Source organism: Anarhichas minor, unplaced genomic scaffold (assembly GCF_050575085.1).
Source record: "Anarhichas minor isolate MPS153535 unplaced genomic scaffold, ASM5057508v1 ptg000028l, whole genome shotgun sequence".
In the NCBI taxonomy this organism is placed as follows: domain Eukaryota; kingdom Metazoa; phylum Chordata; class Actinopteri; order Perciformes; family Anarhichadidae; genus Anarhichas; species Anarhichas minor.
This window is the reverse complement of record NW_027466474.1, coordinates 8,105,896-8,247,915: the sequence shown is the minus strand read 5'-3', so window position 1 is coordinate 8,247,915 and position 142,020 is coordinate 8,105,896. Positions and strand designations below refer to the sequence as shown.

At 41.9% G+C, this 142,020-nt stretch overlaps 3 protein-coding genes across 3 annotated transcripts; 2 read left to right on the top strand and 1 right to left on the bottom strand.

The window, feature by feature from the left end:
* Positions 1-33,543: 33,543 nt before the first annotated feature.
* Positions 33,544-121,190, bottom strand: dock2 (dedicator of cytokinesis 2). Its single transcript, XM_076103076.1, has 51 exons — positions 120,944-121,190; positions 118,890-118,973; positions 118,280-118,320; positions 118,042-118,097; positions 117,864-117,960; positions 117,625-117,773; positions 117,370-117,505; positions 116,510-116,667; positions 115,017-115,098; positions 114,622-114,757; positions 113,950-114,025; positions 113,718-113,794; positions 111,170-111,420; positions 110,768-110,866; positions 110,475-110,547; positions 110,101-110,204; positions 108,333-108,531; positions 106,777-106,874; positions 106,588-106,677; positions 106,234-106,334; positions 103,963-104,097; positions 99,532-99,640; positions 99,094-99,164; positions 96,540-96,646; positions 81,826-81,968; positions 76,618-76,713; positions 50,428-50,526; positions 50,213-50,307; positions 48,839-48,917; positions 48,601-48,701; positions 48,235-48,293; positions 47,729-47,877; positions 47,364-47,449; positions 47,096-47,252; positions 45,056-45,096; positions 42,870-42,960; positions 41,892-42,002; positions 41,237-41,326; positions 40,238-40,342; positions 39,538-39,679; positions 39,148-39,229; positions 38,888-38,972; positions 37,944-38,030; positions 37,634-37,810; positions 37,076-37,159; positions 36,834-36,971; positions 36,150-36,277; positions 35,356-35,560; positions 35,119-35,224; positions 34,355-34,503; positions 33,544-33,826 (listed from the first exon to the last, which is right to left on the bottom strand). Exons 1-51 carry the CDS (start codon positions 120,984-120,986, stop codon positions 33,764-33,766), a joined length of 5,520 nt encoding a protein of 1,839 aa, XP_075959191.1. The 5' UTR covers positions 120,987-121,190; the 3' UTR covers positions 33,544-33,763.
* Positions 66,038-74,451, top strand: insyn2b (inhibitory synaptic factor family member 2B). Its single transcript, XM_076103078.1, has 3 exons — positions 66,038-67,605; positions 70,101-70,175; positions 74,268-74,451. The coding sequence occupies exons 1-3, from the start codon at positions 66,038-66,040 to the stop codon at positions 74,449-74,451; spliced, it is 1,827 nt and encodes a 608-aa protein (XP_075959193.1).
* Positions 121,191-129,966: 8,776 nt separating the features above from the next.
* On the top strand, positions 129,967-131,371 carry hrh2a (histamine receptor H2a). The gene is made up of 2 exons (XM_076103813.1): positions 129,967-130,972; positions 131,163-131,371. Exons 1-2 carry the CDS (start codon positions 129,967-129,969, stop codon positions 131,336-131,338), a joined length of 1,182 nt encoding a protein of 393 aa, XP_075959928.1. The 3' UTR covers positions 131,339-131,371.
* Positions 131,372-142,020: the final 10,649 nt, after the last annotated feature.

The window sequence follows — 142,020 nt, the reverse complement described above, 5'->3', positions numbered from 1 at the left end:
TCCATCACTAGAGGGGACTCGGTGTCCTCCCCCATCTGTGGCATCACCAGTTAGCTGCTTGTAGCATCTGGTAGAAACCTTAGCACCTCTCTGATAAATCCCTCCGGCAGCTAAGTCAATCTTGTCTGTTGGACAAGCTATTGGAAGATTTCCATCCTCTTGTGACAGCAGATGTGCCAGTGTGGTGATGCCAGCTATCACTTACAGTGGAGGAAACCATGAGTTATAGAACAGAGGTTTAAAGTCCTGTCTTCACATTTCACAGGTGTTTGCCTCAGCAACCCTATATGGCATCCGGAATGCAAGACCATCCGAGAGAGCTGAAAGTCCACCTAAGACAGGGATGTCCAAAGTCCGGCCCGCGGGCCAATCACGGCCCGAGGTCAGATTTTATACGGCCCGCACCTTCAGTCTTAAAATGCATTATTAATGGCCCGCCAGCACAGTCAAAACGGAATGGATAAATCATACAAATTCAACATGCAATTCCTCTTTTTACCTCATGGTGGCAGCACCACTCTGTAACTGTCTGGCTGTTTGAAATTGGCTCTGACCCTTGAACTGTCATGGCTACGTCAAGTAAAAAAAGCAAAGTCGATAACGAGGGCCGCTGCTTCCAGGAGAGGTGGAGATCGCAATATTTTTTCACCGAAAACTGAAACAACTGTGTCTGCCTAATTAGTCATGAGACTATTTCCTTGTTTAAGGAATATAATGTAAAGAGACAGTACGAGACCAAACATGCTAATGCTACAACAAGCTATCAGAGAGCGACCGTGCTAGAAAAGTGAAGCAACACCAAGAACTTGACCACACAGCAGCGATCTTTTTCGCCCATGAGTCAAATGAAAACATCACCAAAGCCAGCTACGAAGTGGCCATGTTAATTGCTAAACATGACAAACCTTTTAGTTTATCAAAGCCTGTGTTATGAAAATAGCAGAAAACATTTGCCCCGAGAAGAAGACAGTTTGCTAATGTTTGCCTGGCTCGTAACACTGAAGAGTTAAGCGACAACTGGGAGACAACTTGATTTTTTTTTTGTTAGCCTGTTTCATGTGGGTTGAACTTCAATGTTAAACAACTTTTCATTACCCTCACTAAGTCATATTTAAGATTGTCTAGAGGTGAAAACATTGATCAGTTTCTAGGTAGTTACCTTTTAGATGGCTTGTTCTTTATGTTATCTAACTTTCAAGATGTGAAAGAAACAATAGTTCTTGAGATTTATTCACACCTGAATGGTCACATTTGGTTACATTGCTATTTGCTGTCATCGAAAATACAATTATTAAATAATAGTGTATGTATAGGCTACTTGTATTGTTTAAAATAATGTCAGCAGGGACTGTTGGCCCTTTGGCATTTTCACATTATCAAATGTGGCCCTCTTTGAAAAAAGTTTGAACACCCCTGACCTAAGATGATGTTAAAATATTGAACGGCTCCGTCACGGGGTGTGGTGGAGGACTCAAAAGCAGACATGACCAGAAGCAGAGTGGAACGGGTTTTAATGAACCAAGAACACAACAGGAAACTTACAGGCACACAGCAGGGAATCCGAGGACAGGACGAGAGGGGAAATCGGGCAGGACGAGGCAGGGCAGGCAGCGGACGAGCCAAACGGGCGGGTTGACATGACAATGATCTGGCACCGGAACAGGGTAAGCAGGGGAGTATATATAGCGGCTTGAACAGGTGAGGGGAGTTGCGCTGATGAGGAGGGAGTGCTTGATTAGTGATCAGAGGCAGTTGAAGGGAGTTAGGCTGGTGATGAGGGAGTGGAGCTACACACAGACACAAAGACACACACAGACACAGAACACAGAAGGCAAAGCCTAATCGTGACAGGCTCAAGGCAACCCGTCTTGTTTTTTGGGTCAGAACCAACTTCCTCAATATAAAATAAAGACCCACTCTCTCCCTGAATCCAGGTGGCTTTATATTTCCTGCTTAACATATTTTCTTATGCAAATGTATGTGAACATCATTTTTAGAAGACAGGGTTCAAACACAGAGTTCAAATGACAGATGGTAGAAATATGGTGACAAAAATCAATCATTCGATGGGCCACAGTCCCTTTTATAATTTCTTTCATTGCTGCATCTGTCCCCCTCTTTTTTACAACCCGTCCTTTTAATTTCTTTGCTGTCAAACGTGCCACTCTCAGCTCATTTTGTCTAGTCCCAGCTCCTATCTCTATTCCATAAGGTCTGGAGACAAGTCTTCTGGGAGTTGGTCACAACCTGCACAAAACATGAAATCCTTCAGATCATAGAGGGTTTAATTTCAGATTTACATTGACTGTTTTCATAATCTGTATGGATTAGAAAAACAGTATATTTAGCTGAAACTGGTTATATTGTTGTTGAGGAGCTTTTAGACTTTCTAAAGCCAGAAAACGCCAATCCAGTAGTTTCGACATCACTTATTCTGGATTAAAGTTATACAAAACGTTTTCAAATCCTGTAACAGACACAAGACACATAGCATTCAGTCAGCGGGTCCATCATTGTTGGCTTTAACCCTTAATCCAAATATCAGGGAGTTAGACAAATATTTAGCAGTAAGATGGCTTCTTGAGGAGAAAAAATGTTGGGAAAAAACGGGATTTGTGGACTCTTATCAGACCTTAGTGTGGTGTTTGAGTGACTGAATGTGCCAAAGAAGTGGTACAGTGGTCCCATCTGTCACGGGTAAACGTGGTCAGAGAGCAACCTGGCTTCCTGTCCTATTGGCTTGGACAGTGGTAATGTGTGTACGAGGAGGAAGGGCACGAAACCCAATCCCTCAATCCTTCCATCGACCTCGTGATAATTTTATTGGTAACTTGATCATCAACGGGGGCAGCTATCCCCTGAGGACAGCAGATGACCGGCATGTTTCCCTACAGATTTGGTCTTTAGTTTACTCTGTATATGTTTACCTCATTCTCTCCCTCTCTCCTACTCCAACCTATGAGATCCCTAACAGCTCAGACTGAAATAGCGGGCAGATATTGGAGGCGATACATACTCTATGCATATTTTATTGGTACTGAGCGACAGGAGAGTCACTGAAGTGTTTAAAACTTTCATTATGTCTCCTGCCAGGGTTTGATGAATGACTTGTGACAGAGCATTTAATGAGGTATTCTGCCAACTAGCCTTTATTAAAGATATCAGACACTTTGTCTGTGTGTATTGTATGTGTGTGTTGTGTGCAGGCTTCTGAACCACAGACCCACACCAACGCTATTATGTACAGTACACACACACAAAACCATGCAGATTCATGCAAATAAATGCTTTGAGAAAAATTCTCTTTTCGTAATATATTCACTTCTAATCCAGCGAATTGTGAATGGCACAACTTGTTCAAATCCCCTATACAGTCCTCGCCATTTATTATTTACATATAAACACACACTCAGATTCCCGGGTGCCCGAGAGAGTATGCAGCATACACACACTGAATCCCAAATGCGTCTAGCTGACATATACATTTATTTACAACCTAATGAGCATTACTAATATTATACTAAGCCATACTTCTCTCTCCTTGCTCCGGTGCATTCAATACATTCCCACCTTGACATGTGACTCCAAGTCATGATCAAAAGTGATGGCAAGTGTTTCTGGTTCAGCTGAAATGAGCATTACATTGCATGTGTGTGTGTGTGTGTGTGTGTGTGTGTGTGTGTGCGTGTGTGTGTTATTGTACTAGGCCTTGGTAGAGGCAAATTCAGCAGATGGAAGAACACAAGGGGAAAAATAATAAATTTAATTTACAAGTTTAATAAGGACAAAAGGAAACTAAGCTTTCTCATTCTCAAAGTGACTGTTGTTGTAAATTTAAATTTCCCCGTGAATACCACCAGAGGGTCAAAAGAATAATTTCCCTGATTAAACTAAATAAATCAAAATGTGCTCCGACATGCTCCGTAAGACGTTCACTGTGTTGACTTTCAGTTGAGAAATAAGTCTAAAACAATCAGTTCTTCCTAAGTAAATGCACATTGGTGTATCGCTTGCTGACAATTAGACAGTGCGGCTGACTTTTGTGCTCTGGGGTGAGAGTAGTCGCCCGTGTGAAGGACGAAATGCGGTTTCACTCCTCCATGCAGAGCAGATCATTGGAGTAAAACCCATCAATTATCCTCACCAGTGGCTTATGCTGAGTGGATCAGCATGGGCACTGAGGCTGCAGCTCCCACAGCAAAAACAGCTGGAGCTCTGGATATATGTGGCCAAAAAACACATTCAAGTCACAGAGGCCCCCTTCTAAGGAAACAAAATGCCATGGGTTGAAGTTAAATGAATGGGTACTACTTGAATGAAAATCTAATTTACAAACTATTAATGATTGCACAGACTAAAAGTCTGTGTGCAACACTTGAATAGAAGACATAAAAAGTCAAAATCATCATTTTGAGAAAATAAATATCCATCAAGTATTAGCTCAAATTCAAATAGGGAAAATCATTTAAGGACTTTCATTGGTTTATTTGTTAAAGAAATCCTCTGTCAACAACACAAGCTCCTTCTTTCCACACAGTGATGGCATGGTATATTAATAATATGTGTATAGCAACCCTTTCTCCGAATTATTATCATTCATTTGCAGCTGTTCTGTACATTCAGTGGCAAGATTTAATTCCAATAGTGCAGCGTTACCATCTCATAATGCAGATAAATGTAAGGGAGCGTAGGGTAGAGGAGATAGATGGGAGTACAAAGCATTCAACTTTGACACAGAAACGCAGTTTATATTCTATTGTCAGCACAGCCTTTCTCAATATTTAACAAAAACTGTGATATTTCTCTACTTTAACATGGGATTTTATTGTCCACACTGTTCCATCTTTTACAGTGCTGTACTCGTAAAAATTGTTGATGAATGCATAAATTCCCCAAATCATGCTTTAGATGCCGAAAATGACTACTTAAAATAAATGGAAAGAATTGACAGGGAACATTTGCGGATGTTCGTAACAGCTCCACCTTCAACGGTTGCTGTTCGTAGTAACACAATAAAAAAAAAATCTACTTTTCTAAGCCAACTTCCAAGCACAGTAGTAACAGAAGTAGTTGATCCTAACTGGATATATTTGAGGTGATCTTTAACAGACCACACTAAGGTTCTGGGTCTCCCCACAATATGAAATGACTCCAAGATACATCCGCCTCTTGTCGTGAAGACACACAAGCCGTACAACTGTCTTGTTACACTTCTAGTTCCTTTGCCAAAACCCTTCATCAAAGTCTCACCCAACCTTGACAGGCATGGGAAATCCATGCTGTAAATTGAAAACGTTCCTGAGAGAATGAAGTGGCTGACATGGATTTCCCTTTTCACACTGAAGACAAAAGTGAAAGTGACAGAAGGCTGGTGTTAGGAGTGAGTGCTTTTCCCTGACAGATAATGGTGTTGCCAAAGAAAAAATGTTAGTTTATAGATAATGAAACAATAAAATTATGCCAGCATTATCTTTTTAATGGAGACTTATTGATTCTACACATGACAACCAGTTTACTAATCATGGATAGTACCACTCAGCCTGTGAAAACAGGTGTGTATGTAATGCTTTCTGTGGTTTCTTGTCAGGTCTGAGAAAATTACTCAAGTGACAACACTTGATTCATTAAGACAATTGCTGGATTTCCCATTTAAGTGCTACCATTGGCAAGGAGTACCGCTCAAAATAGCCGGGGAAAGCTGCGCTCAAAATTCAAATTATTTCCACGTTTTGATGACTTGTACGTGTCAGTCACTTTGCCTTTGCAAGTGTCTGCACTATGCTCTGCCTCCTGCCTCTCAATGAGCAGAGAGGTTAAGCTTAGTAAGTGTGGTGATCTGTGGGTATCTATTCAAAATGGGCTTTAAAATCTTTTTGTCATTTTATATAGTGTTAAAGAAGTGGAGACACAGGGAGGAGTGACGACGTTTGACAAACGTTCAGTTTCAACACAACCACCAAGACGCCCCACATTGGACTAAATTCAGCTGAAACATGAAAGCTCATACTTAACTTGCCCTGAAGAAAAAATAAATAAAAAAACTGGTTGCTGGTACATGAAACCAAGAGGAAAAAATGTCCTCTGCTCGCTGATATTTAATTACTTATTCTGGTCACAGACTGCACATACTTTCAGGAAACTGCACCGAGCATCACTTATAATATAATTTCTAGCTCGCTCGCTAGTTGAGTGGAATAATATCTTCAGCAAAATTGGATCTTAAAAGCTATCTGTCAACAGAATTGGATCAGTTCCTTTTAAAATGAAAAAGTTCGATCTCATAACCGTCTCTTGATTTCATCAGTAGAAATATTTCTATTAACTAAAAGCTTCTTTTACCATCCACAACTCTCATGCTGTATGGTTCACTATATGTTGTATGTGAAAGTGGAATAAGCATGTATCTTAGCATGCTTCATCTGTGCTGACTTGGAATCCTAATTTGTTCAAACAAATAAAGCAGATCCATTTCATCGCCATAATTCTCAGTCGCTCAAGGCATCCACTGAAAAGTCATCCACGGAAACACAATCAAATCAACCTAAATCTTTTCGTTCTTATAAGAGGCTTAAATCTTAAATGCGTATAGGTGCAAATTCAACCAGATTACACATTTGATGCATTACTGCATACAGCCAAGACAAGACTGTGACAAGAGTCGAGTGATCGGCCAATATTCCCAGGAGAAGACCCCGTTAGTAATGGCAAGCTTCAATAGCGGTTTCACACTATCTAGAGGCTGCATCAGCCGACGCTCCACTGGCTACCTGGCAGAGTGAGAAACTAACTGTCTGTGACTGCTGACATTCAAATGAGTTGTCTAGTTTTTCCCAGGAGGTGAAATAATGTCTGTCAGTGTCCGCTAATGCTCATGCCGTGTAACCTGAGGCATTTAAAGGAAAGAGAGTGAAGAGCTATACTTGATAATGAAATGGAACATGCAATCACTGAGACCGAGGAGATCATATTACAAACACGTTTCTGTGTGCTACAGGTTTAGCTTTAACTCTCCATGCCCTGCTAACATGATTGAGAATAAACAAGACATCCCATGGACAACAGGGAGCCATTTTGAATCCCCGCACCACCACGGGCATCTGGGGAGAAGAAGGGAGCCACAAACCCTCCATTTCCATCACGACTGCCACTTGAGCACTTATCACCCCTAACACCTCTTACAACATAACCAACACAACTCTGACGTTCTGCACGCATCAGCTCATCGGCTGGTAGTTCTTCAGCTTACCGTTATCACTGGATAATGTGCCACATCAGCATCTGCCATTAGCTGACCATGAAAATCCAAAGGCTTTGAAATCGACAGTATGTACAGAAGCTGGTCTTAAAGGTTCACTTTAGCTATTCTGGTGTGGCTGTCGCCGAAATCCTCTAATCTTTCTGCAAACAGCTGTGCGATAGCTGCAGCTCTCTCCATCACCCAACTCTTCTCCTGGTATTTTGTTCAAACACTTCTGCACTTGTCTGGCTTATGCTATGATGTCATGAAGCTATAGTATATTGTAGCTCAGTCACAGACATTCATGATTTTAGAAGCAGCTATTTGTAGAATGGATGGATACATTATTTATATCTGGGGGAAATTCTGATGTCACAGCAGCAGCACACAAACAAAACCAAACGGAACAGTGCAAAGACACAAGTTCAATATTTTTTACGAGGTTAGATCTGGCAGAAAAGGCTGCTGCTCTTTGATTTTGCTCTCAAACAAATCTGATGAATAAATACTGATGTATGCAAGAGTCACTGATGGCGAAGCATGAATGAGGCAGCTGATGAAAATCAGCTGATGCAAGCAGGACTTCATTGCTCCGCCTCAACGCAATGCTCCATACAGGACAGTACAGTGCTGCAACTCCAGTGTTGTTGTTATTATATGTTCTAAACCTATATTAAAGAACTACATGCTCCTTTAATTAACTTTATAAACCCTTTACATTTCTGTAGGCCAAATGTATTTCTTACAGTCACATGTCACAAGTGGTGACATGATGGAGATACAAGATTATCCTGAGGGATAATTTGAACAACTTTGAGTAGTTTTAGTATTCTCATCATGCATACCAAGTAATGTGAAAATATAGATACTGTGCACAGTTAGAGAGTTAGATGTATGATACAGAGCCTGCTGTTGAAACATATCTGGATAGAAGGATTAAGGAAGAATGTATGGCAGCCAGATGATAAAAGGGAGTATGCCGGGTTCATGAAGTCTTAAGAAACAGCTGTATTCCTCTGACCGTATATTCAGTTTAGTTTGTAGGGCTAAAAAGGTGGCTGGGATGTACTACTGCAATTTATTTGAAAGGCATCTACGATGTGAGTGACAGAAGACGAGGAGAGACAGGGGCATTTCAGTCTCTATACCTGAAGAAGTGAATGCCAGCTTGTTCTGTGCGCACTTGTCTTATTTCATGAAACAGCGCGTCTCACAGCAAGCATCGTTTATCCTGCCAACTTTCTGCTCGGTCGAGGTTCTTGCTCGTTAAACAAGACGGAGTGAGTGTGTGTGTGTGTGTGTTTCTGCACTGTAGGTGCACCACTAAAGCAAAAGATAGGCGCTGATGTCAACTAACAAATTGTAGCAGTCAGATGAAAACCCTGGAACTTAAAAAAAAAAAAAAAGAAGCCTTGCAGCATGAATGTTTTGAGAATACAAGCGTTTACCATTAAAGGAGCGTGTAACTTACAGATACAGACCTTATCGAGCTCATCAGGTATTGACTGATCCGCATTAAGTAAAGTTTCTTTCATTCAGTCACAGGGCCGTCTTAGTTTTTAGTGCCACAGCATTTCCTAGCCTCAAGGTATCGGACACAAAATATATTCTAGTGATTTTCTATTCATTGTATTCAACACTTGAGGTATTATGAGAGAAAATGTTTGGCTCAGTTCAGAACATTTTTTAACCGTGAGAAAATACTGAATAAAATAAAATAAACAGGGTTTATTTTTTATGGTTATTTTTTCTTAGAAAGAAAGAGAGGTGTGTGTGTGTGTTTCCCCTCAGAGGCAAACAGGAAATGGCGGCGTGTGCACATAATTGGGCTCAGGTGTTCATCCATAGCATGGGGCAGGGCTTTTCGTTCTGCTGACATGTACACACAAAGTGAAGACAAATGCACACAGGCTTTGCATTTTGTTTCCATGCCTTTCAACTCTCTTGGCTCTGCCCCTTTTCTCAAACATGTTCCCTTTTTCTCCAGCTTCCATTGTGCTTCCCCTTAAGCCTTCTCTGTCCATCACATTCACAAGGCTGTCCTCGCTCCACGCCTTTCTCAATGTGCCCCCAGACAGAAAGGAGAGAGTTTGGAGAGTGAAAAAGACAGCGGTGGACAAAGGCAGGGTGTTGTGTAAAATATGGATGAGATGTGAAGGTTTAGATGTGCTCTGACACAAGAGAGGGGGCAGGCTGGGAGGGAGAAGGGAGAAAATAACAACCTTAAAATGTGACTATGTGTTACTTGGAGCAGACAACACATACTGTGATCTACAGGAGTCCCGGCTGAGTCAGAGTCGGCCGGTGAAAGCAGTAGTACGGAGAGAAACGGAGGATAGGAAAAAACTAGAATCATCACCTCGCGGTTGTATGCCTCCACCAGCCAGTCGCAGTTGCAAGTGGCAGTTTATATCTACGTCTGTCCAAAGTGTAATCACATCATCATTTTGTCCTTTTTGACATTTGTGTTAACATGTTTTGTGAGGTCACAGTGACCTTTGACCACCAAAATCTTATCAGTACAGTCTTGAGTCCAAGTGGACATTTGTGCCGAATTTGTAGGACTTGCCTCAAAGCGTTCCTGAGATATTGCATTCAAGAGAAACGTACGCGTTTCTTGTGAATGTATGGAAGGACAAGCCAAAAACATAAAGCCTACGGCCACAGCTCGCCGCCGGCACAGAGGCATACAAAACAGAGAAATTAGAGAAATGGGGTAAAGGTGAACAACCAAAAGCACAACTCACCTGTTGTAGAGAAATATAAGAGAAGGAAAACATTATTGATCTCATTGATAACCATTAATCTTCTGAAACATGGCAACTCAACATTTTATTCAAAGGTAATGGAAGCAGGGAGGTGTTTTCCCAAACGAAATCACATCCAATTCACTTCTCTCAGTCTATCTGCCTCCACTCAATCTTATTTTCCTCTGAGGCAACAACAGGGGAGGAGCAAACTGCACAAACTTACTCATGGAAGAAAAGCTATGTGTCACAAAAACTCATCTTCTCATTTCGGTTGTCTCTCTCTCTGTTACCCTTGCCACCACCTCCACCCCCTCGCTCCCACAATCACATCTCCCCAAAGATCCCGACAGTGAGATCACCTCACACGGTGTTAGCTATTTGGTTTAAGACATGTGTAGTGAATCCAACACAAGAAGAAAGGCTGATTTGGAATTGCATTGAAGAGCAGGATCAAGGTCTAAGATTAACATCCAGACTCCGCTGGAGTGTATTTAAAGATGGAAGTTTAAATTGGAGGCTGAAAATAAAAATTGAGAAGGCAAGTGGACAGGAGGGGTGTTCCCGAAAGGTTATTATGTCCCCACAATCAAGCATCAGTCGGGCTCATTAACAGAGCCCGGGACCCCCACTGACTCTGTCATCCCCAGGACAAATCCTACCGGTCACTCCCCTGCACATCCCTTCTATTACACTCGACACTTTTACACTACACGTACATCTCACTTGTTTATAGTCCTGTTATCTGTTCGTTTGTGCACTTTATTTTATATTTTACTTTATTTTATATTTTTCTGTAAATTTTAATATGTTTCTACTTTGCACTGTTGATTGTTGTTAAATGTTATGCGCCTCCCGTCATGTCAAATTCCTTGTATGTTCAACATACCATGGCAATAAAGGGTTCTGATTCTGATTCATAAGAGGAGATATGAGGAGCTGCTAGAGAATTACCTGGCTTATCCATCATGGTGCGGCGCAGTCACTTGTGTGTCTCAGTGTCTTCTACTTTATGCATCATACTGTCTCTCTCTTACCTTTCATTGACACTTCACCTCATTTGCAAATTGAACTGAGGAAGGAAGAAAGGCGGCTGTAGACTATTTGTTGTGTGTAGCTGAATATTTGTCTGTGACGTTGCATTGCTTTAAACAGTTATTAGTTAAACTAAGTATTGTCACAGTGTTACACATCACCAGGGAGTCAACGCATTTTCAGGAGATAAGGCTGCTATTCAACCTGGAGTTATCACGCACAGTGAACCACACAGCATCTGAAATATTATCAACACCACTAAATTGCTTACATCAATATAAAGCTTGCAATTATTTTAAACCAGGCAAATTAATTGCACCAAAACAAATCCCCATTCTCTAAACTGACATGAATAGATTACATAATTACGCTTGAGATGTGACAAATCACACATTTGGACATTCAAATTACATTGTTGACCTCTCATTAGGCAGTCGGCACAAGCAACACCCTGTCAGAGGGAGACAAGAGGTGAGAGGACTCAAGAAGGAGAGCGACATGAATGCGGCTTCTAAAATATACATCAATTTAAACCACACACACACACACACACACACACTAACACAAAATGTGATATTTTCAAAGGTTGTATTGATTGACAGAGAAGACATCGCCAAGTAACAATGACTCGAGGTTGGAGCTGTAGGGCGTCAAACTTCTGACATTTTAGGAGAGAAAAGCGTAGTTATCAGATGAACAGTGTGAAGTGTGAGTGTGAACAAAAACATGTAGGCATGCAGGCTGTCTTCACTCTGAGAGATCATTTAATACTCTGAACTACACCATTTAGCAGGAACACATTGTTCCTGCATCCATAAACAAATCAAACATTACATACAAAAGCAAGCATTCATAGTTTGTCAAAGAAGTTGTTCTTTGTAAAAGATCCACCCAGGTTAATAAAAGCACATCTCGAAAAACAGCAACAGCTCATTTTGTGCCAGTCAAAGGTATGTTTGCATATCAAATACTGTACAAAGCCTCAAGCTATACGAGTAGGTTCCCGAATATCTGTTAACCTCCAAAGAGCCAGAAAAGTTGATCGTACACCACCCTAAAGCAAGATACTGAATTGGTTGTGACTCATTTGTTCCTTGTTACATTGCAGGCTTTGCTCTTGATTGTAGGCATATAAAATAAAACGAATGACTCCCAGGGCGATTAAATGACAGGAGGTTTTATTTCTGCCGCCCCTCCTCCTCCTCTTTCACTAATAGGCTTAATAAGTTATTTAAACTGTGTTAAACAAGACGCAAAGTTTAATTAACTTGGGCTCCTCCTGCCGAGCTGGAAATTAAACTCTTTTACCGCTTCCTCCTTTATCTTCTTAGTCAAGTTCACACATTATATTGCTCAGTGTTTCAGCCTTGCCCAACAAAGGGACAAGACAAAGAGTGAATACAATAGGTAATCCTCTGCATATTTTATCTTACTCTGCAAGACACAAAAATGTATCGACTGTATTTTAACGTTAAATATAAAGCCTAGGGACATATAAAAAGCATTGAGTCTGGCAGAAGGACCAACAGATGTCCATTATCTTTATTTAACCCAGGGTTAGAAGGAAGCGTGTGTGAAAAGTACACTTCATTTATTGGATCTGTCCCCAATCTGATCGAGGACGTAAATGAGTGCACCGAGGGAACCAGAATCACAGTGTACATAAAGAATAATGAATTGTCTCTTCTGTCTATTTACTTGAACACTTGGAACTACCCGACCTGACCTCTACTGCTATATGGCAGGACAGCGACATGCGTCATCTTGTGTAATTTTGTGCAGGGATTGTATGTTTTAAAAGTGTTTGCTCAGTAGCTGATTTACTTCACTAATATTGGTAAACGTATTGTGTGTTACTGGATTACAATTCAGAAGTCAGCATAATGTTTTCTTGTGATTTGTATTATCGTAAAAAAGGCAAACAAGCTCCCTTTGCAAAAATACAGCTTATTGTAATGCATCCTTGTGGATATTTCTTCTCTTCCTCTGCTCTTTTCAAGAAGATCCAGTCTGTTGAGACATAGAGTATCATGAAACGTTCTAACATCCAATAGAAGCATGAAGCAAAGCACATGTACACCAATTGCGATATTAAGCTAATTTGCCCATTTTCTGACCACACAAAAATCTGCAAAATAAAAAAGTAAATTTCTTAAGAGACCTGGAAGATTACAGACCACACACACACACACACACACACACACACACATGTGCGATAATAATAGTTTGCGTTTAAACCCTAGGGGAGGAATATAACAGGTGATTAAACAGTTATCGCATCCTATCAAGTAAAAATGATGACAGCCATTATCACCGTCAACAAACACTGACACACCTTCTCTCTCACTTGCTCATGCCAATATGAGTTTAGTAAAGCAAACACAAACATGAAAAGGTACAGCAGTATATTCGTGTCAGATTGTTATTAAATAGGAAGTACAGTCTACAAATACACTTTTAAAGATTTCTGAGGCAAATCTTATGTAAGACTGCTTCAGGAATCATACCCAAAAACATACAAGTGTCTGCTTAATATGTATATTAATGAATCATTTTAATGTTAATATGTAGAGATAACAAAGTCACTTACCACTACTCACCACCCCACCCCTCCATTCTTGCACTAGAGTCAATAGCGTACAGTACTTTCTCTTTCTGCATTAATACTTATTCCCTTATGCAACAATGTGGATATTCCACTGAGAGGCACAGAGACGATTTTAAACTACTTCAAAGGAGAATGTGGAGTGCTGCTCCTCTTTGCAAACCGAGAAAAAAATGTTTAAGGTAGTTATACTGAGTAATGAAAAGGGTCTTTCCTCACAGTTAATTAAATTCGTCAAACTTGGTCTCCAGGCCTAATAAATATAATAGCACATTCAGGGGTATTAGGAAACCCTCATTTCTTGCCTGTCGCTACTTTTCCCATTATCTGGTTCTGGCCTTCAAAGATAAAGAGAGAGAGAGAGAGAGAGAGAGACACATGGAGGGACTTCATAATATTGGGAGGAAGTGATACAAGAGGAGAGGAGAACGAGGGAGGAATGACAAAAGAGGCAGAGGATAAGCCGGGCGCTTGCAGTGTCTGGTCTGGAATTATTTCGTATAAGCACTCATCAGAGACTTGTGATTCACAGCAGCTCACACAGTGTCCTTTTCTCTTTCAACTCAAATTCACTCCTCTGTCTCATCATCACCAATCACACACAGATGGCACTTTTCTTCCAGCTCTCCTCTTACAAACTGTCAGCTGAATTTAATTAACAAGTAAAAAAAGTGCAACGCTCCCGTTGGAAAGTAAACACAAATAGCCCCTTGAGAAAGCGACGTGTCAGTTTATAGTTTGTGTTCAGATTGAAGAACATGAAAGATGAGAATGGACAAGAGACAAGTGCATACTGTATAGCATCATCGCTGTAAGCGGTTATAGTTGGGAAACCATTTAAAGAAGTGAGACAGGGAACCGATAAGAATCAAAGAACCCAATCACAGCCTTCCACCAAGATGAATGGAAACTCTATACCAGTCCAATAATAGAGTTATACAGCCCTTGCAGCTTGTCATTGAAAACACTCGTGTAGATATAAAGGGCAATGATTCTTTTTGGGGTGATTAAACACTAGACATAAACATACTTAGGAATATGTATTCCATGCTAGATCCCTGTAATGCTACATACTGGCCCTTTAAATCTATGATCTAAATTCAGGGAAGAGGTTCGGAAGGAAAAAGCAACAACAAATCATCTCACTGTTACAGGACAAGCACGGAGTAAAGCATCTATCAGACAGTAATTGATCGAAACTACAGAGTTCCAGGAAATATTGATTTTAAAAAGCACTGAGGCTCAGAGTAAGATTTGAAACATAGATACGTATATTTGCAGTATTGACAGATTATTTGCTTGAGTTTCCTAAAGATATAGTTTATAAGCTTGTGATGACAAAATCAAAATGTATGGGGATTACGCTCGATATCTCCAACATTTATTTTTTTCAATAAGGATTTCAGGAAAGCATGAATCATTATTTGAACATATATAAGAACCTCTTTCCTAAACTGACTGAGCTTAACCATACTTGCAACTGCTTGACATTGTATAAAGTCTTTGAGTAAATTCAATTAATTCTATTCAATTAGCTTTATTTCATTAAAAAAAGATTACATTTTCAAAACAAACATAAAGTTCATCAATCATACTATACATACATAGAGATACAATATACCATTAAAGAAAATGCATTAATAGACTAATGTCTAATGTTGTGGTACAGTAGGATGTATCAGTGCATCAATTAATGCTGTGCTCTCTGTCCGACCACATACACATTTAGCATATGGGTAATGGATGCTGATAAATATAGGGCTATGGAAACATCCTCATGGCATGCTGCTCTTTAAAAAAACAGTGAGCATCATACAGGGACATACAGCACAGCTGACCCTGCACTAGACCCTCAGAGGTCAACATCAGTTGAACTTGTATGAAAAGCATGTTCAAGCATTTTACCCTCAACATTTAAGTTTCAATAACGATAATATGATTGAGCAAACCCCAAAAGCAATCAGAGCAAAGCTGCTACAGCATCAACATTTCTGATTGGTAGAGAAGTGTTTACTCTAGGCAGCTCCAGTTGTGCTGCTGAGCCAGAGCCAAAGATAGCTGGCAGCCCCAATTACCTTTTACCACGTAAGCATGAAGAGTGATCAAATATAAATGGGAAATTGGGAAGGGTTGTACAAACAAAGTACCAGTTTGCTTATATTGAAACCATGTTTATAGATGGCAAAGCAGCCTGAGAGAAAGAGAGAGAATAATTAGGGGAGAAATCACCATGTGCAATAAAACTGGTGGCCATAGTTACTTTGTGTTTCTGTGTGTTTATGCATGCATATGTTTCTATGTGTGTGTGTGTGGGGGGGGGGGGTCTCCTTGATTTCATAACAGATAAACATGCTTGCCAGACCATTAAAACACATGTCTGCATCAAATTAAATCTGCTGCCTAAATCTCAATGGGTACCCTGTGAGCCAAACACACATTTCCTCTGAGACACCCTGCTTTCATTGGGAGAGACGAGAAAAACCGGACCATGGTTAAAACTACACTCTCGTAAAATTTTTATTCTGTGCTCTGTCAGCTCAGGCTGCTTATGTTAGTAAGGCCATCAGGCCAAAATGGTACAGATGCATTATAGACTTCTCATAATCCACCTCATTACCATCCCGCCAGTAACATCCACCTTAGGGATCACAACGTAACATACAGACTTCAGCGCCAACTGTCTGCAATACATCATAACCAGCATAATACACAATGCAAAGATACATAAGAAATCTCACAGTGAAGCTGTCTGGTCTAAGAGCAGCTGGATTTAATGGGATATAACTATTACTTAGATATGAGACACAAGTAACGGATATAGTTTAGCAGAAAATGAAAGGGATATATCTCTCGATTTGAAAGAGGCAGAGTGAAATACATCAGAGAGAAGGATTACTAATAACACCCCCAGGTCTCTTTTCCCAGTCACAGCTCTAATGAAGAAGAATGTGTAGCCTGTGTGTACAGGCAAACATAAAGTTTAATGACTGGGTATTTGCAAGTGCTCACTCATATACGTGACAAAGTATTGGTAAGCTATCCACTGATTAGACAACACGAACAACAAAATGCCAGCTCAGCTCTGTAGTTAGGGTGCCATTGCTGCAAGGTTGACTGCTCATTAGTTTACTGTCCACACATTAGGCCTGTCTCGACATTATGACTCATTGTATTTGTGAATTCCATATTTACACTGTCACTTTCCTTCTTCCCCCTCTTTCTTTGTTTAGCTTTTGTCCTCAAAAGTGCAAGAACGGCAAGGCATTCATACAGACAAATTTGGTGACCACTTTGTGTGTTCCGTTATTTAGCTGCGCTGCCGTCACTGCGGTGGCAAGTCGCAGTGACTCAGTGTCTGCTAATTGTGTTGACTGGAAAATGCGTCCCTGGTTGCTTTTAGTTACTTATGTAAATGGTTGTAAGTATATATTCAAAATTGATGAAAGTAAAATCGGAGGCTTTTACGAGCAGACCTCCACGTTTGGGTTGATTACCTCGTCATTCACTTGCAGGAAAATGGAGGGAAAGCAGCCAAATGTAAGGAAATATAACCAGGAACTAACACAGGGCACTAAACAATTGAGACATTGGACAATCCACAGTATGCAGGATATAAAAGGTTAACAGGTTGTGTTTACTTCCTTTAGAAATGTATTACAGTCATTTCCATGGATTATTGAAACACAATATGTGCGTATACACACATAGGCAAACACACAGTAATAATAATTTGCAAGTGCTCATAAACCCCTCTTGGGATGCAAATAACAGCTGATTAAACAGCTATCAGATGAAGACCTCATGGTAAATTACAACAACCATTATCCCCGTCAGGTAGCAATATAAAGTATATACACACACACACAAACCTTCTCTCTCACCTTCTCTCACCACTATCAGTTTAATAAAGCAACTGAAACCCGAGTTTGAGTACAGAGACCAAAATTACACTCTCTCTATAACTTGCTTTGAGATGTTTTTCGACAAAAACTATTTAACAAAAGAATTCAAACTATAGACAAGTTAAAGAAATTGTTTTATTTTTAGGCACAAGTTAGATGAGAGGACTGATATCAGTCTCACACCTGCGTGCTAAGTATGTCGGAGGAGCGGGGCCGTCAATTAGCAACATAACATTTCTTAAAAATTGGCAAAAAAGTGATTGAAATCCGGCGTTACCTGATCAAAACTAAGTAGACAAAACTGTAATCTGACCGGACCTTCAATTGAAACTTTCAGTAGTTGAGATATTTTGTGCTACTGAAACATTTCAGGTGATGACAAAAAAGTCTTGAGATTCCATTCAGCCCCAATGAATGCATCAGTTAGAAACAGCTCCTATCAGTGATTCACAACAACATCAATGACTTAACAGAGGAGAAATGTGTGTAGGTGTTCATATCTGAATGTTCTTGTGCTGTGGTCCTACAACTCATTCTAGTCTGAAGCTCAAAGGAACTCCACAAAAGCAATTGAGTGTCATGTGAACACCAGCGAAATGTCCTCACTTCTCTCTGAGTTTATGATCTTCCTGACCTTCTCAGGGATAGAAAAACAAACAACCCCCTCAGGACACTGAATGGTGACCTTTACGTGGCCGTGTTGTGTGTGCATAAATGAGATATTGTAAAGGGGGTGTTGTTTTCGTTGGATTGATGAGACCTCCATTGTCACAACCCTCCCATTCTGTAAACAGCCTGTCAGCGAGAAACATGATTGTAATTCTCCATTCTCCATTCCTTCACTTCGGAGGATTTATTTGATTTGCATGAACAGCAGAGATGTTGTGTCCCTCTCTCTCACACAAACATACACACACTTGCACAAACTTAGCTTAACTTATTTTTAATTTTGGTCAGTACCAGAGGAAAATAATTAAAAATACAGAAGTCACTTGTGCATTCCTGCTGCGGATACATTTTAAATATGGAAATCACAAAATGTTCGTTATTTGTCAGACGACAAACAGCACCAACAGTCAGCTGCATAACCATATAGTGCTGCAACATTTACCCCAGGCTTCAAACCCATTCAAAGTAATAGTTTTCTATTTGTTTAAATGAAATTCTCGTAGAACTCTCCCTCCGGCATATTTAAATAATGCAGCAGAGGAGTGAGGGAGAAACAATTCTAGGATCGACCTTGGAGTCTTGCCTATACGTCACTGTCACAAGGAGGGCCAAGAGAATTTGTCTGAACTAAACTTTCAAATCCAAGAGGAAACATGTAAGCTATTTTTGAGCAGAAAAAGCAATCTTTACTCACAATGCTTTATTAGAAAAAACATCTGTTTGTGATGTGTACAAATATTTACAGTGGCGTTCCTCTTTAAAAAAAATCAGATGATAAAAACACAACTGGAGTTTTAAGAATGTCCGTTTGCTGCCAGGACAAACGAGCATGGAGTGTGAAAGATCCAAACATTTCCACGTCAGCTCATGTCTGGTACTTTTGGCATTGATGCAAGAGACGTTCTCAAAGCTTCTCAAAATGTCTCCATTTTCTGCCCATCCCCATCTGGGCAAATGGTTGATTGGGCTCCCACTCTACCAGGCGAGCTATCAAACATTTACCATTGCACCAAGGGTGATTCCTTACCACAGCGAACGGGGTTCGAGTCCGACCAATAGCCCTTTGCTGCATGTCGACTCCTCTTTCTCCCCCTTTCCTCACATCTCTAAGGTATGAAAAAACCTAAATTGACCCTTTGCTAAATCCCGCCCCTCAAATGCAGACTGGCCAACCTTAGCGTGGCATTGGCCGACAGCTATACAGCTCTGCTCCATAGACTAAAGCAGACGTTTCAGATTCTCTTCATCTTCAAACTGATTTTGTGGATTTGGATCTACTCATGACGTTGTGTAATAGTGATACTCGTTACTGTGAGAGGTTAGGAGTAGATAAACATTTCTATAACGTTATGTTTCTACGTAAAAAACTCTGGAGTTAATATTAGCAGAGGACGTTAGCACATCATTAACTAACGTTAGCTCTTCTAGGCTACGCTAGCTACTGAATGCGTTTTTTGCTTTTTAATGATTTTTAATGAACAGTTAATAAATACCTATCGAGCTTTACAGGAACAGTGTTGTTACTTAATTTCATTGTCTTCTGTCTCGATCTCCAGGTGATGTGGTGGTTCACTTAAAAACTGTGATCTGTAGGCTTTAGCTTCTTCTTAATCTTTTGAACCTGTTCTCAGTGATTAATCATTTTTACATCCAGGATATATCCGAAATCCCTTTTTTTTGTTTTATATGTATTCATATATAGTCAGGGAGTGCAGGTAGTGACAGTGTGGGCTCCATTGTAGCTCTGACAGCTTGACGGAGGAGAAAATAGGGGGCGGAGCTTAGCAAAGGGTCATTTACTATGACAGTATACTGCTGATGGGATCTCACTTTTGTGTCCATGGTTGACTTATTTGACAATCAATACACAGAATAATACCGAGCACCTGCTTCATTTATAGTAACACTGGTTTACTGTATAATCTCCCACTATCAGACTTAATCCCTGATTCATGACTTTGGTTTTAAACTTTTATCCAGCTCTCATAGTTTTCCTGCTCTGCATTTTTCAGTCATTTGTCTCTCTTCCTGCCACTCACTCTGTCTTCTAATAACATCATTCTACTGGGAGTAGATAAGTGTGGCTGTTGTGATAAGGAGCTGGGAGAGGGAAAGATGCAATCTGTCTCCATCTCCTCCCACTGTCGCAGCAGTTCTGATCTACTAGTGGATATGCACGTCAGCTCCACTGATGTGCGTTACAGCATGGCTGGTATCTGTGATCTACAGAGGACGCAGCGTCTCATCCACAGATGGCGATAATTTTCCTTCACTTATCCTGAGTATTTCTAATAATGAAAGATGAAAGCTTTTGTGAGGATGTAACGGTCGTCAATTAATCTCTTTCAAGAGTTTAACAGGTTAAATGTTTCAGGTTTTAAGCAATCTTTGATTTTAATTAAAAGGTATAAATGTATTAATTGTAGTTCATTTTGGATCCATGGAATGCGAGAAACCTAATCAAAATACGTTTAATGGTTTTCCCTTTACTTATTATTCCTATATGAGAGTTAAAGACACAGTTTGCATACAAAGACAGGGATGTGCTGTTCAAGACTTAATTAGTTATTGATCTAATTATGATGATATTCAGCCACTTTTCAACTATTGATCCAGTCCATCTAAAAGGAGCACATTGTTTTGCGTAAAGCAGCTCACATTCGCATGACAAACACAACAATGCTAATTAATTAATAATTTAAAAAGCATTCATTAATATTATTATAATTACTTGAGCTTACACAACTAACCCTTATGGTTGACCTGAATTGGCTTCATTCTTTCATCCCAATACCTGAACTGAATAAAAAAAGAACAAAGATTCAAACACTCATAACATGTGTCACAAGGACAGATGTCTTAAATGTTATATAACTGAAATCCAGTTATCAAATGCAGACACATTACAGCCACTAGCATGGTACATGCTTGCATTTGTTGCAAAAATAAATAAAACAAATCACAAACTGAAAAAATAACTTTACTCTAGATATTTAAGTTTCCCTCATCATCCCCACTAAAATTGTCCAGCTAAGAGCCTAACATTACTCTACATCCCTGTGGTTAGCAAGACTATGTTTTTGGACTTACCATCATCATAGGAGTCTGTGTTTCTTGGCTTGAAGATTGTATCACGTCCATTTCACACCTTTCACTCCTCGCCAATTTATCTTCACTCTGCCAGCAAAACAAGTCACATGAACCATGTTGGTTGAACTGGGCTGGCTAAACACTTTTGGCCCTGATAGCTCTAGACACACTGTAGAGGGACAGCAGGAAACTTGCTAGGCTAAATGAATATTAGCAAGGCTTAAAAAAAACAAAGATACTAACAATCTCTGAAAGCATCAGTCTTTATTAAAAAGTCCCTGCACACTAAAGTAAATCCTGCACAGGTGATTTCTATTATTTTAGCTGATTACACCTCTTCTCAGGACTGTGCAGGTGTGTGAAGATTGACTGAATTGACAGCTCACTCACTCGCCTATATATATTTGTGCTATCGCCAGACTTTCCTTTAACTACTCTAGAAATGTATTCTCTGTCGGTTCTGTCACTATGTCTTACTGTAACTGCTGGCTAAAAATAGCTTTCTTTTCATATGACCACAGGGCCCTCCACCACCTGCTCTCATTGCTCCTGATCCTAGCCTTAATTAAACCTATTCACACTTTGTGGTAGCCTAGTGGTATTATTAGATTTATTGGGGCCTGAAATTGAAGTGCATTGCCAGCAGAGATTTGATCTTCTGCTCCTGAGATGTGCTGGCAAGTGCTCGCAAATCTTGTCACCAATCTGACGACAACCGTCTGCTCCAAGGAAAATTGCTTATCCCACACATCACACACGCGTTCGTTCACCAACACACACACAAACACACATTATCTCTCTCCCTCTACCTGTTTGAACTTGACTCAACCACTTCAGCCAGGACACACACACATTTTCTCTGAAACAACATCTGTATTTTGTTCACAGTTTCTCTCCGTCACACTCTGTCACCTGCCTTAGCAAACATGTCTTGGTTCACCTCCATGCCATTGTTTGATCCCTCTCTACCCACTGCCTCGCTCTCAGGCACTCAGACACACATTTGTCTCTCCCTCACCTTTCACTTTCTGGTGACTTACTTTGACACATGCTCTACACTTTTCTTTATCCCTGCATGTCTAGTGGCACGCACCTTTTTCACAGCAGGTATGTTGGTAGAGAGCAACTCTTTTCCCTGTTTTAGTTGTCATATTACACAAAACAAAATAATTACTGCCATGCTAAAGTGGCAGTGTGATTGTTTTTTATCACTGAAAAAGTGTGGGAGGAGGATTCAAATATAACTCCTAGTGGTTAAGTCGTTGTATCATCCGATTTCTCTCCCTTGCATTAGTGTGAAAACAACCCTCTGCTCAGATATTACCACCTCCGTTCAGCAGGAGTTTGCAGATAACTTCACCTCTGGCAAGAGACTTGAAGAAAACAGACCTCTCCGGGGAAGTCCCCCGCTGAATCCCAACATTTAAACTCCCCACGGCTCTTCCTTTTATTCCTCTTTACGCATAACCAGCCATCTGCTTTGCTTTTGAAGCATTAATATCAATTTCTGTTTCCCTTCAGCGATGCATTTGTCTCAGTGGGAGATTTGTTCAAAGATTGTATTATTTTTAGGCAGATAAGGGAGTTGGCATTATATCTTTCATATAAGTTCTCGCACCCAATACTGTATGATTATAACCAAAGTGTATGAACCCAAGCCCGAAAATAACTATGAAAAATACAGTATGTTCATTCAAGCAAATTCTATTTGCTTTGTACCACCCTTCAAAGCGCCTTGGTATTGGTTGCATATATTGACTGTGAAACAACTTGCAGAATTTGTCTGATGCAGCCATTGAATCAATCTAAAGACTGACAGACTCATATTTACATCCACATCCTCTTGCACTACAGGAAATAACTGTTTCACCTTCCATGGGGGAGAACATTTCTGTATTGTCAACTCCCCTTTTAACTAGTTAAAAGGTCAGGGTTCAAATTACAACAACTGAAATTATGATTCAGCCTTAAGTGTTTTCTAGTCACGCTAGAGTTTGAATCTCTTTATTAGCGTCTTTTTTTCTCCTTTTTTTTGTTCTGCATCTTCCTTCTTTTTTGCTTTCTGGTTGTTGAAAAAACCTAGTCCCTAAACTCAAACTCTAGTCTCTAGTCAAAATAATCAGCGCATGGAAAAGGAGGTCTTGGCCCGGATATCCGTCGGCTACACCGGAACCCCAGAAGTATAGCCCCTTGCCCCCAGAGGCTTATCCGTCATCTGACCGATAGCCGATGGGTTCTGAGTTTGGGGAGATGAGAAATGGCTGTGGACTTGTTTCTCGATTTAAGAGAACAGGCAATTGTGACTGTGTGTTTTGGAGGCGATTGAGAGCACATGGCTGCAAGGGGGGGGGCGATTTCTCCCTGTGTCCAAAAGTTACGGCCCTAACAATACACACTTTCACATCGAAGCACACACTCATGCTCACTTGTGAAAAAATGCAAAAAGAGAACCACCTGGATAGATTACAACAAACAAAACACGTGCAACAGCTCAGTCAGCAGCCTTTCATTACTAATAATGCAAACAAAGCGTCAGTGCTGTACAGTTCCACGAGTGCTTGTTCTCACACTGGGTGACATTGAGACGGAGCACGCTGATCTGGAAACTCCAGAGTAATTAATAAGCCCACTGTGCATCACAGGGACGTGAGAGGGAGGAGAAGAAGAACGAGGGATGAGTAGAAGGAGGGGCGCCAATGAGAAGGCTGTGTTTAATTAGACTCATACAGAGGACTGTTCGTCCTGCGGGACCTGCCTGTCCTTCATAAACTCTTACACCAATTACCATTCTGCTGAGACAAGAGCCAGCAAATGGATGGTAAAAGGCAAAGACATTGGCAGGCATTAGGTTGTTCCAGTGTACTGTAGGTAGGGCAGATACTGTACTTTGCATTCACAACTCAAATTGAAATCTACTTTTCCTATATTTTCGGTTCTAATCACATTTGCAAATTTATATTGCAAGCATTGCAAATAATTGTTAATAATAAGGTCTGTATTGCTCTGATTCGGGCCGGGCAAAGCTCAGCATCCATCTGGCAGCCAGGCACACACAGATGGAGGGGGTTGACTCCGAAGCTCAGGGACAGTCACTCCCAGATCTTAATGTCCTGGAGCTTTGAAAAAAATGTGTGATTCTGACCTGAAGCCATGACTCTTTCTCTATTCTCCATCTCTGGCGAGGTAGACATTAACCTCAGCAGTGCGTCCCACTCTCCCAAAGGCAATCTCATTCTCATCTGAAGATATACAGGTCAGATATCTGTCTAGGAAGTGGACATGGACAAGGACAGGGAGATGGAAGGGAAATGATAGATTCAGGACATGAAGCCAAGTTGGACTCATTGAAGCAAGGAAGGAAAGACATAACGCAGGAAGCCAAGGGTGATGAAAGCATGAAAAAATGTAGGGACAAAAACATGGAGGGATGACAATTAATGGAGAGAAGAGAGCATCAGACAAGCAAAGGAGGGAAGGCACTGGAGAGGTACGGACAGTAGTGTGGAATTGGGAAATTAGGTAAAAGGGAGATGGATGAAAAATTAGGGGGATAGAGGAGAGAGAAAACAAAGATTGGAAGAAGGAAAAAAGGTAGGAACGACTGCAAGGGTGAGGAAGGTGGAGAAAGGGAACGGTGAATTATGAACAACTCTTTCTCTCCGTCTGTCTTTCCAGCTCTGCACTGACAAACTTGTAGTGAGCTGCTGCAACAGATTGGCATCACAGTCCATCACCAGGGGAGACAGTGGCCACTCTGCGTGACTGATAACACAAACATGCTGTTGCTAACAAACACACACACACACACACACACACACACACACACACACACACACACACACACACGCACACACACATACACTCCCACAAACTTACACATACACATGGAGATGCACGCATGCGCTAGAAGTTTGCGAGCACTTGCCCTTTGAAAAAGAAAAAGACAAGGAGCATGTAAGAGAGTGAGAGCGCAGCAGAGAGTGGAGAGCGGCAGGAAGCGAATGAGAACAGGAGGTGACAGAGGGCTGTTACCTTGGCAACCAGGCCTCTGGTGACAACTGCCTAATCAGTGGGAGGACAGTCAGATACCCAGAGTGATTCCCCACAGACGTATGATCATTCCCCCCGTGGATCACTGCAACTGTTTTACATTAATGACCAAGATGCAACTTTTCACACAATCCCTTTAAGTCCTGACAAAGCCTGCTTCTGTTCCGTATGCACACTATGGTTGTTTAACAGAAGCTTCCGTCCAACACGATGCTAGCTGCTGATTTACATAATTGCTGGTCTTTGTTTTTGTTGGGCAATAGTATGTTGGAAAGACTAAATTTGTTGTTTTTTTCATGTGAAAATGTATAATATACAAAAAAACAAAACAAAGAATTGTATAAAGATGACCCCGGATAGGTTTCCTTTGAAAATTGCTAAAAAAAAAAACAGCTAATAAGTTGCTGAGAAAATCTTTTTGAGATAAATAAAAAAAACAGAATTAAACTATCTTTTTGTGCATGTTTATTGTTAAGAATGTATCTATTTTTGTTTGCTTTTTAAACCTCATGGAACTTTAACTGATAGAAATATGAGGAGTTTGGGTTTTTTTCATATATGGGAGCTACAATTTGGCTGCAGACGTGGATTTGCATCCTCGTCCACTATCCCACAATCTCTCAAAAGCACGAGTCAAAGAGAAGCCTCTGATTAGTGCAAGTCTGCTCTGGGAAGTAAAACACAAACAGATTCTAATCAGCTGACAGTGTTGACAATTTAGACAAGCGTCAATTTTATATGTGAGTGTTCAAGTGTGTACTCATAAGGCCTTTGACTACATCACCATATTCAATGTGTTGATCCAAGAAGCTTTTTTGTTTATGCACACAACAGCTAAGCATGCTGACTAAAGTATAAATTGCCATTTATTTTTCTTTGCATTGTTATTATCAGAACGTAATCTCAGTTCATAATTCTCTACACAAAGCACCTCACTGGCTATTTCTTTCTTCCACCAACAAATAATATCCTCTCCTTTCAGTCTCCCTCCATCTTCCCGTTTCTCCATTTCCTCTGTTGCCATTGTGTCTCTGGCCTGCACAGACTGTCATTAGGCCGAGGGAATATCTGTTAGCAAAAATAGTGCCACAGAGCACACGCAGACACAATACTCAAACAACTCATGTGGCACCGCACATTGCCTACACTGAGCTTGGATACAGTTTGGCCATCACCAATTAGGTTGGCGATTTAAGATGTCAAACTCCCTCATCATCCTCTGCTGCTGCCTGCCCTGCTGCTACCGATGAATGCCAGGCTTGTTAGTCACACTTCTATAGAGCGTGTGGCAGGATGACATGTATCCCGCTTACCAAACTTTAATTCCAGCCACCGAAGATCATTCCGATCAAACTGAGGAAGAGCTGCTGCCCTCATTGCTCCTGTCTGGTAGAAATCAAATGTTTCCCTGCAGTGTTACATCCCTGGCAGGTTGAGCCATGAGATATGTTCCAATGGTCTTAGTCATGGATATAAACCTTAATATGACTCTTTCAGCCATACATTTTGTCAATTATTATTCACATTATTACTGTATTTTTGAGCAAAATGGAAAATTAATTCTCTCATCATGTCTCTCAAAAGTATTTCACATGAGTTTACTATTGATGTTTTATGCAATCACTCTAGCTATTGCAATCTGTGCAGCTACAGCTAAACTGTATTTGTTATCTCTGCCAGAGCGCTTGGTTGTGTGTGTGCGTGTGTGTGTGTGTGTGTCCGCGTCCATGAGTAAGTGTGCACCTCTGTGTCTTTCCACGGTGCTCAAGAACCTCTCGTGGTTGCAGTGACTCACACTTTCTCAAAACACCTTTTACAGCCTGCTTTTTTACTGGCATCGACTGCCTGCGGACTCCTTACTCACACTCTTCCCCAGCTCTCTTTTCCAGGGCGTGAAATACCAACGCTTTTGTAACCCCCTCCGCGTCCAATGCTGATACACAAGGCACTTTTCAGCATCTGTAGAGACGCACTGGGGTTTTAAGTAATTACAATGTTAACCCATCCGTGTCATGTTTAGACGATCAGAGAAACTGCTCTTGGAGTGATGACGTAGTACAATCACTGAAAAAACAACACCTTGTGGGTGGGAGGGGAGGTGGATGGGTCAAGAATACACAGGACTTTCAATAAGCTGAGACCAGTGTTGAGTTATTTAGAGTTACGTAGTTCTTTTAAGCCCAACTATATTTTCCCTAAACCTAACTAGTTTGTTTTGTTGCTTGATCCAAGCAAGTCTTTACGTTATAAATCACAGCGTTAACTGTGTGTTTACTGCGACCGGCTAGCCAGTGCGTTAGAAGGTGAGGGGTCTGACAGAGCCTCAGTATGTGAAGAGTTGGGATGAGAACGTGTTGCCATTACACAGCATGTCATTTGTTACAAATCCTGATTATGCTTCATTCACATGGAATCAGGCAGATGAGACGGCAAACTGGATATCTCACAAATGAATGGGCTGTCGTGCTGTTACGCCTGATTAAAGGTGCTGAATCATGCTGATTACAATTTGCTGCTCACTTCTGCATACCAGGTGGAATAAATGGTTGGATACACACAAGAATAAAAGTGCACAGAATAGCTCTTATCCTGAATGTCAAATGTCAAATATCCTGCTCTTGCATCAGGTTGTAGTGGGTTCCCCCTCTACACACAGCTTACTATTTTCTGCTTAAGTAGAGCAGCTGGTGCCGGCCGAACATAAGCGCCCTATACAAATGTTCCTATATGGTGAGTGAGGTGAGAGACTGAATTATATTAACCTGACACAGTAACAAAAGTCTATCTGTACCCCTACGAGAAGGAAAGCAAAATATATAATTGAGTTATCGGTAAGAAAGCAGATGTGCACGGTATTGTCATTACATTACGGTAGTTCTGAGATTAAACTGTGCATTAAAATATGTCAGTAGTCCTGCAAATACTGTAATTCCTCTCATCGCTGCCCTGTCCATCCAATGACAGACTCCAGCACCCTGTCATTTGCAATTTTAGGCTGAACGACATGCTGCAGTGTATAAACAGTATGTGCTGCAGTATGTTATACATAATCCATATACTCACAGGCCTGCAGGCATAGATTATATGTGATTCCAGAAAGAGGGAGCGTGAGCAGCACAGCCTGCGTAGATGAGCTGTCACATTAAGGATTACCCCCATCAGCCCCATTAAAACTCACAGCACTACTGTTCCACTCTCTGCTCCCACATCAGCTGTTGCGAAACCTGTCAGAGAGAGTTCCAATGGTCAGAGATTGAAAGCAAAATGGACTGGTAAGAGTAAGTGCTGGCAGTAACAAGAACAATACAATTAAAAAGAGGCAGGGAGAGGAACATTAACTGACAGTAGAAAAGTAGAGGATGCTGAGGAGACGGATGGCTGATAACGACCATGTTGTGTTTGCTATTCAACGGCCTTCATTCCTAACACGTCAGCTTCCTCAATCCAACCAAGGAGGCAAACAAAAGGGGAAGTCACATCATGCAGAACAACACAAGCGCAATACAATCTAGTCTGCACTCGCCAAAAGGCTCAACAGCTTGTGCACGATCACAGAACATGGGGATGATTGATTCACTTCGCTGAGGTGTCCGCAGTCGGCCTTGGGTCGGAGAGAGGAGACGTTGGGACTTGGGTTCAATAAACTGGCTCAAATCAAATGTTAATACGCAACAAAACTGTAGACTATCTTTTGTCCCAAAACGTTCCGTCAGGCTCGTTGCGTCGTCTGTTGCAACTCTCCAACGTAACAGCTCCAGTTACACTGCGCATGTGTCATACCCTATAGGTCCCATCAGGTCAGAGCCAGAGACATGCCTCAGCCTTCATTTAACAGCCTTGGGCTCACTGCTGGCTCATTCAACACTGCACTCTGCAGACTGGAGACGGAATTTCAAAGGAAAAAGGTGACTTGGAATGGATATTATAACTCTTTTTTTTTTTTATCTTAAGAGACCAAATAAAGTATCTGATACAATTGCTTTGACCTGAAATTAAAAATAATCATAAAGCCTCGGTGTGTTTGTTTACCAGTTTCTACTCATTAACACATTAATTGACAATGGCAGCTGTTGTGTTATGTTGCCGTTTAGACACTGAACTGTGTGAAACTCGGTGTGGAAATGAAACTGAGTGCATATTACAACACAATCAAAGCAACAACTCAGTCAGCAATTAACAAAGCCACATAAGAAAAACCACGTGAGTGCTCATAACCACAAAGAGAGCTAGACTCTATGAGGAGACACAACAAGGCTTCAACCCGGCATACCACTGTAATATTTTCTAATACAATTGCTTTCTTGTGCTCTTTTCCCACTCTTTGGTATTAATACCAGACATCAAGGACACACTGTGATGTGACAATATTCATAGTCTTCCATAACCCCTACCGTTTATTTACACAAACACATACCAAAGACTACTGGATTCGATTTTTAGACCTTGGCTGGAAAAAGGGGAGCATAGATCAAAACATTGCTGACCAAAGGCAAACTGAGAGCTGAGGAAATGAGAAAACGACCTCGTGCATAAGTTTAACTCTGGAGGGAGAAAAGCCAATATCTTGGAGCCAATTTGAACCATTACATTAATTAAAGATGTATTACCAAAGAGAGCCCATAACACTTTGTTCTTTCCTGAACTTCAAGATCAATTCAGGTGTTAACATAAGCAGCCATCTTGGTGAGGTGGATGCTTGCTATAGGAGAGGGGATGAGCAGAAAGTCCCTGCAGCTGTGTGTAGCTGACACTTCCTGGAGGCTACAAACACCAGCAGGTGTGAGGAGCAGAGATTCATTGAAGCCTTTATTCTCACAGCGGTGGTCCGCCTCTCTAATGAGAGAAAACACTCAAACTGTACAGAAAAGTAAAACTACTTCACCTCCCCTGCTCTTACAAAAGCAGAACATATTTCACTCAGTCACCAGGACAGTTTATCACATGATTTCTTTGTTCCTCTGAGGATTCACAACACGCATGCTGGGGGTCCGTGTAGTCATTGTTCTCGGTTCTAGCCTTACAGCCTACTGCCACCTAGTGGACACATATCACAACTACAGCTCCCGTCATCGTGCTCAGGGACATGAGCCTGCCATCCTCAGGTCTGCAGGCCCAGTTTTTGTGACACGACACAATGTTTTCACCGCCACAGTCGTTACAATAATCATAAAACTTATGAGGAATATGCGATGCTGATCTATAATTTGCTTGAAATTAGCTGTAAATGAGCTTGCTTCCACTGCGCTATACCTACACATTAGTATCACTGTTTTCAAATTACCACCTTTATTACTTTCCCAATTAATTTCTATAAACTGATACCTGCACATGAATGCTAAATCGTCGTCAGACCGTTTGCCGATGGAACCGCTCACTATGAAATTCATTATGATTCCTGACAGAGCGGAGCTGCTCAGTCGTGTCTGTCATCCTCCAGAGCTGCAACAGCACTGAGCAGCCTGCAGATCTCAGGCTCAGCAGAGCTCTGTGCAGCTGTGCACAGTTTAGATAGAAAACTACACAGTGAGCTCAATCTATAATTGACTGACCACTTTACTCCATCCTAAATAAATTAAGACCTCTTCATGTTCAATGGTGGTTAAATCAAATCCCCCGACAGTAACATTTCAAACAGCGTTAAACAAACGCATCCAATCTTTAGAGTCTTTGATGATTTAAACTTTCTGGGGGAAGCGCGAACAAGATACAGCTTTGTTTATATATTGATATACGTTTTAAATATACATCCAGGCCTTCTGTCTGCCCTGAACCTCCAGCATTGTATGCATTAAAGCACGTGTCTGTCAGTTTCTTTACTCGTTATACATTTGACATTAACAGATATTTGAATAAAGCATTCATTGTGGGGAAAATATATAGTGATTAATAGATATACATTAGCCAGGAAAACACACAAGCTGTCTTTTTCTGTTAACTTAGAAATCAAAGAAGTGCCTTAAACTTTCTGTTTGACAAATTCAACATCTCTATATAACTGGTTTATGTACTGGTACTTTGTAGAAGAACGATTGTTTTATATGTGTAAAATATACTGCAGACGTGACAACTCATGTCCTCTCTTAATATAGAAAACATCCTGTGATGGTTTCAATGAGATATATTTTCTTAATTGGAGTGCATTTCATTCTTTTTAACATTTTCCAAATTCTATCACACTGAAACAAAATGTGCTTATTAAGTATAACTCGTGTACTTTTGACAGACACAACACTGTCTGTTGCACATGCAAGCCTCCAAATGTAAGTGCTTATCTGATCACTTGACCCGCAGATCTGAGCTTTACGTATGAAGTTGGCTTGGATGCCATAACAAGTCTTCAAAATGTAGCACATAAGTTATACCAATTAATATGACATGTAAGTAATAACCCCAAACAAACAGGCAGCTCCAATATAAGCTTCAAACTACATCACAAGAATCTAACATGCCTTCAGAGGCTCAAAGCAACACTTAATAATAATCTCAGGAGATGTGTGTTGAGTTTTTGATGTGTTTTCCGCCTGGAAACCAAAGAAGCCACAGAGCTGGATCATTAATAACTTTGATATGAAAATGATGAATATAGCCACGGGCCATTAATGAGTCATAGTTTTCAAATAAATCTCTGATAGCTTTGTGAGCATGACTCTTGTACTTTTAAAATGCAATGTTTTACACATTTCTCCCTTTGCACACCAGAGATTTTAACGATCAGTATTTTGGTAACTTTCCAAGACAGTCTTGGTGTTTTAGATGGGAATGAATCGGTTGGTCAGTGATCCGATGCAGCCCTTTCATCCCTTGTGAACACACACACACACACACACACACAGCATTTAATTTGACTGAGCCACCCACCCTTCCTTTTCTTGCAGAAGTGAGATGGATGACTCTGGACTAATATCACTCTGTGGTCATGGAGCAATGGTTTAATCAGAAGATCCACACCCCAGACTGAAGTATTGCAGTACAAGACTTTGGATGAATTACACAAGGCTATTCTGCGACTTTAAATTGGCTGAGGAGAAACCTTGTGGTCAGTGTGGCACCAGATAATGGCAGTATTAATAAGAGAAAGGAAAATGTCTCCATTGTTCTTAAGCACCCTCTGAATGTCTGCACTCCTACAGGACGGAGCACAGAGAGGCCGTGAGGAAATAAAACCACCATCAGGGGCAAATGGGAGATATTCATCCACATCTATGAATCATTAAAACAGCCTCATTTTAAAATATATTTTCTAACATAATTACCTTTTTACAATGTAGGTGATATGTTATCTCCCTCATTGACTGCACTGGCCACTAATTCCTATTCATCAAATGCAACAGCCTGTCTGCTCTTTCAACAATTGATCTGAATGTTTATTAAAATGTCACTAAAGTCAATGAAGAAAGTAAGACTTAAGCTAATATCCTGTCACACCTCACTTACTCACCATCTGTCAGGACTTTGAAGTGTTTTGTTGCATGGATTCAGGACCTGAAGGGTTGAGTGTACCCGTGCGTATTACCAACAAACTGAGTGAGGGTGGGATAGCACAAGCTGTACAATAAAGTTCCACATTGGCCTTAAGGCTGTAATGTTTCTCCTACTCATATTACGTTTACTGCACCATACCTTTTACTCTTACTCAAGTACATTTTTGGAGAAAAGGGCAATCATTTTGTGAAGACTACGACATACTTGATTAAACTAGATCCAGGAGGCAATTAGCAAAACAAACTATTCCTTTAAGCTTGATGCTTTTAGATTTTAAATAAAAGTAAATGGCTGTTCCAACTCATGCACAATATACAACATGATTTATGTTGGGGAAGAAATACTAAACAGTTTTGTCTCATCTCTGTGAGCACACAAGAAATCCTGTAGCATTTGTACAGTAGGCTCCACAGTTTGTTGCTCCAGTTTGTATTATTTTTTAATTTATTAGACTTTGTTTGTTGTATCAGCTCCAAAGCTTTTTGGCAGCGTGTTTAAAGTCCTTTGGGAGGACACGGTAAACCTTTGTGCTTAATCAAGTGATTATTTTCCCATTAACTTCAGTCAGTCACAACAATGCTGAAAACCGTATAATAAGAAGCTCTTTAATCAAGCACGGTGGCAGGATGGTTTGTGTTTGCTCGTTCTTGTAGAAGCACAATTGATTGAAAAGCTGTAAGATGGCATTTAGCTTCACTGGGAATCAGTTGAATTACCAGGAAAAGGTCACGCCACAAAAATAGTCTTTATTGACAGACAGGTAAAATCAATTATATTAAGGCAACAGCAATACTGAGACTGACAGGCAGACTGAGTGAGTGGGTGTGTGTGTGTGTGTGTGTGTGTGTGCATAATTTGGTTTTGCTTGCAGGTTTATGTGAACTTCTTTGCAAAACAAACGCATAAAGATAAGTAAAGGAAACAAGAGAAATTAAAATAAAGGATTTCAGAAATGATTGGCGCTGCCTTTGGCTGAATCACTGGACTTCACATCCTCTGATTTGGAGCTCTGTTGAAACAAACAACATGTAAACACAAGGTTTAGCTCCAAATATGTCTCTGGGAACGTTTGTGTTGATGTAAAAAATATTCAAATAACACAAATCTTTTACATTTTAACGTTGTTTGTAATAATCTAGATAAGACTGATGTTGGGATGATGGGAAATATTCTTATTCACTTTCTTGCCAAGAGTTAGATGAAAGGATCGATAACACTCTCATGTCTGTAGGATAAATATGAAGCCAGCCAGCAGCTGGTTTCCTTAGCGTAGATGACCATAGCAGAGTATTTTTACTATTGAACAGAGCTAGGCTAACTGTTTCCGTCTGTTTCTAGCTTTTGTGCTAAGCTAACCATCCCCTGGCTATAGCTTCATATTTGACATCCATCGTTTTATCAATATTCTCTTTTCAGCTTCGGCAAGAAAGCGCAAAAGCATGTTTCCCAAAATATTATCAATCTATACCCAAACTGCAGTCCTTGAACGTCAACCGGATGTTTCTATAGGGGACCGCATGAAACCTGTTGGTCTCACCTTGGACTTGAAGAGGAGGTTGATGACGCCCTTTGAGCGTCTGTCCGCTGTTCGGTCAGAGTTCACACAGACAGACATGCTCTTGCTGTCCCTCCTGGCTCTGACAGAGTCCACCTCCTCTGCGCCCCCGATCACCGCCAAGGACAGACCTCCACACAGAAAAAATGAGGATTTAGTGTTCGTCTCATTCATAACCAACTTAGAATGAACCCTCCTCCTGCAGCCAGACCATTTAATGTGACTAATTGTGCTCCTGCAGCTGTTCTGCTGATGAACTGCGTGCTCCGGCGTCACCGCTAGAACTGTGTTTATGTTCAGTGAGGCTGTACAGCTTGTAGTCGGCGATGCACAATAGACATGTAGTCACCACACCACAGTCGATGCTGGCTCAGCTGGCCTGGACCAACATGGCAAGATGCCGGAGACACTGATACACTATTTGGCAACTGAAGCAATGATATATAAACTGAATGAGGTTGGTGCCCATTTCTGAAACGATTACAAGCAACAAGACTGATTCACTAATTTGCCACCTTGCATCAGAGCTTCTGTTAGGTCAGGCTATGACTGCAACAGCTTGCCAGTTTTTATTTTAAAAACAGGCATATTCCCACCATGAACCCATGTGTGTTTTTCCTTATAGTCAGGAAAAAACAAAGGCCTTACAGGTCTTTCTGTTTTGACTCTGTGGGCCCTTGGTTTACAGGTGAAACTCACTTACAGTGCACTAGACAGCACCATGTGAATCTGTGTACGTTAGTCACCTGTGATGGCAGGCAGGGATCTGGAGTTGGCATTGGTCAGCAGCACAGTTCCTGTATTCGGCTCAGACAAGTTGGTGTCACTGCGGAACTCCTGTTTCTTGGACAGCTAGAGGGAGACAGAGATCACACAAAATTCAGCAACAACACTTCCACTCAGCTCTACTACTCCATCACGTCTTTCTCTTTACCTTTCATCTCTCATCCCATGATCTACCTCCCACTAAAGCTCAGTCTCACCCGTTTGCAGTCCAGTGTATTCATCTTTTCTCTTTCCTCTGTGATGAAGATCATGCTGCTCCTCTTCTTCTTCTTTTTACTCTTCCTCAGCTTTACCTCCGCATCGCCCACCGTCACCACCATCTCCACTGTGCCTGAACTCATGCTGCCGCTGGAGCGCGGCAAGGAGGAGGTCCAAGAGGAGGGCGACACTGGGGGGAAGTCCCTGTGAGGAGGCAGGAAGGGTGCGAGTTGTTAATAAAAGGGGATATATGTTCATTTTTCATATCCACGTTGTTGTGGAGTATTTTTCATGAAGAATACATCTTTGCAGTTTGAGATAAGATGTATGCCTGACCTTATGTCATAAATTAGAAAATGATGGCCATTTTATTGCACTGCAGTACATACAGACTCAGCCTGTCTACCAGCCTCTAGCAGACTTTGTTTGTTGCGATGTATGGAGAGAGAGAGAGCTAGTGGACTAAAACGTCCTACATCTTGGCCCAGTGTGGAGATTCATTGAAAGGGTGGTTCAATTCCTGTTTTAGAACTTCAGACTGCTGCTTGGTTGAGTCATTTGTGTCAACACTCCCCCCCCCCCCCCCAGCTGTTCCTATGGATTATGGACCAGGGCATCTGCAGGGGTTAATCTGAACGGTTTCTTGGGCGGTCCTCGGCTGGGTATTGGGCATCGGGATAGCGGAGTCCAGCTCCACATCACAACATTTAGGTAAAACAATCTAAAATCTAAAAAGTGTTTCATAAAATGATGGCTTAAAACTGGACAAAACATAAATGTATGACAGAGCTACCTGTCTGCATTGAGCTTGGTTGGAGTCCCACATTCAGATCCCTGGAGCGAGGAGATTGAGATGATGGACTGACGAATGGAGCGCAGCATGGAGCGAGGACGAGTGGACTTCCTCTCATCCATGTCCGGCTAGAAATAGAGAGTTGAACATTGTTATATAGGACAATACTACAGTATAATATTACAATATATAAGACAACACTGCAAGGATAATATTCTACTGATACTACTGTGAATAGTGACAGTGAAGCAAAGCAGAAGAACATCATTCGAAAATGTAATAAAAGCAAAAGCAAGTGGGGTTACTCTTAAAAACAGCACATCCCTGCTGCTCATCATTAGTTTAATCTCTCCTCAAGGGCAGAACCAATTTACAAGTTAATGACCACATTCAGCCCCAGTCAGACCATCCGAACCATGCTGTGGTTGGTAGAGAATTTAAAAGGTACAAAATCCTACATCAACAATACACTCAAAGGCTTTTGAAAGTGCTTTGATCTTTAAAATTCGCCTGGGCCAGCTCATTTGCAGCTTAATTAGCGCAGCTTTTCCGCAGTAACTATGTGACCAGACTTGCAGAAAAGAACATATTTGGGATTACAGAGAAACACCATGTTTTAGTAAAAACTTGCTCCCCACATTTTGTCTCTTCTCCCTCTCTCATCCGTTCTCCCCCAGTTCTTACCAGCTCTCTCACTCCGTACTCCTTCTCCACTTTCTTCCTCAGCTGCTTGAAACACTCCTCCATGCGCTCGTGGAAAGGACGCAGGTCATCCATCACTCTCTTCCCATGGAGAGATATCCCTCCACCCAATAATGGGATCTATAAATACAAATAACATGGTGTCAACACAACGGCCACATAAAAGGACATCTATATGTGGTGTGTACATGTATTCCAAAAACGTGTGTTAGCGTCTTCAGTACCTGCCATGCGATGAGGTCTTTGAGGCGCATCAGCTTATCTCTGTCCTCTGGGTGCTGCTCATTGTACTCCTCGGTAAAGAACGCCTGATACAGGGGAACAATGTAAAACTCATTTAAAACATTGCGGCTATACATATCACCTGCCCAGGCCCGGTTTGTAAATGAATGACTGACTCTTCAACCCACATGTGCACTTTCTAAGGCCACTGAATTCATCCTCTGCGTGATATGATAACACTGAAAATGTTTGAGGATGAAAACTAATAATATTTGTAGTTATGCATTAAAAAACAATAGTCCTGAGCTGGTGAATCTCAGTGACTGGTGACTCAGTGGTAAGTCACAATGAATCATAGCTTTTTTAGATACAACATTAAGGCCATTAATAAGATATTAATAACATTAAGGCCTATGAAAAGCAAGCCAAAATCAAAGTAAACGTGTGATAGGTGTAATAAACAATGGATTTTTAACTCCAATGCTCCCATACCATCTTAAAAAAACAATATGGTCAACAATGGTCACAGCAAAGGGTTATAAATTGGGTTGATTCCTCACCTTTTCATACTTGGCAAAGCCGCCCATGACAGCTGGGTCTACGATGCCATTGAGCAGCATGGAGAGGGGGTTGATGGGAAGGGTCCAATCAGCCTGATATTGGTTAATCAAGGTCAGGATCTTCTCATTGGTGGACTCCATCGTCTCTATGGCATTCTCCAATGGAGACAAGGTCGTCTGGAGAGAGAAGCAGAGTGGTGGGAAAAGCAGAGGGTGGAATGTTGGAGAATAGAATAAAAAATTCAGAAAAAAAAAATATATATATATATATTTTTTAATCAGTGGTGGTGACACACACACACACACTTACATGTTTTATGTCAGTAGCTTCAAACCAGCGCAGGATCCCTGGCAGCTTATACACAATGGTGAAGGTTGTGCGTTCAATCCACATAGACTAAAACACGGGAACGGAAAGGAGAAGAAAGAAATTAAGCAATAAGTTGAGCGTCAGCCACTTGTGAACGCTCACAACAAGATACCATTATCTTGTATTAAAGTCTGAACTCTTTCCAGACTCTTAATGCTGTTGAAGACATCATTCAAAGTCCTGTTCAGAAGTTTGCTATATCGGAGTGTTTAATGGTATATACTGGTTTACGTTGAAATTGGTAGCAGGACATGGTGTGGTCAGGACCAGCAGGGTTTCAGGGTGTTTTTTGTCAGAGTTCTGAGGCAGATACAGTCTCCTGGTTGGATTATTTGACATGGTTTGTCACTCGGAGAAGATTGGACAGCCTCTGCCCGGTACAGATTATCTGAACAGCTGCGGTTAGGTCACAGTCGAATGAGACCATTTTCTCTTTCACAGCATGGAGAGCAAAACTTGAGATATCTTCTATCGGGCATTTTACTGCAGTGGCAGAGTTCCTACTTCAGACCAGTTTGAGAACCTATCTTTACATTACATACAAAGCATTTACAAATGATCACACCTTTAAAGCAAAACAGACTTTTAGCATTATTTAACACATCCCCCTCTGCCCAGGTAGAGATGTGGGGGCCATTGTGGACTCGCAGTCTTTTTTTATCTTCATCACTGTCCCGTTTCACATTGGATTTGGAGAGTTATGGAAGCTATAAGCTTCTGGCTCAAAGATATATTTACAATATAATCCGATATACCACACTCTGCTATTGAATACAATCTTATTATCTTATTTAACAGGAGCTCATCTTTTCAGACAATGCAAGTACACAATAGCTTATGAAACACTGGTCCTGGTAGTCTTAAGTGTTTTAATAAAAACTCACAACAAACTCATTGTTTGGGTCCACGGGTCCTTTCCTCACCGGTCGGGAATAGTTAAAACGCTGCACGTAGTTGGACTTGTAGAAGCTGCACATAGTTTAAGCATAAAGAGAGACAGAGATGTAAGTCAAACAAAGGAAATTCAATTTAAAAAAGAGGGAAACGTGACAATATCAGGACTTTTTTCAGTGCATATCATTTCACAGAAATTCACATTTTTCCTTATCAAAATATGAAGATTAAAACACGCTGTTTAACAGACTTGATAATCTGGTCGGGACAAGGTTTGTTCTTCAGGCGAGGAGGAATCTCGAGGACTGGCGTCACTGTGAAACACTGGATATCTGGTTCAGATCACTCAGGAATGAAACATCACTACATTTTAGAGAGTATCTCTACATCCATGTGTTAGAATATATAGAGTGATAGTTGAGCGATGCATCAGACAAAAATAATATTTGATCTCTGCATCCGAAGCATAAGGAGCAGTTCGCTGCTGTAAGGCAGCAGGAGACTAACTTGTGGTTCAGATCAAGGACACTGCAACATGCAGACAGTAGACAGTAGGAGTTGGAGATAAAACAATTCCCTCTACCCACTAAGCTACAGCCACCACTTTACTAATGGGTTTGTTATGCTCGCAGAAGGATACACTGCAGCGGAGAGTTCCTGACGTCGTCTCCTGGTATGGTGGTGGTGTTGAGGCGCACAGCGCTGGGGAACTGGCTCATCAGCTGGTTCTGAAAGTCCTCTCTGCGTTCATACTCCTTGCCGCGGTGGATAAACACCTTGTTCTGAAGCCACAGGAAATGTACTGGTGTTAATAATGATAAAGATTAAGCCCTTACTTCTCCTGCGACCACAAAGGGGCATTCTCTTTTCATCTGGACTTCCTTATAGGTCAGTCAGTTCATATAGAGCTGGTAGATCAAAGTGGTCCGATGCCTTGTCTCCTTTCGCTACCCTGGCCCCCTCAAAACAGACTAACTGTCTTTCTCATACTCCTTACCACAGCAGTTAAACACATCTAATGAGTAAAGGAGCTATAAGCAGTGGAATATTATATTTCTGCAATTTGCTGAAATTGACAACGTTCCCATAAGGTACTTCATGTCCCATTCTGTTAATCATCTCACTGGTGTGTTTAGAAGCCATTGCTGCAATTTTAAACAGCTTAGTTTCAGTGCTGATGATGGAGAAAAAAAGGTTTTTGTAAACTCTTTGTAAAAGGAAAGGAGGCCGTGATACCTTTGTGCTCCTCACACATCGTGTGAATCAGTTTGCTTCTATTCTATGACAAGTGACAACTTTATTTGTAACACTGTAAACTTTTAAAGTGACAAAACACAAACCCTGAGGAATGGAGGGTAGCCCTGGCCATAGTAGCCGACTGCAAAGTAGTCTGGTTTAGGCCTCAGGATCTTCATAATGTTTTCGTAGAACTTGGCTTGTTTCTCCTGTAGAGAGGGAGAGAGAGAGAGAGACAGAACACGTGTTCAGAAGAGAGTTTCAGATGTGCACTGTGTGCAGCCATAGCAGTTTTATCAGCTTGAGCCAATGACAAAGCTACCCTCAGCAGAATGCTGGGCCTTTGATAGATGGAGCAACCATAAAATGCACAGCATACAAGGGCAATGTCTGCAATTTATATAACCACATAGATTCAACATTAGCAGAGAGAGACACTGCTGCAGTCATATAAAGAAAGAGATTGTTTCCCCATTGTTGGGAAAAAGTGTAAGTCTCTGTGGGGAGAATTGAGTGAAGGGGAGATAGATGAGAAGGTGGTGCTGGATTTGGGCATGGAGGGAATCACTTCTGCTGTACTGTTGAAGCAAGAGATGAAAGAAACAGAAGAGAGAGGACACAGTAAGAAGGGTTGGGAGAGGTTTTAAGTTGCTAATGATTGGCAATGGAGAATCACACTTTGGGGTCATATGGTAATTGAGGAAAGAGATTTATTTTAAAGGAGGACTTGAAGTGTCAAGTAAGTATTCATTTTTAAACATGGATGAATGGTTGTGCTGAATCGTTTGTAGTATTTGAGAGTGTAGATGACTCATTTGGTGTGAAAACTGCTGACTGGGAAGAATATTTTCTGAGGTTGTGCAATTTAGAACTTACAGACTGGCAGCCGGACAATTTACTCAGGAAGTGAGCTATGTTACTGCTGCTATCAAAAACTGAAATAAATTGACCGTGTCTTCCTTTCCTTCTAACACTCCCTCACACACAGGGACATCTATAACATCTTTGAAGGGGATTTAAGGATGAGAGAATGAAATACAGAGAAAAATGTGAGATCATGTGCAGAAGATAGAGCATGGCGGTTTGAGATAGTCATGTATTACCAGTCTCCTGCTGAGTAACTCGTAGTCAAAGATCTCGTTTTCGTACTGTTCAGCTAGCTCCTTACACAGAGTGATGGCCTCCTCCCACATCTAAACACATATGCACACACACACACACAAGGAGAGGAAGAAGTGTCCTTCATTACACCATCTGCTTATAGCTCGGCAGCAGCTGTCGTGGTGGGAATTCATCTGGTGGAAATTTCTGTTTCCAGGTCTCTGGGGAGTGGAGGGAAACTTCTCTTTCACTGCTTCCGAGAACATAAAGCACTCATAGAGAATACAAAATGAATGAAATATCAACATACCGCTCGGAGACAATGACTGCATGATTGCAACACTGTCTCATCCTTGAAATATATTGAATGTTTGATACAGGAAAGGACAATTTCCCTGAATTAAAATCTGAGCATTGATTTCAGAATTTTTTTTTGGCCTTTCACTTAAGTGAACGACGTTATTTGCCTCGTCTTGTGATTTCTTTCAATCGTTCTGTAAAAGGAATTCAGAAACTGACTGCTAACAACTTTCTTCAGAGTAGAAAGCCTATTTCTGATGTTAGAGCATTGATCAACATTTCTTTTAAATCATCACATTACTCTAGGAGGGTGTTTTTAAGAAAGAGACTCATGCTGTAGTCTAAAACAAGGCTGACCTTGCCCTTGTCAAAGTAGTCGATGATGGTGTCGTAGAGAGTTTCTTTGAGCTGCCGCTGGGTTTGCGAGCCGTGGAACTCAAACTGGGGACTGCATGTCTCGTCTAACCACTGGAACGGAGACAGAAGGAAGATAAAAATAAGGACAGGGAAGTGAGACACAGTATTGCTGAAATGAAAGAGAAAAAGTTACAGTCAGACCAACTTTGCTTTTTACTGTTCCATTTATCATGATGTTGAAACAAGAGAGGAGAAGAACTAAAAGCTTAGTTTCTTTGTGGTAATAAATCAATATTAGTCACAGGCCGAGTGCACACGAAAACATGCAGCGCAATGTTCATTAATTATGATGAGGCAATAGTTAATCTTCCATTACAGAAATTACACAGAAATTCATTTGGAAACTAAACAAAAATCCGAAACTGACTTATATTATTGGAGCAGGTCTATCTGCTAAGAAGAGGAGGATTAGAGCATGCTGTGCTTTACAGCCCGCTCTTTTCAATAATGTGAAGCAGGTATGACAGGACTGACACTGGAGATGAATGGAGAATATAAAAAAATGTTATAGAGTTCAACTGCTCTGATGTAATGATACTAGACAGCGAGAGGAGGAGAGAGACACGAGAGAAAGGGAGCGACGCCCTTATTCCCCTGTTCCTCTCTGTGGGCCTCCAAGTGTCCCATAAAAGAGATGAAGAGACAAAAGAGGTCAAACACACATGCATGCGCTGACACTCACACGAAAACCTGCGCACACACAGAATCAATCACCACAGCGATGCACCCACAGTGGCCGATGCGATGCCATAAACGAACCTTCGGAGCTAAATATTTTGGAGGCCAGCGACGAGGCAACCATTTATCAGCTAATAAAAAACTGTCTTGTTCGTGGCAAATAGAAAAGTGATTAGACAGAGCGAGACGCTGGGTCCAGCATTAAAACGTCAGAGGAGCGTGTTTGTGTGTGTGTCCTACCTTGAGCAGACGAGAGTGGAGCAGCAGTGTGTATGCTGCCTCGGTGTAGTTTTCACCCTCCAGATGAAGGTCCCTCAACTTGTAAAGGTACCTGAGCACACACGTGTACAAACACACACACACACACACACACACACACACACACACACACACACACACACACACACACACACACACAGAGTTACAGAGGTCAGGTTACCTTAATATGCAATGTGTAGATCACTCCACTAGATGCCCCTGTTGGGCAACTTGAAACATATGGAGCATTTATTTGTGTATTTATTTACGCAGCTGTGTGTCACTGCCCCACTCAATCTGTCTCATGCTCACACACACACCTATACGTACCCTGAAATACATACACAACAGAGACCGGTCATTCAAGAGCACCCACATGCGAACACGCAAAAGTACAATTTGACGCAATGTCTTTTTAACTGTCTGGCAGATATTTTGTAGCCCATATGTTCATGTTTTATAAGCCCGACAAAGAGGAAGATGGGAACATTAGCCAACCAGCATGCTCGTTTACTGCTTGCTTTTTGTGGAGATCTTTTTCTGTATCTCTCTCTGTCTTCGCCCTCTGTTAGGGGAACACATTTGTGCCACACAGGCAGAGGCTGGACTTTCTTGCTTAGGCATTGATGACAAAGCAAGAAAGCAGTGGCTTTCTGGATGCTTTTAAATGAAAGATCCTCTGCATGCGGGATGCACTCTCAGGTCAATCGTTCATTCTGTCGAGGTAAATGTTGAAGGATCTTGCTTTCTATTCTCTTTAACCTCATCTGCTCCTTTCACTCTTAAGCAGCTAATTTCCCGACTGGAGCTTCCGCCTGTTCTATTGGTTAGGACAAGAGTTGCTGTTGACTGTGTGAATGTCAAGTCAATCTACTTACTGAACCCGTTTGTTTGATTGACCCCTCGCTCTTCATCCTTCCTGTTCTTCCACCCTTCCCTCTCTTCCGTCCTCCATCTCTCTCTGTGCTTTTCACCAGTAATTTGAGGTGTTCAATTAGCAAGAGACCAATTCTTCTATACCTGGGTGTTAATTAAGAAACCTAGGAAACCTGGGAGATGAAGTTTGTAGAATTCATCTTTTCATTTTAGATCACTCTAAAGTTGCTCCAATCTAATGTTGCTCTAATTAATTAAAAAGGTGACACGATTCCAGGAAGTACATTAAAACAGTCAGTAAACTTTGAAGTGCTTAATTCCTTGGTGTGCTACAATATAATGCACAGAGGCAATGTAGATTGCATCAGGGCTGCAGAAAATTTAAATAAATTAAATCTCCTAATGAGACAGCTCCGCAAAGATCTCATAAAACAAAAAATAAAAAAACGAAATGTTTGGAAAACAGTTACAGTTTGATAGAGGTCTGACAAACAGTAAAGAAAGTACAATCCTTGCATACTAATTGCAAAAGATGGTTTACTATAAGGATACGTAGTTAATACATTGGGCATATAATTAATACAGTTTAGGGAATAATCAGTTGTCATGTTCGCATTAGTTTTATTTTCAATATAAATGTAAGCAATTAAGATGCAAATTTAATGATCTTTAATTCACACGCTGGGCCAGACCATAATTAGTTTGAGGTTTTATTATCCATGCATGGTGTCTAGTAATATAGCTAGAACTGTGTAAGATAATATTCTGGTTAATTATACAGCACATAGGCTTACTGTTTTAATGTGTATTTCCATTAAATTATGTTTGTTTCCTCATGTTATTCAGCGAGCTGGCCAAATGTTACGGGTATTCTCCACAGGATAGATGGAGGCAGCTGATCAACCACAGAGTTGAGCTAACATTACCACATACAGATAACTAATTATGTCCATAAGCTATCCCCAGAAATGCACGTGGGACCTGACGGGATCTGTATTCCCTCTCTCTCTCTCCTGCCATCATCCTTCCTCCGTCTCTCCCTCGTACCAATCATGTCTCTCATTCTCTCGGTTCGCCCTCCAGTCCGACTAAGAGCTGATCCTGTGGATTCTGACATTAATTCAGTGGGACTCGTATAATCCCTTGTCAGATTACGGAGCAACACACACACACACACACACACACGTACAGACTTTCAGACACACACAAACACGCACACACACATACATTCATTTACAAAGCAAAAATGCACCACTTAAATGTATTTAATGTCAAAGTCAGCTCGTAAATACCTGATGTACATCCCTTCACGATTGATGTCCTTGTAAAAGTTCTGCAAAATCAAAAGGAAAAGTTGGGTCAACGTGTGTGTGACAGATTTGAAATCATTCGGAATCACTGCACTGATTACTGCTTTGTTGTCTTGTAATTCATGTGGAGGAGTGTTTGTTTTAAAAGGCGGTTTGTGTGTGTTATGTGGGTTATGCTTCAGACTGCCTGTGTGTGTTCGTGTGTGGGAGTGTGTGCATGCACATTTGTTAGTTAAGCAGCACAACCTCCCAGTTTAATGAAGTTTAATGACGCCTACAGAGAACAGAGGAGTGGAACGAACTGATGTAACCCAAACTCTCCTCCCCATCACGAGTCAGCAGACACAACACACTCCCACTCACACACACACACACACACACAAACAATCAGAAATATGCAAAAACCAAGCTCAATTACTGTGAAATTCACTGTGCAGCCGTAGCATATGGTATGCATATTTATGGCTACTTGCTTTATTTTTGCAAAGGTCAGATACATCATTGTTTGCATCAATGCATTTTGACTTGAGTAGCCAATGTCCTGCTGGAGGCTGTCCATCTACATGCAGGTCAGATGATTTTACTCTGAGCAGTCTTTTCAACATGCAACACTATCCATAGTAGAACTACAGTATCACCTTTATGCATCTTTCCTAACCAACAACACACCAGGTGACAGCCACTTTTAAAATCGGTATATACTGTATATCTTATATGAAGAAAGTGTTATCTGTAATACAAACGTGCTTTTTTCAGCAGCTGAAAGTGTCCATGAGTTATTCCGGAAAGCCTTTAGCACGCGGTTAGCCAAGGTTATTTCAGCCTGAGCTTTGAGTGTATGCTTGTAAATGCATCTAAGTGTATTTGTGAGTCTTTGAAAGTGCATCCACATGAGGAGGCATAGCGAATACCTGTGCGTATGTGTGTGTACTTCCTAAGTGAAGTTAGCCTGGGGGGGGAGGGGGGGCTGCTCGCCTGCAGGAGGGATTTTTTTTAGCTGGCCGAACAAATGAAAGAGAATAGCTAATAGGCAGCTGCCACAGGCTACAAGTTAAACATCTCTGTCATGTGGCAACAGCCTCAAGTCCGAAAGAGGAAAATAACACATTATAGATACCAACACAGACACAACCGTTCATCATTAACTGATCCTCCTGAATGTTAGCGTGTCAGAAATGTCTTCTAATCCAAATAAAAAACGCAGATATAAAAGAACAAAAACAAATTGAAGGAACTATAACGTTTAATTGTTCTGTGGAGACAATTGCATGGTGGGTAGATGGGATCCATTTCTAAACGTGTGTGTACAGTGGGGGAGAATATGATTAGGAGATCACATAAGAGAAAAGATGTGCAGCACACAGGAGCTGATGCAACGCTCTGCAAAAACTGTCAGAGACCAGACACAGAGATGAATCTTTTCCTTTAGATCAATCAGCACACAAATCAAATGAGGAAAAGGGAAACAAAGACCTTGGCATGAAAGACGAGACATAAAATCAGTGTTGCATAATGAACTGTTCAATCAGTGTGGCTCTTCTGGTATGGATGAGATTATTGACCGAGGTCTCTGTGGAACTAACTCACTTACTAGTCTGTTGTCAACCACACATAAAGTTAATTTCAATAATAATGAGTTTAACGATGTGTGTGTGTGTGTCTGAGGCCAGCACCTTTCTAGTGCAGCAACAAAGTACAGAACATGTATCAAGGTTGGTGTGAACAAATTCAAATCCATGGTGACGCATGCCAGATTCACAACATATAGTCGATTTCGAAAGATGTGCAGCATCAATGAATCACGAAGAAAACAAAAAAATATTAAAGTATTATGGAGAGGTTCACAGCAATATGGTGAAATTCAAGGACCTAACTACCAACTTAGTCCTGTACCCACGTTGGCGACTGCCCTTCAAGAAAGCCCACCTAAACACCTCGGTGGTGGAGAGGGAATTTGTAAAAAGCTGATGAAGCCTGCAGCCATTGTAAGGTATTCCGTATTTCAAAGAAGTTGGGACTTACCAGAAGGTTGACAGTGCAGCTCATGCGGTTGTTGCGGCTGTCGTCGCTCATCACAGTACGGTAGTCGAGGAGACGAATGAGGAGTCCCTTCACCAAGGCCACAAAGTGCTGCACCTGTGGCCTCAGCGTGGGTTTCTCTGCAGCACAGTCCAGCAGGCTGGCAGACAACAAGCATCCACAAGTTAATCATCAGAGGATTTGGTCTTGATATTCAGTGTTTGAGTGCTGCAAGCTTTGTGAATGTATATCTGTTAATACTCAGGCCTACATGGTCTCCAGTAGTTGCATGTATTGCTCGTCTCCTCCTCCACCCTCCACCTCATGGTCCAACTTCAGAATGATCTCATCCTCAAACTATAGAACAAAAGAGAGAGAGAGAGAGAGAGAGAGTAAAGAGGAGAAAACAAATAAGAGAAGTAATAGAAGGAACAAATCAATTATGCAAGCACAATTAAGGTGTCTCTTTTACTTCCATGCAGTGCCACAGGAAATCGATGAATGAGCACAATGTGCATGTGCCAGTGTTTCTTTGTGTGTTTTGAGCATGCAAATGTGAATTAGTCTTTCGCATCCTCTGATGTTTTGTTTGAACATTTCTGCACATTGTGCGACATTGTATTGGTGCGTTTCTACCTTGTGGAAGTCTCCAGAATGTGCATTTTCACAGGTGATCATGTCGAAGAAGATGGGGATGGTGGCCCTTCTCAGCTCTTCTTCTGGGATCAAAGTCATCTCCAGGATGGGGCCCACCATGCCAGGGATGAAACAGATCTTATGACTGCCTGAAAGACACACACACACACACACACACACACACACACACACACACACACACGTAATGAAAATGCACGTAACACCATATCTGACCCATCTCCCCTTGCTCACCAGCTGTCCTCTGAAAGGCTCCACAGGTCTCTGACCACCAACACATCCTAATTCAAGGGCAGTGTTTCCTTCAACAATAAAGATTTGAACTCTGATTCCTATCTCCAGAGGATAACCACTGTACATGCTGTCTCTCTATGTGAATGAATTCCCCCGACGCTTGGTTGTGCTGTTCACCCACCTACACTGGGATGTGTTTATATGAGAGTAAACACACATGTTTGCATACCCAGAAGCAAACTAGATTTTCTTACCTAGTTTGTACCAGATGTCCCGTATAGCGAAGCCAATGAGTCCTCTCATATCTCCATATCTGGAATTAAGAGATTCAAAAATACACTTAAACAGAGACAGAAAGAGAAATCAGCCCAATGACTTGATCAATACTGATATTTTCATCTTCAAAGACTGAGTGAGGACCCCAGTGGGAAAGATAATGCTGTGTTAATCTGCCCCAACATGAACCAAATTGAATATCTCTCTACAGGCATCACACGGTTTTAATAGGCAGTGGGAGTGTAAACAGTAAATGCAGACTGCAAAATAGATCACAAATCACTCAGTGTTTCATTAGAGCAGGGAGAGTGTGTGTGGTAAAATGATATGCCCCCTTCTCTCACTTGGCCAGAATCTTGTTCCTCTTGGTTGACGAGAAATGCTGAAGCTGCAGAGACTCCTGGGTAATAAACGCCACCGCCAAGTGGAAGTAGTTATTCCACAACTAGACGAAGAATACAAGCGACGAAGAGTGGGGATGTAGAGAGAGACAATAGAGATCTTTGTTAAAAGCAGTACAGCCCAAAAAAAAGGCGCTGTCATTATGAGTAAAAGCCTGTAAATACACACAAACACACTTACCTGTACTTCAAAGTCGTCGTTATTCAGGAACATTTGGTTCATTGTGTCCGCATAGGTATTGATGGCTCGCAGGAACACTCTAATGGAGAGAAACACACAAATTTATTGTACACACACATACACACAAAGTAAACCTTTAAAATAGAATGGTGGAAATCAATGCTACGAAAAAAGAACTTCCTCATGCAGCAGTTTGATTGCAGATGAATAATTAATAAATATATAAAATAAACTTTAATTCAGAGCATTCCTCGCCATGTTGAGAGCCCTGCTTGCAACTAAAGGTGCTGACAGTGCAAACAACAGCAACAGTGCTGAAAGAGCTAACAGCGTTAACCTGGGGGGGGGGGGGGGGGGGGAACCAAAAGACGCAGCACTTCTGCAAAGATGCGGTCGGTGTGCACGTTGTTATCATCCGTAACCGCCGTCTGAACGCAGGGCAGAGCAGCGGACATGAGCTACACAGTGGGGCACACACACATGCACTAACATGCACGAAGAGCAAGTGCAGCTGCCATGCTATGTCAACAAAGCAAGGAGAAGCTCAGATTACAACACACACAGAAGGGGAGCGACCTCATATCTGCTTAGACATTACTCCACTATATATTTACAGAGCAAATAGTTGTTTGCTGCAATATTAATGCTCTGAATATCATATAGAGGACATTTAAGGAAAATGATCACAAATGCGACGTATTTGTTGTTAATCAACGATTTGCGACTTTAAAAGCTCTAGCCCACACCTTTATTCAGCTATTTCAAGACTGTAATATTGCTTCAGATTCAAAGCTTCTATCACAATGACAGATCTTGATAGCAGCTTCACACAGTGTGCAGGTGTATCAGTGATTTGTGACTTCATGAATTTCTAAAGTTAAGTGGCAAATCTGTCTTTCTGCACGAACACTATCTATCTATCAATCATCGTTATTCACAGCCAACTGACATTACCTCTGCCTGCCCTTTACTTTTTTCCTCTACCTCACTCTCACTTTTACCTATTTGCCTTTTCTCTTCCTCTGACACAGCTGTAGCCTCCCCCCTAGCTTACATCACAAAACATACACAGCAGCAGTTCACACACACACACACACACACACACACACACACACACACACACACACACGCCAACACACTTGTCACCTCAGCCTTTTTCATCATCGCAGCCCTGATCCCCAGCTTTACTATCTCTAAGTTATCCCTATGTGGGTTTGTGTGTGCAAAAGTCGCTGTGGATGTCTTTTATGATTCACATACACCAGGCCTCACTGTCCCGATAGCAGGTCGTACTGAGGCAGTTGTGGCCTATTCAGTTAGAGAGGCAGATCTGGGACAAGTAGGTGGATGGTTCAAATCTCGGGTCTGTAGTACCTGTTCTGTACCATGATCATGGCCATCCAGTCAGAAGGGTACACATGTTTCCCAATCAGGTCCTTGAAAAGTAGGAAGGACTCCATCAGGAAGTCCTGCAGTGAAATGAGCAAGAGAAGAAGAATGTGTGTTGTAGAACAGAGAAAGATTTATTTTTACCATTGGTGTGTATTTAACAGTCATCTGCAGGTATGTGTGTGTGTGTGTGTACATACCACTAGATCAGAGGATCCAGCGAAGGTTTCAATGTATGTATCATAGTGACGATCATCCATCTGACTGAGGATAGCTGTCATGCAGGCGACCACCCTGGACTACAAAGGAAAAGTGTGTGGGAGAGAGAGAGAAAGAGACGCATTACTTTCTGGGCACTGTGCAGCTGCTCTTACACTGCATGCTATGATTCTAAAGCCAAAGACATTTAAATCTATTCAGGTAACTGATTGCTGCACCATGTCTAAGGCTGCCTGGAGTATATTTCAACAAAAACCTCACACCAGTTCACTTGCTAATTTGAGGCGCAATTCTTAAGACCAAAGAGCATCAACGTCATCACATATTACAGGACCTGGAACAAAAGGCCAGCGCTCTGAGCAAGACACTGTGATGTTATGTTTTAACGATGCCGTTTATATGAAAAAGTTGTTATTCACAAATTACCATAATTACTATAAACAAACATAACCAGGAAGACTGGCAGCCTCTCAAGTTTCTAAATTGTATTTTAAAGTAGAAATTGTGGCCATCTGCTAGGTAAGATTAAAAAAATACATTCTGAATTACTATATAACAAAAAAAAGGATATACATAACCACAAAATTGCTAAAAGTGCAAACAGCTTAAAGAAAAATGACTTTTAATATGTGTTTTACTTTTGTATAGAAGACAACTTCAGGACAGAGCAATATCAGCAACATCAAGGTAAGTGGTCATTTTGACAAACAAGAGGGCGCTGTTCATATACTGTGAAATGCAAGATGTGGTCAACAGAAAGTGACAGTTTACACAGTGGGATATTATAGCATGGTAAAACCTATGAAAAAAATCATTTAAAATCATATCAAAACAAAACATTTAAAGCTCCTGATTTCACAACAGCTTCTCTTGTTTTTGGGCAAACTTACATACTGATTTACAGTTGTTTTTTTTATTGGTGTTTTTAATGAGGTATTAGCTCCTCCGTATGTGCACTTAACTCTGAATATGGCCCACGGTGAGTACACAAAAACACACACAGAGAGACTGGTAATAGGGAGGATTGGATATAGATAAAAGTGAAGGAGAGTCGAGAGACAGGAGAGGGGGCAGAAGGAGTGAGCATCGCTTTGAAAGGAAGACAGACGAGATGAGGAGAGGGGGGGAAAAAAGTTTTTAACAAGTTTCAAGTTGTAAGTGTGTGTGAAAACTACTTATGCTGAGAAAAGAATCCTTGAGCTGGATTAAAGCACTAAATTCATGGGAAAGTTAGAGCAAACCTGAGAGGAGGAAGACACTGAGAGGGGCAGCAGGCAAAGGAGAAGAACACAGAGAAGACATGGACAAATACTCAACTACACCGACCAGAACAGAAATAACCAATGGCATGAATGTAACAATTGTTTGCATTTATTACAGAAGCTTTTTTTATAGACTACTGAAATATTAATTGATTAGTCATTTATCATCAGCCGCCTCCACTTCCCTCTTCTCCATCTACTCCACCGGTTTGTCTGATTACTCATTCTTCGCTGTGAACATCGCTGCCCTTTGTACTTTCCGTCCAGCCAATAAAATTACTGACAACCTAAAATGAAACATGGTAAAGCCCTGTTACTTTCGTTATTCAATTTTTCCACTTTCTCTTTTCCATCTGACATTTTCTCATTTTCTGTCCGTAAGCATGCAGGAATGACCCTCGTACCACCGAGAGCCATCAGTGGGATGCCGTGCTTAAAGTCACTTTCATCTACTTTTGTTCCACTGCTATATACGTTAATGTTTTCTGATCCTTCCCTCTGCTGGGCTTAATTGCTGGAATCAAGTTCGCAAAAACCTTTTTCAGAAACCTCGGCAGATGTGCAGGTATTTCTGCTTCATCGTAACGGACCGGGGTCTGGGTGAAATTATTCTCCAGAGTTGTTGGCACAAAAATGGGAAACACGAGACAGAGATGAAGCATGATGGATGGCTGATTGAAGATGAAAGATGAACGGCATCTCATGTGGTGACAGCTTTCATCTAATCAAAATGAGCAGGGCGGGTGGGTGTGCGTGCGTGCACTTGCCTTCATTCCAATAAGAAAACATACTTTTTCAGTCACATATGCAAATATAAAGGCAGACACACACACAGCAATTGGTAAAGGAAGTGTTTTCAGTTGGACTTCAAACAGTCTATGTCTTACTGGGGAAGAGAATTGTATGTTCTTGGATGTGTGTGTGTGTGTGTGTGACCACCTCCATCCTCCACTCAACTTTCTTCCTGCAGTGCAGTGACACCAGACACCCTGTCAGCAAACTCTCTCATTTAACTCCTCCTGTCTTTCCCCCCTCATCTCCCCAACACATGTTCAAAGTTACTCTGAGATCAATATAATGTGACACTAAAGTACGTCTTTAAATAATGTCTGTTTTGTCTTAGAGGTAATTGTGAAATTGTGTTATTGGCAGTTTTCCTAAGAGGATAGCAAGCGTTTACAGAGCAGCAAGTAGAGAAGCTCACTTCTCCTACACCCTCTCTTCCGTCTTTGCCTCCTTAGAGTGTAATGGTTGATCAATAATAGGATTAAGCACACACACACACACACACACACACACACACACACACACACACACACACACCAAAACTACTCTACAGTTCAGTACTTTCTGGGTTTCAGGTTCACTGTTTGTGTAAGCCAGTGTGTGTGTTTGTGAAGGTCACGTGTCGTATTGCCCTACTTCTGTGTAATTGGTCTTCTCTGAGGACTTATGCTCTCAATCTCCTCTAACACCATCTAGAAACACACACAAACACAAACGCTCAAAGGGCCAAATATCTGACCATCAACTGTTTGTGTCCTCACACATCAATGTGTTTAATCAACACATTACATGCAGAGGCATACAAGAAGCATCTGAGCCTTGTGCCTATAAATAAAACTACTGACAATTGAAGTATGACAGACAGACGGAGAGAGATAGAGAGAGGGAGGGGGAGATAGAGAGAGATAGAGAGAGGTAGAGAGAGGGAGGGGGAGAGGGGGAGAGAGAGAGAGAGAGAGAGAGAGAGAGAGAGAGCTCAGTGCTTGTCGAGGCGAAGGCCTTACGCAACAGTGAAGAGATTACTGACAAAACAGGACACAGATGCTGGCGAGGTCTGGGATTCCTCCCCTCCTCCACCTCCTGCACCTCCTCCTCCTCCTCCTCCTCTTTCCATCATTTATCCATCCATTTTCTCACATTTTGGACACTCTCATTAATAATGTATTAACAGCTGTATTTTCAGAGTTGCATCGAAATGACAGGTACCTGCAAATGCACCTGCATGACTAGCTAAACTATGCCGTGCCAGCAAGCTAGAAGCTGCAATGTTGATTAAACTCCACGGTGCAAAAGTGTCAAACTAAACAACTACTAAACAACGTCAGCTGGGCCTTACAGCCCATAAAAGCTGGCCCATGGGCTTCTCTGTCCCTCCCTTCCTACAGCTGACAGCCAACCTGCACCACCTTCTCTTCACCTTCAGCAGCTCCGAAGCACACATCCATCCACCTCTTTTTTATTTTTAACCTCTGATAACTTTTGCCACCATAAGCAACAGGTCAAAGTAACGCTGTAGCTGCAAATGCAAAAGTTTGAGCTATTTCTTCTTTTAAAAGTCAAGTTTTGAATTCTCTGTTTAAAGTTCATTATCCCCAAGAGATGCCAGGTGGGCTGAACAGTGAAACACTATTGATGCAATTAGATATAATTAACACATCATTCTTTTTAAATTAAGACAGAGCATGAAAGCAATTACTTTGTCAACTCTAATTTAAATAGATTCATCCGCTAGAAGTTCACAAATATTTTCTTCTGGCATGTTGGTCTCAACTGTCACTCAATAGCGTGGAACAGTAGAGCAAGTAATCCACCGGCCACACTTGGATGATTTCGGTGTTTGTTCTCCCCTATTAAATTGCCAATATCTGAGACATTTAGCCTATTCAGAGAACTAGTCGACAGACAGACAAAGTAGCAAAATAGACTACGAACACAAATACATGAATAAATGAGTTTCAACCGAAAGCTAAAAGGGACATGACAACCATCCATTCAAATACGTTTTTATTACTCATTGATGCCTTTCACAGCCCTTCATTTAGGTCCATACCCTAAAGGTGCTCTCCTCCCCACCCTTTCTTTTTTGTGTGTGTGTGTGTGTGGTGTCCCCTCCAGGAAGCAAGTCATTTTTGCTGCTCTCAACTGTGATTTTTCAAATATATATAAAAAACAAAAAAAAATAAAATAGAACATCTACAAAACAGTCTCACAGGAAGCCTGCATCATCCCTCACTGTACCATTGCAGACACACACTCATCACTGACCCCGCTCTATAACATGCGTCTATTATACACACACACACATTTTGCCAGACAGCTGGTAGGAAGTAGAGGGGGGTTGAAAGAGAGAGATGGATTGTGCGGAGGTGCAATTAAGAGTTGCTGTGTGCCTCAGGCTGATGTGACTGTGTCTTTGTCTGAGGCAGAGACAGAGAACGAGGGAACATGTGTGTGCGAATGGGTGTTTGAATTTCAGTGTGATATGTGAACATGTTCGTCTATTCAGAGAACAGATCAATGCGTCTACAGATTCCCATCTCCCAGTCAAGTACAAAGAGTACCTAGGTGATAGAAATAATGAAGAGACACCAAATAGAGAGAGGGAGGTCAGGGGAAGAGGAATAACAAGAGAGGAGGAGACGAGAAACTTAGTCTCCAGCTCAGACAGCGTACTCATCCTCCTCTTCCTCCTCCTGTTCGATAATGACATACTTCTCCTCCTCCAATCCAAAATCTAATTACTGTGACCTCAGAGCTTCAGTCAACTTTCTTATGCTTTGTCAACCTTGTATGTTTTTGTCCATACGTGTATTGTATATGTAATTCATGCACACACACACACACACACACACACACACACACACACACACACACACACACACACACACTTTTGCTTGCCTCATCAGAGGTCAAATGAAACACAACGCAAGGTGAGTCAACCACTTTGCTGTGCCGCATATCACCAGTCATTTTCAGGTGGGGGAAGGGTCAACAGGGACATTTACGCGGACACTGCATCAAGGGACTGCATCAAGGGACCACTCAGGGACCACTCAGGGAACACACACACACACACACCTTCACATGTAATAATTCATTGTCCATACACACAAAAACTGAGTTATAACTTAAAACACAGATACATAAGCCCTTACAAATAAATAAAAACACACAACAGTTTTACCATATTTGTGAGCACTTAGTGTTCATCTATCTCACTTATTTTAGCTAACTAACGTTGACCTTAAGTGATTTAACTGAACCTACTCTGATTTCGAGGTTAAAACTTTTAAACTTGCCTGTAAAAGATGTTGAAAATATTATTGTCTTCCGTGATGCTTGACGAATGAGGAAATCATTTTGCAAACAGTCATGCTGTGCACAAAAAAACAAAGCAGTCATAATTAAGCTTAATTAGAGCCTGATGTCATATGGCGTTTAATCTCCCTTTCTATACAATTAATCTAGTTTTTTTTTGTCTCGTTTGCCTCGAGAAAGAAAGCAGCAGCATCCCCAGCCGGTATGATTAGGAGTGGAGAAACGAAGAGAATGACACAGAGGGAATGAAAGGATGGGAGCTGGGACAGTCAAACACAGAGGATGAGGTGAGTGTATAAGGGATGAAGATAAAAGAGGAGGAAAGAACGGTGTGAGGAGGCTAAAGTGGGGCAAAGAAGAGGGAGGACAGCGAAAAAACAGCTCAAAGGGGAGAGCGAGGTGAAGCTACCAGGGAGAGAAAGCGACAGACCAAGACAGAGAGAGAGAGAAAGAGAGAGGCAATAGCACAACGCGTTTGAAAAGCAAAGATATAAATAAAGTGACTGATAGAAGTGAGTGTGTGTTTCTGTGTGTGTGCGAGCAAGCGTGTGTTTGTTTGGGTCCTGGCTCGCCTCCCGGGAGAAGATACTTCTGTGCTGCCAAAGTTTCATTGGGTCTACCACCATGCCAGGGTCAATGCAGACACACACACACACACACACACACACACACACACACACACACACAGACCAGGGCATGGCATGGGATTAGCCACCATTAAAGAGACAGAAATGGGGAAACAGACAGAAAGAGTGAAAGAGAGAGAAGGTGGACGAATTAAAATCAAAGTGACAGTACTTGAGAGGTGAGAGTTAAAGAGGTAAAGGGTTGCGAAGGAACTGCAGTAGGTATCGAAAAAAACTGAGATAGAGATAAATCAGAGAAAGGCAGAAAGAGAGGCAGGGAGATAGAGGGAGAGAGGGGGGGAGGGAGGGAGAGAGAAAGAGAGAGAGAGAGAGAGAGAGAGAGAGAGAAAGGAGGGAGGATCACTGGGCTCCGCGAGCATGCGAGGATCAGTAGCAACAGAATGAGACGGAGAGAGAGAGGATAGAGCGCGGCAAAGGGTTGGAGGAGAGCGCTCCGGAGGACTAAAGGACTATCAGAGATGAGAGAGAGACATCGAGAACAAGCATGTGGACTAAAGGGGAGGATAAGAAAAGGTAAGTGAGTGAGAAAGCAACGGAAGACAGTTGTGAGGAAAGATTACAGTGTGTACAGTAAGTGTATGTGAGTGAACGCAAACAAGCCTGAAAGGTTTTCTTTTTTGTTAAAGATGCTCTATTTTGACCATCTGTGGAATCTCTCCAGTCGCGTAGGTCGCAGCTATAGTTCTTTATTTTCAAAGCAGCTCATTCAAGATTTAAGACACCGGCCAGAATTTGAATGGATGTACTGGTGATTGTTTGGAAGCGAGCCACAGTGAGCCAACTGGAGTAATGGACAAAATCCTAAGGTTTAACCTCTGGACTCTGGAGAAACCCTCCCCCCCCCCCCCCCCCCTTAAAAACAAAAACAAAATCCACAGTAACTGGCTTTGTTTGGGCGTCTTGTTTACTACAGACTCAGTAGCTTTGACAAAGGTGTGTACATATCTACTTCAGGAAGGCTGCTTATAGCAACAGTTTGTATTCGTATTTATTTTTAAAGTAGAATGATCACAGCATCACAGTGTGTATGTGAATATGTGTGTGTGTGTGTGTGTGTGTGTGTATGTGAATATGTGTGTGTGTGTGTGTGTGTGTGTGTGTGGCAGGTGAGTAATCCTACCCATCTGTCACAGTAGGATTTGCTGCATATGATTACGTCTGTGTGCCTTTATGTACTGTCTGTGCATAGTGCTTATTCTGTGTTTTACCATGCAACATCAGTTATAACTTTTGCTTATAAAAGGAGTCCAAATGCTTCTGTCAATGTGCAATGTGTGTGTGTCTGTGGATGAGGGTGTGTTTGTGTGTCTGTTGCCCGATCGCTATTAAAAGCCTCTGAACCAATCGTGAGAACAGCTAGTGTAGCTTTAATATGGGATTATATTGCAATAACCCTTCTCTTATACACTAATGCTGCCCCTGTACATCTGCGTGTACATATGTGTGTGTGTGTGTGTGTGTGTGTGTGTGTGAGGGAGAGAACAAGCAAATGTGTGCAGGAATCTACAAACGAGACAGTGTTGATAAATGTGACCCGTGTACTTTACGATTATATAACCTCATCAGTTAGTTAAGAACATACCTTAAAATGAAAGTGTGTGCATATGCATGTGTGTTTGTGTAACACTATCAAACAGTCTTTCATTGGCAAAGACAAACACATCAAGTCAAGTCAAAAACAGAGTAAGGAGATATTCTTAGTCTCTCTTTTCTTTCAATTATTGACAGAAATGCCATAACGCTTAAATGTATAGGGAGCTTGTTGTGGGTTAGGGGTTATAAATACTAAGTGCTTTTCTCTGTTTTCGTCCTCGGATGAAAGAATGTTGCAAAGCCAACATATGCAGGAATTTGAGTCAGTACGAATCAAATCCTTACAGATTAAATGTTTTCTAACAAATGTGTACTTTACATTTTTATTTTGTTATTATCGTAATGCTTTCTTTTTCAATATGTAATGTTGTATATTTGCTTTGAGTCATCAACTGAGAGAAACAAATCAAAACTTCTTATGGCAACATTTCAAAACTCTGTGTAAGATGTGCTTGCAAGTTGTTTACATGTCTCGTATTAAAATCATCCCGGCAGAGATAACACACATATTGGAAACAACTGCAACGTAGAAGGAGATCAGGGGTATAATGGGTATAATGCAAATTAGAGGCTAGGGAAACCCAATCAATAGGTTAGGACATTAAACGGCCTTGACTTTAATTACATCACTTTGCTCCTGAGAATGACGGATGATGGGGAGAAAGAGAGATAAAGGTTAAAGGAGATTGACAGCGAGACAAAGTCAGGAGAAATGTGTGTACTTTCATATGCATCCTTGTGTGTGTGTGTGTGTGTCACTGACACTCTGCAAACTGTGAAAAGGTGATGAGATGCGGTGAAAGAGAGAAGGACTAGAAAGTCAGAAGGGCAGGGAGATGGATTAGGGAGAGGGAGGGAGGGAGGGCAGCGGGGGGGGGGGGGCAACAGGATGGAGAGGAGAGAGGAGGAGAGATATACTGGGGGTTAATGATGGAGATTGGAGGGGATGGGTGATATGGCAGAGGAGAGAAGGATAAGATGATAGAGGAGGATAGAGATAAGAGAGAAAAGTGAGAGAAGTGAAGATAGGTGAAAAGGACGGAAAAAAAGACGACTCCAAAACAGACTATACATTATCACAATCTATTAGCACACTGATAAGATGTGTGTGTGTGTGTGTGTGTGTGTGTGTGTGTGTGTGTGTGTGTGTGTGTTCCCCTGATGGCTTACAGATCTAGTTTTCCACTTTATCGTGTTTATCTCTGATTATCAAATATTTGTAGGCAAATCTCATAAATATTCAGTTTACATTGGTTTCCCGGCTCTGTTGCTCAGCTAACACACTCTCCTCTAGCCAACAACAAAACAAATGAATTAAGCCGGCAGATGGATTTGTCAATGGTACACTCTTTGTCTATATTTCACCCCTTTCCTTGTTACACCTAACTGGTTGTAAATACGACTGCACCAAACATAATTCTTTTTTTTTTTCCTCTGAGGGCTCTCTGAATGGAACACGACATCACTTTGAATCATGTCCTATTTCTTCCCTCGTAAACAAGTAAAAGAGGCTAAAAACTTTGAAGGAAAGTACAGAGTTTGTGCAGAGGCAAGGACTGTTGGCTCACAACAACTTATAGTCTCTAGACACATGACGGCAAAACACAGAATCCTGGAATTCATTCATGTTCGGAGCAAAGTTAAATTCTCATAAGCAAATCAAAGATGGTGGACTAGATTGTAACGTAACTTTATCATGAACACACAGTACACAGTGTGCGTAAGGGCAGCTGTTCCCAAAGTCGGTGCCTTGAGGACAGGCCATGGATGCCACAAGATTTATCATACTGTTAATTTATGGTGCCTTTTTACAGTTTCAAAACTTTCAAAAGAGCTAATGACTTAGTAACACAACGTGCTTTCCTGCTCGGGAGATTCTCAGGAGCTCAGCAGATCAGAAAAATAGTGACGGTCAGCGCTAGCGATGATAAGATTTGACAGAGCTCAAAGAAATGATGATACATCTCAGCCCTCAGGAGTAAAGTCAGACTGGCCACTACTTGGCTTAACGGACGGGTTCCGGCTGCTGTAGAACGAGGGATATCTATCATTGTCCGATTCACTGTGGTATTCCCAACATCATACATGTGTGACGCGGCTCTCTCTTCTCAGGTACACATGAAAACAAAACAAGAAACCGACTGTCAGTGGGGTCAAAACCTGCAGGTTGTGTTCTCTCTCTCCACAGCAACAGCTGGCCAACGTATTCTATTAACACCTGCAACCTTTTTTTGTTTTGTTTTGTTAATCTGTCCTTGTACACCCTAAAAATAAGCTCAATTAAATTTAGAAAAAAAAACTTAAACATGTTAGCGTATTTAATTGTATTAATTGTTTATTTTAAGCTAAATATTTATCTAATATTTATCTACTGAGGGGTAGGGGACATTTTCAGCGTTCTAAAAGTTTGGGATCCATCGCTGTAGAGCACAGCCCTTCCTAATATTCTATTTATCATCAAATAATGTTTTGTGAGTGAGTGTTGAAAACCTACATTACGTTCTGTGTTTCCATGTTTCCATTGTTTGAACTAGCTGCCTTGAAGAGACACTTGAGTGTCTTACTATCAGCGAGGTACACGCAATCTGCCCCAAACAATGCCAATGAGAAGCAAACTTGGATTACGCAGGGTTGGCCGAGATACTTGGCTTTTGAGAGTTGAAGATTCGCCTTTGTGGCTCTTTAGTTGAAATGCTAATTTAAAGTGCGCTGTCCCTGAAAAATACAGTTGAACCCAATTAAAATGCACAACAAAACAAACTGCAGAAAGCTGAGCAGGTTTCCGGGTTGTTTTGAGGATCATTACTGGATCCCTCCTTCTGTCTGGAGTGCAGTGATAAATGTTAAAACTGTACCATGGCACTTGAGAAAAGGTGAAACCAATTATGTAGACAAAAGAATAAAACATTTAAAATGTGCACACATACTGTATATCTGCAATGCAGCATGCAAATACCGGACATCTGCAGACATACCATATTCATTTACAAGCAGAAATGAAACCAATACTAGTATTTGCTACTGCTACTGACAGAAAATAGTCCCTTTCCATCAGTTCACTGTACTTATTACACACACATGTAGAACATTACAGGTAAAACACAAGCTGCCTTATATTTCTAAAGAGGATTATCAGTAATTCTGCTGAGTTTCCATTTTAACCATATTCATTCGGGTAAAGCAGAGCAGTCGTAGATTAGCCATCAATCAGATCAGAACGAGTTGGAGAGGAGGTCTTAAAAATGTAACAGCCATACTTAGTTGATTGTTGTGGCGTCTGTGCTGGCATCACTCCAGCTTCTTCCTACAATTATTCATTGACAAATATCTGTGCATGTAAATATTTCAGATTTTGTGTTTTGATTCATATTATGGAAATATAAGATGTTGCAAGAACTCTTTTACACTTATTCACGTTGATTTGGGGAGTGCCCTCAAGAGTAGGACCTTGTTTGTTTTCCATTATTTTCACTAATATAATACTAATATAATTATATAATGATATAATGGAAAACAAAATATTTTGTTGCTTTGAGCCCAGACAGCAGAGAAAAAAAAACTGACTACACTACCCAAAATGCAGTGTGTGCCCTGTCTCTGAGGGCCAATGAAGAGCTGCGTTTGTTCTTTTGTGTGATTACAGAGCAGTAAAGCGAGTCTCAGTCTCCCTAAAACACACACACACACACACACACACACACACACACACACACACACACGCGCGCGCGCGCGCGCAGCCCGTCAATCGGCAGTTGAAAAATGAGGCTCACCTTGAAACGACAGAGGACTGACTCGCTGGAGCATCCAGTGCTCTGTTACCACTGCAAAGGCGTGGGTGCGCACTCATTCTCACACACACACACACACACACACACACACACACACACACACACACACACACACACACACACACACACACACACACACACACACACACACACACACACACACACACACACACACACACTGCCTGAATTGTAGACAATTCTTTAACAGCCCAAATCCACCAACTGGTAAATTAAACTCATTGCATGTATAAACAGATTTCATAAAAAGCTGCACCCTGTCAGGAAACTCCCTACTGGGTATGTGTGTGTGTGTGGTGGCAGATGCTCAAGCACACTTGCAGTGCAGTGCGTATTGGTTACTGGCAAGCAGTGTGTGCAGCTTCCCACATCTTCCTCTGTCTTCATGGCACCCTTCCCTCTCTGCCATGCTCCTGTCTTTATTCTTTAACCAAACACTTTTGGAGATTTCAACATAAGAAAATGAGCCTCTTCCTCTCTCTCACACACACACACACACACACACACACACACACACACACACACACACACACACACACACACACACACACACACACACACGCATCACTTTCATCTTGTCTGTGATCTTTCTCCTTCATCTGTTCTCTCCCCTTACCCCTCCACCACCTTTCTGCACTTCCCGGTGCTGCTGTTTCTCCCCCGTTCTCCACTTTTGTCGCCTCCCCTTCATCCTCCCCAGCCAACAGAGTCACCACCCATTCTCCTCCCCGCTCATTTTGCCCAGCCAGAGGTGGGATGTGGGCGAGAGTTTAAGATTAAATATAGAGACAGATGAAGAGGGGAGAGGGAAACACACGGTGATTCAAAGACAGCATGACAGAAATGGAAAAGGGGGCGGTGAGTGGAAAAAGTGCGACAACAAACACAGGTAACGATGAAAGACGAAGGCGACAAGAGGAGAGTGGGATCCAATAAGATGTAGAGAGAGAGAGAGAGCAAGAGAGAGGTAGAATGATGAAGAGAGACAGGCGTGTGAATCAGAGAAACTGACTTCTGAGGATATGGTGCCACTTTCTGCCTGACAGCCTGGAGGTCAGGGGTGAGACTTGAGATGGTAGGCACACACACAAACATGCACTCTCACACACACATAGATAGGCAGTGACAGCAGAGAGAGAGAGAGAGAGAGAGAGAGAGAGAGAGAGAGAGAGAGAGAGAGAGAGAGTTTGTTGCAGCAGGTGCTCTAGTATTTGTTGTGGCTGCTGGTGAAAAGACAAATGCTCGGAAATGAGCTGCAGTGAAATTACCTTCAATTGACTTCGTCTGAATCATCCCAAGGCAAACTGCTTGACAGCACATATAAACACTCAAACATGCACATCTGCAGTCCTCACGCTCTCCATCGCACACACAAACACTGGCTCTCTCATTCCGTCTTCCCCTCTCTCTCTTCAATTTCTTCTTGCAAACAACACAATCCCTTTCTGGCTGCAGCCTACTTTGCAAATAGATCACACACACACACACACACACACACACACACACACACACACACACACACACACACACACACACACACACACACACACACACACACACACACACACACACACACACACACACACACACACACACACACACACACACACACACACACAAACCTGAAAGGATGTTGTGAACTCTGGGTCAAGACCCGTGTGGTCCACTCCAGGACCATTTTTACTACACTTACCAAGGCAACCACTCATAAACAGTCTGGACTGTCAATTATGTGTGACCCCATGGCAATGTAGCAGTCCTTGAGCCAAGCACACTGTCAAGATATTCAAATAAATAGCAGCAATATGTCACTGAAGTAGAAATCCTTTGATCTATAGCGTCTTGCGTAAAGCGCTTACGTTTCCAAGCTCTGCTGGCTGTCAGCGAAGCTCTCGAGCACAACCGTGTCCCAGGAACTTTGTCATGAGCACTAACAGCACAGTACAGTGTGACACTGTGTAGAAAGTTTCATAAACTACAGATACAGAGTGAGAAATTTCTAAATTTAAACTGTTCCCAATTCTATAAAGCTGTCCATGGGCAGGCCCACCAGCATAATAAACTGTATTCACTCAGTTTTAATAATTCATGACATTAAATGAAAACTGAAATTCCGAAGAGATTGACAAAATTAATTACACTTGCTGTCAGGGAAGAAAGGGAATAAAAGGGCTAAAATGCCCATTTCTATTCTGCTCATGCATCAAAACAGCATGTGACATATGGCTTAAAAATGAGTTGAGGTCAGACAGTCATTCAGTACGAGTCTGCTAGTGAGAATGCATCTTTAACTGCTAGGCCACTACTGAAAGGCCCATTTCTAAAACCTCTGGAAACCTTGAGCATGAATCCGACGTCAGCCTTTGCTTTTGAGACAAGCCTCCGAATGGATTTTTTTTTCTCTCAGTAATCTCATGGATTTTTTATCTAATAGGTGAACACGGCCATATTTCATTTATTTTCTAAAATAAACTGTACTGTTCCAACCTTGACCCCACAGCCAGGATCTGCTGTGATGTTGCACCAGCTGGCATAAAATAAGCCTTTTTCCTTTTCTCTCTGTGTGTGTGTGTGTGTGTGTGTCTCAGCTGGTTTAACGTCACACAATGACTGCAATGAAAGCACAACAATGTGGTGAACATAGGAGAAATTCAGTCTGCTGACTGATGTCTTGTACTAGCCTAATTTCATGCACAAATTATCTTTTGTGAACAGTTATTTTTGCCTAAACAGACATCTGCTGGAAATCATAAATATTCAGGGATCAACAGCATATTGGCTCCCCGAGTTAGGCAGGGGTCTGATTTAAATGTAGGTGGATGTACATCACGTCTTCAATTGATGCTTGTATTTCGTGCAGAGACACTTTGAAGTCACAAATCAATCACATAGGATTATAAACCATTGCTTCATATTGTTTTGCTCTTAATAAAGTATGACTTGGATTTACTAACTTGCAACCTCCATTTACTCTCTTATTTCGTCTTTTTTTTCTCCTTGATGTGTCCAGCCAATGTGTACTTCTGCCATGGCCCAGAAAAATCTGATATATTGCCCCAATTTTGTCAGCTAATCAAAGTGTCATCATGCAGGTATTCTGGGTCAATTCTCTAGTGATTTGAAGTGGGTCCAACTTCTAATTTTCCTCCCCTTCCAAATATTCCCAAAACGTTGACTAAAAATAATAATACAAAACCAGAAGATGCTTTAACATAACCTAGCTAGGCATTCAAATTCATTTTCCTGCCCAATACGCAATTAAATTAAAAGTAAAAGATGTATTAACACTGAGTTTAGGCAACATGACTGTCTTCCTCAATTAAACAATGTAGCAGAGTTTATCATTATGCTGAACTCATTAGACAGATTTCCAAACTGCGTCCATGAGAGTTGTCGAGGGATGATGCATCATCAGTTTACATACTGCTGTGGGAGGCAAACATAACCTCATTTGAAATGCGTCACGCTGTGTCATCACGTAATAAACGACCACAACAACATCTGTGGTCCTAAATTTATAAGATTTAATGACATAGCTCCTTGGGGTGTGTGCAAATTGTGACTATAGAGATATAAACTATTACCCTTAAGATGTTTCTGTTCCCTCAAGAGAATCCGCTTGATGAGATTTAGAGTTTTGCCTCTGTAACTCCCACCCACCTGCTGGTCTAATAAGAGGTTGATAGAGTTCTATCGATCTGGTTACTGTGTGCATTCAGTCGAGGTTGAAGCTTTTATATGGTGCTTTACGTGCCTAATGTCTGTGTCTTCTTGCCAATCTGACAATCTGTCGTTTCTCTCATTCATTGCCTCTCTCTATTTCTCTCTCTCCAGAACGAACCCGCAATGCCCAGAGACTCCGTCCAACTCATCCTCTGCGGGCCATTGGTTAAAGACTGAGAAAAGCCTTGACTGTGATGTCCAAGCAGCAGTAGCTAATCGAGTAAGGAGGTCAATAATGGAAGGACATTGAGAGTTTGAAATCTTATTGGATATTAAATTCCTGTCTCCAGCTTTCACATACAATCGCTCACAACCCCACTAATTCACTTGGGTAAACAAAAGCTGAAAACCTTCCGGGTTCTTTATTGGATATAATCCTGCTGACGGTAGCTGATGTCTATGCTTGCCTGCATCGTGTTCAGCTCGTCTGGGGGCTGAGCCAACCTGCAGAGGATTATGGGCAGGAGGGTGGCTGATCCAACCAATCCAGTGCCTGCGCTGGGGGTTCCCTTGGCGGGGGGGCGATGGGGGCCGCTGTGCAGTGTCGGGGTGCAAACATCTCCCGGACTGCGGACTATCCCCTCCATCAAACGACACGGCAGCCAACCGACCAACACACATCGGCCACTCACCATGGCAACAGACAAAACGACAGTGGAGACTGGGGGAGTTATCAGAAGTGACAGCAACAGTCTGCCGGTGTCCAAGGAGAGATCTCAGAACGAGATCAACAGCCTGACACAGGACGACATGGGGTCACAGGGGTCAGGCAGTGGAGTTTACTGCCAGATCAAAACTATAAACCCCAAGGACACAAGAGATAAAAGGACAGCTAGGTATACAAATGGCAGTGTGGTGGCCTCTGATGCGGTGGGAGGGGTTTGCACGGAGGCCACAGAAGGTAAGGAGCCGGCCAGAGAGAGGAGGAGGGTGCAGTCCCTGCGAGGAGAGGGCCATCGCTCGGTATTAAAGACCGGGAGTGCTTGTACGACCGTGCACGCCACCCCACCGCGGCCCTGTCGAGTGATGCCGACTTCCTCACCCAGTCTTTGTGGGACATGTGGGAGGAGACGATCACAGATTACACCGTGCACAGGCGCATGTCGCAGGAAGGCTGTCAATCAAATAACAGCCAGCCAGACTTTACCTAATCCGCCACGGAAACCCAACCAGTCAAGAAAAGAATCTGCTCTGGACTCTCAGCATTGCACCAAAAACACAGATACGGCAAACACCTCCACGTACGCATCAGTAAAGACTTCTCAAATACCACAGCTGTCACACACTATACCTAAAACACACAGCTCCCATTCCAACCACACATCACACACCCAGAACAAAACAACAGAGTCAAAGCAGCAGACAAGGCCACATTCTGCAGACTTCACTTATCACAAGGACTCAGCCACGCAAACAACAGACACACAAATGCACAACCACACAGACAGGACCACAGCTACCACGCATACACAGCGACCGCACACACCATCTGCAGAAGCAATGGAGCCACATTTGACTGACAAACGCAAGTATGACTCGGCTAATATCCAGCACGCTGATGAACACACACACCAACACACATCAGTCCGTATCACTTCTAAACATCCAGCTCCTTCCCTTCACAGTGACTTAAAATCTACTGACACTCCACCTCTCCCACCAAAAAACTCTCCGAAACCCGATCGTTCCAAACCGGCCACACCTGTAACGCAAACCAAAAACACTCAGGAGACCACAAACACACCGAAACAAACACCCTCAGAACGGATCAAACTCAAGGACTACGCAAAACAGAAGAGCAAATCAATCGACGTCAACGACACTCTGCCTTGCAAGACTCATATAAAAGCACAATGTAATGGAGCTCCAGGAGGGTTGTTGGTTGCACCCGCAGGGAGCGCACCACGCGGGCTGGAGAGGCAGCTGCAAAGTGTGGAGGAGAACCTACAGTCCAATCAGGAGAAGATCAAAGTGCTTCTCAACGTCATTCAAGACCTGGAGAAGAGCAAGGCCCTCAGCGAAGGGTGAGAGAGGGTCGTAAATGGGGGAGACAGCAGGAATGAAAAAATAACAAATGGAGAATGTTGTGTGATATGAGACAAAACTAGAGGGTTAGACACCGAGACAGAGAGTGAAAAGACGGAGGCATGAAGATAAGGATGAAAACAGAGATAAGAGATGGAGAAAAAATAAGATGCAGAGATATTCATTGCAATAGCAAGTGCTTCAGTTGGAGTGTGAGAGTGTGAGAAGAAGAGAGTATATTTGAGTTTTATGGCAATATATACTGACAGGCTTTCAAGTCTGTGTAATAGATTTTAAATGTCAGGCCAGTGGATAACTGCTGCAGTGTGTGTGTTAGTGTGTGTGTGTTAGTGTGTGTTAGAGATTTAATCCTGTAGGGATACATATATATGATACCTGCCAGCCTGGAGTCAATGCCAGTAGATCCTTCCTCTGTTCCTTCACCTTAGAGGGCATGTACTCCCCATAGTAACAGTGTCCCTTAGAGATATCTTAGCTGCCCACCAAAGCAAACTAATCAGTTCTTTCTTTCTCTCTTCAGCTAATTCTTTTATTCTTAAATTCTAGTCTCCTGATCCACATCCATTGTTTCTCTCCTCTCCATAAATCCCTTCATTTCAATCAACGGCATCCCCTTTCTCCGAGGTTCTTCAACCTGCTTCAAGCTATTCATCCCTTTCTCCGCCTCCGCTTTCACACCTATCTTTCCTCCATTCTTAATTAATACATTTTCCCCTCTTCCTCCTTATTTCTTTCTGCACCTCCACACGTGAATCATGCCTCTAACAACTAAATCAGTCCATATCCCCTCTCACCATTTTGTGATCTTCCCCCTTCTCTCTGCTCCGACAACCTGTCCATCACTCTCCCCTGCTGTCATGTGTTAGCTGTCACTCTGTTTGTTTCTATCGCTCCCAATTCTTTGCCTCCTCTTCCTCCTCCTCAACATGTCACCTTTACTGTCAGTAATTATTCTCCTGAAGTTTATATTAGATGTCTTTCTCCCATCCTAACTCATAACCACTTTCTACCACCTCCTTCCAAATCACTCATACCCATTGGTTGCTCTCCTCAGCCCAAACAACCTAAAACTAGAGTAGGAAGGAAAAAATACCCATCCTCTTTTAGCCTCATCTTCTCTATAATGATCCACCTCTCCCTACCTAAACAACCTCTTTTTAACTCTTGACTCATGTTTTTACCCTGCTTCTTTCTGTTTAGGGTTAGCAGATGTCTCTAGCTCCAGACTAATCCCGATCATATTGCCTTTGAGAAATGAAATTAATGTGTAAGCTGGAAAATAAGGCTCCTAAACTGTGTAGTGTACACGCTGTCCTGCCCTGTGTGAGTCACTGTTTAAGAGCGTGTATTCATATTCTTCAGTGTGTGTGTCTGTGTGCTCACATGCCTCATGAAAGGTGACAAGTAGTGTAAAAAGGCAGACAAAAGAGAAGAGACAGAAAGAGGGAGCAATTGAGAGATAAAGACATAAAGAGTAAGAAAGAGAACCAGCAAGTAAGAGGGTCTACATGTAGCTGATGCTGTGACAGAAGTGAAAGCACTTTAAGTGGGCCGCTGTGATAAAAATGTCGGCTGAGCTAAGAGGTTGTCGCTGTGCTCAGCTCCCCGTTTTCCTTTTTCTCCCGAAGCAAATAGTTGTCTTCTCTTGTGCTATTTGTCTTTGATAAAGACTGGTGGGGGAGAACTAATTATGCCAGTCACACGGTCTCCCTCCATGTAATTAAAATGTCTATTTTATCAACATAAATCAGCTACTCTCTCATCTGAACAGTTCAGTGAAAGGGGCAGCCAAACTATCTTGGCAAAATAAAGTGTTCAAATTAAGCAGCAGTCAGCATGAGCTTGTCAGATGTTTTGATCTGACTTTATTTTCCAAAAAGTCTTCGTCTCAGGCTCCGTAGTCTAGTTCAACCTTGACAACATGGTTTGCACGTGTAATCATGTTTTTTTTAAATAGCGAGAATAAAAGATACAAAGATAATGTTCATTGAACACTATGCTAATGATATTTGTGTCATGTAATGTTGGGCTCCCAACTAAACCCACCTACACAGTCACTGCACACAGTGCTTGGTGGTTATTTTCACCTGTCTGGAATGCCAAACAGGTCCCCCACCAAAACTATTCAGGTGAAGTCCTGAATTGTCCTGTTGTAGTACATCGCGTGCACTAAACATCTTTTGACAACCCCGAGAGAACACACCTGATGTTGCTGCATTAAGTATGTGGAGGGACCGATACAAATTGTGACACCGGCAGTCAAGCGAGCGAGACCATTTTCAGTAAAGAAAAGCAAGGCCTGTTGTTTCTGCAAAAACAATCTATTGCTAGATTCTTCCTTTTCAAAGAACACTTACACAAAAAAAGGTATTTGTAACATCAGATGTGTCGGTGCCGTCTAGACGTACAAGTATGTTGAATTAAACTTCTTCTGCAAGTGTGTGCGGATGTTTTACATCTGTTTTTTCTGCAGTCGCAGCTCATACAGAACTGGTCAGGACATTAACGACTGCCCTACCTGCCAAAAGACAGCCTGCATCATCTACAGGTAACCTGATCAAGATAATGAGCTTACTGCATTACATAACCCAACAATGACAACTCATTCTTTCCTGCAGCGGAATAAACAGACGTGGAACTTCTCCTTGATAACTATATGGCTTTTGTAGATTTGGAAATGTTGCATTTCACATTGTTTTTCTCACAGCTTTTCCACGTTTTTTCACTTATTCAGCACATCTTTCTTTATCATTTTATTTTTCATTTGCCTTTCTTCCTGGTACCCTGCTGTCTCTGCTCTTTTCCCCCCACTCTGATAATTGTGCTACTCATACAATATATTCCTATTATACGAAAAATGCGAGACTATGAGTGATCCGCCTCATCAATATTGAAAGAGATTAGACGAGGTTGCTCTCTCCAGGAAAGTTATTTACACATAAAATAATCTTCTGTGCAAACAAGCAAATTAATTCAGCACCTAAATGATGCGTCTTTCCCGTCCCAGTCGTCCCTCGGGTGTGTGACCCAAATAAGTAATTGCATTCTTAGATTCTCTGCATTTTACAGAGCTGCAACCTCGCAATCTGATTCCACATACTGTAGTTTAATCCTCCCATCACCTCATCCCATCCCTCTCTTATTCTAATCATGTCATGCCTGCTCAAGCTCTTTTTTTCATCCTTAACTTTCAATCTAACTGGTTTCCGCTGGACATCCTTGCCTCATTCCATCTGTCAAATGTCAAAGCTATAAACGCCTGAGCCCCACTCCCACCCAATCTCCAGGACTCTGCTCTGTATGTGCACTGCGCCTCACACAAGCTGGAAATGTATGGTTTAACATATACAGTAGCTCCATGGAGAACACAGAAACATAAAAGGAAAATATTGACTTGCTGTAACTAATCCGGCATTAAAACCTCCTTTTAGTCCAAAAACCTTTGTGTGGGCACGTATCTAACCCAAGCTATGCGTAAAGCTAAATCTGCTTGTTTACAATCATAAATATAGATAAATCTCTCTTGCAGGCCACAGGGGATGAAGGCACATTTTACAAGGCCTCTATCGCTGCAGTTCTCTCGAACCCAGCAGCCCCACATGCATCCCTCCTGTATTTTCATTTTCCATAACTTTGTTGTTTAATCTCTCCATCTCTTCACACACTTCTCCGACTCACTCTTCCTCCGATTCTCTCCTACCCTAGATCTTAATTAACACAGCAGGATCCTTGGCCAAGTAATAATGAACTCCAAGGGGAAATGACTGCCACATGGTAACATGCTATTCCATCCATAAATCCATACAGATGTACACAGGTGGGAATGAACGCGCACAAACTTCCCCCACTTTACACAGAGTCATTATGCAAGTACATACAAACAAAGATGGACTTGCATTACAACTAAAATTGCTCACAAAAAGCATTATTCTGGTAATTCTTAAAATAGTCTGCTCTTCAAGATGTATTTCCTCACATGAATATGATGGAACTGAATTTTGAATAAGCAACAAGACGCATCACAGCTCTGAATATGTATGTATATGTATAGTATAGATATTTAAGATTAGATAGATAGATTTTTAGGGGCGTGGGGCTTCCCTAATCTGAAGAGTGTGTTGCTGCTTGCTACTCGCATCATTATCATCCAATTCAGAGATTTTCTTTCAGGCTCCACTTTCCCTTCATTCATTTTGCACACATGCAAATATAATCATGCACACGCACATGCTAATTAATCCAACGATAAGCGGAATCAGCTTTTATTGGGAACGTCCGTGCAAGCTTTTCATATGCATACTTGCATGCACACACTCGTACATACCGACAAACAAAGAGATGGATATACTTCACACTATTTGAAAGACATTAAGGACTTAGATAGATATGCGGAATCTCCTTGGTAATCATATTTCTCATATATTGGTATAAGTTTCATACAAAATAATTACACATATTACATAAGCAGAAAACATTTTCAGTGGCCCATTGTGACAAAAACACAAAAGTCAGAAGCTCCATTTGTTTGATTGGACGGCCTTATCAAACCCACAGAGAGGATTCTGGGTAAAGAGGATGGCAGATAGGGGAAGAGAGACGCACAAGCAGAAGATGAATTACTTGTGGGAGTGTAACATCCATCTTAATGAATTGTGGTAAAATAATTGGTTTTGATGTGGGCTGGCTGCCTGAAGATGTGTTGCCATTGTCTGTCCTTACTAATCTGTATGCTGAGAGACAAGGAGGAGAGAAACTTTTGACAGCCCCTCTGTTTTTCTCCCACAGCTTAAACAGCTCAAACACACACACAGAGAGAGATATGTATGCACGTATACACACCTAGAGTAACACTTCTACAGTTCTTCTTCACACACACACACACACACACACACAGCTAATATGTAAGAGAGATAACATGCAAAACCTAAACCTTAACCCTGTCAATTACATGACTAACGGTCACCCTCACTTAAACTAAAAAGTAAAGGATAAAACATTTAACAGGTTTTCACAAGGCAAGAAACAACAACAACACACAGTCACGCACAAAGTTGTGAAGACGCGGAAGATGACAGCTTGCACACCGAATTAAGGGAAGCAGCTTTTCCCATTGTGTCGCAATCCCATGAAAAATGGTGAGAGAGGTAGAGACAGGCAGTTAGAGAGGATTGAAAGAGAGGGAGGTTGAAGCCCAGTGAAGTGTGTGGGTAAAGAGAGGCCCAACAAAGAGAAGTCCTCCGCTCTAAAACATAAATTGAGTAGATGTGGGACAGGTGCACCACTTTATCTTTCCTTATATATATGTTGTGTGTGTGTGTATGTGTGTGTAGTAATACAGTAGTACATCTCCTTTATCATTTATTCATGGCAGCCATCTCCCTTCCTCTATGCCCATCGGAGCTTTTACTTTCTACTTTATTCACTCGTTCCCTCACTGCCTCCATCCCTGCACTCCTTCTCGGGGAGCCGAGACCTTTCTGCCCTCCTCCTCTTCTCGTCTCTGGTGGCACTCATCCTCTCCTCCTTCACCTCCCTCTGTCTCTTTGTTTCTCTCCTTTATGACCTGCTCTGCCCTGTTTTAGTAAAGCTTGCCTTTCGTTCCTGCATCCATCCCTCCGTCAGCTTCTTTCCTCTCTCCTTATAAAAGTCCCTGCATGTTTCCTTTTCTCCCTCGCTCAGCCATGGGCTTGTTGTGGTAGATGCACACGTTGGGCGTCAGGGGAGCACATATGTGTTTGTACAGCATGTGTGTGTGATGTGTGTGTTGGGATGTTAGATGAGGGGAGGGTGGGTTGTTGTCTCTTCTGTCGTTGCCTCATCATGTGGCTCATTAACTCCAGATGCCGGGCCCTATGCAGCTCCACCCCTATAATCCAACACATGTTCTTTCACACACAAAAACCCACTTACCAAAAGGAGAGAAAAACTCCAAGTCTACTACACTATGACCCGAAGCGATGGACACTTCAGAGAGACGGTGAGAAAAAGAGCACGAGTCAGAGCAGAGTAGGGAGGGGGAATGACAGAAGCATAGAAAAAGAAAGCCAAGAGGGTCTGCTTTGAACATATCAGAGGAGCAAAAAAAAGTTCCTTCCTTGAGCTCCTCCATTTTGCAAATGCCCCTCTCCTTTCCTTTGCTTTCCTGCCTTCCCCGCTCTCTTTTTCCTTCTCCTTCCACTCCTCTCGTCTCACCAGACTGTGATCTATTGGTGCATGAAGCGCAGAGGAATCCTGGAAGTGAAATAAGCTGAGTTGAGGCCTGTGTGAAAGTATGTGTGTGTGTGCTGAAGGTGCATATATCAGAGTTAAGAACACAACATGATTTCACGCCTCCATATAAAGCTGCATTATCTGTAAGTACAACCCAGCATTTTGGGATACACTTCACATTTTGATGTCACTAAAACTCCTGCGCTCACCTTTCTCTCAATCCCTCTTTCTAATCTCTCTTTCTGCACAGTAAACTTCTAACTGTGGTCACATCCCTCTGTTCATCCTCCTCCCTTATCTCTGAAAAAATGAGCTGTATAAATAAATGTGACTCGATTTGACACGACCCAAACCTCTAAGTTGTGCTCCCGCTGCCTCTCCCTTATCCTTATCACCCCCTTCAACTGCCTTCTCTTTCTTTCCTCTCCAGCGTAGAGCATGATTTCCGACAGCAGGAGGGACGTTTCCAGGGGGTGATGGAGGCCTTGGAGGTGGAGTACGATGTGCCTGCACCCACTCTGACCAAGCCCACGCCAGCCCCTTCCTCCTCCAGTCGGCCCAGCACCAAGGCACGTGTAAAGAAACTCCGCAAGAAGTGTTTCTGGTGGCTGTAAGATTTAGAAAAACAACAACCTTTCTAGCCATATGGCATATGGGTGGTGATTGTGCTTTAGGAGACCACAGGCCCCTAGGTTTTGCAATAAAGTATCTCTCTCATGGGCCTGTTGGTGTGTAGTGTGTTTAAGTGTCATTAAATCAGTAGTGGCATCTGGTGCATCCCTGTAAATGGCACTTCTTCCACAGCAATCCATCCTCATCTTATACACCAGGTAACCAAGTAGAGAGAAAAGAAATGCACTAAAGACGGAAAACAGGACCAAAGGAGCTGCTGAACTTTCCTTTCTGATATATCTCAGAGGAATATTGAGAACAAGATCACCATGGATTTCTCTCTGCGGGAAACCAGACTTCAGCGGCTAATTTGTGATTCACTTTTGACTGTGAGGATACCATTTTCCCATAATAATGCTGTAACAGAGAGATGAAGCATTGGCCACTTTGGACGACAGACAGGCGTATTGTTTTTGTCACTTGGCTGAGTGGCTGTCTAGACAGATAGACTGATGTATGGACGGATTGAAGCCAAGATGGATTCACGCTACAGCTGGGAATGAATCCTCACAACAATGTTGGCTAAATCCCAGCCATTAACGGAGGAATCAGAGCAATCCTGAAAATCCAAGCAATTTAACAACTACTCGGAATACTGTGTCTTTGGACGGCTTGACAAGCAAAATTTGAATGTAGCAACAACTGAAGAGCTAAAGAGGATATGAGTGGAAAATAAGCTGATGAGCTCCCTGGAAACCAAGAAACAGCTCGCTGGAAGGATATCAGGGTTTTGGAGAGCAGTGGAGAGTGTTCAGACTGTGTTTAGAATACATTAAGAGACAATGTGATAGGCAGCTGATCACGGACTGACAAGCCGTGTCAGATGATTAAAAATTCTGTCATCATTGTCTGGCAGACTGATTGATTCTCTCCTTTATTACCATTCAAAACAGAAGTGTTTTGATGTAAACTCAATCTAGTTTCAAAGATTTCCAAGCACACACGTGCATACAAACACATGTACAAATGGCATATACACTTATATTTACGAACACACACGTGCAGCAAACTCACTGAAACACAAAGAAGTACTCCACACACACACACACAGAGTATATACACTTGTAAACCAATGCAAACTAAGGGTACACCAGTTATCACTCCACAGTTAGTTATTGGCCTGTGTTCATGTTTCAACATTGTATCAATAGTTGTAAAGCCTAAGCTAATGAGGCCCCCATACATTCTGTATGAATGAATTTGAAACTAGCTGATTATGTCTGGAGTCTTCCTTAAGTTCACACTGCACACATTGTGCAGAGGAATTCTCTGTTGTTGTGCAACATATAGAAAGGCCTACATCATCAGTTTCATGTAATCTGGCACCCACTAACTGTGGCTGTCTGCAGTTCCACAGTCAGTACAACAAACATCACCGTGTTCACATTTAATACAACGTAAATAATCATTTCCCTATCTATGTAGCATTCAGGGCACACTGCCACTGCTAGCTGGTTCATTAAGCTACAATATAAACAAAATATGATGTTAAAAACATACGCAACACATCTTACCAAAATGTACAAAAGAAAAAGCTGTATATTTTGTCAGGTGAAGGTACGTTATCCCATTTCTACAATTCGTAGAAGAATATGGTATTTTATATTGACAGACATTGTCTTTTATCAGAAATTCTGATTGAGTCTATCCCTGTTGCAAACACACACCCACATCATTATGTTGCACACACATAAAAACACATTATTTGCACAATGCTTACTGCACAGCAGCTCGGAGGTTAACCACTAATCTCAGGAGGAGCTACTTCAGCTGCTTCTGGCTGACAAGTTGCCACCAATTAGAATCCTGGATGACACCACACTTGCTAATTATCCAAAACAGTGTGTGAGCTCCCGTGATGCCCCTATCTTCCTGATCTTCCTCTTGTATGTGCAATAAAAGTGTGTATTATAAACAATATGTGCTGGTGTTGGCATACGTTGTGTTTCAGAAAGACTTTGCAGAGCAGACAAGACTTGATACGGGGTTGGCTTTTCTACAAATCCACTTTAAACACCAGAGAAAAAGACAAGACAGAAGGTTGTGCAATGCTTGACTCATGGAAAGACAGGCATATATGACACTCGTGCAAAGTCGCATGTACTTACGATTAGAGCATGCTCACGACCCATTGTGATGACTGTCCGGTTGATGATCCTCAGCAGAGACACCACAATGTCCTGGATATGTTGAAATGTTTCACCCTAAAAAGATAGACAGAGAGCAGAGTAAGAGAAAGAGAATGTCACAGAAGGATGGAGTGAAAAAATAGAAAAATAAACAAAAGACTGTTCGATTTTCTCAGGTGTAAACGCACACGAAAACACACACACACAGAGATGCAGAACAGGATCCGGTCCTGTTCATCAGCATCCACTCAGGCATAACGTTGGCGCTGCTCTGACAAACATCTCAGAACTAAACTTTGGAGATTCGTCAGGTTTTGTTTGTAGAGCTGGTTTCCCTTATTGTGAACTCTCCTCACTGAGAAGTTTGCACACAGTCCAAAGCTTCACGGGGGCTCTGAATGGATGATTGGCAGATCAGACGAAACAAGAACGAGAATAAAGTTTTCTGCATCTGAAATGTAAAGTATGTTCACTAATCAGAAATTGAGCCTTCAGTGTGGACATTTGAACCTCAAAGGCACGTGGATGTGGATTTTTTTTTTTGTGTGCAGACCTGCTTTCGTATTCCTATCTTTCCCTTTGAAGCCCCTTTTCTGTCATCTTTCTTTTTCTCCATCTGGCCAGAGGCAAACAAGAGGAATCTAACAGTCTGTGTTCAAAACCAGTTCCTGTTTCAAATAGTTAAAATGTCATGAAATATAATATATATATATATATAGGAGCTATTAGACATTAAGACCGGAACATTTTGGTTGTTTCACCTATTGAAACCTTTCTTGTCTTACTGTGTAAAACTTAAGAGTAGAAGATAAAGATACATCTTCTGTCACGGTATATGTCATTTTATAGCATAATAATATTTTCTGATCATTTAATTGAGAACTACATGTAAGTAAGCAGTGGTGATATTAAATCTTGTGAAATCTTACATCAAATATGTCATAAACATATTGATAAATAATATCAATATATGAGAATATAATGTGGGGATCACTAAAGGTGCTTTAAGTAAAGGTGCACTAAAGGTGCTTTAAATATCTTTGAATCTGAATACGATGACCCAACAAGAAGGATTTTCTCTTCATTTTGGTGAGCAATATTATTTAGATGTATTACTCTGCTGTACTTCAACCTTTTCAGCAACCATTCATCTGTATTACTTTTACAGTGGACATGCAGAAGCCTGTCAATACACGATAAAAGAAAAGCCTTTAATGGTACAACATCGCAGACATTGTGCTAGTTAATAAGGCAACAAAAGCAATGCAATTGTTTGATGACCTGTGAGGACTGCAAGTTAAGAGAAATTAGGTCTGACTCATGACACACAGAAATAGCACAAAGTCCTTTCTCAAAAAGCATCTGTGTCCATGTGCATACGACCACACATACACAGGCACACACACACACACACACACACACACACACACACACACACACACACTGCTACAGGGAACCGGTCAATGGAAGCTGACTCAGACTTGCCTGGAGGTAACTCTCTAGTGAAGCATCTGCTGCATCCGAACACACCTTAGCAAAAATGCTACAGGGTGCATCTGTGTGTTGGTGTGCAACGTTGTGAGCATAATCTGACCTAAATGTGTGTGTGTGTACTTACGTGTCCTTGTCTGATCAGTAAAGCATAAAAGCAAAGACTGAAGGTCCGAAAAAAACAGTATTAAAAAAAGACTCAAGTTCAAAGTTTTAAGCACTCTCTCTTTTGCGCGTGTGTGCATGTTAGTGTGTATGTGCATTTGTGTGCTGGCCTGATGGCAAATGATTTGAAAGATGAAAATCAGGTAGGCAAGATTAAACCACATTGAATGCACCGACTCACAGCCACAGAGATAAACAACTGTACAGTTGTGTGTGCGTGTGTGTGTGTGTCACCTTGTATACCATTTCCATCTCAGGCTACCTCAAACTCTCTCTCTCACTCTCTCACACACACACACACACGCACACACACACACACACACACACACACACACACACACACACACACACACACACACACACACACACACACACACACTCATGTAGATAGGTTGAGGCGCAGCTGTTGATCCTAAATAAGACTACGATTGAGAATAGACAGCGGAGGAAAGCAACCAAAAATCATGCACAAAAGAAAGGGAACTCCCAATTTTCAATGTGTTCAAAATCTGCCTCGAACATTTAAATACGCCTGCCATATGTCCACTCTGTCAGCGCAGCAATACACATTTCCAAAATGCTAGTTGGTTTCGGCTGATTTGAAGTCGTATGGCTATGTCTTGTGAGAGTATAAACAGCCAGTAGTGGGATTGGTAGCTAAATATGTATACAAGTTAAAGTTATGGTAGGTTCCACTTGGCAGTCCAGCACTTGTTGCACACACGTGGCCGGGTTGTGTGTGGGTATTTTGGTTTCCTGGAAAGTTTTTCATACAGTTGTCTCAGAGCAGGAAGACGAGAGGTGAGCCATGATGCTGTTCATATATTCCAAACTGAAGCCAGACTGGTTTATCATCTCTACTGACGACGTGATGTGAAAAAGAAAACATTGTCTCAGGGGTAGGGGAAAGAAAAAAGCGAGAGAGCCTTGGTAGTCATGTGTTCCTGTCTGACTGTTAGCATCGTCTCTTTATCACACACACACACACACACACACACACACACACACACACACACACACGTTACTTATAAATTCAACACAAACTCTCCCACAGACATGAGCATCTGTCTATTGCGGAATCATCTCTTCCATCTCTGTTTCCCTTTCTTCATCTCTCTCCAGTTTGGAGACATCTGTGGTGTGACGACTTAATCAGGTACCACCCAGAGCGAGGAAGAGACAGATGAAGAGACGGATGAAAAACAAAGGAGAGAAGATGCAGAAAATGAGAGATGGAGGGCAAGGAGGTGACACAGTCTGTCATCACCTCTTCCTCCTCTATTTTCTATATTTCCCGTTCCAATTTCATCATCTCTACAGCTCCCTGTTGTCTTGTAAAATCCCTCCATGTTATTGTCTATGACATAAACACATTTACCTCCATCTGTTGAGTTGTTAACTCTCTGTCTTGCTCCTGTTTTCCAATACTCCCTGCATGGCCATGAGCAGTTTTCATTTCTCTGGCCTTTACTTTAACAAAAAAAGAAAACACACATCTGTGTGTGTGTGTGTGTGTGTGTGTGTGTGTGTGTGTGTGTGTGTGTGTGTGTGTGTGTGTGTGTGTCTGGGTTTTACAAAAAACTATGCAGCATAAAGAGTTACAAAGGTTACAAATGAGTTGCCAGTCTGCATTGTGAAAGACTCACGTACTCTAACTGACATCATTTCTCCTTTCTTAACTGCTTTAATGACAATTGTGTCTCTTCAGGTTTCTTATACGAGTCTTTATGTCCAGATCCACAACAGCCTGATAAGCAGGGAGCTCACTCTTCACCACAAACAAACTCATTCCATGGCTCAAAACTTAGATTGTACTCCTCTTGATGTGATAGAGGTCCACAGAGCCTTAAAGCAACTTGATCCTAACAAATCCTTAAGTCCTGTCAAGCGTGATCCTCACTTTTACAAGTTAGCTGTAGACTTTATAGCAGAAGCTCTGACTGTTATTTGGGACATTATTAATCGTTATCAATTCAACCATGAGATTCCTAACATATGGAAATCTGCCTGTGCGCTCCCTTTACTGAAAGGGGGGGATCCCTCAGTTGTTAATAACTACAGGATTAACTACTACATAGTGTAACTACTACACTATGTGTTTTAGCTGAAGTTAGTTCATGAACAACCTAAAGAATTCTTAGACACAACATCAGTCAGGCTTTAGAAAACCACACAGCACAACATTCTATCAATCCGTGTGTGCGTAATCAGATTTGTAAACGTCTAAAAAAAAAATCTCTAAATTCGTATTCAGATTTGGAAGTGTATTGAGATATGTAAATGAGTAGACAAAACTGTAAATGGGTACATTGATCTGTGAATGCATCGACACATTTGTAAATGGGTACATAACTCTGTAAATTTGTAGACAAAACTGTAAATGCGTACCCAGATATTAGTGCCTGAAAAGTACTGGAAATACAGAGAAGTCATCAGTTACAACTCAGTAGGCCTATACATCTTCACATGTGGATTTTGCTATACTTCTGTGGTAGAGACATGTAAATGTGTGTGTACATATATGTATATACATACGATACAGTATATGTATATATGCTATACCGCCTGCTTTCGTTCTTTTATACCTTAACCGAAACAAATTTGTCTCATCATATTTACTCCACAACATTTATTACTACTCTCTCTACTCTTATAGTTTCTCCTCTCTTGGCTCATGCTTCAATAGCGATAGCCATCGAGCTGAAGAAAGCCACACCTTCACTTAAAAGACTAAGCAGGTTTTCAACTACTTTACTTTACTCTTTAGGAGACTGGTTGCACTGGGGTGGCACAGAGATGCTAAAAAGATAAAGGATATGTTTTCTAATTCATGGAATAGATCATTTTTTAAATTTGAACACTTTCCCAATAACTAGAAACGTGTACTCAGTAGAGCGTAGAACTCCACCAGGTGTTTCTGCAAGGACCACTGCAGTAATGTTCATTAAACACATGATTACGCCCGGGGGAGATACAAATGCTTTGTAAGAAGGAGGTATTGTGACCTGTTTATACTTTTATGTATGCAGATTGTGTCCTGTTTATACTTTTATGTATGCAGATTGTGTCTAGATAAAACTGGTGTATTTTCTGCTTGCTCCTGGCACTTGAGTTGCTCCTCAAATGACCACTTCGGGTCTGATTTTGCTTTCCACTGGCATTTGATGATATCCGTGGAAACTGCAACCGTATAGCCATACAGCTACCGTGGTAATCTACACATGATTGGGATTGCTGTTTGCATATCGAGTAAAACTACACAGACAACCTTAAGAAGGTGTAAATAAATACAAGAAATTAGGTGACATACTGTATGAGAGAGAGAGAGAGGAATAAATAGGAACAATAGAAGCTGGGATTGGCTGTTTGTCATACTACAGTATATGCAACAGCATGGACTAGGTTGTCAAAAACATAAACATATGTTAAAACTACACTGAATTTGAATCAGTCACCCAGAATGCAATTCAATGCCATGTGTGAGCATTGGCATTGTGCGTTCTTTACTATAAACTTTGCGGTGCGTCTCACCACATTGTCTCTGCTCAGGACCTCCAGAATGTTGTTGAGCAGCTCCAGGCTATTTCTCCTCTCATCATGAGGCCCGTCAGCCATACTGGCCAGTGCCCCGCTCAGCTCCCGCAGCATCATGGGTAACAACACATCACGGCACTCTGTGGAGAAACAAAACCACATGTGGTTAAAGATGACAGTCAGGTTTAATAAGCAAGAACAATTGGATAGTTTGAGAAAGGGAATGACAGAGCGATGTTTTATTCACTTCTTTTAGGCAAAGCCGTAAAAGATGAGAACGCCTTAAGATGTTTAAACACAAGCATCAACAGTCACAACATCAAGATTTACTTTAATGTGATTTCTCTCTGAAAAACCCTTCAAATCCTAAACCCTGGACCCTGGCATCAATTGGTGCAGCACCTGTGGAGACAGCTGCGCCCACACAGCTTTGAGTAATGATGCCACTTCACCCTGAAGAAGAAATTCAACCATAACCCCAGACTGCACAATGGAGTGATATCAATCAAGTGTCCATTTACAGTTCCATGCATGTCTGCGGCTCCGTCAGCCACACAGGCAACTCATCAATCACCACAGCCTAATGTTTTCTCTCTCAAATCTCACTGCTTGATCCTAATCTTTACTAATTCATGTGTAGATTTGGTCAAAGGTGCAACGCGTCATCAGTAATTACTTTAATAAAATATTATGTCAAAGTCGAAGTGGGAAAAGAATTTCACCCAGTGTTACCTTGAATTCTTAAATTAAACTTATTTTTCTTACATGCCTACACAGAGAACGGAAAATTAAAAAAAACTGTAAAACCTTACAATTTAAAAAAGTCTCACGCTTTCCAGTCCAAAGTGTTTTAAATAGTCAGCTTTTACTACTATTACTATTATATTACTTAGACCATGGTGCTAAACCACTCCATCAATTCTTTAAGGATGTTATATGGTCACAGTCTTCTCTGGGGATTGTCCAAACTCATTTGAGGAATTATAGGAAATCACTGAAGGACTAAAGTAGCAAAAGTACTGTCATGAAGTGAAGTTCGAGCAGACCTGAGTAAATTAAAGTGTGTGTAAAAGCAGTAAACATAAAGGTAAGATTTTTGAATGTGTCATAAATCTTCTCAAAAGGGTTTTGCCTATTCAATAGTAACATTAAGACTGGTAGCTTGCCATCCAGATAAACCAAAGAACGGATAGTGCTTCATGCACACGGTGACCATCGTTGGTGTTTGATGGCATACTTGGAAAACAAATTAACTGATGTAACTTTATTTGCTCTTTGGAGAATAAACCATCTGTATGCATTCGACTAAAAAGTAAGAATAAAAGTCAAATATCAATGTTTTTTTTGTTTTTACTATTTTACTGTATTACCATGATTTATTTATTATTCAGTGTACTTCTATTTATTTGTTTTTCTTAACTTAATTTTGGATACAATAGTCTCTTCACCGTCTCCATTTTCATCCTGTTTTCGTCTTCTTAATCATTTGTAACACACTTCGAATTGCATTTGATTTGTTTGAAAGTTACTATATATATAAAACGTGATTGGTTCATTGATTGATTGATTGTGTCTATTTGCTGTCCAACAATATCCTGAATGCATCTGTGTTCTCAGCTGCAAACAAAATTCATGTTATTTTAAACTTAAAGTGATTCAAGTTTCTGTTTATTTTCATTCAAATAAAAAGCTATGCTTTTTCCAAAATGCAGGGTTTTTACCTCCTGCTTTGTAAAATGGTTGCCTTTTCTTTTAAGATGTCTTTCTAAACTTTTCGCTTTTTTTGAGAACACAAAAGAACAGTACGCTTCTGAAACTACACCTTGTTTTGTGGACAATAACACTGTCAAGACTTTCAATTTGACCAGGCACGCTTTGACAGATAATTAAAATGATTGATTTTCATCCTACAAAAACTCTCATCGGATATTGTTTGAAAGTCAGCAGAGCCGTGGCCAAATTTCCTACAGACAGTTAATATCCAAAGGTTACAGTTAATTGATTTCAAAGATGAGGATCCAGAATTGTATATCATGTTTTAAGTCTAATAATCAAAGCTGTCAACATTACATATATAACTATCCCAGATCTAACTCAAAGCATGTCATGCTGACGTTAGCTGGCGACATAATGACTAAAACAAACTTGATCGTCAAACGGGCCACAGTGGTTTTGAGTCATGGATTTAACTCGAAGGTCAAATAATTTACCTCAAGGTCAGATTCAATGTTTAATGCGAATTATGTACTATGCAGATACAAATATGTACGATATAAGAAAACGGTGATTGCAATATAACTGATCCTTCCTTTTTTTCCAACTCGTCTACCTTGACCACCGCCTTCCTTGTCATCTTCTTTCTCTATCTTTCGGCCCCCCCCACCTCATCCCTCTCATATAGCTGCAAGTTGACAGAGCACATTAAAAGCTCATTTAGGCTGATGCTTGTTAGTTCCATTATTAACTGAGCCAGGCTTATACACCTGCTGAGTGGACCCTCATCACAACACTCACTCCATCACACAAACATGCAGAGAGGACAGGGGAGGGAAAGAGAGACAGGGGGGATTAGCATGAGTCACTGAATGCCCTCAATGACTCAGAGAAATTGAGGGAGGAGACGGAGGAGGAGACAGAGAAGGAGACGGAGGAGGAGACGGAGGTTGGGGCCTGGACAGGGAGAGGAAATCCAACGGGAGGAGGGGGATGTTTCAGTGAGAAAACTGGAAAAAGTGGATGTCAACCAAAACCATCTCAGTGCCATGCAATTTAAATATAATTAACATCATGTTTCATGTGAAACAAAAATGTTCATTAGACAAGAGGGAGGCCTCCTGGTCTGTGGCCTTACAGGATGGTGTTTTAGATGCTGCCAGCTTTGTATTTGAGTAGAAACCCTGATACATCTGTTTTATCCATCAAACAACAAACTCATCATCTTTTCTCCTTTCAGATAGAGAAAACAATGGGTTGTGTTTTATGGGTTGTGTTTTATAGCCGTATTGTTGTGTGTGCAATAACGAATCCATCTGCCTTACGGGTGCTGGATGTAACATTAAATCTGAGGAGAACTCCATTCCTGGTCAAATGACCCTAAAGCTACCTGCTTCCTTGTTTCTATTGATCTAAGAAATAAACCAAGCTGGTGTTTCTAGGTGCAACATGTTCAGGGGAGAGAATGTGAAATAGAAAGCAGGTGTTGGGATTGAAGGCGTTTTGTTTTTACTGTGCAAGGAGCCACGCGTAATGAAAACATAACCACAATTCAATTTCAAGGTCTACACTAATGTGCAGTGAGATGCAAGAATACATTTACCGAAACTCCTCTCATAACATTACTGCACATCAAGTAGAAAACTAAGGTGAATATACACAAATACGTCACACTCTAGATGGCATCTAGCCTTTTGATAAGGTCAAAGAACATATGGTCAAAGAGGACAAGTTGCCCTTTCTTTGTAGGTGCACAATTTTGTCTTGAGTAAGGTATGACCCGTCGTACTTTCTAAATCTATCCTCTTAGCCAACACACAGAGTGTTGCCTTAGTTGAAAAACTGATAGAGAGAAATAAAAAGCGATAGAAAGAGTGGAGATGGAGCGTTATAGAGACAAAGATTGAAACGTGATCTTATTTCCTATTTCATTGTTGTTTTCTAAATAAAGAGAACTTTCAGCAACAGTCAGGTAGCAGACATACTCAGAGTTCATGTATAGTACTACAGACTTGCAATGTCATGGTCCAAACACAGTGACACAATCCACACGACTCTGGTCGTACTTTCTACAAAGCGTGCCGACACTGAAATATTATATATTTTCATCAATTTGAAGAGTGATGGAAAAACAACCAGAGTCTCATGCTTTTTGAATAGTCTCTATACAACCTGTGCTCTCCTGGGAGATTGTGTATGCAGAGTGAAACACCTTTGGTTAAGTCTGCAGCTTCTTCTCATCTTTAAATTCAGAAAACTTATAGAAAACATAACTAATAGCTAGCTCATCTCCAGCATCCTACTTTGACAGATCTGTCGGGGTGTGAATCGTCTGTTTTGATTTTACCTTACCTCCCTTTCCCTTCAAAATGCCTCTGTAGCTCCTGAATATGAGCATAAAAAAATGATGAAGTACAGGCTGCCTTGGCAATGCTCCTCCAGACTCTGCGGCTTCAGTCACCAATGTGGAACAGTGCCTTTAACTCTGCACCTTGCCTCGCCTGGAATAACATCAGGAATGTTAATATCTGCTGCTTCAGCCTGAATGTAAGCTTTCTCAGAGGCTTCTTTGAACTGCACTGTGGTCCTCAGGGCTTCCAGTCTTGTAAGAACACCTACAACACCTGCACACCTACAACGGTGTGCAGCTCCCAGGGTGGAGGTCATTCTTTAAGAGGGCATTTGAAATTACAGCAAATTCAAAGGAACTCTTGCTCTGGGGCACTGCACTGTGGCTGACCGTACACTCAGACCTCTGTGAAGAAGGTGTGTTTGTCCCAGCAAAGTGTATGCAGAAAAAAACAAAAAACTTCCATGCACACTGATGAGCTTTTTAAATAAACAAATGATGCTTCCACACAGTGGATCACATCAGTGGTCCAATCAGACATGGTGGATGCCTCTTACATTTCCTTTTCTAAACTTCTTTTAAAACAGATAATGCAAAAGAACATACTGCAAGTCGAGCCACTTGAGGTCAATGCAGTGATTTTATTTCTTGACTGAGGCACAATAAACATTAATAAGAGTATTATCCTATTGGTTGAGTTTAACTATCTGTAAAAAGAAAAGTCTTTATTTGAGCTAGAGGAACTTTCCTTGTTACTGTGAAAAGCAGTGGCTTGCTGACAACACGCAACAATGCCTGCAGATCTGTTGGGCCCTTAAATGCAAAAATCTTGTTAATTTAGCTTCCCACTTACAACCTGAAGCTTCTGCCAGCTTATCCTCATCTCACTCATCCTGGTGGCTTCCTTTCCCTCTTGTGTGTGCCTCACTCTCTTCATCTGTTATTTCTATTATTTGTGTTCCCTGGTCCTCTATGCATAACGCAATCTCCGTCTTCTCCGTCTCAATCTTTCGACGGTTGTTTTCCATCTCGTCTTTTGTCTCTCTGCTGATCCCGCTACGTGTCCTTTCACACATTCCCCTTGGTTCCCATTTCTTGTCTTTCTGTCTGTCCGTCATAATTCTGCTTCTCTAATTTCAACATTTCAGGTCAAATTATTTTTTACCACAATCGTTATAATAAAGTATCAGTAATTTGAAAGCCATATAAACTAGTCTGACCAATCATCAGTTTTGTGCTGTCACAAGCTGCGTATCTCGTTTTCTCAGTGAGTAGATAGAGCAGTACTACATGTGCCATGTGCTCTAGATTTTCTCTGGCTTGAGCCACTAAGACAGAACTTCCTTTCAGGCTCCATACAAATCCGGCATTCCTTCTCCAGGATTGGCAGTGTCTAACCTCAGTCATGGACCTAATCCAATAACCGTAAACCATTTTTGCAAAGGTCTGTTTGGTCGAGCTTGCTAGCAGATGCCTTTGTAAAGAAGCAGTCTAAAAAGAGATGCTGCCTGAGAAGCTCAACTAAGGATGGGAGGGGGGGTCAAAAAAATGAAACCTACTAATTTACAAGCCATTTTGTAATGGAAAAGGGGCAATTTGACACACACTAAAATGAACATAGGTGAATACACCAATGGTTTCACTTTCCTATGCACACTTGTGTTTCTATGTTGCACTTGCCTGTGTGATTTAGATGCATGTTATGTGTTTCATCCCGTGGGACAACAATGCAGTAAATCAGTCCCGCCATGCTGTGTAACAAAGCTTCGCCAACGGGCACTGACAGGCAAATGGAAATCAATGTCTTAGCGCAAACATTGGGACGCATTTTATCCTTTTCTCATCTAGCTTTAACCGTGAGCAGTTATACACACTAGTTCAAATAAACAGAAATCCACACAGGTGCTGATGCACAAGACACAAACTATTCAGAGTGCACACCAACAGAGCTTCAAGTACTCATCTATATTCAATTGGAAATGTCGATGTATTCTGGCTGTAATCTCAGCCTTTTATTATTAATACCAATGTGTGTCTATGTGCCCAACTGCAAACTGTCCTTTTTGTATCTGAGTTAGAGCTTCACCGCTATTTGTTGTTTAAGAGTTGGAATCCCTTTGTGCCTGGTGTAAGCATGTGGAAATGTGTTTCGGTTACCAAGTTTGTGAGAGCAGACAGCCACTCGTGCTGGCAGGCCACCACACAGAGAGTAGCTTTGATGGCTCAGCAGCCAGCTCATCTCTTCCCTGTTCCATGTTTTTCATTTGACAGCCAAACACAATAAACTATAGCACATGATAATGAGATGCAATCTCAGTTTCTAAGAGGCATGTAAATCAGAGTCGTCTTCCTTTTTCTGTCCATCCCTCTCCCCTCCCTGTCGTCCCTTGCTTTTGGGAAGATAGAGTAATAGAAAAGATGATAATGAGGAGGTTTGGCAGCGCAACGACAAGTAAATCTTTTCTGTTGAGAGGGGGTTGGGACCAAGCCAACTGTTTTTCCACTTGGTGACGACTAAATGTCTCTCCCAGCAGGTTTTTCATCCCTCTGTGTCACTGTGGGAGTCTCCTCTCATCCAGTCTGCCTCCACCCCTCATTTGTCTTCCTCCCTCCTTCCTCTTTTTTTTTCCTCTTGCTCCATCTTTAAACCCTTTTTGAAATTCAAAGCCTTACATTTTCTCTGTATGAATTGAGGTTGTGCCTGTCCGTCCTCACTTCTTCCTTTATTTAAATCGCTGGTTTGTTATGGTGTGGTGATAAAATATGTTTGACGAACAATTTGTAAACAAGATAGCTGCCTCAAAATGGTTTAGTGGGATGATATTTCTTTCATAGAAAGGCATAAAATTGTCTTGCCTGTGTAAATGAGTGCTCTCCCGAATAGTATATGGCTATAAGTTACTGAGGATAGAGTGCACTAGTGAATTATGTTGATATATAATGATGCCCAAAAGTGCATTTTTCACTTTGATCTTTGCTATGATGCTGATGAGACTTGGCCCAGAACAAATACTGTCAGCAAAACCAAAGTAAACACAATCACAGAAAAGGGTGCTGTCTGGAACATAATTGCTTTTCTTCATGTTTTCTTCAAACTATAGCTTGTTTGCAATCACCTGACTATTATGACACCTGACATTTAGATGGAGGGCAGGAAGTGAACAACCTATATACTGCGCAAACTGAAAATGGAGCAAAGTGAACACAGCAGTTATCGCCAGAAAATAGAAACGCATATTGGATGGATCCCTACAAAATGAAGAGCGATTTTTTCCACAACTTGACCGATTTGCATGGTGTGGAGGCGATCGTCCTCCAGACCTCCTACTACACGGCTTGCCAGATGAAAAAGTCTCATCTAGGCCTATAGCCGAGGTGCGCGAGCGTCTTTAGGGTTAGGGTTAGGGTAACCCTAACCCTTCAAACCTCTAGTCTGGGCCTTTTCGGTCGGATTGCGACGCCTCGCCTCTACCCCCGCCACCCACGAGTTGTTGCCCCGCGGCCTGTTCCGAGGACTGACGGACCTGACGACGGGGTGCGCTCGCGGCGGGGGTGGCTGGGGTCGCGCGTCCGGTTCCAACGGGAAGCGTCCACAATTCGGATTTTTGATTCAAAAAGAACATTAAGTTAAATTTTTAGACGGAGCTCCATGGTGACTAGTGCTATTTTTAGAACATGCCTTGCGGGCGACTCACGTGGTCCATGCGGGCGACCAGGTGCCCGCGGGCACCGTGTTGGCTACCTCTGGTCTAAAGGCTTCCAACTATTTTGTGTGTGGTTGGGGCCACGACCTCGGAACCAAATTAGCATTGAACGACTGCCGTCTTGTTTTTGCCTGGGTAGCTAGCATCGCTAAAAACAAATCTCCCAGTAGATAGTTAACTAGCTTACTGATCAGATTATGCCTTGAGCTGTCCTTTTAGATGTAGCTTTCATTTATTTTACCCTGTGTTTCAAACAGCTGTCTTAGTCACTGTCTAGGAGTCACCCACTAATTGCCACCCCTCATATGTGCCTTCCTCCCCTGCTTCATCTTCCATATGACTATTTAATTGATTGACCAATTAGGCTGTTGGTAGCATAGTTGCTACAGCGTTTTTGATCAATTTAACCAAGGCAGATGAATGGCAGATGAATGGCTTGTGGTGAACCATGTTCATGCTTTGACTGTTGGGCAGGCTAATCCTCAGTGTCCTCTAACAAGAGAGTAATAAATCACGAAGCTGCTGGCTCTGCTTACGCCTCTATCTGATTTCAGTTTCTAAATCCTGCTTTGTATTAGTTCAGGTTGAATGATAGGGTGAGCACAAAAATACCTATGCTGAATGTTCAAATCTTTATTCACATATTATGTATGTCACGTCCATTTTACTAAAGTGTTGAAATCATTTGTCGTAATATATTCAATGCCATCTATTTCAACTGTTATCGCTGCTGCTGTATAATGACCCAAGGTCCCAACAGGGATCATGCAGCTTTAATCAGTCCAAGAAATGTTATTTTGCTGCAACCGGAGAAACACAATAAAACAGCTACAGCACACCAAGCTGCTCTGTCAGGTAGCTCCTGTCTCTGGTTAACATTCAACTGCTCTCACACCTGTATTAAATGAATTAATGGGTAAGCGCGTTGATACACCGGCTGTTGTGTCACTCCACTGTCCTTGGCTGCATTTAGTTTCCATTAAAGTCAACCAACAAACTCAAATGGATAAGAATATAAATGAGACGAAGGGAGATGTGAGACAGACGCATTTCCCAAAATGATTAAACTCCATTCACTTTGCTCCATTAGTCTCATCCATCCCTCTTTTCTTCCAGCATTTCATTCACAATGTCCCAAACCTGCAGCCCCTGCAGCCTCTGAATGAATGGCAAAACTACCTCCCTCTCTCATTAACCCTCTGGAACCATCAACCCACCGCTCTACAGTAAGCAAAGCTATTTTGGGTCGGCTTATAAAACAACAGCCAAAAATAATTTGTGGCTAATTTCTGTCAAACACCCAAACACACGCCACCGCTTAATTCATGTTCATAATCCTCTACCAGGTATGGTGGGCAGTTTTTGCTGGTGTTTGTGAGCATGATCTCAATGCAGTTACAGCAAAGCGTGACATGAACCTTAATGTGATGTAACAAAGGCTGATGTAATGTAACACGGCATAACATAATATATTAGAGCAAGACATAGGAGGTAAGGGAAGAGGTGAGAGAAGAGGAGTTAGAAGAGATTATGAGATAGAATAGAATAGAAGAGGTGTGCTGTAGAGATACTGTAGTTCACAAGAAGCAGAGTGAAAAACAGAGAGAAGCACTTTAGATTTTAGACAGCTTTAGGAGACACAGCAGCCATTTGATTTTGTTTTCTACGATTCACATAACTGTCTCTTAATATGTCTATATAACTAGGGATAGAACATATGGAAACATGGGGGCTTATTGGGCCAGCAAGCAACCTGTTTCATACTCAGACAACCTGAGCAGCAGTAAAGCTGACAGCTTTGAAATTACTGCTCAACAAGCTGCTTTGCTAAAGGCTTGCAGAAAGCCATAACAATAAATGCATGCAGGTCATTTGTGGTGAATGCACACACTTGCTTACCCTTAGGGTAACCCTCACACATATATCACATACCATATTTTCACCAATAAAAACACTGGCTTTTTGCATTTTCTTTTAAACAAAGATTTAGTTTAAGATACAAACACAGCCTAATCTTACTTTAGACCACATAAATCCACATTTATAGCCAAATCCTGCTTAGTTACAGGGTAATATCTCAGTCATCTTAAGCTCTCTTACAGGCCAGATGTAGAAAATCACGTTCAGTATCCCCATAACTGGGGCCTAAAGTGACCTGTCACTAATGCTGATTGGTAGAGAATGCGGGAACAACCGAGATCACTCAACACTGATTAAATCCTGACAATAATAACTGTACAGTACATCACTCAACCATATTCATCAAGCACTGACATGCATCTGTTAAGTATATCACAGCGGGGGACATATAGACATAGGTGTGAACAATGTCAACAATACGGTATAATGCTCTGCACGGTATAATTGCACAAGCAATTTAATAAATGGGATCGCTGTCGTTTATATGGATTGATATGAATGACACCTTAAAAAAACAAACATTGTTATAGTTACGAATGGCACAGGCAGCTTTTATGATTTTCTGTATTATGGGATATTGTCACGGTTTTCCTTGCTGTAGAAATTCAACTTACAAGAGCATTACACCAAAGCAAATGGGGCTTCCTTTAATCTCTTTAATATGTATAACAAGACGAGCGACAGGACTGCAGTCTTTTCTCCAGCTGTACAGATGGAGGAGGGGAAATGGCGGCCTGGCTGAGAAAATGTAGAGGGTTAGTGGATTGAATCGGGGACTTTGGCCAGCTTTGGGAAATGAGTGGGCGAACACAATGACAGACTCATCCCTATGTCCCTCTGCTCTTTGCTCTCCCTGATCTCTCGTTCTTTTTTCCCCCTTATCAGTGTTGATGCTCTCAATCTGTCACAGTGATTGCCTGACGGCATTGTAATTTGCCTAAATTGAGCCATACTGCGCCTCGTAAATTTAATTTAGTCTCAAAACCAGATTAACCAGTAAGACAGGATGCACATGTGTATCTGTGCATGTGTGCCTGTGTGTTTGTGTGTGTGTATACAGTATGTGCTTGCCAAAAGCCTTAATCAGGAGCGTAAGAAAAAAAAAAAATCCAATCCTTCAAACGCTGACCATGGATGCAACCAGTCATGAGAAAGCCAAGCACATGGACAGACAAAATCTGCAAGTTAGACACACACACACACACACACACACACACACACACACACACACACACACACACACACACACACACACACACACACACACACACACACACACACACACACACACACACACACACACTCATTTCAAACAAGGATTGGAGAAAACCAAATACCTGTGACCATGTGACAGGACCTCATTACAAAAATAGCAAATGCTTTCCTACTGAATAACAACAATTTTACATACATGGTAGTTATTAAAGGCATATTATTTTCTGTGTTTTGCTCAATTTCACCAACATTTTTTTCAGAAAGGAGCTGATTCATTTATACCAACTTTCATCCAGATTTTAAATACAGAGAGGTTGCATTGCAGTCGGTACTTTTATAATCCAATTACCACCCAAATGCTTTGTATGATGGATTTTGTAATCAGTTTTTTTACATCTGCAATAAAAGGACAATGAATATTCAGAATATATAGTAAAAAACAAAAAATAATGATCTCTTGGATCGTTCATTCTTACAATCTGTCAAACATGATGGTGATCTCTTGTCTTAGACACACACACACACACACACACACACACACACACCCTCCCCTTCTATCATCTAACCTCTCCTACACTGTCAGTGACATTTTTCCCTAGTGAGCGAGCTTGGCAGACCTGCTGAGACAGACAGTCAGACAGGCAGGTATTAAATATGTATTGCAGAGCAGTGATAGGACACCGGGGGCCATTAGCCATTATAAATATATGATCTAGCTCTGCTGCATTTTTCAGCCTCCCGGACAAATGACACCCTGGCATAGAAGCCCTCTGATTAGCATCCCAGTGCTAAAATGCATCTCAATTAGACTGGGTGTCAGCGCTCATTTGGTGAGGCAGAGATCGAGATGGAATAGACCAATGTATAAAAGAGCGAATAAATAAATAAGCACAGTGCCAGAGGATGGGGGGAGAAGAGAGGGGGGAATGTGGGTTTGCTGATAGATTGCGTGTGAGCAGGCCTTAAAACTTTAATCACTTCTGGACTGTTTAATAGCAAAACAAGGCCAGTCTCTCTCACAAACTTCTATTTTGCAGTCTCCCCAAGCTATTTTGTTTCCTTTTGGCACCACCACCATCCACCTGTTCTCTCCTCTATCTTTATCGGTCTCAAATCCCTTGTTTCTTCTTTTTCTAACCAGCATGTGTCACTTCCCTACTCCTCCGTCATCCATCTTTCCCATCCCTTTACCCTCTGCCCCTGCCCCACCTTTACCAGTCATCATGTCGTCCCTCTTTCCTCTCTTCCCAGTCTCTATTTTCCCAAAGATTCTTCCCATCTCCTCTTTGTATCTCATACCTCTTTTCCATCCTTTCCTCCTCTGTTTGTTCGTATCTCCTTGGTCTCTCCTCTACCTCTGCCTGACTCCATCTTCATCATTTTTTGCATCTGAAGTGGTTAATTCCCAACTGAGACTTCCACCATTTAAAAAATGACAAACTCTATAAATGGCTATTGGCATATCGAAACACTCCAGGCTATGAGTGGAGCTAAAAGTAATCACCAAATATGTGCTACCAAAATGTTGACATATTGACTGATAATTCCGAGGACTTAGTTTGCCAAAATTGATATGTAGCATTTTGGCACACCACCCTACATTCCTCTGCTTGGTTTCTCTTTATTATGCTCTCTCTTTTCTACCCGACATCCCCATTGCTCCCTCCTGTTATTTCCATCGCTTTCTTCCCTCTCCCCTTCCTTTCCTGGTGACAGAGTGTGACTTTGAGCGTGCTGACAGCTAGCCAGAGACCGAGCCTCTCGCCCTCGCCCCCGGGGAGTCAATCATCTGAACCACGATCAATACCAAAGGACCGTATTCTGGACCGGCCACTGACTTGGCTGGCAGCGACTGACTGATGAGAGGACCCACTGCTACAGTGAGAAGAAACAACATCCAAAGTAGTGCACACAGCCATTTAGCATGCACCACTGCACAAACACTTAAATGCACAAATACACTCATGCTGGGATGTAGTGTCACCAGTCTCTCTGATACAAATGCATACAAATGTGTTTGCTCCATGTGTGCATGAATTCTTTCTCATACACAACCTGCAATGTCCATGAAGTCACTGAATCTGTCTGGCCCAGCCCAGCAGGTACCCCTTCTCAGTCCCACTTAGTGATTTCTGAACCAACTTTGGTCTACCACAATCACTCACGGCCTACTTCCAACTCTTCAGTTTGCGCTGCAGAGTCCCGATTATCCCCCTTATCAACTGTGTATTATAGACCAGCAAAACATTAGCCCACTCTATCCATCACCATCTGGTCCTCTGCGGGGGGAACCACCACTTATCACCCCGCTACAAGCAAATTAGACAGACATAATAGGGCTGAACAGAGGTAGGGGGTGGACTCAGATTGGTGGGGGGTGCGCTATCATTGATGTGTACTGGATTGTAAAGGTATGATACAGACAAAAACATGTGTCCCTGGCAATTATGCCAAATCTAGTGAAAATCACTTAGAATACTAGGCATGGTCGGAAAAGTGACACATTAATGACAGTGAAAACTGCAGCTCTCTGAAAACACTTCCTGTCTTACAAATATGCCTGAAACGTTAGCCGATATTACTTCTTCTCTTTTGGCAGAAGAATCACCTGTGACATTAATATGGATAACGTTTGTCTTTCTCTGTATTCTCCACCATCACCTACTGGGGCGTGAATGGCATAGTCATTCTCTGCTTGCAATAACGTTCATTGACATTTTCAGTCTGGGCGGATCGGGAATGTCAACACCTCAAGGACAAATATATATATATATATATATATATATATATATATATATATATATATATATATATATATATATATTGCCAATGATTACAAATATATGTTTAGGTCGAATTTATTTTAGCCTCATGACTGTTTAATCTCAGCAAGAGTGACTTGAATTGACATTTACCATGACATTAACTGGTGCCTCTGCTGATTGTAATAAGGCGGTATCAGACTGGGGTCCATTGCGCTGATTGTAATGTCAGTGGAGGTGAACATAGCAGCACTGAAATGGTTTGTTACAGCATCAACATCAAACGTCCATATTGCTTTATTTGTCTCAGTAGAAAATACCCAGAGGAAAAGATCGTTTTGGCAAACTACTCACAAATATCTATGTCGTCTTTTATTTGAATGCTGAATGCAACCATAATGGTAGAGTAGGTGTATCCTTCATTTTTTTAAACCTAACAACAAACAAATGAACAAGGCAAATCGGGTAAATATTCGCAATTCAAATTTCTTTCATTATGTTATATGATGGGACAAGTCATTTCTATATAAGTGAAATCAACTTGAATGTGTGTGTGTGTGTGTGTGTGTGTGTGTGTGTGTGTGTGTGTGTGTGTGTGTGCATCAGTAAAGCAAATACAGCATGAATGCATAAACACTAGTATGACCTTTCACCATTTGACTAATGCTTTTATCCAGAGTACTTTACTGGATTGCCCTACAGGGAATGGATATACCCTTGCACTTTGTATCACACTTTTATGTAATGTGCTGTATCAAGATTAAACCTTTGAAGCAAAACACACCCTTACTGGTCATAAAGTACAGTGGGAACAGCTGTGTGCTCAGTCCTGTTGCTGGGCTGGAATTATTCACTGTATAATAGACCTTTTAATGTGATCTCAACCTTTAAGTGAGAAGCAACTAATGCTTGGTAGGATTTCACCCCGAATGAGTTGGCATTTGTTTGGTACCGTGCACATCTGTGATTGGTTCTTCACACAACCATTAAGTCCGCTATTTGTTAGCAGCTCAGTGCGGAGGCCTATAACTTGAAAAAATGACACACCTTGTTTCTGGAAGAGTTGGCTGCTGACAATTTCAGTCATGGAGGCCACCTTCCGTTTCTGGAGTTTCTCAGGGGGGATGCAGGAATAAAAGTCATGCAGCTGCTCACTGCAGAGAGAAAGCAATAGGCAGCGGAATAAATAATCAGCCTGATCCTTACACAGGAGGAGCAACAGGGTTGTTTTCTTGAAAATGGGCACAATAAATTCTTACACGTTTTGAATTTTAACAAAATAAATCACCTCGCTCTGATTATTCCCAGTATGTAATAAAGATTAAAAACACAACCACATCTTCATAAGTCAAGCTTTAAACATATGCAACGACTAATAGCACAGTGGAAGTAGACATGAGCAAATCTGTGTATGCAGCATGAAAACAAATGAGCCAAAGCCTAAACACGCTTTAATGAAGACACAGGTTTGAGTCATCCTCCGACCCAAATTCAATTTTAGAATAATTAAACAGGCTGGTTGCAAGCCCTGATGTCACTTAGGAAGATTGAATGCTCAGAGCATGGCAAACCCCTCTATCTACATTTTTTGGTCTGTCTCTTACTTTGTCTCCATCTCTTTAAATTATGCCACACTGGTTGCAGAAGCACTTTTAATAGTGGTATAAAAGAATGAAATGCACCACTGCCACCTCCAAACACAACAAAGGTTTGCATGACTTTTGATGTGCATAAGCTGGCACGAAGACACGCTGGGGCACAGAGGCTCAGCGCAGACTTATCAGGCCCACTAATCATCTGAGCCGAATTTAATTAAAACCCCAAATGTCAGCCTATTCCCACATAGGCCCTGTTCAGACCTGGCATTAACATGCATCTTGGGTGATCCGATCACAAGTGGACAGCTCTAAGTACATGTGTGAATACGCCCAAGACGCATTAAGATTGAGTTTAAGTGTACGCTATCTTTAGAATATTTTCCTGACAGGGAACTAGACTGAAAGTGAAAGATAGAGATAGATATGTACTTTATTCATCTCGAGGGGGAAATTTGTATGTTGTTGTATGAAACTTATCTTTACTGTTTTTGTAAACTGAGTCTGGTAGCATACGCTTAAATGGATGCTGATTTTTTTTAAGTGGGCCTTTCTTTTAGGTGGCTAAAATACATGTTGCTGCTGCCCCCGTCCCCGTGTCTGTTTCTCCAAACTGGGTGCATGTCAACCGCCATCAACTTTAGGTAATACACTGACTATGGATGAGTACCCAATACAACTCCACTTCAAAACACCCGAGCAATCCTTTTAATGCCCCGCCTGAAAAGGACCAAAGACATACAAAGGACACATAGAGCAAACAAAACAAGGCATAGGGGACGATGTCTGTGCTCATCCCACCCGGCCAATCACACTACAGGTGAGTTTACAAGGTGCAGGAATGTGACTATACAGAGGCCGAGACAAAGCTTTGATGTCTACCTCATTGCGTGGTGATTGTAATTCACACAGCTTGCGTTTGGAAACTTCGCCTGAGGCATTTCTGATCAGGAATGCAATGGGGACCTTGCTTTCAAGTTTAGATGGCTCGGCTATGTGTTTGTGCATGTGTGAGTAAAGAAGTGAAGAAGTCAGACAATAGGGGTGAGTGAATGTGTGTGGAAGAGACAGAAAAGGAAAATATATGACAGAAAGTGAGAATATGTGCACTGATTTTTAAACGCTCTGCCCCTCATCACCTGTGCCTCATCACCTGTGCATGTGCGTATTTGCTGGTGCGTGTCTTTGTGGCAGGTGTTAAAAGGTAGCACCTTTGTGACACCGCGTTGACGTCGAGCCACTCCAGAGACTGAGCTGGCAGATGTGGATAATCCAAACTCACAAAAGCACACACAGGTCACGGAAAGGTGAAAAGAGAAATCACGAGGATGAGGGTGTTTGAAATAGAATGTGGCCAGTCAAGAGAACATCAATTCAAATCTTCATCCGGTAAAGTATCAAGGCCGTAGCAAAACAATGGATCCATGTTAGGTTGTGGAATTGCTAGAGAACAAATCAACTGCCTGAAATTTCTACAGTGTTGCCACTGGTAACGTGTATACGCTGAAGACATTTTCTGGGCTAAACTGTATATTGTACATTTGATGTGGGGTCAAAGAGAGGTTAAACAAGCCATTCCAAGTCCGTCGTATTGCTCGTCAGGAGACTCAGAATAAACCTGAGTGAAGAGGTTCAAATGGGTTTTGCTCTTTACTCAGGGGCACATGAAGGAGGCGCAGAGTGCGTTTGAGTGTGTGTCCTTGTGTATATGTCAGTTTGATGAGATTTTTATCAAAGAAGGTGGGCTCAACCTGGATGGAATGTGCGGGGGACAGAAGGATGGGGGTCACTGAACAAAGCCAAGAGGAAAAACTTCAGCTGAGCTGAAAGCTCCCATATATCCTCTCTATCAGTGTCCCTGAATGAGACTAAAGATAAGGTGCTAGTGTGTGTGTGTGTGTGTGTGTGCGTGTGTGTGTGTGTGTGTGTGTGTGTGTGTGTGTGTGTGTGTGTGTGTGTGTGTGTGTGTGTGTGTGTGTGTGTGTGTGTTTAAAAGGCAAGCTTACCTGAGGAGTTTGGCATCAAACACGTTCTCAACATCATGCAGAACTGTTGGCAGGTACTTCAGAGCAGCAACCTGATGACACACACAACCAAGAAGTAAACACTGTAAAAAACTGTCTTGAAATCCTGTGGAAGCTGCTGTTGAACAGAGGGTGACTTTGGCATTAATTAGCCTCTGATCACAAGTGTGAGAAAATAACTTTTTTATGTTTCACAAGGCTTGTTTGTCTGCCAAATTTTTTGTGACTTTTTGTAATGTAATAATTATCAGATTGAGAGATCACATTAGAGAGCATGAGGAGGAGCATGAAAATGAGACAGAGTCAGGTAAATGTTGAAAAAAAAGAGGTAGAAGCAGGAGAGGGGCAAGAATAAAGATGAGAAGAAAGAGGAGTGCTAGGTGGTGAAGTATGCTGTGACGGGTGAATATGCATGATTACCCTGAGCAGCAGAGTGGTGTTGTAGTCTGTTCTCATCAGGCTGTTGATGGACTCAAAAAGCTTCCTCAGTGACTCCTCAAACTCCTCCTGCTCCTTCCCCTCGTACAGCCTAGGAGGGCAACAGGAAATTAATGGACATGCTACGGGAAAAACAAATCAGGAAAAGATTGAAAGACAGAAGCATCGGACGAACATCAGAAAAAATTGATTGCGTGACATTATTTGCAAGAGAGATGAAGTGAAGGATGTAGGAACGAATTGAAAAATGAGATAAAAACAACAGGGGGATGAATAATTAGTGAGGGTGGAGAGAGACAATAAGAGACAAAGTGTCAAAACAAGGATAGCTGATAAGAAGCTCAAGTTGGATGTAAATGTAGACAGAAAGAATCCTTATTCATATGTTCCAGAACAACAGAAATATGGAAAGATTATTTAGTGCAATGCAAAAAAAAAAAAAGTTAGTAAGTGTATTACCTTATATAAAACAAGATTAAGTTAGATGAACATATATTCATGGTTTAGTTCATTGCATCTCTTGTACTCGCTTCCTTTGCTTCTATGCTTTTTAATCATCTGTCGCCTCCGTCACTTGAGCCACGTGTGAGGTTCAATCAATGGGATGTAAATTATAATGCTGTAGTTTTCTCATCACAGTTTACATTGATTCCGAGTTAGTAATGATAGTGTTTTTAAAGTTATTCTGATCGGGCCAGCGCAGGCTTTCTCTGTGATAAGTCAGAGTAATCTAACAACAAGGGAAATTACACCTATTCTTGTGATTTCATGGAACTGCGGCATCAACTGAATTGGCTGCAGTTCCTCCCTTATTCATTTAATAATACGGTTGCCCCCTCCATCTTGGCTCAACGAGCGAGTTAGAGAAGGAGAGCAAGACAACAGCAGTGGTCAAGCCAGCCAGAGAGTAACTGAAGAGAGGGAGAGGTGTTAGCGAGAGCAAAGCAGTGAATCAAAGAAAGAAAACGTTATTCCCTGATTGCTTCGTGGAGGTTAGGTTCTAAAGCACAAATAAACACGCCCACACTTCCGCACAACCCTGAGGGAAAGTGCAGCACTGACGGATTTTGAGTGAATGCAGTTGAAGGGCACGCCTCATCCTCTCAACTGTGACCCCTCTGCTCTGCCTTGTGCGTGTCCTACTCTTGGTAAAAAAAGACACACCGATCTGCAGCTCTTTATACATCCATTACAAAGACAGAGAGGAGAGAGACGGAGACAGCGATGTCACCTGGTCACTACGTTTTACAACGGCCGCACCTGAGCGCGCAGTGTTTTTAAGGAAAATGCTTCATTTTATGCCTTTTAAGTCAAAATTGAATTCTACATATGAAGCTGTAAGACTGTGACACAAAAAGTGTCACACTGTGTACAATGTGTACAATTACACAATGTAACCCAAGGACTATAGTCTATTGAACAGATGCAGCAAACTACTGCAGTGTTAAACATTGACAAGCACTGACTGCAATGATTATAACAATGCTCCTCTGACTAAACAAAAAAATAAACTGGGTTATCTTTGTTGCTGCTATGCACATCCCATACACACACCCACACACTCCTCTACCATCCCTTCAGTTGAACTTCCTCCGCCCCAAGCAAACTTCTCTCATCCATTTCTCCGCCCCTGTCCTTCCCCCGTCTCCTCGCTATCTCTGTGTGATTTAGTGGAGCTGTGCAGTTGTTAATTACAACAGAAGTTATGCGTTCTGGAGGGAAGGATTAGCATGTGGCACACAGCAAATTTAGCATGTGGGGGGAGGGATTAGGTGGTAACACACAGAGGTATTATCACTGGGCTCTTTGCAGAGTACAATTATGATTACAGACGCATTGTCCTGCTTAATCCACCAGGCCTGTCTGTGCATGAATATGTGTGTGTGTGTATATATATATATACGTACTCTTCACTAAAATAGTTATACTGTGTATAGCCTGTTAGAGCTTGTAAAGTACCACTTCACACATACACAAATACACACGCACAGGCACTAACTACCCACACATGAGCACAACAGCAGAAGTACATCATACCGTAGGAAACTAATACTGGAGACGGATGGAGAGGAGAGAGAGAGAGGGATGAAGGGCAGGAAATGAACAGAGGGGAAGGAAATGAGTGAGGAACAGTGAGGAAAAGTCTGAAGAATGGAAGGCAGTGGAAGGAAAAGTACAGAAGGACGGCTCAGCTGCATGAAGTTTCTAATAAGAGGAGGAAAAGGAAAAGGAGAACAACAAGGGAAAAATGTCTTCCATGAAATCAGTCACAAATGTCAACTTGTTATAAATTATAATTGCTGTTCTTCCTCTGGACCAAGCAGTAAAACATGTAAATGCAGATCATTTGCAAGACGGACAAGTGAATAAATGGTGCAGTGACCAACTTTGCTGTGATGTATCAATAAAGTATTATAAAAATGATATTGCTCCTCTAAGACTGATCGGTTCAACTTCCAAGAATTGGGGCAGAGTCACACAACTACCTTGGGTATTGTAAAATCCTCTCTGTGTTCAAGAGTTTATTGTAGACCCCTTGTGCCAATAAGTAAATAGTGTAATAGTAAATAATAATAGTAGTATCGCAATATGATCAATGTTATGTTATTATAACCAGATATTGTGTCTGCCACTATTGAGATAAGAAAATTGGAAAGTCTTTGTGATAACTACAAATGAATCATATCATAATATTTTTTTGGAAACAGGGGTGATCTCATAATAATAAGATATGTCTCGCATTAATGAGAAAACCTGTTCATAATAGAAAACATCCTTATTTTTTTAAATGATAAGATATATGCATTGTGCTTCCATGGAAAAAGGTACGAAAAAAGATTAAAAGAGGCGGAATGAAGGGAAGGGAAAAGGTGAGATTTAAAGTTGAAGGGAGGGATGGAAAGAAAGAGAGGAGGACCAGACAGAAGAGAAATATAGAACATAGCAGGTGCTCCAGGGAAGGAAAAAGAAACCGATACACCTGATGAACTAGACTACAGGGAAGTAATGTGAGAGCTGGGGCGTGAAGGACAGAGAGAAGGTGAAGGAAAGAGCAAAATCTAGTACAGCGTGCCTTACATATTTTTGAAGCAAACATCACACGTTCGTAATAGACTTTGTATGAACATGAAGCCGGTTTGACAAGCTAATAAATCTTCAGTTCCGCCTATTTAACTATTAATGAATGCTAGTCTTGATGGTGATGATGATGGAGCCTTGCAGATTCACTAACAGCACCAGGGGCTGCCTTGAATAGCCGATTCTCTGTTGGCATGACATGGTCTTGTAAGTGGAGAAACCTGATGTGAAAACTTTGGATGCAGAGCAAGTTGAAGTTGTCGGCTGCAGGTAGTTGGGGGACGACAGATAGAGGAGGAGGAGAGGAAGAGAGAAGGAGAGTGAGATTTATCGGCTTGGAGATACCCAGGGGAGGCTGGCGACTGGAGCTCCAGGAGCCGTGGGGCTGTAATGTGGTCCGCACACGCACACACACACACACACACACACACACACAAAGGCATATACTCGCAGTATGATTAAACGCACATGTGTGGGCTGTTGTACACGCATGTACCTACAAATGCACAGAAACACGCACACACACTCACCCACTAGGGAATCCACACTCATGCATCCACACAGACCCGCACACACTGAATAAATAAACAAACCCCCAACATGTCGATAAACAAACGCAACCAATTTTAGACAAACAAAGCCGGCACAAACAATGCCCTTTAGAAGATTAAAAAGGCAGACCTTCATCGACGAGTGCACTTTGAACGACAAACGCACACAAACACACCAGCACACACACACACACATATATAGAAACCCACCTTATACAACCACTAATACACTGCTTCTAAGAGACAACTCAACACAATACACACAATAAACCTTGCATTATGTGAACAAGCACTCAACTACACACTTGATTGTGTCTTATAACACACACACACACGCACACACACGTACTCATGCCACCAACGGGCGAGGAACACAACTCTTGTTGTGGATCATGTTTCTGATCTGTCAGCATCAATTTCTGTGCTGCAGTTATAAATGGTGTTTAGACTTAACGTATGGTGCAGGTCTGGGCTCAGCACAGTGGGTGTCATGAGTCTCTGCTGCAGGAACGTTGTCTGCTGTTTCGATGGCTGACCACTCAGCAGTCCTGCCCTGCCCCGTCATTAGCTCTCATCCGGACACCGCTGCTCATCATCAATGCTTATTAGCAACATTAGCGCTGTAAGCAGCAGCCTTTTCTCACAGAGCTGTCACAAACAATTACTCCTGCAGTGTCACGGGGCTCTGTGCGTGCTCAACAAGAATCTCTATTTGCATCATGGTGGGTCCAAAAAAGAAATCAGTAGTCAGTATGTTAATGAAAAAAGGTACAGAAACACTCACTGGGAGTAGAGCATGCGCGATCGGACGATGAACTTGAAGATATACTCGAGGGCTTTGAGGGTTCGGAGGATGGGCTCACACTGTTCACCTCGGCTGGACACATCCAGATACCTCTTCAACACCGACATCAGCTTCCTGTGAGAGAATGATAGGAGAAACCAAGTCAAAAAAAAATCTAAAAACCATCCAGTGAGAATTGTCATCCTTTTCTGATGTTCCACAGGTTGGAAGATAAATCGCCAACTCCATGTTTCACTTCCATAGAGCAGAAAGACAGAGTGCATCAGAGTGAGAGTGAAAGAACGACAGAGGAAAGGAGGTGGAAAAAAATGACAAAATAGTATTTCACACCTCAACAGATTTTGCACAGCTCACAGACATTTTGATTTTCCTTCAGATGATAGGTGAAAAAAATCATTTTCCGACACATGCACACCCCACAGGCGTCTTTACACACACACATAAATATTAAAGTGTGTCAAAGCAGCTGGAGAGAGGTGTGGGTGGCACAGAGTGCAGTCTACGTTTATGACCCACCAGCATTTCTCTGCCCAATCACTCACTGCACCATCCCAAATGGCATGCAATACTAGCATATTCATAATACATAAAACAATACTGAAGGCCTAAAGAGGGCTGAGACTCTTGGCTTTGTGACGGCTTTATTTCCATGAAATGGCAACTCATTAACTGGTTTAAACTTGCCCAATCCTCTTAAACAATAAAAGTCTCCTTGAAAATATTACCAACGTTATTACGATTCAGTCGACTCTGGTTTTGTTTTGGTGCATGGCTTAAAGGCAAGCACAGGAGGATTTATTCATTTTTAAGAGCAAGTGATAGGGAGTTTAAAATGTAGTTAGAGGGAGTTAGATGGTTTTACATAATAGCCTCTGGGCTGATAGGCGTTAAGCTGCAGTGACCCTCTTAAAGAGGGTGAACACCAACACACTGGCAAGGGAGGAGTGGAGTGATGGTGGAGAGACCGATGAGTAGATGGAGGGAAGAACAGACAGGAAAAGAGAAAAGCAGTTAAGAGAGGAAGAGAGTCACAGGGATAATTGGGCAAAGGAGGCAGGGAGGAAGAGAAGCAGCTGGGAAATGCAAGAAAAGATTCAGCGGGGAAAGAGAGCAGGAAGAGTTAGAAATGGTTTTAATTTCCTAACTGAAGCTTTGGCAATGCAAACAAATGTTGTCTCTAGCGCCCACTGAATCAAGTTAAGTGAATTAAATGAGAGTAAGAAGCCGACAGAAGTGTTTGGGGCGCATGCCTGAGTGCTTATGCTGCTACTCCACAGAGAGGCAGGGTTAAAACTCTAATCCTATTCAGTAAAGTGCTCCAAAGGCCAACACACACACACTGACCTCCAGTGGCAGCTAGATACAGTGCGGTATTCACTAACGTAACATTAGATCTTCAGGTGACATTGAATTTATCACAATGGGTTTAACACTTGAATACCTTTGGCATGAAGTTTGGCAGACCTGACAGGTTTATGAGAGTGATTCTGAATGGGACAACCCACATTAATGTGTTTCTGTACTTTAGGCTGCTACGTCCAACTTTCTAGGAAGCACTAAGCAGCCTGTTTTCTGGCTTGATGACAACGCATTATCGAGATTATCTAATGGGATTTAAAAGATTTCATAATGCCGTAGAGGTGGGAGAATTGCCTCGTGAAAGATCGTAATCCTTCATTTGAAACACAAACAAGAACTCTGCTGATACACTGCTTATGTTTTGTTTTCACACAATAGAAGTATGGTGTGTTTTTTACGTTTGTTGACATGAAGTCTAACATTGTCATTACACATCATACTGATATCTGCATTAGGTTAATACGTGTATGGAGCCCACAGTAAAATGGTTTCAACCTTAAACAGACAGTTTTGCTCAGGGAGTTTAAATTCTCTTGTAGCAGATTAAATAAGGAGATGTGACACAAACAGGATTGTTGCACGAGCACACTGATTTGTGACTGAACTCTTTGCTTTTTGGAGCACCTATCAACTACCTCGGTTATTATGTATTTTGCTCTTATACACGTTATATGTGTCTGGATGCCTAAAATATAATGTACGTGTGTTTTTCAGATTCACATTCAGTGTTCTGATGAGAAAAGGGGTACAAACTTTGGTCGTCATATATTGATTCAAATCTGATGCAAGGCCGACGTGTTGAGGAGAACGTCGTCTCCAGTCATTCAGGAAACGCTTACAAAATGTAACAGTACTGAAAGGAAGTGGGCTGTGATCCAGGAAGTGACCTACTTGTAGGCCAGTGTAGCGCTGAAATGCTGCTTGATGTAGGCCTCCAACACTGTGTTGAAGTGCTGGAACTTTCTATCAGCGATCAGACCTATGATGTGTATCTGGCAGACAAAGGGGACAAACAGAGAGACAGAGAGGGTTACATGATGACATTTACAATATAAATGTAAATTTACATAAAATGTTATGAACAATGATTCGATATCCATCTTTATTTGGAAAAAGATGGATATGTAGACGACGCAAAGATGTCAGACTCAATACACACAGAGACAGCCTGTCACAAAATCAGCTGCATCTCTCGACAAGCCATACACACATGACATTGTCTGGGTAAACACCCCACACACTCACCAAGGCGTCAAACACGAGGATGTCGTAGTCGTCAGTCTGAGAGTGTTCCATCATAATGTTGAACAAGGCATCCAGAGTGTCCTGCAGAAACTAAACGCACACATACAGAGAAAGGAGAGGTCCGGTGAGAGCGCACACATGGCAGTCTACACACTAATGCGAAAGCACACTTCTATTCACACCACTGACCTTGACCACCTCCTCTCCGTCAATGATTTTGAGCTTCTCGAGGTTTTCTCTGAGGAGTTCGGGTCGAGTCCTCCACTTAAGCAGCCCCAGCAGGCCCACTGGAGAGGAGAGACACAGGGAGTACATTTCTGTTCAGCTGCCTGAAAAACAGCTCTCTTGTTTAAAATGAGATGCTGATCAAAGCCGTTATAAAGAAAATATAGTCTTAGTTGTAGAATGTAATTTTCTAAATTGTTGTTTTCTCTCCTAGTGCGTCTCATTCTGTGTTTTGCGAAGAATACGTGAAGTATAACACTGTATTTACCTGTCAGTCATACATATATACAGTATAATCTGTTCCTCTGCTTAGTCAGACTGTCAGCTGAGCATTCAAATCCACAGTTTCTGTCATTAATTATGCTACAGTTTGACAGGGGGCAGATTTCCATGTCTCTGTAGGGCTGCCCGCTTGAAGCTCACTGCATTTCCTGTCCAATAATGTCTGACTCACCAAGCCAAGCCGAACATCTGGTTGGTGCCCCCAAACAACACTGTGTGCATGCATGCCTGAGAGTCTTTGTGTGTGTGTTTAGGTGTGTGTGTGTGTGTGTGTGCGTGTGTGGTACAAGTGATTAATACTGCAGGATAATGTTCATTATAGTGATGGACTGGCTTTGTCAGTAACAGCTGTTGAACTGCACCTGTGCCTGATGCACCGCACTGTCTGGAATGTACGTGTTCTTGTGCATTTGTAGATGTGAATGTGCACTTTAGTGAGTGTGTGATTGTGTGTGTGTGTGTGTGGGGGGGGGGGGGGGGGGGGGGTATATGCGTCTGCTAGAGTGGCTGCCTGCCAGAGTGTGTAGGACAAAATTACGTTACTCTTCACTAATCAAACCCATGTATACACACAGTTTTCCCTATCCTGTGCTCACTATCCCATGACCAAAACACGTCACACCCACATACACTCGTAGTTCTGGTTCGTAGTTCGTAGTTTACCTAATTAATATACCGTTGACTCACCGTTAATTGTGTGAACATCTCCTTTACCCTTACCTCACCTCACCCTTCAGCTATTGTCATCATGCCTTAACTTTTAGCCCTAAACCTAAAAATAACACTCGGCCTAACAAGTCAGATAGTGTTAACGGTTACCTGCAATTCAACACTAATGCTTTGGGCTTTCTAAGGATAAATCTGGATTGCCTAACCGTTTAGCCCAAGAGAAGACGGTATGCTGACTAGATCAGGAGTGTTTTCAGACTCAACGAGACATTCTAAGCAGTGGATTTGTCCTCTACCAATTTCACAGCCAACAGATGATTCATTGTCTTGGCTTGACCTTATTACTCTGTTGAAAGAAGATGTCAAGTTTAATTTCAAACACCTTCCCCTTTATAATTTCTGCCCCAACCTTTCTTCAACCTTTGTGTGTATAAAGGTGTGTGTGTGTGTGTGTGTGTGTGTGGATGAAAATGTTTTGCCCCGCCAAGTCTCAAGAGTAGCCTAATGTCAACCACAATGTCACAAACGACACCTTCCCCAAACACACATCCAAACAAAAACACACCTACCATTCTGGGTGAGTTTGGTGGAGCAGACCAGGGTGGAGATGGTGAAGCTGTCTCTGGAGCTGACTGACAGGCCTCCACTTCCTGACACGTTGCTGGAGCTGCGGCTCAACGTCGCCACCTTGTGGGTGTCGCCATGGTGGTGGCGGGTCGAGGGCAACGACAAGTAGCAGTTCACATCTTCCATGCGCTTGCTGTCACCCTGAGAGGACAATGAGAGCGAGTCATTTCTAACCCCCGCCAGTAAGGCTCCAACTTGCTAATGATGGAACAGATGTTTGGTGGCTGTCGCAGCAGCATTGGGATGAGAACTAAATTTTCTGTGTTTAACTTAATCAAAACGTCTTGATGCAAACAAGGAGTAACAGACTCTGGGGTTCGCTGCACTTGTTTGCTGGACCTGATGGAAAAATGACAAACAATGACTGAAGTCGCCAGTTCCACAGCAGTAATCCTCTGCGATCACTATGGCTTTTCTACTTCTACCAAACTAAACTTCTGTTTGTAAACTTACAACTTTGGAAACATTGGGGCCAGGACAGATCAGAAAAATAAGATCTATTATTATAGCATTTTCTTGCAGTACGTGTTGGAAAGCTAGAGTAAACACATAAACAGGATATCTTGGCATATTGATATTCTGTTCGTCAAAGATTCATTACGGCCTCAACCTCAAACAAACTCTGCCCTCTTTAATGCCAAACCAGTAAGTAATAATGAGTGAGTGGGTGGCAAAGCAGGGAATAAGAGATTTAAGCCATGAGTGGCACAGAGAAGGAGAGGAATGCAGGGATAACAAGAGATAATCGGAAAAAAAGGGCACATGGAGACCATCCATTTGGTCTTTGAGTTCATCACGAGTAATTAATCTTCATTGCGTTTGGCATTTAATCAATAAAGGGATTCAATCTTAGCTTTGGCCCATTTGGCAGGAAATCTATTTGGCTTCAACCAGTGGCCATAATCTCCCATCCAGACTCACTATAAGATTGTCTTTGATGATGGATGCAACTGAGCACAACTGTTAGGTATATACAGTATATTTAACAATTAATCTGCTTTTTACTACCATGTAAGGCAAATCACCTCAGCGACTTGTAAAATCTACCATTCATTTGTCACTATACAGATGCCTCCGGTATTACGTGGGGAATGGCAGCGAGCTTTGGTAGAGTTAGAATAATCTTCCCCATTCATTCAAGTCTGACCATGAATGATGTATCAAAATAATGATATGAACTGGCTGTGTTACTGTACTAACCACCAGTTTTAATTTGACATACTACTTCAGGGAGTGTCTTGGTAGTGTGCTTAACATAAAACTGCAACGTCCCAGGTATGATTCCAGCCGTGGGACGTTTGTTGCATGTCATGCCCCTCTCTCTCCCCCAATTTCCAGTCTGCCTTTACACTGCCATCTATCTAATAAAGGCAAAAATGCCCGAAAAAAAGACATCTTAAAAAAAAGAAAAGATTCCAAATGTATTGTAGTTGAGCTGTTTAATCTAAAACTGGTTGATCCAGCAAAAGTAATGAGCTGTGACCTTCCTCATCATAAAAGGCTCACTACTTTTATGATGAGAGTTTATTACTCTCAGAGAAGCTTTAATATCTTAGTAAGTCTGAAAGCTTAGGTCAAGGTGACTGTAAATAAGTTGCACATCAACTTTAAAATGAATCAGGTTGATTTACTCTTTATTTAATTTGTCTTTCTTTTGAATAAGACACTGAACCTGTTCATGAGTTTATCTGTTTTCTTTCTGTTTCTGACCTTGAAGACTACGAGGTCATGCGGCCCATCTTGTAGAACTGTCCCATCTTCCTTCATCAGACGCACAAAGGCCATGGCAAAGTTCTTCTCACTCTTGTCCTTGGCTGGAGACGGATTTGTGAACGGAAAGAGGGAGGGTCAGGGGAGACACACATCAGGGAAATAGAAAGGGAGGAGGGAGGGTGAGACTCCAGGTATGGGAGGAAGGATAACTGGTTTATATAATGAAGTGTGCGTAATGATGCCTTGGGTCACTTTCCAAATTGCTTCAAACCACTCGGCCCTTTCAGTGTCCCATAATGCTTAGGGGGATCAGAGTAGAGGTGAGTGTGGATGTATGGAGAGAACAGACAGGCAGAGAGGCTGATACTCACACTCCTGGGAAGAGCGGTGTCTGAACATGAAGCGTAAATGGATTTTGTGCATTTCTTCCAGAGGGACTGCCACCTGGAGGACATGTGACATTACAGATATCTTTACATTTCTACAGGTATACCATGACATTCTGGGGTTTCTTTTTCTATAAAAAGAAAGTTATGGTTGAGATGAGGAATGCAAATGCATAAACATCAGACATGTACAAGGATTCTCAACTAAAAATTGTACCACTAACTACTTTTGAATAGTTCAGCAACTCCGTCTACAACACACACACACACACACACACCTTAATTGTCTCCATCCAGCGGGGCTGTTTGACTTGGTAGTAGATGACGGATCTGTACTCACTGACCACCTTATCCCCTGCTCCCAGACAGATGGAGTTCTAGGAAAGAGGGAGAGAGAGAAAAACACGTAACATATTGAGCTGAAGGATTTTATGATTGTTTGTGTATGTGCTAAAATAGATTTTCTTTCTGGGATTACAGCCAAGTCTATGTGCCCCCGACTATGAAAGCGTGCATAAGCGCTTAATTTCTGCTGTGCTTGCTCACTGGCCCATACCAGACACACACACACACACACACACACACACACAGAAATCAATCCGTTGACACAAATCCCTTCTCTATTCAAACACAGTGACGTGCTCTGTGCGTCCCCGGCCTCATCTCTTCCTGCTGCTCACCTGTATGACCTTGCCCTCCTCATCGCAGACCCACATGATGACCTCCACGTTTTTCTGTGTCGTCTTGTTGTATTTGTCATAGTCGCCGCCCTGTAAGGTGAGGTAGATGTCATTGCGAACATCTCCCGGCATAATGATCTCTGGGAAGCCCAGCTTGCGGGCCACCACAGTGCTGCGGTCCACCAGGTGAGGGTATTCCTTCCGGATCTGAACTATGTCCCCTACCAGAGCCTTCATAGTCACCCACAGACCTGGAGGGAGGTGGGGTAGAAGAGGAGGGAAGGCTATGCATTAATGTTTAACAGTATGTTTTTACACATCTGGAGTAGGACCAATGAATTCGTTTTTCCCTTTTTAAACAATATTCCGTAAAAAATACATATTCTTGATAAGCCTTGATAAGTATCATCATGACACTTGATCTCAAGAATTGTGAGTCTTTAGACAAATGACAGACTGACGCATGGCACATATTGTCTTGGATATATTACTACCTTGAATCGGGTCGTTAATCTAGAGAGTTGATAGATGTGTTAAATTTGTGGAGGAACTATGTTTCATTGTGGGATTTAATTAAAGGACTTCATCATATCAACTGTTTAGTATCTGTTTTTTTATTCCAGGTGCTGATTTATTGCTTATTCACTCCTAATGACACGAGATTGTGTGTCTTTTTACTGTCCAGTTTCACAGTCCTGGGAGATAGACATACTGTGTTGTCCTGTTACACTTTATTAGTGACCACAATTAAACCCCAAACGGGTTAAGAAAACAGAGGGTATGTGTAGCTTTTAGAAAGTTAAAGTCAATACTGTACTTCACACACTTTGTGGAACCAAATATCAATAAATTGAAGAAGATTTACTTGGACAAACAGGTTATTTCAAATGAGGGATCCAGAGAGGAATTTTCATTTCTCTCTGCAGATAAGTAAATTCAAATTAAAGGCAAATGAATGAACAAGGAATTTCAAGGCCCCGGCACTATTAAAACGGAATCTTAAACATTTTAACATGTTTTCAGAACCTACAGAAACCCTGAAACATTCAGCCTGAGGGCTGAACTTAGAGTGAGATCCACTTTGTCTAAAATGTTAGTGTTTATCTATGGGGAGCGTAACCTCAAAGTGTTTCAAAGTGAAGCGTGGAAGTGAAAATGTCTGCTGTTCTTACACACCACACTGTAATTAATAACACTATGAAATGCCCGTCTCCTGTTTGTTAAAGGGGTGTAGGGGGGGGGCGAAGGAGACAAAGAAAGGGCTATATCTTAATAGGCAGCAATTTTGTTCAAAGGAATATGGGCTCTCAAAGCTTTCAGAGAAATTATGTGAGAAAGCAAAGAAAAAGAATGGTCAGAGCATAGAAAAAAGGTTACTTTTTTAGGGGAATACAGAGTTGGTGAAAGGGTTAGGGTGAATGTCACAAACCCACATTTTTTAGGGTAACCACATACCTACAGGGAATACTCTGCATGTGTGTGTCAGTGTTTATATGTGTACTTTTGCAGAAGCATCTCAAAGTGAGAGGAAGGAGAAATTAGGGGTGAGTAATGTTGAGAACAGACATCTGGTGACCTCAGGTGCTCTTTTCATATCTAGGTTATGCCCAGGGCTTTCAGGAGCGAGAGGAAAGATAATGGCTGAGCGAGATGACAGTGTAGTCCAGTGGTTCCCAAAGTGGGGGTCGCGACCCCTAGGGGGGGCGCGGTGGTACTACAGGGGGGTCGCGGCTTCATCACCAACCCACACACACAGACGCACACATACACCGGTAAAACAATATAAAATAACCGACGTGACATGCACTGTGTTCCAACCACGCCACCAGAGCGGCTCATGTCACAGACCGACTGTGGCAAAACCAGCGAGAGCGAGAGCGAGCGCGCGCCCGAGCGAGAGAGCGCGAACGAGCGAGGGAGAGAGAGAGTGAGGGAGCGCGAACGAGAGAGAGACACACAGCGACACAGAGCGAGAAAGATACGGAGCGACAGAGAAAGATAAAGATAAGAGAAGGAAGTATGTACAAAGATGGACAGATTTGTGACTGGTCTAAAGCGCAAAAATATTTTATACAGTTCATGCATTATAATGCAATTCATTAAAAACCAAGACAAATTTGGGGTCGGGTTGCGGGGGGGGGGGGGGTCGTCCAATGTTCCTATATCATCAAAGGGGGTCTTGACAGAAAAAGTTTGGGAACCACTGGTGTAGTCCAACATGTCCAACACTCTCTGTGGAACAAGACAGTGTCACCCATAGAGGCTGTCAAAGTCAGCTATAAACATGAGGTAGCGGGCAGCGATACTGGAGGCTGGTGAGGGAGAAGTAAAGGGTAAGTAATATGAAGACATTGGCTCGAAGACGTATGCTATCCATCAGGATAACGCCCGTCATATTTACCCAGGCAGCAGCGATGAGAAATGGCCATTTTGTCTGACCACAAATGACTGCAGCATACACAGTCCAGTGGGAACCTTTATCGCATACAGGACCACTGACTTTAAGTCACATGGCTTACACACTAGGAAACAGAGAAAGAAGCCAAACCTTGTCCAGCACTGTCTCCTCGCGATGCTGTCACTTTGTTCAGCAAGGAGTGGAGAAAGTCATTCTCAGCAACTACCCTGAATAAACACAGAAAAACACACTTTGAGAACACACAAAAGCTGCTTGATCTGAAAATCGTGCAGATGCTAAAACCTTCACAAACAAAATTGCAATATTGCTATTTAATTACCAGGAGGATTTGTGAGTAATAGAGAAGGAAAATGGGACATACGGGAAGAAGGGGATGAAAAACTGTTTCTCCTCGTCGCATTCGACCTTCCCTTTGATGAGATCACTGATGTCCATCACTGCCAAGAAAAGGAAAACAAATGTGTCTGCGATAACAAAATCAAAGACAATGCTACAGAGTAATTTCAGATCAGTCAGCAATGACAGCCTCTGTGAACATTTGGATTTAAGTCTCTCTCACAAACTAGTCCAGCAAACGTGCCCCTCTACACACCCTCACAGCTCTTTGCAGAGGTGGACTAAGGATATACGCAACTTTTGTGAGCCAGTGGGAGCAACAATAACCTCGAGGTATTGAGAAAGTTAGTGGACGGTCTTCATCAATATTTTAGTTTTGTTTGTGCAAAAGGTGACTGTGGTTGTATTGGTTAGCTCCCAGGTGTAAATATGGGCAATAATATGTGCGGTAGCAGCAGCAACTGCTGACAAATCAGAGAAGATTACTCTGAACCGTTCGGAAAACAAAAGCAAAAATGACTAAGAAGGCTACTAAAGGCCAATATTGTTGGCTATACTGGTGACATTTAGCAGAGGAATGAGGCAAATGAGTCTAATAACTACAAATAAGACTTCACACATTGCTTGAACACTTGGATTGGCAATTTAGAAGCACCTTTGACCAGAAAGAAAACTGTATCGGCTGATCTTCAAGTACCTGCCACTCCGAACGGCCGCCTCAGGCCTTGAGTGGATTTCTTGTTGTTTGTCTCTTTCAGGTCCATCCTGCCCACTCTCACTATCTGACAGATCAGGTAAATCTTCTCTCTGCACAGGTCCTTGTTCCCCAGGTCCTGGTGGAGACAAACAGAAAGGAGAACAAAGAAAGAAGAAAGCAGAACAATAAGTATTGAGTGGAAGTGGGAATAAGAGACACAAGGACGAAAAGACGGAGGAAAGAGGAGTTGGGGGACATCAGGTTAAGCAGGAAAGAGGGTGAGAGAGAAAATGATAAAGCAATGCAATCTTCTAAGAGGGGATACATCTATTCATACAGTGCTGTGTCTGTAGTGCTAAGAAACAGTGTGATAGTGCCCTCCTCTGGTTACTTACTGTAAAGACAACCTTCAGGTTGTTGAGCATGTCAATCTCCTTGGGGAATCCTTTACTGCCCCAACGTACCAGGTAGTTCTCACTGCACAAAGCATGGAAGACAGTTGTTGTTAATGTTCTGCAAAGCTATACTACACAATATTTTAATTTACAGCCACACATAGCATATCAATTGAAGTTCGAATAAAGATTGTCTCATTTCCCTAGACTGAAACTTTGCAGATCTACTCTACTTGAGAAGGTATGTATTTATAATGAACAAAAAGGTAGAGAAGATATCTGGGTCCATTCCAGGACTGAGCGAGTGCTTGGTCCAGATAAAGCTGGACTGTTTGCCTCCCTCATCTTTAGGTTCTCTTTGGCAGAGGATCACAGAGTAGCCTGTCTGGTGTACATGGGCGTGCTACAGTATATGAAGTTCACTGATGTGACATTACATGATTTCTGGGAAAATAAAGTTAAAATCTCAGTTTGAGTGGAAACCAGAATGTTACCGAGTGCAGCTGCATAACAATTTAGACTGAAGTGCTAAAAATACAACTCCCTCTATTCCCAATAGCCTTTTTTCTGACACACAAGCATGTAACAGACACTGACAGAGAGATGAATAGAGAGAAAGACAGTAAGACAGACATATGGATGAGTGTCTATGGGTACAGCGGGGTGAATCAAAGCTGGGAAAACGTTCCTAAACATTCCTTTCACAAAACCCACTATCTACCATTTTTTACACAAAGACCAACAACGTAAGGACAAATGTACCAGGCATAAGAAGAGCAAATGAGACAAAATAAACCAGGACAAATGCCAAGAAAGTAAGAGACCATCGGTGGTGGATACATATCGAGAAAAACACGATCGATCCAGATCTATCTTAAAACTCCCAGCTGCAGTTGCTGAGACTTAGATATACACAGTACGACAGTGAGTGACAGGGCTTAGCATCAGCACTGTCAGGCACCACATAGCACTGCCAGTCAGTATCTGCTGCCCTATAATTTGTGTTTTCTGTATTCTTATTTTTAGTATCCCATTGTTCTAATTAAGAGGGGTTCAACAATGGAGGAGACAGGACAAATGAGGAAGCAAGAGGAGAGGTGTACAGACAGCTGAGGGATGGGGGTGAGGTTAAAAAGAATCGTAACTTGAACTCAATGATGTTTTCATTGGTGTTAGTCAGTAAATAGGTACTAAGAGGGATATGGTGGAGGCTAAACCCATCTTAATGTTTATATTATATTGAATGGACAACGTTTACTTATTTTATGATCTAAATCCTTGACAAAATCACATCAATATGAGCTGTACAAAGACCATTTTTTAAAGAAACAACAATAGCTGTTCATAGTTATGCATCTTTTTTTTTTATCTCAATGTGACTTAACGCTACACCCAAACATTTCAAATTGTATATGAATCTGGGGCTTCAAATCAACCTGAAAACAATAAACTGAAAAGAAAACCTCAACATGTGAGAGAATGACTGGTGACACCTGATGATGTTCTGTTTGACGGGGTCATAGAGGGACATGAAGAGCTCCGAGTCCTCTCCGATGCGACAGACGAAGTTCCTGACAAAGACGTAGAGGCTGTGGGTGGGGGAAGACTGGATTCGTGCTGAGATCCCGCTGTGGTCCGTCTGGATGTTGGACTGCAGGAGAGGACATAAGTTGAAGGAGGTTAACAGGATAAAATGCCAGCCGAAAGCCTTCATTTCAAGGTCCTGAGAAATCTGGTTGGCTGGTATAAGAATTAATAGTTGGTTACTTTTATTCTGGGACGTAACAGCTGCTAGAAAATTACGGAATCAGAAAATCGTGATAGAGTACGTTCTCTTCTTACTTATGAATCAATGTAAAATAGGCTGCATGGAGATGAAATGAAGTCAAGCCAATTTGTATGGAAGTGAAATCTTAATTAGGCTTGACTGGCAGATATGATTGGCAAGTAAAATGAATTATCTGTGTCATTTTCATGCAGATAAAGTTTCATTACTACATTTCATTACTACTGTCTTAAAAAAAAAAAATGAAATGAAAAAAATTGCAATTCCACCTATTATCTATTTAATATATATATATATATATAGTTCACATTAGCTTTTATATTTCCCATGAACAGTTTCCCAGGATAAATCCTATGGTACACATGTCTCTGGGAAGTCTAGTGCAGTCAAACCACAGCAATGTCAAAGAAGTTGCCAAATGAATTATATTATAATTACAACATCTGCCATCACATCCACCCATGAGATTCTATCTCTGTCTCCTGAAACTTTCTGTCCGGCCCTTTTCCCTCCTGGGTTCTAATTGTTCTGCTCCCCACTGCAGTGCCTTCTCATCTTTTTCCTTACCTGCTCCTCTTTGATGCGCTCATTAATCTTGGCTGTGGCCTCCTCGTGGGCCCGAAACAGACTGATGACACTAGCCCGTTCTGGGTCCAAGATGTTACCATTGTCATCCCGAACCACCTGGTCCAGCTCCAGGATCCTGTAGTAGGAAGCAGGAGATACCACTCAGGTGAGGAGGATGGGGAGGGGTGATGGGGAGGGAGAAGGGAGCAGAGAGGAATGAAATATAAATGGAGAAGTGTTTTTAAGCAGACATACTTGTTGCCATAGTCAATCTTGGAGGTAACTTTCTGCTTGAGCTCCTTGAATTCGTCACTGGGCAGAGTGCCAGACAGGAGCTGGGAACGCCACTCCATTAGCTCCCACATCAGCCTCTGGACCTGCTTCACACGCATCCGTTTATTGACCTGGACGGGTAGATGTATGGTGTTACTCTCAGACATACACACATGAACATACACAAAGGGGTTTTTGCTTGTTGTTGTTTTTTTTTTTACCACAAAGAGTTGCTTCCATATGCTTCCCCACTCCCTCAATGTGGTGGTAACCTCCTTTACCAAGGGCATCTCTGCAGACATCACTACCTCCTGATCTCTGTAGTTGCACAAACAACAAACAACAAAGTCAAAAAACATAACTTTTGGGATCAGATGAAGACTTTGTAAATGCACTCACCCTTGTTTATCAATGACGACCCCCTTAAGATGAATGAAACTGGCAGGGAACACTCCCTGGAGAGGAATATGAACAAATGTAATCAGTGGTAGCTTTCACTTCTCCGCTCTACAAAACTAGCAAAGAAGATCTCCCAGTTGAATAAAAGTGATTGTGTTATTGTCACCTTCCTGCTAAAATCAATGTGATGCGCTGTATGGTGTAACAAAAAAAAGGATATGTTTGTGTGAGGTCTTACCCGTTGGGCATTGTTCCTAACCAAGTAGCCTCTGTACCATCCTGAAAGACAAATTGACTGTCACCTTACTGCCATACTGACATGTCTACATGAGCAGGCCTGTGGTGTTCACATTGAAATGCGGACGTGTCAAGACCATATGTTGAAGGACTGAAACCTAGTGCAAAAACTATGATGCATACAATATTTAACGGACACAAAAAGCAAACAAATATATTTTACTGTGCAGGAGTTATTTATCATGCACCGTTAGGCCTAAGTTATATACAAATTATTGATATCCGATTATGTGAAATACATAAAACAGGAGTGACAAGAAATGCAGACAGCCAACATATTTTACTTTAACTAAGAAAAAGGATTGTTTATGAAAACTATAAGTAGTCACCAACTTTTGTTATTTTGACGATATCTTTCATTTTGGTTGAGGCAGCTGGTTTATGACCTTGTTTTAGGACAAGCCACATATAATGATGCAAAAATATTAACATATCTTAAATATTTCACAGAGAAACGTGACAAAACAACATGGAAAGGTTATTTAGGGGCACCGCACAGCATAAGTGAAAAAAATAATACTTCCCATTTTTATATTTTGAGATATTCTTACCATCGCAGACCTCCTGGATCTGGACTGCATCGCCTACCTCGAGGGAGAGCTGCTTCTCTCCGCAGCCGACAAAATTCCACTTCACTAAAAAGGAAATAATTACAGTCTGATGAGGGGCTAGGGCAATGCGACTAAAGAACCAAAAACCAGAGCACGTCCATGATCGTTCACGGAGAAGGAGAAACACTGAAGTAAATCAGTGGAAGAAGAAAGCTACTCCTGGTGTAAGATGAACAAGTCTGGATTACCTGTCACCAACAGATCCAACTAACGTGCAGGTTTATTCCTGCCTGTTCTCACTGTCAACACCTTCTCTCTCCCTTGTTCAGGCCTCTTCGGTCAGTGAACCAATAAATAAGTACATGGTCACTGGATGGACTGTTGGCAGGCCAGATTGCCTATAAAATATTCACACTGAGCTGAAATGATTAGATTAAAAGAGGTAAGTCATTTTTTAACCAATAATGCCAAACATTGCCTGGTTCCTGCCTCTCAAATTGTAATACATCAAATATAAACTAGACATCCTTGAGCTTGGGACTGTTCGTGGTCAGACAAGCGGGAAATCTGAAGATGTCTCTGTCTCCGAGGGAATTGTGATGATGGCAAGGCAGCTTCATTTACATGGCACACTTCATAACAGAGGCAATTCAAAGAAAACCATTTAAATTACATTTTAAAACAATAAGCAATACAAAATAACATAACGTAGAATAAGATAGAACTGAATGAGATTTATTTAAAAAATTCAAATAAAATATTATACACAAAAAAAACTATTTTCTGACATTTCATAGACTTAATGATTAACATAAAAATGAATCTGCAGATTGATCAGTAATTAAAAGGCTATACTTCTCATTAGCAGCCTTAGTGCAGCAACTACTGCTACTGTTTGCATTGGATATCAGTTAGTTGCAGAAGATAAGTGTAGTAGTGAAGCTGTTGTCTAATTGTTTGTACTAGCTCACAGGCTTGCTTTGCTCCTTCCTATATTTCACGGCTTAGGAAAACAAGCACTTATACACAAAATTAAGGCTAAATAACATAATTCTGACTGTATAAAAAGTTGAACATTATTTCTGGACCAATACTTCAATTGAAATGCATAATTATTTCAAAATGAAAAGGTAAGTGCGTGTACAGTTCATGACATTATGTGGTTTCGACGGTATTTCGGCTTCAAAGAAAATACGTCCCTCCTTCTTCCTCCACTTCCTGTCTTGTCGTCTTACACAGACCAGGAAGAAATTCAGTCTAAATACAGTAAATAAACGACACTTCATTGAGTAATGTTATTAATAATTGATTCAAAATGTAAGATAAATATATTTCCATTTTCAATCTTAAGCTATAAAGCGGGAAAACACTTAAAAGACTTCAATTAATTGTCATCATTGACTTACAATGCTAACTATATGCCTAATAACTGATACATGAATGCTTCGTCTGCAACAAGCCAGTGAACCTCTGCTATTACATTCTGTCATTCTGTATTTGAAGTCAGAATTCAGTATTCTTGCTAAGCTTGTGTCTGTCACGCATATCTAACGGAAACACATGGTGATCAGCTCGGCCATATTCAACCCACATACCCGATAAACTACAGATTGTAGTGAGAAGTTGAGCTTTAACCATCTACGATTTCCTCCTGGTGCCAAAAGCAATCTCTCTTCTTGCTTCTGTATTCATGAGCTGCATATAGTGTAATGCATTAAGATTGCCACTCAATTCTCCATCAGTTTAAGGTGGATTGTAACTTTAAATAGGATTTCATCCACCAAACAGTCCACTAGCTCTTATACCTTCTGTTGTATTGAAGGTAAACGGTGAATATGATTTTAGGATTTAAGTTATTTTATGGGAATTACATCTGAGGTGTACACCTCAAAGTTCTGTAAGGCTGTTAGCACCTGCTCACATCCTGTTACGCAGGAAGCGATGGGCATCTATTTTTGTCCTTCTTATTCACAGCACGACTAAATAGAGACACTATAGAAACATGTGCATGCACACATACAAAGACACACACAAGCGAGCTCATACTGACTTACCTACACCGTACCGCTCTGTGGTGGTCCTCGTCCAAGGAGCCATGACTGCATGTAGCCCCACTTTCTATTTTGAGTCTTGTCTTTCCGACTCACCTCCTATTTATCTCCCTCTCTCTCCCTCTCTCTCTGTTTTTTAAAGAAGACTGCTTGCTGAACTTTTTACTTCTGTATTTTTTTTGTTTTACTTCAAATGAAAGCAACAGGCCCATCCCCCTTTGCCTCTCTTCCTCTTCTGTCTCTCGTCTCTTCCTGACTTCAGGCCGTTAAGAGGAAGTGACTGAGTGTGACAAGGTGGAGTCCTGTAGAGCCCACAGGCCTGCGTAGTGTGTGAAGTCTCCCTTTTTTCTCATTTGGACTTAGCTGATTACTTTATCTGTATTATGATTGAATGTAAAACAATGTTAGGGGTTGAACAGTGATGTAAATAGCATGCTTTAATGGCCAAGTTTTATTCGTGATTCATTCTCAAATCTGATCAAAATGAGTACTGGACAACACACAGTGTGCAAAGTCGGTGAACCGTGGATGACTTCAATCGATAGTTTACCAGCTCACACTGTGTGCACTCACCTCGTCTCTATGTGTCATCCCTCAACCTTGTGAAATACAAAGTGTTTGAAGTTGGAAGACGCAGCACCACAGGCAATATAGCTTGATGTTGTGTCACCTGTCATCTCTCCACCTTTCAAAAATGACGAATATAAAATGCTTATGTTACAAGATGTTACTCTGGAAAATGGTATCACGTATTACAAATACGCATATAGCAACACAGCAGCAGCTCAAACAGCGTCTGGACTGTTGATTTTACCGAATACATTTTCAGTGAAACAAAGTGTTCTAAATTTGCTGGTTTCAGGAACTCAGTTCAGAGATGAAACTAGTTACACAATCCTTCACCTTCCCTGTATCCACTTCAGATGATTTTGCCAGGGTAACCATCAATTTTCAGTGCTGAGAACATCCTCAAGACAAACAGCTGGTACGAGCCTTTCATAACACTTTACTGACACCACTTTGTTTTACTAATTTATGGATAAGATAGTAAGATTTAGCATCCAAACGCTGCATTTCTAAACTAAAAATCATCCATCCTTACAGCTTTTATCATCAGCATGAAGGTTCCCTGTTGAGTTTTTGTCCTCAAATAGCAGTTTTGAGCTTTTTTTTTTTTTCCATGAGTGAGTTCACGTTTTGTTCATCCCATGCACACGCCTTCAACGGGAAAGAAGAAGACTGCTAGCAAGAAAACATGGATGTAAACAATGCAGGAGTTAAAATACTTAAAGAATCAGCTTTTCAAATGTTTTGAAGAAGGAAATGCATTCAAAACGTTTGTTAGAGCTTTAAGGACACAGACAATGTGTTGATTTCTTGGCTAAATTAGTTTTGCCTGTTTTCCTGTGGCTATCACACTAACACACACTAACAAATGGCTTATTTCTAGAAATGAAGTCAATACTTTGCTGATCCAATAGAGGGTGGTAGAAAGTTCTAAATCATGTTTCGTTGTTTTGTTTCATTCCCCCTAGCATTACCTCATCTTATCTTATCAAAATATGGCTTATTTTAAACACGTTGTTTACCTAGACTGTGAGCTGTGGTTTTATTTCCCACAGAAAATATTTCAATTTCAATGCTAATGGATTTTGAGGTATCACTGCCAACTACCTTTTTACACACTACCAGACAAATAAATGGTCCCTTTCCGTACTCTGCCTTGCATGGGAACGCTCTAGCCCAAAGGCATCAAAGCCAAGGAACACCTAACTATGAAGTGAATTATTAAAGATATCACTGATGACACCGTCGACCCAGAGGTGGCAGTTCCAGAGGTGTCTTCACTCGCTCAGAAACATCAGAGGGTGTGTTGTTGTGGAAACATGAGGGGAGACAGAACTTGATTCAACACACAGATTGGATTTTGATTCAACACTGACAGAAAGGTGAGCATAGAAACATCACCAGGTATGAACATGTGAGGAGGTGACACTCAGTAACATGTGACAGCATGTGTTTGCTTTATAACGGGAGAGTGATGAAGAAAGGAGATAAGGACAGAAGAAAGAAATAATGATAAGAAAGATATGTTATCACATAGGACTGTGTAGTGGAACAAAACTGGGACCTTGTTGCTGCGACACAAGGAGAAAGAAGGGTGAAGCTAAACGGTGCATGGAAAGAAGCAACTTGACTGATATAACCAGAGATGAAGCTATAGATGAAGGAATAAAAAGAGACAGCAGGCTTTAACAGCAGTAAAATAAACAATATGAGATTAAAAAGAAGATTTAATTCAGAATCAGCTATGATGTAAAGAAGCCCACAGGAAATGAGACAGAGCCAGAGACACGGAGGTGAGACCGATAAGGAAAAGGGAGGGTAAAAAAAAAAGACTAAAGTTATAAAAAGAGACGCAATAATGAGTTGTGAATGTTAGCCTGCAACCCAGGAGATGAATTTATAGGAAATGATAGAGAAGCCACACCAGGGGCCACAGCGCATGAAGAATAGATACAAAGGCAGAGTAAAAGGCTGCACCAGAAATAGAGAGATTGATTTAGAAATATTTGTGACCTTTCGGGTCATTGAAATCCCGCCAGAGCAACTTGTGCCAGTTCTCATAGACTTCCATCCCCTGAAAGCCATCCATCCATGAAGTTCTAAAGAAGCAGTAAACTGTTCAAAGTTTAGAGTGCAGTGGTATTTGTGTCAGCATGTGACACGGAAAGTAAAACAAATCTTAAAAGACATGAAATGATGCATGCATGGATACCACCACAAACTGGACTTATTTGCCAGCAATTCCATTAAGGCAGAATGCAACAGGTTGCTTGGATTATTCTGCCCAGTCTCCAAAGGCAACCGTTTGTTGCCGCTTTACCCCAGCAGCTGGCACATGCAAGTTAGAGGACATGATTAGAGAATGGAAGACCTATTCGAATAATTTCAAAAGCAATTTACCCTGAAGAGATGGAGACGAATAATAGGAGGCGACACGGGGGGGCGGGGAGCTGTGTGCGAGTTTCTGCTGCTCCCTCACTTTATTCTCTCGCCCCTGTCTTTCCCACACACACTCATTACGCACACGCTTCACAAGCGAGACTGTGGTTCCCTGCGCTCTCAGGGAGCAGAACAGAGTAGCGGGGGCAGTCGTCTCAGAAAAGAAAAAGCGGCACGAAGGTGAGTTGATGAATTCCTACTTTATAATTGTTAAAAATGAATTGAATGAGTTGTGTGTGTGTGTGTGTGTGTGTGTGTGTGAAAATGGAGTCAATCCAGCTGTGCTTGTGGTCTAACAGCATAATTGAGTTTGACTCAATATTTACTCTGAGTCTGCATTGATTTGCTGGTATGCATTTCAGCAGCTAAACAGGAATATTAGAGGAACATAGTTTTCAAGTAAAAGGCAGAGATAGTGAGGCAGTAGTCTATGATTGGTTAGTACGACATTCAACCTCTGTCCGGAACAGACTCATAGCATCAGTTACTGCTCTAAAAGTGTGTCAGCTTAGTCGTAAGAAAACTATTTATTTCTGTTTTTGTAATTGTGCTTATATCTGAGATTCAAATTTCTGTTTGTGGTTGTAAAGAGCTCAACTGAGTCAATCCTGAACCTGGTGTGAGCATGTGAACTCTGCACAAAGACAAATATACAAAGGGGTCATTTAATCAGTACTGAACATGAGGAAGTGAGATTATGCTGCGTGTGTGTGTGTGTGTGTGTGTGTGTGTGTGTGTGTGTGTAATTTATCTTTTACTGGTTGCTACATGACATATTTTGAAGTTCTACAATTGAACACTATAAAGTTTCTGTAGCTAGTGCTCTTTTCATATTTTATGTATACAGAAAGTGTGCTTTACTAATGCTAACCAGCTTGTTTCACTTCTGTTGCTAAAGCTATAAAAACATACTTCACCAGGAGAAGTACTATCTGACGTCAGATATTTAAAGGAAATCACAAAATCACTATCATGGCAGCAGCTTAACTAAACAAAAGCAAGTAAGACACAAATGTATTTCAGTGAAAATGTTGCACGTCATTATTTTTAGAGCTTAAACTGTGGGGGTCCAAGTGACCAACGACAAGTCATTGTGCAATGTGTGTGTCTGCTGAAACAGCCAACAGAAAAAATAGATGTGATTAAGTGTCATGACTTGGTCAGGGAACAATAAGCATACATTCTAGTTCCTGGTTTAATACCAGAAAGAGCAACTATAAGAAATGACAGGAAAACTGTTGATTCTGGACCTGTGCGAGTGTGTTTCTCTATACAAATGTCTGAATGTACTTACACCTATTAAGTTGAGCTACTGCATCCAGAAGCTGTAATGCTGACATAACAGAGGTGTGGTGAGGACAAGACCGACACATTGAGGGCAATTCATTATCCCTGTGTGACTTAAACGTGCTTGTGTATGTCTGAGACACAGATATGCATGCTGTTCGTATCAATGCATATTTTATGTGCCTGCTCCCCCCCCCCCCCCCGTTGTCTGTGAACCTGTCTGACCTCACGTCTGTCGCTCAGCGTGTTTCATTTTCACGCTTCGTCAAGATTTCACAGCTTCCTTCCACTGGTCAGGACACACAACTGTTACCAAGCAACCCACCATCCACATCCCTTTCTCTCTCTCTCCCTTTCTCTCTCTCTCTCTCTCTCTCTCTCTCTCTCTCAAGGACAACACAAAAACAAACAGGAAGACAGACACGAGCACACACACACACACACGCAGACCCACTCACATCCACAAAAATGAAGACAGCTATAGATTTCTTTGCAAAAGCAGGGGAAGCGAGTGAGCCAAGTATTTTTACTCAATTGAATTATATCAGAATAAATAAAGCATTCAGATGTCTGATTGCATTATGTCGCTGTGATGGTCGCTGCTTGCAGGGACATCTGTGGGCCACTTCAGTATGACAGTCCTCACTAAATAAATGTTTATTGACCTCATAACAATTCCTTGCTTTTCATGTAGGCCTATAGTAAATCTAGATTAAACAATCTACAACTCTGCTAAAGAGTTCAGAAGATGGCATAATGAACACGAGCTACTGCCGCTTTCACTCGCACGCCTGTCTAATCCTTTGACCACTCTGCAGTTGACCAACCACTCCCACAGAATCCATGTGACTGAGTTGCATGGTGTCACTGCGTGTACTTGGACCGTGCGGTGCTGTCGACACAAAGCTCCCCACACGTTTGAGCAGCATTGCAGACACATGGCAAGTGGTGTGTTTCGCTGAGTCATCTTGCCAAACCTCCTAACGGCAGATACGCTGACTGTGATTGAGTTTTAAGGGCTTGAATGAATCAATGAATCAATGAATCAATGAATGGGTTATTTCCTGCAATTATTCTGCAGCAACCACATAAAAAAAAGTGAATTTGACACCCTTATCCCAATAGTTCAGTGATTTTTAGTAGGGCAGAATTAAGCAATTTCTCCGTGTAAACATAGTTTGACACATTACATTGCATTGGTGACAATACACATGATGACTTAATGATTGGGCTGAAGAAAAGACACAGCTGGCTGGTATAAAAAGGCCACAGAATGAATACTTGGTATTTGGAGAATCTCCAATCAAGCAACGAGTCCCAGTTGAGAGGTAAATAACCTCATTACTCATCTCCGAGCTCAGACCGTGTCTGGTGAAGATCCACTGCTCCAAGTTCTTTTCTGCCTGCCTTTTATCTCAATAGCCAAATTGGGCTCTTTTCACCAGACCACTTACTGAGTAATGGAAGGTCTAGATGGGGCAGATTGAAGCCTCTCCAGCTCATTTGCATCGTTCTTGTGCTGGAAGATAGCTGACAGTGAGAGGAAGCTGTCTCGGAGTTCCTTAAGGTTAACCGCTTGATATTTTTGTTTTTCCAACTGTTACACACAGATAGACCTGGGCCAGGACAACCTCTTAAAGCGCTGTCCTCAACACCACAGACCCATGCACCCTTTTGTTGTCTCTTGAAAACATGAAACAGCATTCTCCTGCAGAAAACCACAGAAAGTAGAGCAGCCTTTACATCCTGTGTGGAAAACACAGCTCTCAGCAGTCATTACAATCCATTACAGTCCTCAAAATCCATTACTAAGACATACGTTTCAGGTTGTGAGTTAGTGTGTGCATGCAAGCCGACATGCGAGTGCGTGCGCTGTAGTAACACTCACCGTTGTTTTCCATTAGGGACAACTAATGAGAGGTTTGTGAAAGAAAACAGATGGTCAGCAATAAAGTAGCACACTGTCTGAATGAATGATGCTTTATTTACTATCATTCTTCAACTTAAAGGTGAATGACTGACTGTGACTTCCTGCTGTAACGCATTCTGCGCAGACTAACAGTGACTTGATGAAGTAAAATCACATACAAGACATTTGTGCTAACTAAGCTTGTGCTCACCAGTGATTCTTGATAACAGAGTGGCCAGGATTGTATATTAATAAAGTTTTATTATAACACAAATGTTTATGCAAAAATAAACAGGAAACGAATATGGTTATGCTCAGACACACGTGCACTGTAACATGGGAAAAGGAACTAATGCATTTGGCTGAAGGCAGATAAGTGAACACACCCTCATATACATTATGTCCCAGGGTTGAGACGAGGTTAATCGAAAGCTTCTATGGACTATAATTCACGTCCACATGAGGACATTCCTCACAGATCCAAGCCAAAACTAGTTCCAACTGTGCACGTGTTTGTGAGTGAGACAAGAAAGGGGTTGACAGTGGGACAGACAGATTTGATTTGTTGATGAAAACAGTTGAAATGTGAGGTCTCAGTGAGTCAGTCAGTCTGTGGCTCTGCCAAATATAAAGGCTGAGATGTCATGTGCATTTAAGAAAACGCACTTCATACGTTAGTGGTTGTGTTATCAGTGTTTGCTCTGGATGAAGTTCAAAGCAGTGAGTCGGTGACAGAAATGTGTCCATGGAACAAAGAAGCCGAGATCAGAGGAGTTCATAGATTAGAGACGGTGTTCTGGTTTCAGTAGACCCAGATTTGAATTAAAACCTTTCTTTCTGTGGCTCTTTTTTTTTTTCCGTCTTCATGTGAAGCCAGCGTGTGCACCTCTCCAAGTCGCTCTCTCTCTCTTTGAGGTGATAAGTGAGCGGCTCCTGATAAAGTCTGGCAAATGTCCCAACGTCCATTACAGTGTTAGAAAATAGACGAGCAAACATTATCCACCACCCACTGACGCAAACACATGTACTCCACACACACATCCTCACTTATCAAGTATGCGCATTCCTCCGAGCACACATTAAAAACTCATGCCGGCATGCCATTAATGACTTCACAGAAGACAAATAACTCTCTGAAACTCTCTCGACGAGGTCTATGTAAGAAACAAAAGCTGAAATATCCAAAAGAAAATGATTTTTGGCAAAATTACCTTTACAAACTACTAGAAATGACGTCTATGTTGATTGTTTGACAAACAACCTTTTTGTTATTCATGGCCACTATCTGGTAACTGTATTTATTATCATATCATTATTCACTCACTGCTCTCATCAGTCAAACCAAACCTTCCATCCATGGCATTGCTGCATCAAAATGTTATTCATATTTCACTGATACCGAAACAAGACTTGGCTTCATCTCAACTGCAGCAGTTTGCTCAGAGATACTTAGTCATGCTGGCTGTTTACACAGTGGCACAACTTGGCCTAAGCTAAACAAACTACCGGTACTGTTTTGTTTCATATTCATATCATGGTTTTATTATAGATGGATTGGAATTCCCATTAGCGTTCGGTCTGAAATGGCAGCTTCACTTTTGCCTGCAAGAAAATGGCCGACGTAAAATAACTGAACATTATAAGAAACAAATTAATTTATATTTGACAGCAGGCGTAGCGCCGTAGTCCTTGTGATGATGCAGAATAATAGTTGTGGCTGGATTTACTATTTCTATGTTGCTCTCATACTGAACTCTTTACCGTCATAAATCATGCAGGCAAAGGCTTTAAGTTTAGCAAGCGACAGGGAGCGAGCTGTACAAGAGCAAGACCTTTGCTGGTGCTACAAATGAAACCACAGTGGCCACTGATGAGCAAAAGATAGTTAGACACACAGTCTTCAGATGAATCTTTTAAATTCATCACACGATTCATTGAAAACTTATCACAGAATGAAATCATAAACATAAATCATCAGATTTAGCCCCAAAAGCGAAATATTACACACTGTGAGTCTTTCTGTCAGTGGTAACCAATTCATTCTCTTTATCAGCTACGTCAGACCTGGAGCCAAGTCAGTAGTTTATGTCATCGTTTTTTTTTTTACTTGATTTCTTTATATTCTCCATTCTCATGATAGTTTGTGACTCGGTTTATACAAAAAATATTTTTCTGCAATAGTGTATTCCATCGTACTGTATCAGTCCATAGATGGAGAAAAGGGTTACAGAGTGCCTAAAGATAAAATGCGCACACACACACACACACACATACACACACACACACACACTGAAATGAAGATACTGTGTCTCAATATTTTGTTAAACAAGAGAAATGAGAATGTATCCATAAGTGTTTTTTAAACCCAGTTAAGGTATGTGGTACATAAATAGTTGTAATGCATGTAAAGTAGGCTACTGTAATAAATAAACTATAAATAAATCAATAAATTATATATAACAAGCTACAGTTCTAACCAAACCTCTTTGTTGAGTGAGCATGCCAGTGCAATATCTGAAACTACAGGAAATCCTGTGCTGATTACCAACTGTGTGTCTCATCTCTGTCCACTAGATGTCACTACAGCCATAGAAGATGGTGTTGAAGCCAAAGCGAGGCCATGGACCAACAAGAACAGGAACGCTCTGAATGATCATATGTAATAGCGGTATACGTGAGGCTAAGGCTTATGATGTGTATGTCCTCTTTGGAAAAAAGAGAGACCGCTCATTTAGTTTAACACTGAAAGGAAAACGTAACAATGGTTTGCATGAAGCTCCAGCGATGAAGTCATCAGATTGTTTCCAGTGAAGCACCAGCGATAATGTTGTCACAAGTGATGCTGGGAGTCATCCTGTCCCTCCTCATCCTTCTGACCGTCAGTGGTAATGTGCTGGTGTGCCTGGCTGTCTGCGCCTCCCGACGCCTCCGCTGCCTCACCAACTGCTTCATCGTGTCGCTGGCTGTGACGGACTTGCTGCTCGGCCTCTTGGTCCTCCCTTTCTCCGCCCTGCTGCAGCTCAACAACGAATGGCCGCTCGGCCCGGCCTTCTGCAACTTCTACATCTCCATGGATGTCATGCTGTGCACGGCCTCCATCCTCACCCTCCTGGCCATCAGCGTGGACCGCTACCTGGCAGTGACCATGCCTCTGAGATACGCCTCACTGGTGTTGCCGTGGAGAGTTGCTGTGGCCATGGCCAGTGTTTGGACAGTGTCTGTGGCCGTGTCTTTCTTGCCGATCCAAATGGGGTGGAACACTGTTAACGGCACAGTGCAGAACTACGGGCCCTGGGCTCCAGTGGGAAAATGTCGTTTTGAGCTGAACAGGCCCTACGTACTGACAGACTCTCTTCTCACTTTCTACCTGCCTCTGGTGGCTATGTGCTGGACATACCTACGAATACTTCGCATTGCCCGGGCACAGGCCAAACGCATTATCAGTGCCCGACCCGCTTCCATCACGAGCTACAACTGCAGGGACAACCCTTCCACCAGTACCACTGTAGTTTCCAGCGTAACAGCAGTGGCTCTGCGGGAGCACAAAGCCACAGTGACACTGGCAGCAGTGATAGGGGCTTTTGTGGTGTGTTGGTTGCCATACTTCATCCTGTTCACAGTGTTGGGCCTAAAGGAGCAACCAGACCCAAGCACAGTACCAGAATACTCCATTGTGTTGTGGCTGGGTTACACCAATTCAGCCCTCAACCCTATTCTTTATGGAGCCCTCAACAGGGACTTCAGGTTAGCCTACACCCACCTACTGAGATGTCGATGCCCTACTTACGGTGGGTGGATGAGCCGGCAGCCGTCTCAGACTGTAGCAGCAGGTAAAGCCGTAAAAAGCTTGAAGTGTGCAGGTGAAATTGCACAGGTTTCAGAATTCAATTAATTTAAGAGTGGGCGTTTATTTATGAACAACAAAATGTTGCAACCAGGGTTAACACATCATACGTTCTTATCCCAGGTTCTCCAGTTTTTTGTCTTCTTTTCCTTCTTTCCCTTTTTTCCCCCTCTCAGCCAGAGACCAGCTTACAGAGGTGACACTGCTGTGTGGACAGACCCCTGCCACATGCAGGGCAGGTCAAACAGAGCAAAACTTAATGCTTCAAGAAGTGAACAGCAGGACAGCCACAGCAACTATCCATATTGCAAACGGCACTGCTGTCACAGATGTCAACGGCAATGAAAGGTAAATTATTATTCAGCATATACTTACAGTATGCTTCATGAACACCAACAAAAAAAAAAAAAGTACATGACCTGACATTGATGCTGAGATGTCCATGTTGGCAATGTTCTCGCATGCAGAGTCATGACTCAAAACTCAAAAAGTGATCGTTCACATCCAAATTTATGTCAAAATGCTACAACACTCACAATGAAGCCGAGAAAAGACCGTGATCCGTGCATTATGTGACACCCCGCTCTCAGTATGTAATTGCACCCATCGTATATTCTTCCTTTTAAACACAAAATCTGAATCGGTCACACAAACATTTTATACTTCGCTAATTCCTCTCTGTGAGTGCAGGTCGTGCTGAGCCTGTGCTGGTGAGGTGGGTGCTGTGTACTGCGGTTGCAACCAAGAACCAAAATCCATCAGCCGAAGAGGAAAGAGCAACAGACAGACGACGGAAGATGGACAGAGATTTAAAGCCCTTCTTTGGAAGCCTTCAGTGCTGCAGTTGAAGCACCCATAATACAACATGTAAGTAGATCTACACACAGACATCCCTGTTACCCCCCCCCCCCCCCCCCCCCCCGCAGACGATGTCGGGCCCAGAACAAATGAACTGTGACACACAGATCCTAGCGGTGTCATCCACGCTGCATCAGGCCATATGGCAATATGCTTATTAGGCCAAGAAATTTGCTTTCAGCACAGAGGAGATACATTATCCAGTTTCACATCCTGCTCTCATTTCTTTGTTCGCACTTTGTGAAGAGTATTGACTCAGTGGTTTGCTCTTCGTATGTGCTGCTTTTGTAAGCGTGAATTAGTTTAAGCAACAAAACAACATCTTCATGACAACCGATACATTCTTAAAGACTGCCTGGTCATTCAAACTTGAGATCAGTATCTAACTTCATACATTAGTATTATACATTAAATGTGCAACATCAAACACTTAAGCCAACATAAGCACAGCCTTATGGCTTTTGTCATATTTCATAAAGCCAGTACGACTAAAAATAACTAACTAATGATGCCTTGTTCTGTCTTTAAGAGGAGAAATCATTACAGCACTCGGATAGAAAGCTAACATCACATCTTACAACTGTCTATATTTGGAGAGGTATTTCTCTAAACCTGAGTGGTTGATCTTTTTTTTTTAAACTAAAAAGGCCATGGAGGCTGAATTGTAACCAGCAGAATGTATTATTTATGTTTTATTGTAATCTCTTCTCTTTTTCTGAACTATTTGTTTTGGTCTTCCACTTACTAATGCATTTACTGACTATTCAAATTGAAAATGTATTTTGTGTTGTTTTTCTAAAACTATTGCTTCTTTGAAAAAAAGAATAATTACAGCAGTTTCTCAGCGCTAAAATATTCTTGTATGTGCACACAACTTTTAACACCTCTAGCACCCATCATACCTCCTAAAAAATGAATGTGCAACTCTGTGTTGGAAGTGATTGTTGATGCAGCAAATTGACTAATCTCTATACCAAGAGGTGGAGCTGATCCGCACTCAGTGGTTAAGTGAATGATTCTTTCCTCTCCGCATACTGTAAACCCAATGTGTTTGAATCCTTTTTTGATTGGCATGTCTCTTCTGCCTGTTAGCAACCACTCTATCCATAATTCACCAAATTGGAGAAAATGGGACCTCAGCAACTCCACACCTCATCAGCAAAGACCAACTGTACGCTCACAGCCGGCCTCTACCAATCGAGAACCGAAGAAATGACGATGCTTCTACGTGGAGGGAGCTACAGCAATAATCACAGATATGCTCTCGAACTAACGGTGGGTAGTATTGAAGCTCTGGAGGACCGAATGAGACCAGCCGATTAACACGTCGGTCATCAATTTCATGAACTTAATTATTTATGCTGACTCGAGAGTGCACTCCAGTGGAAACACAACGTATCACAACTTTAACCTGGACAAACTAAATGGAAATGGATGCTTCACAAACAGAGATTGGAGGGGGAAATGTGATAAATGGACTTTTATTAAACTAACCTCTCCATGTAGAAACTAATGTTATGTGTCTATTTCGAAAAATGCAGATTGTGTCTTTTCTGATGCTTATTTAGTGGCATAAAGCTGGCAAATGTATGTATTGTATCATATTTTAAAAGTAACTGAGGACTGAAAATGGCTTGTTGCATAATTACAACCATACTGTACGAATAAAGGGCAGCTTAAATAAAGAATATAATGTATACTACCATTTTTAGAGGGCAATATGAATAGGCTGTAGTTACATATGGATAGCGATTATCATGTGGGATGATGCGGAAAACATTGTATGAGTGGTAATACAAGTACATTGGAAACAATTCATCACAGCTGTCAGCACACATTGCCTCAAACTATTGCCACATTAACACTTAACCTTCTCCATACTTCAAGCTATTTCCTTTGAGGACTGAGACAGGAGTGTACATAATATCCATCTGCATGTCAGATGGGGGGGGGGGGGGGGGGGGGGGGGTTACAACCCATTCAACACCATGAAACAACTTAGATGGTATTTATAACAACCAAGCATTCCTTCAAATCAGTTCCACAGATTTTAATCTAACCATCATTACTTTGCGCAAGGAAGTGATCCCCTCCACCGTGATTACACAGTGAAATAAGAGGGACAAATACACAGTCCTCGGTTACTCGGAGACAATTATGTGCACTTTTACAGTTATTTTAAAAAGGCTCTGCACTTAATCTCTGAAAAGGATTCTGCAGAGGAGCTACTCCCCCCAAAAACATACAGTTATGGTCAAGAATCCGAGATCAATAAATCATAAATCATTTAAGGAGGAGATTGCGGCAGCAAGCAGTGTTGGCATTAGGAATGAGGAGAGGTAAAGTGGGAACTTGACATTTTTAAAGGCCACTTAGCACATGTGATTAGATGTTAGTTTCCTGAGTCGGTGCAATCTCCAGCCGGCTCACCTTTGCTTAACTTTGACCGAGATCAGCCAATAGAAAGCCTGATGCACCCCGATGTCTGAAAATGTATTATACGATGATGTTTTAACACTATATATATATATACACACATTAGACATATGCTGCAACCAATTGCATGTCGGAAGTCAGTATTCCTGACTTGCGATCTAAATGCGGCACAGTGCATCTGCCAGGGAAAACAAGGCCGCTTGCAGGGAACTGATGTTTGTCTGGCAAGTCTGTGAGCTTCACCAGCATCGACAGAGGACCTACATCCCACCACAGCGCCATTAGAGAAGAGAATAAAACGTAACTTTCAAGAAACTTTATGAGCTTAAATTTTTGAAAAACTAATTTAAGACATTTTAAATGTGCAATGTAAGGAATTCAGAGCATTAACACAGCAGCAAACAATTTGCTGTATAAAGATACGTGGAGTAATGTCTGCCTGTGCAGAGAATGAACTCTCCCTCTGTGTGTGTTGTTATCCGAGCATCTCCTTGCTTTGTGTACATAGCCGGGCCGGCCATTTGTGCTTTAGTGCATGTTACATGAGCAAGCACTACTGGTTAGCTCACGGCCGCCGCTCTGCACTGCTGTCATACGGCGGTTACAGCTGATAACACCATCCCATCGATTGGTGTTGTCCCAACAGCGTAGCACCCATCCTCCAGTAAACACTGTTAGCTCTGTCTGCAATCGCTTTTAGCACAGTTAGCTACGAGCCGCCGGCTCAGCCGTCGCCATGTTGAGAGGCAATATAAACGTTCCCAATCTCGTATTTAGCAAGTTTAAGGATCTGGGTAACCCTGTTAAAAGAGACGGGAGGCGTAGACTTCTAGCTTACCATTTGCTCGCAAAGACATCTATCAAGCACAAATCAAGTGAATAGAAATGGCAGCTTCAACGTTGTTACATACAGTTTCACATCACAAACACTGCATAAAGTAACACTTGGTATAAAAGTGTATTCTGCCGAGATTGACATAAGGTCCGTTTATGTCGGGGCTAGATGGACCTTACCCGAGTTTACCAGTTGGAATTCTGATTTGCAATTTTCTGTATTGGAGGTTGGGTTCTGAGTCAACATTTATCTATTACCTACCAGAACAATAACATTACGTCATTTTTTCGGGCTGTGTGCCGTCATTGAACAGAAGGGTATGTGACCATTTCTTCAGCCGTGCAAATTGTTTAGCTTCATTATTAGTGTTGAGAAAAATACAGAAATGCGACTTCCGCGATGTATCCCTCCAGCGCGGATCAAAACACAGAGAAGATTTTCACACTAAAGACAGTCTCACTTTGAAATACAGCCTCTTGACTTCATTTGTTCAGACTGCTGAAGCCTCTTATTAGGCTCGGCTGAACGTTAGAATGCATTTTTGCACAGACCAAGGACTGTATTTGTGTCCCCCATCACTTACAAGGTAGCAGCACGAGAAGGGATTACTTCTTGAGGATAATGATTACAGTGAACAACTCTTTCCAGGTACGGAGCAGTGAGTATTTTATCAACCTAATAATAAACAATGTATCATTTAAATGCCTTTAAAAAGGCTTTTTCTGAGTCACAGTGAGAAGAAAATGACAAACAGATGCAGTAAATGTTTCATTTAGGGGTTTCATGGCTGAAAACCAGAGTAGTTAATAACTCAGAGATTCCGTCTTATCTGTGCTCCGTCCTCTCTAACTTAAAGACATTTATTAGGCTTTCATCTCCTTTAGTCCCGCTCTATTCCTACATAAACATCATGTGTCCTTTGATAATTCTGGTCACTTGCTACCCGTCTCCATTTCTTGACCATTGACAGCTCAAACTACATGAAAACCATTCATCATTGCTTCTTTAACATCAGATTAATGTGGTGGAAAACAAAACATATGGACTCTCTCTCTCCTTCTGTCACTCTGATGCACACTCGCACACACATACAGTACCCACACTCGGCTAGCTCTGTATAAGCTATCAATCATAGATTTTGTCATTATTCAACTGTGTCATCGACAAGCCCCTCTCCTCCTTTCTCTCTCTAGTCTCTGACTTTGTCTCCCTTCTTCCCTCCCTCTATTCTCTCTCTCCCTGACTCTCTCTCTCAGACACAGACAGAAGAGAGGGAATCATGAATCATAAATCTTATGAATGCCATCTAAAGACTGCTCAGCGCTATGAGAAAGAGAGATGATTGATAGACGTGAGTGACTGTGGCGAAAGCAAAGAAGATGGCCAGAAGGTTGTAACCAGCAACACTGAGGTCAGAAACCGCAGTTCAAGGGTCAAGCGTATCAGAGCAGGCACAATATGGCCAAGAAGGAAGGAGAAAATGGGGGATTGAGGGGGAGGAGGGGAGAGAGTAAATGGTTGAAGGGGAAGGGAGAGAGGGAGGAGGAGGAGGGTGTGGGGGGATGCTGCCACAGTGAGGCTAAAGCCATAACTCATCTTTTATTAAAAATAATGAAAAAAACTTAATGAGTTAATAATATCATGGAGAAGGAGATAGGGAGTGAGACAGAGATGGAGGAAGGGACGGGAGGATGGAGGAAAGGAAGGAAAAGAAGAAAGGAAATGAGGAGAGAGACACGGCGGAGATAGAAAACAGAACAGGGTCAACGTGTGTCTCTTTTCATCCTTTGGTCATTTATTCCAGTTTTCAAAGTTCACACAAGATCCATTACAGAGGCAGGGACAATCATAGCGATCCCCCTCTTTCTACCGGCCTAAATCCCAAAGCCTGCTTGGTAATTAAAGGCACTTAACAACCAATTAACAGTGATGAGCTAAATTAGCAGGATATTGTCTCCTTTGACTAGGCTACTGCATTATCAGTGTATTGAAACAGCGATGAACAAACCTCAGTGGCCCGTGTTTGCATGTAGGCAAATGACGGATTAATTACTATTAAAACATCAGCATCTTAATGAGCTTGGAAACAATTAGAGAGGTCGTTAGCATGTGGAGAACGGCTGAGAACAGAAGAAAGGGGGGGGGGGGGGGGTTGAGTGAGCACAAAACAAGAGAGAAATCTTCATTGGGAAGCAATACTGATTAAATGGACGTACGTTCGCACTCATCGCCCAATATCTGCGGACCTATTAAGCACATGACATCACCATTTGTCTTTTCTACCATCAAGCTACTTTTCTCCTGCCATTATCTTTCCCCCTTTCTACTCCGGCTTCCCCAACTCGCTGCCTTCGTTTCGCCTCTCATAAAAAGCCTTTTTCTTGCTCTTCCACTCCTTTCTCTACTTTCTGCTTTTTCACTCCCGTTTCTTCCTTCCTTCCTTCATGCTTGGGGGGCACAGTCCTGTGAAGGAATTTAATATGCAACTTTTATATGAGAAACCAATCGCATACGTCTGGGTCTATTGGGCTCGCAATCTATCGGCCCGGACGGCTAATGCAATAGAGAGAGCCGGGGCTATTTATCACACAGGGAGCTATCTTTTCCCCTCTCTCTCTCTCTCTCCCACTCTGCCCTCGCTCTCTCTGTCTTTATTCAAGCCCAGATTCCTGGCTGCCACTAAATCAGGCCAACTATGAGCTATGGCTGCCCAGAGGGCATCTCTTCTTTTATAGAGGGATTTGGATTTTGTATCTACTGGTTCCTCAGTGGTCGTTCAGACTGTGCTAACGGAAGCTATAAACATTCAACAAACAAAAGGCAACCACTTAAATGTTCCTCCGTCCCCACTGTAATGATCATGAACATGTAGAGATATATGGACGGAGGGGGATGCATAAACCTGATGAATAACGTATCAATGGCATTTACAGTTATGCCGCAAAGATTTGTTTGTGTGCTTCAGACAGACACGCATACAAAGACTACACATGAACAGACACGTGTACACAGACTTTACTGTTTAAGTAATGCGCTCTAATTCACACAACATTACTTGTAGTAGTCGCACACGGCAGCAGCACAACCTCAAAAGTTTCCTGCTGAAAAACAAAAGCGACAGTGTGCAGGGGACGCTGCCCACCTGCAGCAATTAAAATGCCTCAGAAAACCCAAATTCATTTCAACAAATTAGCCACATTACTGGCCACTGTGTAATCGCTGATGGCAATTAATAAGAAATTAGTCACAATCAGCCCTATATTAACATCTCACCCAGGGGCCGCGGCTGGAAATTAATAACCGGAGATTCATCTCTCTTACTGTCTTTCTGGCTCTCTCTCTCTCACACACACACACATACATACACACACACACACACACACACACACACACCTTTGCCCACCTATATTGTTCATGAATCTCCTCTAAGACACAGACACTGATTTTTTTCTGTGTGGATCGTCTCATATGATCCGCAATCTGCTCATGTCAGCTAGCCAGCTTCCTCTTTACTGGGGTGTGAAAAACCCCTGAAAGACATGTGTGTGTGTGTGTGTGTGTGTGTGTGTGTGTGTGTGTGTTTTCTCCCCAGTGCAAGTACAATCATAACATTTGCTATGAAGTTCGTGGACATGTATGTATAGAGATAAACAATAGACTGTATATTCAGTGTGTGTGTGTGTGTGTGTACTGTACGTGTGTCAGAGAGGTGCTACACAAATGGCGAGGGGGCATCGGTGGAGATTGGGTCCGCCTCTAGGGGTCCTCACACCAATCAGCAGAGCGCACCAAGAATCAATTAACACCAGTGGGAGGGGGCAGAGGGTACGGCACCACACACACTCAGACACACGCGGTCCGCACGCACACTGCCCACACACATGGTACTGTCTGAGGAGATATCCATCAGATCACACATTGTGCCAATGTGTGTGTGTGCATGTGTGCACGAGTATGTGTGTGTCTTTGAGCGTGTGTGTCCCTATCCCGGTGTGCCCCGGTCTCTCATGGTGTGAGGTTGGGGAACAGATTGGGGGTCAGCAGGGGGGTCAGGCCAGGGTCACCCCCATCTGAGCCGTTTGTGTGTGTGTGTGTGTGTGTGTGTGTGTGTGTGTGTGTGTGTGTGTGTCTCCATATGTGTGTGTAGCCTGACCACCACTTCCAGAGCTCACTGGCAGGCAGAAGTGAATAAGATGGATGGTGTTGATTCATACTCTGAATTCATTGCTCCCCCTGAATCCATAGAGAATAAATACATCCACAGAAATTACGAAGCAAGGGACCAAAATGAGTATCTCACATTTCATATTCCTCCTTCACTTTTTCCTCTCTCTTTTTTCGCTCCCTCTGGTTTGGGGACAGCTGCTGGCTACATGAAAACCATTCATCATTGCATCTTTACCATAAAATTATTGACAGAGAGGAGGACGAGGAGCTTTATTGGCTACACGTTACAAGGTTGGACAAAGAGAACAGTCCCCCATCAGTGAAAACATGAAAACTTGAATTAGGCAGGAAGAAAATGTAACCATGTTTTTGGTACAGTGTGGATGCCTAGCTGAAAAGGAGAGCAGCGAAGAGAGAGAGAAATAAAGCGATAAAGATGTTTCCGCCACAACGGACAAAACAGAACGGCCAAATAAAGTGATCAAAGATTGTCTACAATTTGCCCCTGAACGTTCCACTGCAAAACTCCACCTCTCTCCTCTTCCTCTCCCTCTCTACACGTTGCCGTCTCCATCTGTTAGCCCGTTGCACTCGTCCATCCACTAAATCCCCCCGCCTCCTCCTTCCTCGTTTCCTCTCCTCCTCTGCTCCTCCCTGGCCTTCCTACCCTCGGGGAGGTAAGGTGATCTCCCTGTGCTGGTGTAAGTGACTGGTATTAGTCTCCTTCTCTGTCTGTCTGTTTGATCCTAGCACTAATGACTCCACCGGGACTGGGGTCTGATAATGGGAAATCAATATAGAGAATAGCGCTCTGGAGTGGCCTCACTTAGCTCTCGCTCTTTCACGCCTCACAGCAAAGTGCCTCTGTGTGTATTTGTGTGTGTGTGTGAGGAGGGGGCATAGTGTAGTTTTTGTGTGTGTGTGTGTGTGTGTGTGTGTGTGTGTGTGTGTGTGTGTGTGTGTGTGTGTGTGTGTGTGAAGAGGGGCGTAGTGTAGTTTGTGTGCGTGAGTGTGTGTGCACGAGCGTGTGTGTGGATCAAAATTAAAATAAAGGCCCATTGCTTGGTGCATACAAGTGTACAAAATAAATAACTTTGTATTTACATGTTTTGTAATTTAAATTGGGGATAACTCGCTCTTCTACAGGTTAAAGGAAATCTGCAGCTTATGGAACATTTTAAAAGCACATTGGATCAAATCAAAGTTAATGGATAGTTGACATTTTTGGGGTCATCCGGCAGTAATATGCATATGCGGCTGTGTACAACTGAGCGTGTGTGTCTAATCGGTCACACTCCTGCGCCTGGGGCTAGACAGGTGGGGCTGGTGGCATGAGGCTGGTGCCCCCCCTCCACCCTGAGGGGCCAGAAGGCCCAGCAAAGCAGGGGGCTGGAGTAGCTCCCTCTGCCAGGCACCAGAGCACTATGGCTGGTGGCAGCTGGTCCTCTGTCCCTCCCCCACATCCTCCCCTGCATGAGCGCCCCGCGGGCAGGCAACAGGAGGGGTGAGGAGGTCAAGAGGCAGGAGAGAATGGGTGGAACGGCGGCGACATGCAGGATAATCAGCTTTTATGAAGCGGAGAGGACACAGACAGAGAGAGACGGGAAACACAGCTCTGACACAATGCAACTGACTACAAGCCGTAATGAATTAACACATTAGCGCCACGACCAGAGGCGTTCAGGAGCACTCAGCTGCTCTTAAACACGAACCCGCACTGGCACACTCCCTCACACACACACATAAATCAGTCATAAGTCATTAAAGCAATAGCAAACACACGCACTTATTAATTACATCAGTCATTTTGTGGATGGCAGATGCCCCTGAAAGCCATCGAGTGCGATGAAAGGCTAAAAATGTCTCCATAAAAACAGCGGAGAAACTTTTACTTAGCACTCAGAATAGATAAAGACAGAGATTAACTCTTAAAAGTACAACCACACACACATAAAGACGAGACAACGTTATGGGAATCCTCTTGACCAAACTCAAGCCATGTGTTCAATTATCATCAGCCCCAAATGATCTCCAATAATGCTTTAACTCTTTCTCTCACATCTCAGTCTGCCATCCTGTTTTTGCTCTCTGCTCTCCGTCCATCCCTATAATTCACGTCTGTGCGGTTTACTTACTTCCCTTTCTCACTCTCTTCCTCTCCATCCTCCTCTCCCTCCCTCCCTGACTTTTAACCAGCGTGAAGAGGCAGCCATGCATTCAACCATCAGACAGGCTTACATGGTCTACCCTCACACGCACACACGCACACACAGAGTCAAAGCATAATGTTCCTCAAGAATGCAATGTTCACTGAAACAAATACCGTATCAGGGCATCTGAAATTAGCATCCTGATACATGCAGGGGGAAAAAAAGCTTACATGACTGATTTGTATATAAAAGTCTGTGTATTGGTTGCTTTTTGACTTCCTGAGAATATCAAACAATCCACCACTATGTTTTGATAATCAGCTGCTTCAACATTTCAACTGCATTTTTTTCCGTCGTGACTTATCATTCTTTCAATAAAAACAACCTTTTGGGATGACAGCTTTCATATTTGGAAATTAAAAACCTCTAATACTGATCTACCAAGCCATATATTTGACATTAACAGTGACATTTTACATGGTGTATCTGCTTTTTTGAGTGTCCACAGAGCGGTGTGTCCAGTGACAGCCCAGGGATGACGATGGCCCTGACCGAGTCCCTGATGGGGGATCCCATTCCTCTCTTCTC

Coding starts and splice junctions, on each gene's coding strand:
- insyn2b (XM_076103078.1), top strand. CDS start 66,038: ATGGGCAGGAGGGTGGCTGATCCAACCAATCCAGTGCCTGCGCTGGGG. Junction 67,606..70,100: donor AGCAAGGCCCTCAGCGAAGG/GTGAGAGAGGGT, acceptor TTTTTTCTGCAG/TCGCAGCTCATACAGAACTG. Junction 70,176..74,267: donor ACAGCCTGCATCATCTACAG/GTAACCTGATCA, acceptor TTTCCTCTCCAG/CGTAGAGCATGATTTCCGAC.
- dock2 (XM_076103076.1), bottom strand. CDS start 120,986: ATGGCTCCTTGGACGAGGACCACCACAGAGCGGTACGGTGTAG. Junction 48,294..48,600: donor AGGAACAAGATTCTGGCCAA/GTGAGAGAAGGG, acceptor TCTTAATTCCAG/ATATGGAGATATGAGAGGAC. Junction 47,253..47,363: donor ATGCAACTACTGGAGACCAT/GTAGGCCTGAGT, acceptor GTTGTCTGCCAG/CCTGCTGGACTGTGCTGCAG.
- hrh2a (XM_076103813.1), top strand. CDS start 129,967: ATGTTGTCACAAGTGATGCTGGGAGTCATCCTGTCCCTCCTCATCCTT. Junction 130,973..131,162: donor GTCTCAGACTGTAGCAGCAG/GTAAAGCCGTAA, acceptor TCCCCCTCTCAG/CCAGAGACCAGCTTACAGAG.